Genomic DNA, 121,912 nt, shown 5'->3' with positions numbered 1-121,912 from the left:
CATGGGTCTCATAATCGGTCTTGATAAACTCTCATATGTCTCATCTCTCTCTCTCTCAACATAATCCTGGGGGTCGTAATAGACTCTCAATTGACTCTGCATGGGGTTGCATCAGTGATGGCGGATATTAACATATTTTTCACTCGCACAATTCAGTTGCAGTGCAAGCTTAGTGTAAACACAAATAATAGATCACAATGGAGACCAGCCAAGACTTGTGAGAGTTGACAAAATATCATGATCTTGTAGGTCTTATAGAGGTCTCAGTCCGGCGTAAAAGGGGAAAAAAAATGAAAGTGCAGGAGGAACGTCTTAAGTCAGACATTTTAGTGTAAATTAGGATGAATCCAAGCAATCATAAAAGATTTTCTAAAGTAAAATGTTTAGAGGTCTCTGTATGTGTGTGTTTTATTCCTTATGGTCATAGCATGTGTTCTTTCCTGGAATGTGTAGTTTGCTGTTCTCTAGCTCCTGTTGCTGTTACTGCCAAGCCAACATGTGTTCAAAATGTTTTCAGAATTCCTAGACTTCATACATGCTGTTTTTTCAAGCAATTAAATTATTTTTTGTATTTTTATTTTTTGATACCACTAAGGACTGAACTCAGTTCTGCATTTAAACATTTTGAAAATAAAAAATAACTGACAATGCTGTTAACCGTAAGGACAACAATGAAATGACGTAAAACAGTCAGTGCTGCCTCATCCAGGACAGATTACACTGTAAACCAACATGATCCAGCGATTGACAGATACTCGATACATTGATATGCCAACATCATGCTTTGTCCATTATATGTTAAACCAGTGACACAATACACTCGGATTTGCATGTCCCTAAGATATTAACTTGCATATACATTAAGGAACATCTCACACAGGGTTTGGTATCTGTTGTGTGTTGGGGGGTGTGGCTGGAGGTTTTGGTGTTGTTTTCTTTTCTTTGCTCCTCAGGTGGCATGGAAGCTGATTTGTCTGTGGAAAAAAGGTGCTGGCTGAAGAATCCTCACCCTCGTCAATATCATGTGAGGCACCTGGGACTGGTGCTCACGTGCAGCCCTAAAGACATTCAGCTGTAGCGGATAATTGGATGGCGTTCTGCTTTTAAGGCATGTGTGAATCAAGCAGAACTGCCGGGAACTCAACCTTGTGATGTTCGTTTGTGAGACGCTGAGGACCGCACCTGGGTTTGACACATTAAGCCTGTGAAGCAAGGAAGGGTGAGGACACATGCTGTCAGCACACAGTAAAGGTAATTAACTGTTGGATTAATTGTAGATAGTAACTTGATGTTTTGCTACATAGTATACGTGAAATTGTGATGAGAATGGTGTGGCTTGCTTCTCACTGCTGTGGCGTGCAGGATAAGTGATCCTCCACTTATTGTGAGAAGCTGCTCATGTGCATAAAGATAAAAAGTACAGACCTTGATGTGTTGCTGATAGCATGTGTTTTGTGAAAGAAATTGCTATAACTGCTAACGTACCTTACATCTTCTGTGCTTCAACAGAGAGTCAGTTTGTCGTGTCCACCTGGGGGGTGTCTGTTTGATGGTAGTGAGTCCAGGAGCACCGGACTTCTCTCCCCATGAACACTGGAGAGCGTGCCAGCAGTCACTCCTCTTGAAGGACATTGGGTTGGGGTTTTTTTGTATAATTTATTTAGGCACAGGTGAAAAATAAATTTTTTTTTGTTGAAGGAACCGCTTTCTGGTTATTTTTAGTGCTGGGTCCTGTCTGACGCAGGTTCGCTCCTCAATCTGCGTCGACACATAACAGTAGTTCCCGGCCATTCCATAATGGACCCAGCGGCAGAGGCGGTTCCTTTTGCCGAGAAAGTCCAAGAACACTTGGAGAAAATATGGGTGCAATTACAGCATCTCGCAAATCAAATTAAACAAACAGACGCTCGTGTTACGGAGCTTGCAGCGCAAGTCGTTCCGCTTCCTGCTGCGTCAGCTGTGGCATCAGCGATACCGGGGCAGATAACTCCGTCACCCAGGGATTCGGTGTTCGAACCGATTATCTGTCATCCGGAGCCTTATGCGGGAGATGTCGAGGCCTGTGCTTCGTTTTTGATGCAATGTTCTCTGGTTTTTGCTCAGCGACCGGCTTCCTTCTCTTCTGATGGGAGCCGTGTTTCATATGTGACAAATTTGCTCCGAGGTGATGCCTTAGCTTGGGTCACAGCGTTGTGGAGTAACGACTCGCCATTGTTAGGGTCCTTTATGGGTTTCTCCCGGGAGTTCCGACTGGTTTTTGATCATCCGGTGAAAACGAATACCGTTGCTCAACGGTTACTGAATCTTAGGCAGGGGAGGCGGAGTGCGGCGGAGTATTCCATGGACTTTCAGATTTTTTCTGCCCGGTCAGGTTGGAATGCCGCAGCTTTGCGGGGCGTGTTTGTGGACGGGTTAAATGAGTCATTAAAGGACGAGCTGGCGGTCCGTGACGAACCAAACGATTTAGATGAGCTAATATCGTTGGTAATTCGTCAGGATGATCGGATGAGGGAGCGTGGACGCGAGAGAGGATGCCCATCAGAGCGGGGTTTTTCGTCTCGGGGCTTTCCCCGACACAGGTCTGGGCCGCCTCTTCTTCGCCCCACTGAGGCTCCCCCGACGGGACCTCTGGCTCCTCCTGTCGACGAGCCCATGCAGCTCGGTCGAGCAGAGATTTCTGTATTGCCCCGACTATTAGACTTCAAAAAGAATAATGGTGATGTGACTCCAAGTGTTCTGGGACCGGCAATATAATACACATATATACAGAAAAAAAAAAAAAAAAAAAAAAAAACCAGCACGGGTAATTGTTTTTTTTTTTCTTCTTCTCTCTTTTTTTTTTCTATTTTTGGTTGGTGATTTGTAGGTTTGTCTGGAGGGGGAGGAGTGGCTGTTCGGCGGTTGGATGTCCGCCTGGACTCTTGTCCTTATTGCTTTTTTATGTGTTTCTAGGTATTTTCTGTTTGGGCTTGTTGGGTCGTTTTCTTTTGTTGTTTTTATTTCTCTACATTCCTAACCCCGGCCTCACTTGCCCCGAGACCGTTTGTCTTGTGGGTGGTGGGGTGGTGCAGGTTGGTCACTGAGTATTCTCAGAAGACCTCTGCACCTAGGGGGGAGGGGGGGGGTGTTAGAGGCGTTTTTTTTTTGTTTTGGTTAGGGCCCGGTTCCACTCCAGCCTCGGCGTGCCTTTGTACCGTTTGTCATTGGTGTTGCCGGGGTATGGTGCTGCGGGGACTTACCTCAGTCGGAGGGGTGGCCCGATCTGTTGCCGTTTACCATTTCGGTGGTTCCACCCCTCCCGAGGGGCTGGGGTATGGTCGAGTTGAGGCACCGGACGTTTTTCCGGTTCTCCGCTGCGCCTTGGGGTTGGAGCCGGGCTAATTTTTCCTGTTCCCTTCTCCGGCTTAGTATTGCGAGCGGTTCGCTGCTATTGAGCCGCCGAAGGGCTCTGGGTGGGACCTAGGGTCTTTCGGGGTGCCGGGGAGGGTAACGGGGTTTAGAGTCGTTTTACCATCCCCCGGGGTTGTTTTTGGTAGTCCTCCGGGGGTTGATTTTTGCTTTGTTTTGTTTCCTTCCAGGTTCCGCCTCCAGGGTTGATGGGACGGTCCTCTGGGGGGGAATTGGCTTGGGGCTAACTGGCCGAGTGTGCCTGGGTCTGGGGTTCCGGGGTTGTGGGGGGGCGCCTCCTGGGGTTGATGGTACGGTCCCCTGGGGGGCGCCGTTTTACTCTATGTACACCTGGGGACCTGTGTGGGATCTTGGTTCTGGCTGTTCCTCCTGGAACAGGCGATGAAGGCCTTCTGGGGGGGGTTGGTCTTTGCAGGTCATTCTGGGAGGGTTGTTTGTTATTTTTCTTTCGTGTATTTCTGTTTATATTGTGTTTGTGGGACTATGTTGGGTTTTGGTGTTTGGGATGATTTTTTTTTCTTCCCGGGGTTTGATGGGACGGTCCCCTGGGGAGGTTGTTGGGTGGGTTTTGTGTTTTTTTTTGTGTGTTGGATTGTTGGGGTTTGTTTTGGGGCTTTTGTTGGCTCCAGCCGGCCTTCCAGCTGCGGTGCCTGTCCTGTTGTCTGTGGTGGACCTCGGGAGCGTGGTGCTGTCTGCTTCCTGGTATGGACCCCGGAGAGAGGTGCTGTTCTCGGTCCTGGTCTGGTCGGTCGCCGGGGGGCTTCCCGTTGATGGGGGGGGTACTGTTGTGTGTTGGGGGGTGTGGCTGGAGGTTTTGGTGTTGTTTTCTTTTCTTTGCTCCTCAGGTGGCATGGAAGCTGATTTGTCTGTGGAAAAAAGGTGCTGGGTGAAGAATCCTTACCCTCGTCAATATCATGTGAGGCACCTGGGACTGGTGCTCACGTGCAGCCCTAAAGACTTTCAGCTGTAGCGGATAATTGGATGGCGTTCTGCTTTTAAGGCATGTGTGAATCAAGCAGAACTGCCGGGAACTCGACCTTGTGATGTTCGTTTGTGAGACGCTGAGGACCGCACCTGGGTTTGACACATTAAGCCTGTGAAGCAAGGAAGGGTGAGGACACATGCTGTCAGCACACAGTAAAGGTAATTAACTGTTGGATTAATTGTAGATAGTAACTTGATGTTTTGCTACATAGTATACATGAAATTGTGATGAGAATGGTGTGGCTTGCTTCTCACTGCTGTGGCGTGCAGGATAAGTGATCCTCCACTTATTGTGAGAAGCTGCTCATGTGCATAAAGATAAAAAGTACAGACCTTGATGTGTTGCTGATAGCATGTGTTTTGTGAAAGAAATTGCTATAACTGCTAACGTGCCTCACATCTTCTGTGCTTCAACAGAGAGTCAGTTTGTCGTGTCCACCTGGGGGGTGTCTGTTTGATGGTAGTGAGTCCAGGAGCACCGGACTTCTCTCCCCATGAACACTGGAGAGCGTGCCAGCAGTCACTCCTCTTGAAGGACATTGGGTTGGGGTTTTTTGTATAATTTATTTAGGCACAGGTGAAAAATAAATTGTTTTTTGTTGAAGGAACCGCTTTCTGGTTATTTTTAGTGCTGGGTCCTGTCTGACGCAGGTTCGCTCCTCAATCTGCGTCGACACATAACAGTATCCCCACTTTACCTTTGTGAAAATTAGTTTAATCCACCAAAAATAGAAACTGCAGGTCAAATATTCTAATCATGCTCTTTGCTCTTCAAAAAAAATATGTGATTTACGAGTAGTTATTTATTTTTAATTAATTTAGTATATGACAAAAAACAACTAAATTAAGCATTTTAAAACTAAAGCATTTTTTATGGAGGATATATTTAAGGCCAATCACAGCACTGGCAGTTCTTGTTGAAAACAAGAATAGATGGACAGATGTGGACGTAAGTGTACCCGCTGAAGCACTGATAAAAGGTGTTTCTGTTGTTTGCGTTTTCGTAAAGGCCGTCTTGTTTTCCTGAACAGAAGTCTTGGCCACTGTCAGGGTTGAGGGTAGTTGTAGCTGAAGCAGTAGTTGTGATGGTGGTCGTGGATGTAGTCGAGCCGAGTCCATTCGTTGTGGTATGTGGTGGTGCGTGAGTGGTTGCAGGAGGTGGTGGAAAATCTGCAAGTTAAAAAACATTCAGCTTTGTGAAATTATGAAGAATTGATTATAGTTTTACATGCTGATTTTAGGTCTAACTTTTGTTCACCTGACTCCAGAAGAGCATGCAGGTAACCAATGAGGGGGTACTTTCCAAGCCCACAGAAAGATCCAGTAAAATCATCCAGATCCAGCGACCAGACAAAAGCGCCGCTGTAGTTATTTTTTTTCAGATACTCGATCTACAATATCGTGATAGATACAGTACACAAATATTAAAAAGTAGAGCTGACAGGTTTGTGTTAAATGTGTCTTTTTACTATACATACTGATCACATAATGAGGTTGCACATTTACAGTACATCTGGAAAGTATTAGCTGTGCTTCACTTTTGCCAGATTTTGTTATTTTACACCCTTATTCCAAAATGGACGAAATTAATTTTTTTCCTCAAAATCCTACACACAATACCCCATAATGACAATATGATTTTTTAAAAGATTTTTGAACATTTATATATTAAAAAACCATTGTAAATTCATTGTAAATCAAATTTGATAATAATAATAATAACATTCATTCAGTCATTCATTCATTCATTCATTTTCTACTGCTTAGTCCAATTAAGGGTCGCGGGTGGCTGGAGCCTATCCCAGCAGTCATAGAGCACGAGGCGGGGTACACCCAGGACAGGAAGCCAGTCCGTCGCAGGGCCACAAACAGACAAACAAACACAGACACACCCACACACACACCTACGGACAATTTAAAGACTCCAATCCACCTAACCCGCATGTCTTTGGATGTGGGAGGAAACCGGAGCACCCGGAGAAAACCCACGCGCACACAGGGAGAAGATGCAAACTCCACAGAGAAAGGCCACGGGAATTGAACCCACGACCTTCTCGCTGTGAGGCAACAGTGCTAACCACTAAGCCACCGTGCTGCCAATAATAATAATAACAATTTATTAAATAAACTAAGAAATCACATGTACATAAGTAATCACAGTCTTTGTCATGAAGTTCAGAATTGAGCTCAGTGCATCTGGTTTCCACTGACCATCCTTGAAATGTTTCTACAGCTTGACTGGAGTTCGCCTGGGGTAAATTCAGTTGATTGGACACAATTTGGAAAGGCACTAACCTGTCTACATATAAGGTGCCACAGCTGACAGTGCATGTCAGAGCACAAGCAAAGCATGAAGTCAAAGAAATTGTCTGTAGACCTCTGAGACAGAATTGTGTTGAGGCACAAATTTGGGGAAGGGTACAGAAACATTTCTGCTTCTTTGAAGGTCCCAATGAGCGCAGTGGCCTCCATCATCCATAAATGGAAGAAGATCAGATCCACCAGGACTCTATCTAGAGCTGGCCACCAGTCTGAACTGAACATTCAGGGGAGAAGTGCCTTAGTCAGGGAGGTGACCAAGAACCCGATGGTCACTCTTGTCAGAGCTACAGCATTCCTCTGTGGACAGAGGGCAACATTCCAGAAGGACAACCATCTCTGCAGCAATCCACCAATCATGCCTGTATGATAGAGTGCTCAGACAGAAGCCACTCCTTAGTAAAAGGCACATGGCAGCTCACTTGGAGTTTGCCAAAAGACACCTGAAGGACTCTCAGACCATGAGAAACAAAATTCTCTGGTCAGCGGCAGGAACTGAGAGACTTGTCAGGATGAATGCAGCAATGTACAGAGACATCCTGCATGGAAACCTACTCCAGAGCACTCTTGACCTTAGTCTGGGGTGACTGTTCATCTTTCAACAGGACACTGACCCTAAGCATATAGCCAAGATATCAAAGGAGGGGCTTCAGGACAACTCTGTGAATGTCCTTGAGTGACCCAGCCAGAGCCCAGACCTGAATCCGATTGAACATCTCTGGAGAGATCTGAAAATGGCTGTGCACCGACGCTCCCCATCCAACCTCATGAAGCTTGAGCATGGATGGCGCCAAGGGGCGCTAGGGGGTGCTAGAGCTACCCCTGAATTTGTCATAGCACCCCCATAGCTCCCCCAAGAAAATAATTCCTCATTTATTATTTAAATTTAATTCCATCCCATGTTTTAAGGCCTTATCTAGACTGAAACTGAACTTCTGCTATAGAATCTTTTTCTTTGTCATTTTCAAAAAGTGTTCCATTCAATAAATATCTCCGTTCTCACAGATCCAGTGAAACTGCGTGAAAATGCTGTAGTACACATGCCAGGCCTCCATGTAGCGCTGTAGCACGTCTACAAAAAATGGAGAAGACGACATGGGGCTAATGTAGCAACGGAAGCTAACACTTTAGAAGCCGGCTCACGGATTAAATAAAGTCTTTTAATCTGACCTGTTGCCAGAATTCATCACAGATGAAAATTGTTTTCCACATGACACCCTTGTTTTGGAAGATGATGTCCGGAAATGTGTAAATTCATTATGACGGAAGTTACTTGTTAAAGGTTTTATTTTTTAAAGTTGTTTTTTTTTTAAAGAGTTTTTAAAGAAGCCCCTCAGCGTCTCTCTGCTCTGGGTGAGTTTCTCAGCCTGAGTTGGAGGACACCAGCACTTTGTCCCACCACCAACAAAAAGAAAAGAAAAAAAAAGAAGCTAAATTAGACTGTTAAATGACACTGTTAAGAACATGTTACAGAGGCAGGGTGATGACATCATCCTTTCAGTTTTCCACAGTAAGAAACTTCTGGCATTTTCAGATTTATGTGATTAAATAAATATTCCACTCATAAAAGAAAAACATTCATCAAGAGAGCTGATTGTTTTACCCAAAATGAGTGTAACGTGACATTCAGTGACATCACGTTCAACAATGTCATGATAATAATACATTTTATTTATAATGCAGCTTTCATTAATAAAAATCTCAAAGTGCTACAGGAAAAAAATAGAAACCCAAGGATAAATAAGAGAATAAAAACAGTCACCAATATGTAATAATACCAAAATAGAATAAAAAGACTAAGATGCAATGGATTAAAATTATTGAGACCTGTAACCTGTCTAGAGGCTTTTTTTTTAAAGCTTCCACAGTCTGTGGAGCCTTCAGATGGTCAGGGAGGGAGTTCCAAATATGGGGAGCAGCTGAACAGAAGGGCAGTCTCCCATGGTGTGAAGTGTGGTGCAGAGGGGACAGAGAAGATTAGTATTGTACGAACAGAGGGAACAGGAGGGTGTGTGGGGAGTGAGGAGGTCTTTAAGGTGAGTGGGGGGCATTGCCATGGATGCATTGGTGGGTGATGAGAGCAATCTTAAAATGGATTCTGTAGATCAGGGGTGGCCAAGTTCGGTCCTCGAGAGCCACATTCCTGACACTCTTAGTTGTCTCCCTGCTCCAACACAGCTGAATCCAATGAAAGGCTCATTAAAAGCTTTTTAAATGCTTTTTATGTGTGGGGACTTTAACATTAACATAGAAAGCTCCAGTTGCCAAAGATTAAGTGATTTTGTGAACTCAATGTATAATTTGGGCTTATTCCCCTTGATAACAAAACCAACCAGAATTACATTGCAAAGTGCAACGGTAATTGACAATATATTTCCAAACAGAACAGATGAAATTATCAAGAATGGGATCTTCATGACAGATATTAGCGATCATTTACCAATTTTTTCAATATTTAAATATAAAAATAGGTACAACAAAAAAAACTGTTATAAACTTTAAAAGAGATAAGTCAGTAAAAGCCTTAGAGGCATTAAAATATGACCTTAAAAATCAAAATTGGGAAGAAGTTTATGTCAGTGATGTCAGTGTAGCATATAACTCATTTATGAAAATATTGATGAAATCATATAATAAAAATTGTAAATTAACAGAAATTAGTAAGAAAAGAGTAAATAAACCATGGCTCACAAAGGGAATAAAAAATGCTTGTGCAAAGAAAAACTATTTATACAGGTGCTTTTAAAAATTGCAAACAAAGGAATCAGAACAGGGTTTGCTCAGCCCTGCTGTTGACCAAGGCGGGGATGTACATCTGGAGCTGGTCCCCGGGCGCCTAATGGCGACGTCTGTTCCTAACTGGCAATTAGGATGGGTTAAATGCAGTAGACACATTTCATTGTGCAGGGAAGATGTTCCTTTGTGCATATGACAATAAAATTCTTTTGAATCCTTTTGAATCCTTGAACATAAATACAAAAAAATATAAAAATAAACTATTAACAGTAATTATAGTGAACAATTAAATAAGAGTAAAGATAATATGAGGGTACCATGGGGAATTATAAAAAGTATGATTGATAGTGATGGAGCGAAAGCAACTATTCCAAACTACTTTCTTAAGGAAAATAAAGAGATATATGACATAAAAGAAGTTGCAAATGGGTTTAATGATTATTTTTCAAATGTAGGATCACGTCTGGTGGGAAATAAACCAATAATAGAAGATAAATTACATACACTGGTAAATACGGTCAATAGTATTTTCCTGGACAATGTGGAAAAAGATGAAATAAGAAATATTGTAAAAACTGTGTAAGAAAAAGATCAACTGACCATGAAGATTTAGACATGATGACTGTAAAACGTATAACAGAAATTGTTATTGAACCATTTACTTATATTTGTAATCTGTCTCTGTCAACTGGGATTTTTCCAGATGAAATGAAAATTGCTAAGGTAGTCCCATTATATAAAAATGGAGACAAACATAATTTTTCTAATTACAGGCCAGTATAATTGCTTCCACAGTTTTCTAAAATTATGGAAAAAGTTTTTGTGACAAGATTGGATAAATTTATTGAGAAACATCATATTTTAAATAATGCTCAGTATGGATTTAGAACAAAACATTCGACAGCTATGGCAATTATGGAACTAATCGAGAAAATATCAACAACAATAGATAATAAGGATTATTTTGTAAGTATTTTTATCGACCTGAATAAGGCTTTTGATGTTATAGACCACTCAAGATTGCTTCACAAGTTACAACAGTATGGAATAAGAGGTGTTGCACATCAGTGGGTAAAAAGCTACTTAGAAAATAGAAAACAGTTTGTTCAGATAAATAATACCAAATCAGAATTGTGTAACATTATTTATGGAGTACCACAAGGATCGGTACTTGGACCCAAACTGTTTATATTGTATATCAATGATATTGTGAATGTATCCAATGTGCTTGGCAGCATTTTATTTGCTGATGATACAACGCTGTTTTACTCTGGATCAGATATACAGGAAGTAGCACAAGTGATAAATACAGAGTTGGAAAAAGTTAAACATTGGTTTGATATAAACAGATTGTCACTAAATATTAATAAGACAAATTTTATATTGTTTAATGATAGAGCAAAAAAATAATGTGTCATTACAAATAGATGGAATGGATATACAAAGGGTAAAAGAAACGAAATTTTTAGGAGTCATGATTGATGAAGATCTTACATGGAAGTCACACATAAATTACATAAAAGGAAAAATAGCGAACGCCATTGCTGTTTTGCATAAAGTAAAATATTCATTAAATAGTTATGGTTTATTAACATTGTACAATTCATTGATTGTCCCATATTTAACTTATTGTGTAGAAGTCTGGGGATCAACATATACAACCTATATACAACCTTTATTTATTTTGCAGAAAAGAGCTTTAAAAGTGATTAGTAACAGTGGTTTTAGAGATCCATCTAATCCATTGTTTATTAAGTATAGGGTACTTAAATTTCATGATTTAGTCGATTTGAAAATATTACAAACAATGTACCAAGTTAATAAAAATACTTTACCAACAAACATTCAAAATATGTTTGAAAAAAGAGTAAGTAGTTATAAATTGAAAGGAATAGAAGTCTTTAAAAAACCAAGATTTAGAACCAAAGTAAAGGAAAGGAGTATTGCAGTAAATGGTGTCAAATTATGGAACAATCTTAATAAAGAAATTAAAGAATTAAGGTCGCTTAAATTATTTAAAAAACGTATTAAATTAGATGTATTAAGTAAGTATGAAACTATGAAATAAGTCAGTGGGCTGCAAGAAAGTAAAAAAAAAAAGGTAATCTGTTAATAATGTTTGGAGTGTCTTAAGTTTAAAATGTAACCTGTCAGAGATGTAATCTATTAATTAATGGTCATAATTATGAAATGGGTCAGTGGTATGTGACAAGTTAAAGAAATGCAATCTGTTAAATCAATCAATCAATCAACTTTTTTTTTATATAGCGCCAAATCACAACAAACAGTTGCCCCAAGGCGCTTTATATTGTAAGGCAAGGCCATACAATAATTATGAAAAACCCCAACGGTCAAAACGACCCCCTGTGAGCAAGCACTTGGCTACAGTGGGAAGGAAAAACTCCCTTTTAACAGGAAGAAACCTCCAGCAGAACCAGGCTCAGGGAGGGGCAGTCTTCTGCTGAGACTGGTTGGGGCTGAGGGAAAGAACCAGGAAAAAGACATGCTGTGGAGCATGCCTGTGAATGTGGCAGAGGGGTAGCACAGAGCCGTCGCGACACACGAGCACATAGCACCCTCATAAAAATGCCAAGCTCCCCCACAGCACCTACAGAAAAATATCTCTGGAGCCACCACTGAGCTTGAGAAGTGGTGCAAAGAGGAATGGGCAAAACTGCCCAAAGATAGGTGCACCAAGCTTGTGGCATCATATTCAAGAAGACTTGAGGCTGTAATTGCTGCCAAAGGTGCATCAACAAAGTACTGAGCAAAGGGTGTGAATATATACATGCGATTTGTTGTTGTTTTTTTTATTATTTTTAATGAATTTGCAAAAAATTTAAGAAAGCTTTTTTCATGTTGTCACTGTGTGGTGTTGTGAGTAGAATTTTGAGGAAAAAAGAAGAATTTTCTCCATTTTGGAATAAGGCTGTAACATAACAAAATGTGGGAAGGGTGAAGCGCTGTGAATACTTTCTGGATGCACCGTACTTGTGAACAGCGTAAGTTCTGCTCAAAGTGTTGGTAGTCAGTTACAAACTCTATCAATGAGTTGACCTATTGACTTAAGCTGAAAATCTGTTAAACCACATGATACGTCCTGCCTGCTTACACATCTGAAAATGTTTTACATTTATAATTCTGGATACTATTTAAAGGAAAAGAAAACTCACTGATAAAATAAAGCTGGGAAGATGCATATCAATGAAAATAAGGTCTTACAACTGAAATATCCACCTTAAAAGTCGTTATTTAAACAGAATTTGACAATTTCATAAATGCCACCACTGATACAATTTTAGCCAATCAGAAAAAAAAAGATTGCTTGCGGTGTGATGTAGCATGAGCACAGAAAGCCACAGATGGGGAACAAGCGTTGATGTAAAAGTCCTCTCTCCCTTACTCCCTCTCCCTCTCTCACTCTCTCTGTCTCCCTCTCTCTTCCTCACTCTCTCTGTCTCCCTCTCTCTTCCTCACTCTCTCTCTCCCTCCTTCTCTCTCTCTCTCGCTCTCTCTGTCTCTTCCTCGCTGGCTGTTTTCCTGCTGAGCAAACACAAAGCTTTTCAACTGTAAAATAAACTACGTAAATTTCTAAATGTATCATCAGTGCTCATGGGAGTAACTGGATAAACACTGAAGGGGTTTCATGGTTTTCCCGTTCAGCAGGGATAAAGTGAATCTCTGTTCGGCTGTCCTCTTCAGCTATACTCCGAGCTGTGGCTTCACTGCCCCAGGATGTTAAAGCGGCTGATTTTCAGTCACAATTCAGTTAATTTTTCGGAAAATCCATGCTCTGCGGCACAGACCATTTGAACCCGAGAGCTGTTACCGGTGGATTAAAACTCATCGCTGGTGCAGTGCGCGGAAGAAACTGCTCACCTTCAATGCAGAAACCTCCCTCCTGTCCTGCTGTTCAGCAGTAAACAGCAGAGAGCAGGCAGCAGGAATCACTGGAGAGGTTTCACAGATGTGGTTTCTCTCCAATATCGGAAAATGGATGTTGATTGCCGCTTACGTGCTTCGCCCCCAGTGTTGCCACAGTTACTTTGAAAAAGTAATCCAATTACTGATTACTCCTTGAAAAAGTAACTTAGTTACTTTACTGATTACTTAATTGTAAAAGTAACTAAGTTAGATTACTAGTAACTTTTTTAGTTACTTTCCCCAGCTGCCGACAACAACCCTCTGCCACTTCAACATGACAATGATACCTGTTTTGCCAAAACTCACTTTATAGTCACCCTTTCTTGACTTCAATGAAAATAAATACTTGTTTAATAAAAAGTAAAATAAAGACCTCTTTCTTGACCTCATATTTAACTGTTGACAACACTGTAACAGTAAAACTTGCAATTTCTAACATACATTGTTTATAAATATAACTATTCAATTCTTTCTAACATTTTTCTAACATTTAAATTCTCTCTAAACATTTTACTTGTCGAAATTATTATTATTATAAGTAGTATTAGTAGTTGTAGTAAAAAAAAAAAAAAAAAAAAATGGCTTCAAAACTGGACCTTTAATCTAGGGGTGTTGTGGGGGGGGGGGGGGGCACATCCTTGCCCCACACCCCATTCCATCTGGATTCACCCCTGCTTTGGCGTTTGAGCACAAAGAATGGATAACATTTATTTATGCAGAAAACATGACCAGATTTACAGGTAAGAAAGTTTTATTGCGTTTTCACATCATGTGGTCCTCAGAAAGAGAGTTTAGGTGCATTTGAGTGGAAAATAGTGTTAGTTGTTGACGTATTGCGGAAGATCAACTGTTTTTAACGAGCAGATGGAGCGGCTCAGCTCAGAATTCTAAATAAAGGAGGAAAAAAGCATAAAAATGTCTTTGTAAAGCTCAGTGGAGGTGTGCTGTTGTCACCGCGCTTTAAAAGGTGAGGACGAGTCGTAGCTGCTGCAGAAAACTGCGGATTAAAAGCTCACAGCTCGCTTAAAGTTGGCAGTTCAGTCGAACCCGACCCCCTTCCCACGGGCCAAGTTTAATGCTGCTATCGACCCACAATGCAAAAATAGTAAAGCACAATGACTTGGAGAAGTAACTTTAATCTGATTACTGATTTGGAAAGATTAACTCGTTAGATTACTCGTTACAAAGTAACGCGTTACCGGCATCACTGGTCGCCCGTTCTATACTGAAGGGTGACACTGGCAGAGTTGTGAACCTCTGTGCCCATGTGATGTTACACATCGCTGTTATAGCAGATGGCATGGCCGCCTGCTGGTGGCTTTAGACCAGCCATACAAAAACACTCTTCACTTTAACATAAATGATCACACATGCCTACAACTTTTCATATGGGTTCTCAATATCATAATCTACCAACCCAATTGTAAATTATCAGTGGGTTTTCTTTTCCTTTAATATGATTCAGTGGGTTCACACACTTTGAGAGCCAACTGCAAACTTGTATGTGATGTCTGAGTAGTCAGAATGAATTATTCTGGGAAGATTCTTACACCCTTTATATACTCAATTTACTGTGTTATTATTCCTATAATGGAACATGTATGTGTAAATATCCTTGGTTCTCCTCCCATCATTGAGCACAACAGAGCAATTTAGCTTCAACCAAAGAAACTAGGATATTCCATATCAGGCCTGTTGGTATGTATCACCACATCCCTCATACTACAGACCTTCCCTGTTTCCTCATTGGCAACCACAAAGGCAGACTATCGGTCTTGCCCTTTTTCCCAAAGGTAGCCATGTATCTGTCAAGCATTACATGGGAATTCCGCTGACCTTTTCCTTTTAATGGGGTCCCAACACTCAGTGACCTGCTCACTGGATCATACTCAGACAAACATGCCACATGGCCATACTGTCATAACTGGTGTTCCGCCACAATGTACTTCATTTCAGTTTCTCCAACTAGCCACTCATTCAATACAAAGTCATTCCGGTGGCATCAAAATGTTTTGTCTTTGCTTTACATCACTGGTTAGAATTCAAATCTCAGAACCAATGCAATATGATCCTGTAGACTTGGATCTTTGTTCTGCTGCAGACATATGGGCTTTTCCGACCACCTCTGGCCAGCGACCTCATGACATTTCATTGCTTGGGTAGTGCAATGAAAAGTGTTAATCATCAAATAATGAGCATACAAATTAGGCCATATGATCAATGATTGTAATCAAAGTACTATATTGAGTTGTATTCTAGTTGTCACTGCAAGACATCAGAATAACATTAAAGATGTGGGCACATGTTTTGTGGGCTTGTGTATGTAAGTTTGCAAATTCTTTACAGTTATCTATAATTGCGTCGACCTTCTGAAAGACTAGAGGTCAATAACTGCAAGCTGTAGGTATATAGTGATATGGTCTCCAGAAATACAAATATGTACAGTATAAGAGTCATTACCTTGATGTTAAAGCTTTGCCTGTTGTCAAACCCAACCCACTCATTTCCTTTAGTGGCATAGGGCACCTTTTGCTCATCAATCCAGTTAATATTTGCTCCCTGGAGGAAGTTGCAAATCTGTAGACATTGAAGCAATGCAAAGAATAGTTATGTTCGCCTGGTGGTTAGTACAAAGTATAACTCATCTTACTAAAATCTGCATTATTTTCAGTTTTGTGATGTAAAACCTACATGCTACCTTAGGATGTGAACGTCCACTCACCTCATAGTAGGACCAAAACCCAGATTCGCGGGTATAGGTGCCAGCTGAGGCTGGTCCACTGGCTGCAGCTCCAAGACCATTAGTGGATGAAGATAAGCGAAATGTGCGTCCATAGGTTGCAAATCCAACCAAAAGCTTTTCAGGAGGAGCTCCATTGTCTCTCCAGTATTTCATAGCGAAATCCTAAGGAAGAAGAAGAAAGAAGTAAGTTCTATATACACCCTGAGGCCCATTGGTACCTGTGCTTATCCCAGGATTCAACAGCATAAAGTAGATGAAAGGGTACAACTACTCCCTGGATGGGACACCAGTGTGACAAAAGTTATTTCTTCGGCTAAGGACACTATCTAGTTACAGCTAGGTGGACTGAGACAATGCAGATAAAGTGTCTTGTCCAAGGACAGCGACAGGAATGTGACTAGAATCAAACACAGGTCTACATATTGGCAGTCCAACTCTTTATCGTACTGAAGTACCTGCTCTACATTCATTTGTGGGTGAGTATTGTATCTTTGTTGAAAATTTTACTTACCACATTGTAGTAGATGTGGTCACCATGATCATAAGAACTGCAGTATAAAGGACTGTTGTGACCAGTGAATGGGTCCCATGAGCCGTGGAGATCATAGGTCATGATGTTTATGAAATCAAAGATCCTGGTAAATGGATGAAGCAAATCTCAGAACAGGATATAACATGATGAAAACACTTTTTCATGTCAAAGCAAATACATTTATGTGACTCCATAGTACAACAACTCACTTGCCCATTTCTGCAATCTCATAGCCATTATCAATGTTTGCCTTCCCAGCAGCCACAGCAGATGTGAGTAACAGGCGTGGTTTTTTAGTTTCAGCAGCTTCCTTTTCAAAGGCTTTGAGTAGTTCCTACATCAAAGACGGGTACAGTTGACAAAGATGGAGCAACGTTTAAAGCTTTCTGACATTATGATGGACGCAATGCATGCAACTATAATAGGTGTACTACTAAACTGTGTCATTTTGCTGGTGCTGAGGGAGGTTTCCATTTCCAAACTAACCCTGCAGAGGACTGTGAACCTCTGTTTATCTTCTGGGGGACTTCCTCGTGCTCCAGGATACTCCCAATCCAAGTCCAACCCATCAAAACCATGAAGTCTCAAGAACTTGATAGAAGACTGTATAAACCTCTGACGGTTAGCAGCAGTTGAAACCATAATAGTAAATCTGTAAATATATGAAACAACCCATAGCTTCAATGCTTGTACTGTTCTTCATTATTGCAATGGACAGTGCCATCCATAATTCCAAGATATCTTAGACTCACTGAGTAGTTCCAAAGTTCCACCCACCAACAGCCAACAGAGTCTTCAGTTGGGAGTTTCTGTGTGATGGGCAAACAGATTTACAATGTCAATCTCATTGAAAAGTGGATGAGACTTAAACTTCCTTCTACTGCTTGTTGGCAGGTTGGTTTTACAGTCAAGCACAACTCACTTATTCTTAAGTCCATTGAAGGCTTTGTAGAGAACCTCATCATTCCACTCATAGGTGCTCAGCTCATTAACAGAGTTGATTATTGCAAAAGCGTAGATGAGGTGTGAGCAGAGGTAGGGTTCTACATTGTCAGGCATGTATTTTCCAATGCCAGGTCTGTACTGGGACCAGTTAGTGAAGTAGCACACCAGTTTGGAAGAAGATGCTTTTAACATAAAAAAAAGAACTGTTCATTAAAGCATTTCATCTGGGAAATGGAGACCATGAAGCACAGTAACACATATTTAAATCCATACCCATTTGAAGGCACATCACAAGTGACAACCCTAAAAATAAATAAGTAAGTAAGTAAAGTTAATAGTTCCTATTTGCACAGTACTTTCAATTATTAATCCAGAAATATACGTTGTCACAGTAAAGTTAATTAGTTCATATTTGCACAGTGCTTTCAATTATTAATCCAGAAATACGAGGTCTGTCCGTAAAGTATAGGTCCTTTTTATTTTTTTCAAAAACTATATGGATTTCATTCATATGTTTTTACGTCAGACATGCTTGAACCCTCGTGCGCATGCGTGAGTTTTTCCATGCCTGTCGGTGACGTCATTCGCCTGTGAGCACTCCTTGTGGGAGGAGTCGTCCAGCCCCTCGTTGGAATTCCTTTGTCTGAGAAGTTGCTGAGAGACTGGCGCTTTGTTTGATCAAAATTTTTTCTAAACCTGTGAGACACATTGAAGTGGACACGGTTTGAAAAATTAAGCTGGTTTTCAGTGAAAATTTTAACAGCTGATGAGAGATTTTGAGGTGATTCTGTCGCTTTAAGGACTTCCCACGGTGCGAGACGTCGCTCAGCGCTCTCAGGCGGTGTCATCAGCCTGTTTCAAGCTGAAAACCTCCACATTTCAGGCTCTATTGATCCAGGACGTCGTGAGAGAACAGAGACGTTTCAGAAGAAGTCGGTTTCAGCATTTTATCCGGATATTCCACTGTTAAAGGAGATTTTTTTAATGAAAGACGTGCGGATGGGTCCGCGCGTCGGGACGCAGCTGACGCGGCGCGGCGGCACAGGAAAAACACGTCCGTGTTGATAACCATTTGTTAAAATCCAGTTGGCTTTTGATGGCTTTCAGTGGAGTGAGTATATGAGAAATTGTTTATCAGCTGGAGATGTTCCAACTTGTCCTTAAGGCTTTCAACAGAGGTGTTTTTCCTGTGACGGAGCGTCACGGCGGCTGCGAGCCGACGCTGTAATCCGCCCGCACGTCTTTCATTAAAAAAATCTCCTTTAACAGTGGAATATCCGGATAAAATGCTGAAACCGACTTCTTCTGAAACTTCTCTGTTCTCTCACGACGTCCTGGATCAACAGAGCCTGAAATGTGGAGGTTTTAAGCTTGAAACAGGCTGATGACGGCACCTGAGAGCGCTGCGCGACGTCTCGCACCGTGAAAAGTCCTTAAAGCGACAGAATCACCTCAAAATCTCTCATCAGCTGTTAAAATTTTCACTGAAGACCACCTTAATTTTTCGAACCATGTCCACTTCGATGTGTCTCACAGGTTTAGAAAAAATTTTGATCAAACAAAGCGCCAGTCTCTCAGCAACTTCTCAGACAAAGGAATTCCGACGAGGGGCTGGATGACTCCTCCCACAAGGAGTGCTCACAGGCGAATGACGTCACCGACAGGCGTGGAAAAACTCACGCATGCGCACGAGGGTTCAAGCATGTCTGACGTAAAAACATATGAATGAAATCCATATAGTTTTTGAAAAAAATAAAAAGGACCTATACTTTACGGACAGCCCTCGTATACGTTGTCACAGTATTGAGCTGTATATTGTTTGAATGCTGTATGCTTATGGCGGATTATATTTTAAGTTGTGTGCATATTATGTTATCTTTTCTTCATTTTTTTCTGTAGTCTGAATAAACCATTAATTCATTCATTCATTATGACTGACACAAAGAAAGTGACTTACCAGCTAGGATCATTAGTCGAGCCATTTTAGCACTTTTCCTCACAATACTCTGCCCATGGAAAAGCTGTGTGAGCAATATTTGGAAGGGTGCATTCCACTTTGTAAACAGCAGTTACATACTTCTGTTGGCTCTCACTTGTGCTAATTAACATGTGTATTCCTCTGATGGGTAAGGTGAGTTTCTCCATGACTTACCTGTTCTCAGTTGGCTTGCTGGATGTGCTTCTGATCCACCTGAGAGCTGCTTTATACATGCGATAAGAGGGACAAAGGCTGTGTTCCTGCAGTCTACAGCATATCATAATTGACATTGCACACTTGATCACATTTATCTGTTAAGTGCCATCAGAAGGTCAGAAGGAGCGGTAATAAATATTTATTTTTATTGTCAGATAAATTACGAAGGTCACATAATCACACCTTCATAAAATGTCCAGTACATGCAGAAACACATGAACAGACACATCGTGATATGCTTTGATTGGAGGAACACGAAATTATTGTCACGGTGATGACATGGAAAACACTGGTTTACTCAGCATTGTTTTTGTCTTGTAGTCCTGTTCAAATAGTTTTAAGTGTAACCCTTTTGAAATACTCGTGCTACCTGTTTGTGTCTGTGGATAAGACACTTAATCTGACACTATGGAATTTGGAGATAAACACCAGCACCAACAGGCCTAAGGGCCTATATAGGGCTTATGTCTTCTTTCGGATGGCAGTTAACTCAACTTTATTTATAGAGCACTTTCAAACAACCAAAACTGACACAAAGTGCTGTACATGAAGGTCATTAAAACAACAAAGTAACCCAACAACAATAAAAAAAAAACAGCAATAAACAAGCAGAACGCCTAAAACAGAGTGAAGTCTCATATTGTGTTAAAAGCCAGTGAATAAAAGTGGATTTTTTTATGATTGGTTTTAAAAACAGACCTGCCTAATGTGCAAAGGTAGATCATTCCAAATGTTTGGAGCTGCAACAGAAAATGATCGATCCCCTCTGAGCGTTCATTTGGTCCTTGGTACCTCAACAAGCAGCCAATCAGCTGACTGGAGGCACCGTGCAGGGGCGTAGGGATGAAGAAGCTCAGAGAGGTAGGGCAGGGCAAGGCCATTTACAGATTTAAAAACAAATAAAAGAATCTTAAAATGAAGAGGCAGCCAGTGGAGGGAGGCCAGGATAGGTGTAATGTGCTCGCTCTTTCGTACTCTATTTAGCAGATGAGTGGCAGCATTCTGACCCTAACCCTAACTGGAGACGTGCAAGGGAGGACTGGCTAACTCCAAAATAAAATGCATTACAGTAATCTAGCCGAGACGTAATGAAGGTATGGATTATGGTTTCAAAGTGCTGATGTGCAAGAAAAGGCTTCACCTTAGCAAGTTGCCAAAGGTGAAATAAACTAGAACTAACTACTGCACTAATTTGGCAATCCAATTTGAAATTGCTGTCCATCTTAAAACCCAAATTAGTAACAGTACTCTTCGCATAAGCTGCCAGTGGACCCAAATCAACAGGAGAGGGTACACAGGAGCCACTAGGGCCAAACACAATCACCTCTGTTTTCTTATCATTAAAATTTAGGAAATTTAGGGCCATCCCGGCCTTAATATCCTCAAGACTTGACAGCAGAAGTTTGAGAGAAAAGGCAGAAATTTTCCTCAGGGGGACAAATATCTGGCTGTCATCAGCATAAGAATGAAAAGTGACACCATGGTTTCTAAGGACAGACCCTAGGGAAGCATGTACAGGGAGAAAAGCATGAGTCCTAAAATTAAACCCTGTGGGACCCCGTGTAAGAGTGGAACAGGAGGTGGATTCACAAACCCCAAGACCAATGCTCATAGTTCTGTCTGCTAAGTAGGACCTGAACCAGTCCAGGGCACTACCACAAATGCCCACTAGCTGCTGCAGACGATGTAACAAAATACTGTGGGCTACAGTGTCAAAGGCAGCAGTCAAGTCAAGCAAGACAAGAACAACATAGTTGCCGCTATCATTTGTTCAACCCAGTCTTTTTATTTTATTTTTTAAAATTTTTTTAATTGAACACAAGAAAAAACATAAGTTCAACTGGACATTCTCACACACGCGTGCGGCTGAAACCGATTCCAGAGGAGAAAAGGGAACAAGTGTAGCGCCGTGAATTTGTGAAGAAAAGATGGAATTGTAACCCAGACAGAGGTGGGGGGAGTTACGTGCGCAAAGTTTCTTTCGTGGAACTGCTATTTGTGTGTTTACGCGCTCAGCCTGATGCCTCAATGGAATGATAAGAGGATGATGGACACTTTTCCACCGAAACTCTTGCTCAGTCATCCTCCATGCGAAGCAGGACCCGGTGCTAACCAAGTCCTCAGGACGACGATCTGTCATCTGATTAACAAAAAGAAAAAAACAAATTGTCCTGTGATCGTTTGTCTGCAAAGCGAGCGAGAGATGGTGTGTGCACGAGCAATGTGCACACTCATCACATTTAGGAGCGCGTCTTCTGCCGCGTTCACACCGGGCGCGACGTGAGCAACTGCAGCAACAGGTTGCCATGTAATCCCTATGTAAGGATGTGTTTTGGCGCCAAGTCACGCAGCGCAACGCGATGGATGCGAATGAAGCGATTTTGAGCAATTGGCGCGTTTGTGGCGCGATATTGCGTCGCATCACGTCGCGTTGCCCTCCTCCCCAAGTTAAAAAATCTGAACTTTTTTGTCTCGTCACGCCGCGATGACAATCAGGGACTGAATATGTAGTGACGTGGATGTTAAAGATTTTGTATATATGTTATCACTGTTAAACGTTTGTACATTTGTCTTCTTTCTCATGAGAACGGTGTTGTGCTGTTTTGCACTTCACCCTGAGAATGTATGTGTTATTCAACCTTGTTTTAGCTTTGTCTTCTTTCTCATGAGAACGGAGATGTGCTGTTTTGCACCTGTCTTAATGCAATCCTGAGAATTCAATTTTGTTTTAGCACTCTGGGGTCAATCTGAGCTGGGAATGAAGGACTGGATGTACTTATTGTTATAACATAACTTTGTTTTCGCAGCCTCTAACGACTGGGAGCAAGAGAACGTTTTGACTATTGTGATGTGGTGTTTAGTGTGAAGGAGTGTGGAAGACAGGACACTTCAGGCAGATGCAGAACAGCTGATACCTGCAACAGACGAACGAGATGTGCTGACCTGAAGTGTTCTTCCTTACAGCTGCACTTGACGTATGCGTTTATGTTATGGGAAGAAACTTGTCTTGCGTCATTACCCCCACCCTTAGGACAAGTTTCTTGTTTATGTGATGAGGGCGTCTCTTAATAAAAAGAGCGGAAAAGCAGGCCAGACTTTAGTGTAGCCTTGGTGTACAGCCTGGCCGCACTCCGCGCGTAATATTTGATTTTCTGTCTCACTGGTGTTTCTTGACTCTGTTTGTCTTGTTAAAGGTTTTAAAAAATGTTTGGAGGAGAAAATACCCAACATTGACTGGGGGCTACGTCCGGGAGCTCAACAACACCGGAGGTGTCCGGCGGAGGTCGTCAAGTCCAGACGTAAATCCTTGGCCAAGGTCTGATCGATCGATTGATCGTGTCTGCAATTGTCGACCACCGTTGGCATCGTCTGGTTGACGAGATTTTCCCGAAGAAGACAGACAGGAAGTCGAGTCAGTGAGTAAAATTTCTTTGTAAACAGTACTGAGTGAGTGGTGATCAGATCACATAAACAGTTAAATTCCGCAAGCGATGATACAGAATCGTCTGTTAATGCAAAGCAGTTAAACTCTGTAAGGAGGGTGCGGACTCCTCTGTTTATATACGCGTACCGGTAGGGGATAAAAGTGATCACATAAAACAGTTAAACTCCGTAAGCGATGATACAGAATCGTCTGTTAATGAAACACAGTTAAACTCTGTAAGGAGGGCGGACTCCTCTACGGTTGCGAGGGACGCAAGTAGTTAAATTCCGGAAGGAGGATACGGACTCCTCTGTTTTAATACGTAAAGGAAATCCCGGGTAGAAATATGTGCACTGTAAAAAGGTAGTTAAATTTGGCAGGGACGGCGGAGTCCCCTAATGCAGGACATTAGTTAAATTTCACGGGAGGGCGAGCTCCCCTGACATAAGAATACGCGTACGATTATTAGGAGTGTTTCTATGTGTAAATAGTGTTTTGCGCAAGTGTAAATAACTGTGTGAAAGTGTAATACTTTGGACAACGTTAGTGACAACCGTGCGTGTGGAAGCAGAGGCAAGTGATTCCGCTTCCTACGGGGAGGTGAAAGGAATCAACCACACGACGGCAAATTAATTGTCACGTCCAAAGAAAGTGTGAAAACTTCAGATTTAGAACACCCTAGGTGTGCCCCCGTCTGAAGTCCAAATTATAACAAGGGATAATAAAAATGGGGGGTAAGACGTCTAAAAATAAGGAAAATTTATCAACTGACGACTGGAAAGTTATGGAGGCAAAAAATCCAAAAGCAACAAAGAAATTGGAGACCTGGATAAATAAACATGACTTTGACGGACGACTGAACCTGATCAGCATACAAAAGCTGAAGAAGGAGTTAGAACGGGAACATAAAGGTGATGAGAAAAAGATGCAGAAAGTAGGGGCAGATTTAGTGGCATTTTGGGAGGAGGAAGCAGAGAACAGACAGAAAGGAGCAGAGAAGCGACGATTAGAGAAAGCAAGAAAAAAGAAAGCTGTAGGTAAGGCAGAAGAAGATGTGATAATTCAGCACAGAGAGCCAGAACAGCCTCAACAATCACCGCCGGCTGGATCGTCGGTGGCAAAGAGACCTTTATCTCCTCTACCAGAGGATGACGATGTACCGCCACCACAGTATGATTTGGCAGTAAAACCTAAGGTAAAAAGAGAAAAACCAGAAAAACCACAAACACGCAGTCAAGCAAAAGTGCCTACAGCCCCTCCCATGGTGGAACATAGTGATCAGGGAGGTGCCTATCCTATGATAGAAGTACCAAATCCTCGTGCAGAAACAGCAGGACAGCTACCAACCATGCTCGTTTATCGGACATGGAATGCTGATGATATCAAAGCAGCAGTCGACATGATACCATCGCCACATGTCGATATTGAGGGATTTATGCAGGATATAGAAAACATTAGAACATCTTACCACCTTAATGGACCTGAAGTCCAACAGGTGTGGATGAAAGCATGTGGCCCTAAATGGAGTCAGGTACGCGGAGACTGGAATCCTGCAGATCAACAAGGCGTACCACTGACACATGATGATCTAGTCTTGAAAACAAGAGTGGAAGCTATGATTACACGTGCAAAAGGAGTGTTAGGACCAAAGATAAATTATACTGAAATTACCAGGACAACTCAGAAAGAAGGAGAGCCATGGACAGAGTTTAGGTGCAGATTTGAGAATGTGTTTAGGGTCCATAGTGGCATATTGCCAGAAACACCTGTGTATGAACAACAATTGAAAAACGCTCTGATCCAACATTCCAATAAGGATATAAAAGCTTGGATACAGAAACATTGGATTGGATTGCCTACAGGCACATTGGAAGACACACATACACACTGCTGTCATGCAGAAGAAGTCTTAAAGCAGAAAAAGACAAGAAACAGCGACAAAGGAGTGTATGTAGCACATGGAGATGACGAAATATATTACCAGCAGGGTAACTTAAGACAGCAGAAGCAGTGCAAACGCCCCAAAAAGCCATGGCAAAATAGACAAGGTGGACAGCCACAACGTCAAGGACCATGGCAACCACAACAGCAGCCCAGACAGGGAGGGCCACCACGTGGTCCCCTGATTTGTTGGAACTGTGGAAGAGAGGGACATATGTATAGAAATTGTCCGAATCCACCTACTGAGGGAGCAGCAGGAGGAATTCCACAACGGAATAATCCTCCTCAGCCACAGTATCCACAATGACTAGAATCCATAATCCATGATTCCACATCATATAGGCAGTCTGATTGCGATATGGATCTGTGTGCCTTGCTGGGAAATCCGGTACCAAAACCAGAAGTGACTTTGTTGGTAAATGGACGACCAGTGACATTCCTTTGTGATACAGGAGCATGTAGAACCACATGTAATGACAACATACCTGTCCATCAATTAAGCAACGAACTCTTTAGGGTTCGCTCTGCAAATGGACAAACATCAGACGTCCCTATCACCAAACCCATAACGTTGACAGATCCATTTGGCCTGACGTGTACTATGTCAGTGTTAAGCATGCCACAATGTCCAGTTAACCTCCTAGGACGAGACGGATTGACTGCATTGGGCTTGTCCATAATTGTGGAACAAGGGAAATTAGTTGTTGAACGCACAGGAGGCGTTAACATAATAAGAGAAGAAAGCGCTGACCCCACATTCCACTATTACTATACATTTGACATCTCAGAAGAAGATGCTGCAGGATGGGGTAAAGATGTCGTCTTGCAAGCGACAGCCCTACTAAAAAATCCTGAACAACAGATGTCACCACCTGACCTGCATGTCACAATGTGGCATAAAGATCCTCCAGGTCCGGATGGTGACTATGAAACTAAATTGAAAAATGTTTCACCTGTGAAACTGACAATGACCGATTTGATTCATGATGGCAACTCAATAGCCGTCATAACAGTAACAGGCGCCACTGAAGATGTATCAAAATTGAAATTCACAGGTATGCCATTACATATGTCACTTTGTAAGCCATATTTGACAGAATGGCAAGAATTGGGACTGACAGTCATAACAGCTTTGTCAGCCTCTGATTGGAGCAGAGTTGGACCACGAACGGAGTTCAGTCCATCAACTAAATTGTATAAAGTGCCAGTTAATGTCTCATTGGTGCTGACAGCTGGAACACACATTGATGTGTCCACTTCACAATCCTGAGTGTTTCAGTTGAGTCCTGAAGAAGATGATCTTCTCTCTTCAGTACCGTCAGGATTGTGGACAACAGGTCCTTCAGACGTAGGACTGATTAAAAATGCACAACCTGTAGTTATAAGGCCAAAAACAGAATACAGACCATGTGTAAGACAGTATCCATTGAAACCTGATGCAATTGAAGGAATCAGGCCAGTAATAGAGGATTTATTAACAGCAGGAGTAATAGTGCCATGTCCAGATTCACCATGTAACACACCCATATTTCCTGTGAAAAAGGCTCCGCCCTCAGTGGGGTGGAGAATGATTCAAGATCTGCAGGCAGTAAATGCTGCTGTGATTAAAAGAGCACCATGTGTCCCAGATCCACACACCTTGTTAAATTCGCTGAGACCAAATTCTAATAGTTTCTCAGTAATTGACATAAGTAATGCATTTTTCTCTGTGCCAGTACACCCAGATAGTCAATTCTGGTTTGCTTTTACCTTTAAAGGACAACGATATACATTCACTAGATTACCGCAGGGTTACGCAGAGAGTCCAACTATTTATTCTCAAGTCATGTCAGCATGTTTAGCCAATTTCGTTCCACCGGCAGATAGCCAACTATTAGTGTATGTTGATGACATTTTGATTGCCTCTGACACACGAGAAAACTGCATAACTGACACAGTAGCATTATTATGTTTCTTATTTGACAATGGCCACAGAGTGAGTAGAAACAAAGTTCAGTTGTGTAGGGATAAAGTAAAATATTTAGGACATGAGTTATCAGCCACAGGGCGCACGATCCTGTCTGATAGGAAGGAAGCAATTTTGCACGCTCCAAAACCACAAACCAAAAAGCAGATGATGTCATTTCTTGGATTAACAAATTACTGCAGGGCATGGATTCCTTGCTATGCAGAGTTGACTAGTCCACTTTCTGATTTGATGTACAAAGATGATATTTCAATGTCAACCGTGTTGGAATGGAACAAAGATGCTGAGGAAGCCTTTGTAAAAGTAAAACAAACATTAGTGTCATCCACAGTTTTGGCACTACCAGATTATAGTAAACCATTTACTCAAACAGTTGATTGTAAGAATAAGTTCATGACTAGTGTTTTGGTTCAAGTGTATGGCTCAAAATTGAGGCCAGTTGCCTACTACTCATCTAAATTGGATGCAGTAGCAAGTGCTTTACCACCATGCGTACAGGCTGTTGTTGCGGCCTCTATGGCTGTTCAAAGTAGCAGTAATGTTGTTCTATTCCATCAGTTGACATTGAAAGTTCCACATGCAGTCTCTGCACTTTTGTTGCAGACAAACATGAGCCTTTTGTCCCCAGCAAGACATCTTTCGTGCATGTCCTTGCTATTATCACAGCCACACCTTACGATAGAGCGCTGTACAACATTGAATCCCTCCACATTGATACCTTTACCTGAGGATGGTGAGCCGCACAATTGTCTTGATGTAGCAACAGTTTGTACAAAAGCACGCCCAGACCTCCGGGACACACCCATCCCAAACAGTACAATCGTGTATGTGGATGGTTCTTCCACCAAAAATGCTTATGGACAAACACAATCTGGATATGCTGTCGTCACAAATTCAGAAGTATTAGATTCTGCTTCATTGCCATCGTCATTTTCAGCACAAGCAGCTGAATTAGTTGCTTTAACTGCAGCTTGCTATCTGTTTCAAGGTACGGCCGTATCAATTTATACAGACAGCCAGTACGCTTTCAGCACAGTGCATGTGTTTGCAAAACTGTGGGAAGAGCGTGGAATGGTGACATCATCTGGAAAGCCAGTGACTCATGCCACTCTCCTAACTGCCCTACTGCAAGCTGTGAAGTTGCCTCAACAAATTGCTATATGCAAATGTGCGGCTCACACTAAAGGCTCTGACAGTGTTTCAAAAGGAAATGATTTTGCTGACAGAGTAGCAAAAGAGGCAGCAGCAGCTTCTTCTATTTTTGTTATACAGGAAACAACTCCAGATTTGTATATAGGTCGTACACTGCTTGCTGATATGCAACAGCAGGCAACAGACAGAGAAAAACAAATGTGGATAGCTAAAGGCGCTACGTATGCAAATGACTTGTACGTATGACCACAAAAGAAACCCATATTGCCAAAAAATATGTTTAAATGGGCAGCTATTATGAGCCATGGCGTGACGCATGTCTCATCAGGGGGTATGATATCGCAATTGCAATCTATTTTTTGTCTTTATGGGTTCGATGCATATGCAAAACAGCATTGTAGAGCATGCATGATATGTGCAAAACACAACTCACAAGGCAATTTGAGACCCCAAAGAGGTAAATTTCCAACACCACAATATCCCTTTCAAGTGATTCATATGGATTATATACAGCTGAGTAAACATGAAGGGAAGGAATTTTGTTTAGTCATAATTGATGCCTTCTCAAAATGGGTAGAATTGTTCCCTACAAAACATGCAGATTCACTTACAGTGGCTAAAGCATTATGCAAAGACATCATCCCACGATTTGGAATACCAGAAACAGTCTATTCAGATAACGGAGCGCATTTTGTTAATGCAATAGTGCAATACGTAGGAGAAGCACTACAGGTTAATCTCAAAAATCATTGTGCTTATCATCCACAAAGCGCCGGATTAGTGGAAAGGATGAATGGAACAGTAAAAAACAGACTTAGAAAGACAATGGAGGAAACAGGCAGACCATGGACACATTGTGTAGATTTGGTAAAAATGTATATAAACATAACTAGTACCATGGGGTTGACACCGTATGAAACATTGTTTGGCAGAAAATATCGATTGCCATATTATGGACAAATTTGGGATGTACCTGAGGAAGCCAATTTGGCGGATTACATGAGAAAAATGTTAGAAGGACAACGAGGGAGAGTTCCAAACACTGATGATCCCATTTCTCCACAGGAGGACCCTAAAGTGGTACCTGGAGACTGGGTGTTGATAAGAAGCATCAAGAGAAAACACTGGCATTCACCTAAATGGGAAGGGCCCTATCAAGTACTACTCACAACACCCACAGCTTTGAAAATTGGGGAAAGAAGTACATGGATTCATTTAACTCACTGTAAGAAAGTCATTTCTGCAGACACAGACAAACAGTAAGAACAGTAGGACAAGACTAGTAATAGTGTGTGAGCTTGGTGTTAAGATCCAGGTTAGACACGAAAGCTAGCAGAAGACATTAAGAAGCCACTGTTCTGAACATAGGTGTGCTGTAGTGTGCAGAAATGGCGAAAGAAAAAGATAAAAAGAAAGGGGGTTTCTGGACCCCACGGACAGTCCTTGTTATGCTACTTTTCTTTTTTGAATTGGTATTATTATTAAAAGCCATGAGCACGGGACATGATAATACGGATCACATCCACAGATTGCAGAGACCAAAAAGAAGTAACAAAGACCCCAGTCCGATAATCAATGCCACAGTACATAGCTGTGATGGGAATAATGCATACCGATTTGGTGTACAGGCCTGCATTCCTAGAAATACTTCTGTGATCATCTCTGTACCATATAGTGCTCTTATCCATGGAATGCCGGATGGTGACAGAGGGACTAATTCATTAATATCATTATTGTTACCAGTTGAAGCCATACCCATGACCCCTGAAGACGTTACGACATATGCAGCCTCTCTTATTCCTGAAGATTGGCAGAAAGACGTAGCCAGACATAGAGTGAAAAGAGATTGGAAAGGAGTGGGAAATCCAACATATATTGACGCAATAGGAGTCCCCAGGGGAGTGCCTGACGAGTATAAACTGGTTAATCAAATAGCAGCTGGATTCGAATCTTCCATCTGTTGGTGGTGCTCCATTAATAAAAACGTGGACAGAATAAACTACATCCACTACAATGTACAGAAATTAGGAAATTGGACTGAGGAAGGATTTAAGGCTGTCCATTCACAGTTAGAAGCCACGTCCCTTATGGCCTTCCAGAATCGCATTGCTCTGGATATGTTGTTGGCAGAGAAAGGAGGTGTTTGTGCCATGTTCGGAGAACAATGCTGCACATTCATTCCCAACAACACAGCTGCAGACGGCAGTCTCACTCAAGCCATTGACGGGCTGAGAACGTTGAACAGGAAGATGAAAGAGCACAGTGGAGTAAACACCGAAGGCTGGGATTGGTGGCTGGAAGGGATGGGAAAATGGAGGTCTTTGATTTCTTCACTATTAGTGTCTATAGCAGTATTTGCTGCAATTCTAACATTGTGTGGATGTTGTTGTATTCCATGTCTCCGAGGCCTTGTAAATAGAATGATAACCACAGCAATAAGTCCAGGACCAGGAGGGGGTCCAGCATCATATCCACTTCTGGGGACAGATGACGACAAGGAGGACGATGGCTCTCCTGACCTGTACCCAGACCAATGGAAGTATGATGACCCAGACACCGATGATGGTGACAATGATGACATCACCTCTGGGGTGTAAGCCTATAGAGAAAACATACCATGATGAACCTCTTAGTGAAAATCTCAAAAAGAAGTGCTAAGCTGAGTGATGCCTACTGTATGTTTAACAGGCGATAAACAGGAGGGGAATGTTAAAGATTTTGTATATATGTTATCACTGTTAAACGTTTGTACATTTGTCTTCTTTCTCATGAGAACGGTGTTGTGCTGTTTTGCACTTCACCCTGAGAATGTATGTGTTATTCAACCTTGTTTTAGCTTTGTCTTCTTTCTCATGAGAACGGAGATGTGCTGTTTTGCACCTGTCTTAATGCAATCCTGAGAATTCAATTTTGTTTTAGCACTCTGGGGTCAATCTGAGCTGGGAATGAAGGACTGGATGTACTTATTGTTATAACATAACTTTGTTTTCGCAGCCTCTAACGACTGGGAGCAAGAGAACGTTTTGACTATTGTGATGTGGTGTTTAGTGTGAAGGAGTGTGGAAGACAGGACACTTCAGGCAGATGCAGAACAGCTGATACCTGCAACAGACGAACGAGATGTGCTGACCTGAAGTGTTCTTCCTTACAGCTGCACTTGACGTATGCGTTTATGTTATGGGAAGAAACTTGTCTTGCGTCATTACCCCCACCCTTAGGACAAGTTTCTTGTTTATGTGATGAGGGCGTCTCTTAATAAAAAGAGCGGAAAAGCAGGCCAGACTTTAGTGTAGCCTTGGTGTACAGCCTGGCCGCACTCCGCGCGTAATATTTGATTTTCTGTCTCACTGGTGTTTCTTGACTCTGTTTGTCTTGTTAAAGGTTTTAAAAAATGTTTGGAGGAGAAAATACCCAACAGTGGAGATGTCTGGAGTTTGACTGAAGTTGTGAACATGTCCTGTATCTGGTAGCCAGCCTGTGAGCAGGACTTATGTCTCTTTTGTCCTTTATTTCACAATTATGACAGCAGGGGGAGCGGAGTTTTTTCTCTTTTTATCTTACGTGTGCACGCGAGCGAATCGTCCGTGGAGATTATTTTACTTATTAACTGCACAGATGTATAATAAAACAAATGGTGACTGGTTTCTAAACACAATTATGACAGAGTTTTTTGGGGTAAGAGTGAGCTGCAGCAAGCAGCAGAGTTTCTTCTTTTTTTTTAATTGTTTATATGTGCGCACGTGAACGGGACAGGAGGTCCTCAAACTGGGTCCCACAGAGGTGGAAGGACCACTGAAAGCGGCCGTCATCCAGACACAGCTCCTGCAGCAAATGATGGTAATCTCTGTATTGGGAGCTTTCCATAACAACTTGCTCCGTGTGATCATGGTCCATCATGTTAACTTGACTGACAACAGGAACCAGCGAGTGGAATGGAAGCTCCTCCTATTTGATGACGCACCGGGGCGAATTTTCACAGTAAAAGCAGAGCGACACACCGGGCGAAGGATGCGTGTCTGTTGCCACGCGACCCCCGTGAATTTGCAGCGTCTGATCGTGCCTGGTGTGAACGCGGCAGAGCTTCCGTCTTCATTCACGTTCACTGCGCCTCTCTGAACTTGTTGAACACTGATAAAGCATCAGAGGGGTACACTGAGGACTGTCAGGATGCAAATGTAAGTTGTTTTTTTTTTTCTTTTACTTTTCAAGTTGGCTTTTGAACTTTCGATGCTCTGAGCTGTGACGTAGCTTTTGGGCTATCCAATAGGAACGACGCGTCGGGCCAAAACAAGGAAGACTAGTGGCAGAAACCACTGGTCTGTACAAATGGTAAATGGACTGCATTTATATAGCGCTTTTCCATCTGCATCAGACGCTCAAAGTGCTTTACAATTATGCCTCACATTCACCCCGATGTCAGGGTGCTGCCATACAAGGCGCTCACTACACACTGGGAGCAATAGGGGATTAAAGACCTCGCCCAAGGGCCTTTAGTGATTTTCCAGTCAGGTAGGGATTTGAACCACAGATCAGTGCAGAAACCATGTGTCTGAAGAAAAATCGTTGGAAATGTTTTTTTTTTGTTGTTGTTGTTTGTTACCTCAAAATTTCTGATTACTGTTTAAAAAAGGTTTAGAACACTTGTAATTAAAATAGCTAAATCAATAAATGGTTCTTTAAAAACCTTTCATCTATAAATTAAAACTACCTCTTATTTCAGATTAGATAATTTCTTGTTTAACATAAGGAACCTTGGACATTTATTTTTAGACAAATAAAATAACATGGAAATTTGTACATTTTTTAAGTCTGGTAGATTACTTACTTGATTGTTCAAGCTACCTCAAGGAGACGTGCACTGTTTAAGTGATACATAATAAAAGAAGGTGATTAAAATGAAATTATTATATATTTAGCATTTGTTCATTGTTCATTCAGTTTTTTAAAGTATCAGATTGGGACTCGGTATCAGCAGATACTCAAAATCAGATGACTCGGAATCAGATCGTGGCCAAAAAAAAACCTGATCGGGACATCCCTAGTCGGAACCCTAGGGTAGGAAAAAACCTCTTTAAAGAAGTGGGGAGGGACCACATCAGGAGGGGAAGCTGATGGTTTTCCTTCTTATAAATGTTTTTTTAAATCACACTGAGTTGCTGACTCTCCTAGAAAAATGTGTTTAATTTTGGAAGTCAATCTATCATGGCCTCCTGGCCATTCCTCCATTGCTGGTTTATACACCTGTTCATTCCCTTTGTGTGTCATCTGCTAAGACTAGCATCTCTAGCACCATGAATATTTGCTAAACTAGCGAGGCAAACCTCTTTAAAGGAATGAACACATATGGCTTCAGCCATGTCTTAAACAGACCCATCATATCACAATCATATTGTACAACCAGATCTATAATTAGCAGTAACTTGGTTGACAATGATCGGATGCTCATGAAAATGTGCTCAAGTTCATCATCTAGAACACTAGTACTGGCAATATCACTTTTAACCAACCAATAGCCAAAAGACTCTTCAGTTACACATATAACTGGAGTTGGATTCCATGGCTTGGAAATTACTTTTGGGGAGGCTTTGGCTCAAGAAAAAAATAAAACCATGTAAATGTTCTGAGTTTTCCACAGCAACATCTGCACCATAATGTCGACACTGATGACTAATCCTTAACAACCAGGACCCTGAGATTACTGTCGTAAGATGGCCTCACAAACAACGATCGGCCGTTCTGCCCTTATTTTATTTTGTATATTTAACCCCTTAATGCCAGAATTTATATAGCTGTATATAAAAAAATGTTTTGTGTGTGTTTTTGCCTTTAAGTAGATGGTAAATAATGTTGAGATTATTAATTTCACTTTTGCACAAAAACTAGATAGTAATATTGGGTATTCTGGTAATGACTTTATGTTATAATGTTATAATAATAATGATGGTATGTTGCAAATTTGCGACAACAGGCATACAGGTCAATTTGGTAAGTTGCGTATTTGAGTCAGAGATTGTAGCATATATGCGACGATGGGCGTTAAGGGGTTAAAGATGTTACCATGGCTCAAAATAGAAGCTTCATACTTAAAATTTAAGGGCTGAACATACAGTAGTTTTTGAAGAGTTACTTACAGAAACCTTGCTGCTAGATGCAACAGATGTTTGGATTTCCTGTTTTCTGGGTCTTCAGCTTTGTAAAACCCTTGTAACTCTTGGAATGGCCTAATTAGTGGGTTACCCCTTTGAGTCTGGTCTGCTTGAGGTTTCTTCCCCAGTATCAGCAGAGGGAATTTTTCCTTATCACTGTTGCTCCTGTGCTTGCTCTAGGTGTTACTAAGTTTAGACCTTACTTGTGTGAAGCGCCTTGAGGCACCTTTGTTGTGATTTAGAGCTTTATAAATAAAATAAATTGAAATTGATATTTTTTTGTTTTTGTTCCCTAATGTGTGTAAGGTTTATTTGTCAGAGGTGAATTACTTTTACATAAAAATTGTGTTTAAAAAAATTAAAGGGATGATCTCAGAATCAAATTTAAACCATGTTACTGAAGTACAAAATAAAATTCTGGAACTTGTTAACTGTGAAATTGATTTGAAGAAGTACTGATAAAGAAGACAATCATTAAAGCTACAGTAAATTAAACATTTTTCCAAACCTTTCGAAGGTCTATCTATCCATCTATCTAGCTACATTTTTGGGGGCACATGCTGAGGCTTTTCCAGAGCATGGTGAGAAATGGAATTGCAATTTTATATCCCCATTACACTAGAGGCTGAATGAGCCCGAATACTGTCTGAATGAAAATTCGATGTACATTCCAGAACAGTCGAGGTGCATTGTTAAACCTCTGACTGCAATCTGAGTATATCCCTGGTCCCACCAAATAATGAAGGATGAATAATGAGCCACGTAGCATGTTTTTTTGGTACGAGTCCAATTATTCAACAAACGTGGGAGAATAGTGGCTTTGAGTTGCTCTTAGAGACAGAATGTTTGGCTAACGAGGCTCATTTGTGAGTGTGGCGCTAATTTCAAGTATTCAAAATTTAGCAGCAACAGCGTGAGGAAGTTTGTGTACGAGGTACTACGAGAACAAACAAGGATTGTAGAGGCATGTTTGCAGTCAGGATGAGGCTGTTAAAAGCCCATTATCTGAGCACCTGGTGGCTACGAGGACAGGACAGGTTGTTTTGGACAGAGTATTTTGGCTCTGCCCTCTCGCGCACTTCATCTTGACAATCCCACCTGCTTTGTGTGCTGGACACTGTATATAAACGAATTATTTTGTAACGGATTAATCATTTTGTGTCACAGATTGGATGTTGAAAACACCTCTAATCGCTTCGGGAATCAGTTTGCTGTTTCAACTGGAGTTTTTTGTTCTTCTTTTTTCCTCTCTCTGTCTCATGTGCTGAGGTGGAGAACATATTTGGAACAGCCTAAAAGGTTATCATTTGTAATGTTTTAATAGCTTGGTAAAACAGTTGCATGTTCATTCCTTCTTTATGAGCAGCTGTAAAAGAACGTTTATGATAGATTTAACATCTTGTTATAATGGATCAGATGAAGCGTGCTCTGTGCACACTGACACAATGACTCGCAATCGAGACTAGCATTCATGCAGAATGCGAGCATGCAAAAGAGCGATTTTGCAGACAATAACAGACGAACACAAAGTTAAAAATTGGATCACTGGTGTCAAAATGACTGTAAGCAGTGGAAGAAATAAAGCCAGTGAGAAGAAGCGCAGAGGTGACTGATGGGTTTGTGGATGTTGTATTGTGCTCCGTGTCTTGTTTTTTTTGGGGGGGGGTGATCCACACAGGTGCGGGTGCGCGGGACACTGCTGCCCCCCCCCACTGCCTCAATTTGGATGACGGACTATCTTAAAGTTTAGCGTACACAAACAATCAAATGTGTATGTATGGCTGTTCTAATTCTGATGTTTGCCATTATTCGATTCAACTTGTAATAATTGTGGATTAATTGTATTTTTGTCTGAGGTGATTGTGTGGGAAGAAATTTCCTTGCACTTGTAATGACAATAAATTTCTCTATCTATCTATCTATCTATCTATCTATCTATCTATCTATCTATCTATCTATCTATCTATCTATCTATCTATCTATCTATCTATCTATCTATCTATCTATCTATCTATCTATCTATCTATCTATCTATCTATCTATCTATCTATCTATCTATCTATCTATCTATCTATCTATCTATCTATCTGAATAAAGTGGTCACCTCATTGTGGTGCCTTTTTTTTGGTAGTTAGTTTGGTAGTTCTTTTTCCTTCATTCTTCCAGCCTTGCACTGGGCACACACGCAGAACTGCAGCATTTAATGACTCTGTAACTCAGGTGAACTGCAGCCTGATGCACGGAGGCACACATCGGCCCGTCTTTTTTGGACTGCTTTTAAAAATGTGACACCTTTAATGGATGCTGTCACATTAATGGGATCAAGTGTGGGAGGGGTGGAGGGTACATAGAGGCACATAGAGGCTTCTTTGTAGCTCATACGTGATAGATTTAAACGTGGATCATTATTCACATAACCACTGAAATTTCTGACAAATCCATACGTGACTCATTATTAATGGCGTTATTATTTGGTGGGACCAAGGATTATGTTCCAAACAGTCGGGCAAATTCCTGTGGCTGGCCCAAATGTTTAGGTCATGTTCAAAACATTCTAGGTGCAATCGAGGTGGAACAATATCTTACGGCATTCGAGGTGGACTCTAACTGCATTCTGACTGTGTTCTAAATATTCTCATGGTGTTAAAACAGCTTTCGAAACATTCTGATTGCGTTTGAGGGGATGTCGAAATGTTCAGGCACGCCAAATTCTGCCGGCATGTGCTGCCAGACAGCACCTCCAGTGTGATTAGATTGGAGTCCAAGGACTTGCCCAAACTGAGTCATCCTGACCCACACTGCCTCCAGTTATGTGTAATGCATATTATTTACTTGTACATATGTCATGGTAGTGTTTGTGGCATCCTGGACATGCGCACTCCCTCCAGAACGGCACATGTAAAGCAGATCACACTCACTTCTCCAGTCGGACAGCGAGATCGCCCTGCTGCCCTGTGGGGCTCGGACAGTACAGTCGCAACGCTGCCATGTGGAGCTCGTAATGTCTGATCGCACCGCTGCCCCGTGGAGCTCGTAATGTCTGATCGCACCGCTGCCCCGTGGAGCTCATAATGTCCGATGGCACCGCTGCCCTGTGGAGCTCGTAATGTCTGATCGCACCGCTGCCCTGTGGAGCTCATAATGTCTGATCGCACCGCTGCCCTGTGGAGCTCATAATGTCTGATCGCACCGCTGCCCCGTGGAGCTCGTAATGTCTGATCGCACCGCTGCCCTGTGGAGCTCGTAATGTCTGATCGCACCGCTGCCCCGTGGAGCTCATAATGTCCGATGGCACCGCTGCCCTGTGGAGCTCGTAATGTCTGATCGCACCGCTGCCCTGTGGAGCTCATAATGTCTGATCGCACCGCTGCCCTGTGGAGCTCATAATGTCTGATCGCACCGCTGCCCCGTGGAGCTCGTAATGTCTGATCGCACCGCTGCCCTGTGGAGCTCGTAATGTCTGATCGCACCGCTGCCCTGTGGAGCTCGTAATGTCCGATGGCACCGCTGATCGCACCGCTGCCCTGTGGAGCTCATAATGTCTGATCGCACCGCTGCCCCGTGGAGCTCATAATGTCTGATCGCACCGCTGCCCTGTGGAGCTCGTAATGTCTGATCGCACCGCTGCCCTGTGGAGCTCATAATGTCTGATCGCACCGCTGCCCTGTGGAGCTCGTAATGTCTGATCGCACCGCTGCCCCGTGGAGCTCATAATGTCTGATGGCACCGCTGCCCCGTGGAGCTCATAATGTCTGATCGCACCGCTGCCCCGTGGAGCTCGTAATGTCTGATCGCACCGCTGCCCCGTGGAGCTCATAATGTCCGATGGCACCGCTGCCCTGTGGAGCTCGTAATGTCTGATCGCACCGCTGCCCTGTGGAGCTCTTAATGTCTGATCGCACCGCTGCCCCGTGGAGCTCATAATGTCTGATCGCACCGCTGCCCCGTGGAGCTCGTAATGTCTGATCGCACCGCTGCCCCGTGGAGCTCGTAATGTCTGATCGCACCGTTGCCCCGTGGAGCTCGTAATGTCTGATCGCACCGCTGCCCCGTGGAGCTCGTAATGTCTGATCGCACCGCTGCCCCGTGGAGCTCATAATGTCTGATCGCACCGCTGCCCCGTGGAGCTCATAATGTCTGATCGCACCGCTGCCCCGTGGAGCTCATAATGTCTGATCGCACCGCTGCCCCGTGGAGCTCGTAATGTCTGATCGCACCGTTGCCCCGTGGAGCTCATAATGTCTGATCGCACCGCTGCCCCGTGGAGCTCATAATGTCTGATCGCACCGCTGCCCCGTGGAGCTCATAATGTCTGATCGCACCGCTGCCCCGTGGAGCTCGTAATGTCTGATCGCACCGCTGCCCCGTGGAGCTCGTAATGTCTGATCGCACCGCTGCCCTGTGGAGCTCGTAATGTCTGATCGCACCGCTGCCCCGTGGAGCTCGTAATGTCTGACCGCACCGCTGCCCCGTGGAGCTCGTAATGTCTGATCGCACCGCTGCCCTGTGGAGCTCGTAATGTCTGATCGCACCGCTGACATGTGGGACTGTGATGTCAGATCGCACCGCTGCCCTGTGGGACTGTGATGTTAAATCGCTCCACTGCTGCCGTGGGGCTTCTAAATGTCAATAGCACAGTGCAGAGAGTCCGCTGTGTGTCGGATGTGTCTTTATAACAGGTGCACGGCTGTGCATGGAGGTGATCTGATGACTGTGGTAAACTGATCTCTCTTCACATGTACACCACAGTGATGTGGACATCCGGGTGACCTGCATTACATGATTACAGTCCATACATTGGATGTCTTTCAAAATCCAGTAGAGAGACACGGCGGGTCTTGGAGAACGGGCAGACGACAGCGCTGCTCTTCCTTTCCTCTCCCCGTGTTTGCCTTCCAGACTTTCAGACTTCGGGTAGCAATCTGACTGCACTAGTATGCCATTCGAAGTGCAGTCTTCATATTCTTACTGCATTCTAGGTATTCCTAATGTGTTCCAACTATATTTGGACTGCATTTGGAGGCGTACACACAGACTGCGTGTGAATCATTTGTGGCAGCTTTGGCCCACATTGTCGGTAATCGAACGGCATTCATATATGGCTATCTGAATATCTGCCCCTCCCGACTGCATATTGAATTTGGGCTTTTTTACCATTCCGGCTGAATCGGTGTGATTCCTGCTCATTCGTGCTAAGTGCGATGGGGCCCTTAAGAATGTCAGTAGCTTTTCTCAACACTAAAGCTACACCAGTATTGCTCTATTCACAGGATAAATGAACATTTTTGCACACAAACAAGCACGCAGTGATTTTATTTACAATGAATTCAGTACAAGGAAGAAATGGTAAAGCTTCCTTGTCATTAGGAGAATAATCTAAGTCTGGAGAAATGTCACAACTGTTCTGTGATTTTCTGCTTTAATATCTTCATGTGTTACATCACTGGTGCAGAGCAAGCTGCAGATAGTAACACGGGGTTACACTGTTTCAGGCTCCAGCTGTCACTCCCGCAGGTACAGAAACAAACCTTCATCAAGGTGGTCTCAGTTCAAGATGGAGGGTACAAACACAGTGAAGTCGATGCAGAGACGTTATGCCAGGGAGTAGATGGCACTCATTGGAGAGTGCAGCTCCAGACTTCCACCAAAGTCCAGCTCCTCCCTGATATCTCTCCTACTTCCTGTGTACTGGCCAATGAATGAGCCATCCTCGTTGAACGGTATCTCCCCCCCTTCACTGTAGTCCACCAGGCTGTCATCACTCTCTGATCGCTTTATCATTGCCTCGATGGAGGGCTGCCCTCTTTGAATGCCTCTTTCCTCCTCCCTACAAAAGCAACAAGAAAAGTTTTCCACACAGCATAAAGTAAAAACAGATGACACTTTACTTCCAGGCAACTAGTGACCTGGCTACCATGATGAAGGTCAAGCATCCCGGTAGGCAACAGAAACAATAGTGTAACATTGGATTATGAAAATAATCACTTCTGCCACAAGCTACTGTTATCTGGTAAACATACATGATGATATTATGCAGTGGCTCATAGCTTATCCTACTATCAGAGCTCAGTACTGTAAAACAAGTTGATAAAGTCCTGTGGGGTCATTGGGGACAAAATAGAAAAATGTTTTGACCAGAAACCTAAATCAAAGGGAATTACAATATACATGGATAAAGAGAATTATACCTCAGCTTTTGTTTTTCCCCGGCAAAATACTGAGATGTGTTTTCCTCCATTTTGGCCCATTTATCTCAGTTTTACAATACACTGTTTGTTGACATGGTATCTAACTCTGGTCCCATCTATTAGACATTTAATGGTAGCTTATTAGCACATCTTCAGACTGACCATAAGAAGAGTTAAGTGGGATTTCTTTTAACAATAAAGCTGATGCAATGTGAAAATTGCTCAAACTGTGATGATGAAGGTGTTGGGCAGCTACTTAGTACAGACGGCTGATGAGGTATAACATAAAAATAGGTCTTTCAAACATTTGGTCAAACAAACATTGAATAATAAAGGATTATTAACCTTGCTTGGTCAGTCTGTACGTGGAAATATCATACCAACACAGAGGTCTGATATCCCCCTACAGACCGAGTAAGTGAAGTTGATAATTCACTTATTATAAGGCTATTACGAGGTCTATTAGAAAAGTATCCCCACAGCCACTGGGGGACGTCCTTAAAGCGACAGTAACACTCCTTATTCTCTACCAAGCCCGTAATATTTTCACTGAAAGCCAGATAAATTTTTCTAATGGTTTCCAGCTGCCAGTCTCTAACAGTTTCTGAAAAAATTCTGATGGAAAAAAAGCCCAAATCATTCCGCCATTTCTGATAATGAAAATCCGCCGAAGGGGTGGACCACTCCTCACTCAAAGCCTGCTCACAGGCGAATGACGCAACCGACAGGCGTGGAAAAACTCACGCATGCGCACGAGGGTTCAAGCTTGTCTGACGCAATCACACGTGATTCAAATCCGTATGGTTTTTGAAAAAAATAATAAAGTCGGATACTTTTCTAATAGACCTCATATATATATATATATATATATATATATATGTAAACATGCAAACTTACAGTACCACCCAAATATGAAAGCTGCTGATAGTTTTGGGCTCACAGTCAGACCTGTTCACTTTCTTCACCTCCACTAGCTTATCAGATGGTCAACGTTGTTAGCTGGTAGGTTCATGTCCGACTTGGTTTTTCTAAACATATTTTTTGCTTCCTGGTTTGTAATTAATGTACGCGTTGCGGACTAATTGTCATGGTAACTTGTCCGATATGGGAAAATATCCAACCAGTATTCAAGCAATCAGACTGTGACGATACACCTGTAAGTTTGCGTGCTTCTATATTTAATAGCCATATAATAAACTAATTATTATCCTTGTTTGCTCGGCCTGTACGGGAATATCAGACATCAGTGTTTGTTGCATGGACCTTGCTAACACTTGGTCCGTCCTGTCAGCACCTCAGTCTGATATTTTCCTGTACAGACCTTGAGCTCAGTTAATAATCCTTTAGTATTACACATTACACATAGATATATTTTCAGTGAAACTCAAATGTAATCATACTGTTTAAAAAGTAAAGACGCTTTGATTTTAAATTTTTGGTTTCTATTGGTAATAACTATGAACTACGTAGAACAAGCTTAAAATGATTTTGAAAAACAGTTGCATGGTGCACTATCCTATGTACTGGCTACCTGTATCAAAACAAAAGATGGAAGATGGAGCAGATGATGGTTAAAACAGTGGGCTACAACAGTAAGTTCATTTAGTGCATATACATACATACCGACGGGAGTAGGGCAGAGTGGGGATCCGTGCTATCCTAAAACATAGTGTGAAATCATTGCTTGCATGAGACTATAAACAATCTGATCACGTTTTATGATTTACAATATTTAGCTACACATAAGAGTCTATAAAAGCTTAGATTGTATCACTGGTGTCAATAATTAGTTTTTTCATACCTTTCAAGCGACCTTGATTGGTGCATTGTGAAAAGAACCGAAGTAAGGTTTGGAGTAATATAAGGTAAATAGGACAAAATCCGGAGAAAATGTAAGTCAGAATAAAGTGTTAACACAGGAAAAATAAAAACACCTTTATTTGATTTGTATCTGTGCAACATTTGCTGGAATTTATCACTATCAGTTGAACAAACAGAGTGATGATGCACAGCTACAGAGCAAACAAATGTAAATACACAGCTGTTATATTTTAAAGTGGTAGTTCTGCATAATGTTACGTGAAATTTGATGTCTTACAGTTTTCAGTATTATTACCATACGGTTTTATCAGTAGTACTGCATGATTTAAGACAACTAGAAAGATCAGTTATGAGTGTTTTTCTCATTTTGGTCATTTCTAAATTGTTACAGTGCTTACCGGTAATCAAATGATCCCTCATGATCTTTGTCATCCACCAGTTCCAGTGAAATGTCTTTTTTTTCTCGTACTGAAATGGAAAGAAGCTCCATTGGTTTTGCGAGACACACAACATTGAAAGCATGATCAGGAATTGGCGCTGTACCTGGGTATTTCCCGCCTCGGCTCCTCTTGATAAAGCAGACGATGAGAAGAATGAGCACGATGAGGGCAACGGCGCACATGATCCCAATGAACCAACCCTGAGTGGAGATGTCCACTTGGTCCTGAGCATAAACTGCTCACAGACAAAACAACAATGTACATAATTAAATGCACACTTAAGCACACACATCTGTGGACTAAGCAGGAAATTACTTTCAGTAGTGTAGTGGGGTGACTCCTCCGTGTGCCATTCTCCTATGCCGACCTGGGTCCGTGCAGCCACAGAAAACCTGTATCGAGTGTAGCGGTCATAGCGCCGGACTGAGAAACTCGTTACATTTGGTGGGAACTCTTCAAACCTCAGCTCCTCTCCTCTGGTTGTGTTCACTGTGGTGAGAGCGGAAATTTCAGGGAATTCTAATAATACTTCAGGATTGTAATGTAGAAAACGGAGCGATTCAGGACTTTAGCAACTAGGAGATGCTACTATAATTGTTCATTACACTACTGATAACCCACCTTAGTGAATCCTTTGGGCATCCTGGTCTTTGAATGACTACTGAAGTGTAACCTAATGTGTCCTCAGGTATTCAACATGAACATTTGGTGCCTTAGTTAAAAATACAGTTTCATTTCCTGCTATTGAATCTTTATTATGTTCTCATAATATAACCAGATCGTTACTCTGGATGGCATTTCCCTGATCTCTAGTAATACTGTGAGAAATCTTGGAGTTATTTTTGATCAGGATATGTCATTCAAAGCGCATATTAAACAAATATGTAGGACTGCCTTTTTGCATTTACGCAATATCTCTAAAATCAGAAAGGTCTTGTCTCAGAGTGATGCTGAAAAACTAATTCATGCATTTATTTCCTCTAGGCTGGACTATTGTAATTCATTATTATCAGGTTGTCCTAAAAGTTCCCTAAAAAGCCTTCAGTTGGTTCAGAATGCTGCAGCTAGAGTACTGACGGGGACTAGCAGGAGAGAGCATATCTCACCCGTGTTGGCCTCCCTTCATTGGCTTCCTGTTAATGCTAGAATAGAATTTAAAATTCTTCTTCTTACTTATAAGGTTTTGAATAATCAGGTCCCATCTTATCTTAGGGACCTCGTAGTACCATATTACCCCATTAGAGCGCTCCTGTTGTGTGGGCCGCTGAAGAGGAGGTACTGCTGGCCCACCACCACCAGAGGGCGCCCTGCCTGGAGTGCGGGCTCCAGGCACCAGAGGGCGCTGCCGCCGACGAGGGCTGCCAGGGTGACAGCTGTCACCCATTACTGGACACAGCTGACTGCACTCAGGACGGAGGTATATCAGCAGGACAGCGTCTCCACCTCAGGGCCGAGATATCGCCTTGAGATTAAGGTAACCTTCTCTGCAAGCTCATATTGAAGACTCTGATAAACCTTGGTAAACCTTTTCAGGACAGCTGACTACAGAAAGCTACTTGCTTGGATAAGTACTCACCTTTCCTGCTTCATTGTAACAAGAGGTGGAGGCGGCTTCTCCCCTCTCCGTCTACTGGGTGCTGTCGCATCCATACCTGTGTGTTTGTGCTCTTTCCCGCCAGCAGTACCGGATCCGACGAGCGGAGGCAGTGGCCACCTGGGAATTCGGGACTTGGCGGTTCCAGTACTTCTGGGGTTCGGTGGCAGAGGAAATCTGGGTGGTTCCGGTTCGACTAGGACGGACGCCTCCTACCTTCGAGCCTGCCCACACGACACCAGCAGATTTCGGCTTCAAACTCCAAATTATTAATTGTTGTATTGGTTGTGCTCTTTTCACAACAGTAAAACTTGTTATTCACCTTTCTCCATTGTCCGTTCATTGCGCCCCCTGTTGTGGGTCCGTGTACCTACACTTTCACAACAGGATATCTCGGCCAGCGTCATGGATCCCGAGGGGCGTCAACCGGCTGTTGAACGGCCAATGGAAGAACAGGGCGCAGCGGCGGCTTCGGGAGGGGTAGTCGGTGAGTTGCAGCGGATCCTCACCGCTTTCACCACTCGGATCGATTTCATGACCGAGCAGCACGTTCTCCTAAACCGCAGGGTGGAGGCTCTCGCCGCACAAGTGGAAGCGCGCCCTCCGGGCGCCGCTGCGGCTCTCCCTCCCGAGGACCCTGCGTGTGAGAGTGACGTTCCACTGGTCGTTCAACGGTCCCTTCCTCCGTCCCCAGAAGCTTACATAAGCCCTCCAGAACCGTACGGAGGCTGTGTGGAGACGTGCGCGGATTTTTTGATGCAATGTTCGCTCGTCTTCGCACAGCGTCCCGTGATGTACGCGACTGACGCTAGCAAAGTAGCTTATGTCATAAACCTGCTTCGCGGGGAGGCACGCGCTTGGGCTACGGCGCTCTGGGAGCAGAACTCACGGCTCCTTCATTCATACGATGGGTTTGTACGGGAGCTCAGAACGGTGTTCGATCATCCCAACAGAGGCGAGTCCGCTTCAACCGCACTACTGTCCATACGACAGGGGCGTCGGAACGCAGCTGCCTATGCAGTCGCCTTCCGCATCGCGGCGGCGAGATCCGGCTGGAATAGCACTGCCCTCCGCGCTGCCTTTGTAAACGGACTGTCTCTGGTCCTAAAAGAGCACCTGGTGGCTAAGGACGAACCGCGGGATTTAGATGGGCTCATCGATCTAGTTATACGACTCGACAACCGGGTAGAAGAACGCCGTCGGGAACGAGGCGAAGGGCGTGGCCAGGCACGCGTCGTCCCTCTCCCTTCCGGGTCCGATCGAGCTCCGCCCTCCCCACGCTCCTCTGTTCCTGCGCTCCGTGGGGTCACAGCTCCCCCTACTGACGAAGCTAGGGACACGAGTAGGGCAACATTTAGGGCACCAGATGCACAAAGGAGATGGACCCACGGAGCGTGTCTTGTTTGTGGTTCAATAGAGCACCATGTGAGAGACTGCCCCGAGCGGTCAAACGCCAAACACCCGCCCTTAGAGACTGGGCCAGGGGTGGGCCAAAACATTCACGTGGGACATACCCACATTGCTACACGACTCCCAGTCACGATCCTGTTTGAGGATTCAACCCTGAAGGCCCCAGCACTGGTGGACACGGGCTCTGAGGGGAATCTGCTAGACAGTAGATGGGCCAGGGAGATAGGGCTCCCTCTGGTGGCTCTTACCTCGCCTGTGCAGGTTCGAGCACTAGATGGCTCCCTACTCCCACCAATCACACACAAGACACCTCCAGTAACTCTGGTGGTGTCAGGCAACCACCGGGAGGTGATCGAGTTCTTCGTGACTCAGGCCACCTCCCGTGTGGTTTTAGGATTTCCATGGATGCTTAAGCACAATCCCCGGATTGATTGGCCGTCCGGGGTGGTGGTTCAGTGGAGCGAAACCTGCCATCGGGAGTGTCTCGGTTCCTCGGTTCCGCCCGGCTCCCAAGCTAAGGAGGAGGTCCGAGTCCCGCCCAATCTGAAGGCGGTGCCAGCGGAGTACCATGACCTTGCGGACGTGTTCAGCAAGGATCTGGCTCTCACGCTTCCTCCCCACCGCCCGTACGATTGTGCCATTGATTTGGTTCCAGGCAGTGAGTTCCCGTCCAGTAGGCTGTACAACCTCTCACGGCCGGAACGCGAATCAATGGAGACCTACATCCGGGACTCATTAGACGCCGGGTTGATCCGGAATTCCACCTCACCGATGGGCGCTGGTTTCTTTTTTGTGGGTAAAAAAGATGGCGGACTTCGTCCATGCATTGATTACAGGGGGTTGAATGAGATCACGGTTCGCAACCGATACCCGTTGCCCTTGTTGGATTCAGTGTTCACCCCCTTGCATGGAGCCAGAATCTTCACCAAGCTGGATCTTAGGAACGCGTACCATTTGGTTCGGATTCGGAAGGGAGACGAATGGAAGACGGCATTTAACACCCCCTTAGGTCATTTTGAGTACCTGGTCATGCCGTTCGGTCTCACTAATGCTCCCGCGACCTTCCAAGCGTTGGTAAACGATGTCTTGCGGGACTTCCTGCACCGGTTCGTCTTCGTATATCTAGACGATATACTCATCTTTTCTCCGGATCCTGAGACCCATGTCAAGCATGTACGTCAGGTCCTACAGCGGTTGTTGGAGAACCGTCTGTTTGTGAAGGGCGAGAAGTGTGAGTTCCACCGCACTTCTTTGTCCTTCCTGGGGTTTATCATCTCCTCTAACTCCGTCGCCCCGGACCCGGCCAAGGTTGCGGCGGTGAGAGACTGGCCCCAACCCACAAGCCGTAGGAAGCTGCAACAGTTCCTCGGCTTTGCTAATTTCTACAGGAGGTTCATCAAGGGCTACAGTCAGGTAGTTAGCCCCCTGACAGCCCTGACCTCTCCAAAAGTTCCCTTCACCTGGTCGGACCGGTGCGAGGCCGCGTTCAAGGAGTTGAAACGGCGCTTCTCGTCTGCACCAGTTCTGGTGCAGCCCGATCCTAGCCGCCAGTTAGTGGTTGAAGTGGATGCCTCGGACTCAGGGATAGGAGCGGTGCTCTCCCAGAGCGGGAAGACCGATAAGGTCCTTCACCCGTGTGCCTATTTTTCCCGCAGGTTGACCCCCGCTGAACGGAACTATGACGTCGGCAATCGGGAACTCCTTGCTGTGAAAGAGGCCCTCGAAGAGTGGAGACATCTGTTGGAGGGAACAGCCGTGCCATTCACGGTTTTCACTGACCATCGGAACCTGGAGTACATCAGGACCGCTAAGCGTCTGAACCCCAGGCAAGCCCGCTGGTCACTGTTCTTTGGCCGTTTTGACTTCCGGATTACCTACCGCCCCGGGACCAAGAACCAGAGATCGGATGCATTGTCCCGGGTGCACGAAGATGAGGTCAAAACGGAACCGTCGGATCCCCCGGATCCCATCATCCCGGAGTCCGCTATCATGGCCGCCCTCACCTGGGACGTGGAGAAGACCGTCCGGGAGGCCCTGACCCGTGTCCCGGACCCCGGAAACGGACCAAAGAACAAACTATACGTCCCACCAGAGGCCAGGGCCGCAGTCCTAGACTTCTGTCACGGTTCTAAGCTCTCCTGTCACCCGGGGGTGCGAAGGACCGTGACAGTCGTCCGGCAACGCTTCTGGTGGGCATCCCTGGAGGCCGATGTCCGGGATTACGTCCAGGCCTGTACCACCTGCGCCAGGGGCAAGGCCAACCACCAGAAGACCTCAGGGCAGCTACAGCCACTGCCCGTGCCTCATCGCCCCTGGTCCCACATCGGCCTGGACTTCGTCACGGGTCTCCCGCCGTCCCAGGGAAACACCGTCGTCTTCACGATAGTGGACCGTTTCTCCAAGGCGGCCCACTTCGTGGCCCTCCCGAAGCTTCCAACGGCCCAGGAGACAGCGGACCTCCTGGTCCACCACGTCGTCCGTCTGCATGGTATACCATCAGACATCGTCTCCGATCGCGGTCCCCAGTTCACCTCACACGTCTGGAGGAGCTTCTGCCGGGAACTGGGGGCCACGGTCAGCCTCTCGTCTGGGTATCATCCCCAGACCAACGGGCAAGCAGAGCGGGCGAACCAGGACTTGGAGCAGACACTACGCTGTGTGACAGCCGCGCACCCGACGGCCTGGAGTACCCACCTGGCCTGGATCGAGTACGCTCACAACAGCCAAGTGTCATCAGCCACCGGCCTCTCCCCGTTTGAGGTGTGCTTGGGGTATCAGCCCCCCTTGTTTCCGGTGGTCGAGGGAGAGGTCGGTGTGCCCTCGGTCCAGGCCCACCTACGGAGGTGCCGTCGGGTGTGGCGTGCCGCCCGCTCTGCCTTGTTGAAGGCCCGGACGAGAGCGAAGACACATGCAGACCGGCGGCGGGCCCCGGCTCCCACGTATCGTCCTGGGCAGGAGGTATGGTTGTCCACCAAGGACATTCCCCTTCAAGTGGACTCCCCCAAGCTCCAAGACCGATACATCGGTCCCTTCAAGGTCCTCAAAATCATCAATCCCGCCGCAGTGAGGCTTCAGTTGCCGGCCTCGCTGCGGATTCACCCGGTATTCCACGTCTCCCGGATAAAGCCCCATCACACCTCACCCCTCTGCACCCCGGGTCCGGCACCACCTCCTGCCCGGATCATCGACGGGGAACCGGCTTGGACCGTGCGTCGGCTCCTCGATGTCCGTCGAATGGGTCGGGGTCTTCAGTACCTGGTGGACTGGGAGGGGTACGGCCCCGAAGAACGCTCCTGGGTGAAGAGGAGCTTCATCCTGGACCCGGCCCTCCTGGCCGACTTCTACCGTCGCCATCCGGACAAGCCCGGTCGTGCGCCAGGAGGCGCCCGTTGAGGGGGGGGTCCTGTTGTGTGGGCCGCTGAAGAGGAGGTACTGCTGGCCCACCACCACCAGAGGGCGCCCTGCCTGGAGTGCGGGCTCCAGGCACCAGAGGGCGCTGCCGCCGACGAGGGCTGCCAGGGTGACAGCTGTCACCCATTACTGGACACAGCTGACTGCACTCAGGACGGAGGTATATCAGCAGGACAGCGTCTCCACCTCAGGGCCGAGATATCGCCTTGAGATTAAGGTAACCTTCTCTGCAAGCTCATATTGAAGACTCTGATAAACCTTGGTAAACCTTTTCAGGACAGCTGACTACAGAAAGCTACTTGCTTGGATAAGTACTCACCTTTCCTGCTTCATTGTAACAAGAGGTGGAGGCGGCTTCTCCCCTCTCCGTCTACTGGGTGCTGTCGCATCCATACCTGTGTGTTTGTGCTCTTTCCCGCCAGCAGTACCGGATCCGACGAGCGGAGGCAGTGGCCACCTGGGAATTCGGGACTTGGCGGTTCCAGTACTTCTGGGGTTCGGTGGCAGAGGAAATCTGGGTGGTTCCGGTTCGACTAGGACGGACGCCTCCTACCTTCGAGCCTGCCCACACGACACCAGCAGATTTCGGCTTCAAACTCCAAATTATTAATTGTTGTATTGGTTGTGCTCTTTTCACAACAGTAAAACTTGTTATTCACCTTTCTCCATTGTCCGTTCATTGCGCCCCCTGTTGTGGGTCCGTGTACCTACACTTTCACAACAGCTTCGCTCTCAGACTGCAGGCTTACTTGTAGTTCCTAGGGTTTGTAAGAGTAGAATGGGAGGCAGAGCCTTCAGCTTTCAGGCTCCTCTCCTGTGGAACCAGCTCCCAATTCAGATCAGGGAGACAGATACCCTCTCTACTTTTAAGATTAGGCTTAAAACTTTCCTTTTCGCTAAGGCTTATAGTTAGGGCTGGATCGGGTGACCCTGGACCATCCCTTGGTTATGTTGCTTTAGACGTAGACTGTGTTTCATAATTATTGTATGGCCTTGCCTTGCAATGTGGAGCGCCTTGGGGCAACTGTTTGTTGTGATTTGGCGCTATACAAGAAAAAAGTTGATTGATTGATTGAAGGACAACAGTAGAAACCTACAGTACACTGAATGGACAGACTAAAGAGAGAGAAAAATCTCAAGAGGTTCTCTAGAGGCTTTCAAATACCTGTCTGGTACTGCAGGGAATATCCAGTGATGATCCCATTGGGTTCTGCTGGCAGGTCCCAGTCGACGTAAATAGTATCCAGATGTCGCTGTTGGATCCTGAAGGATTTAGGAGCAGATGGCACTAGAAAGGAGACAAAAAAATCAAACCATATAAGCTTTGGATATCATAACTGAAATTGTGCTTGTGTTAGGAAGGGGATACAAAAAAGCTCTGAATTGTTACCCATTTACTGTTATGAGGGTTTTACAACTTGCATCTTCCACAAATATTAATCCAAATGTACATAAATCCACAAGAGATTGAATAATTAAAGGTTCACACACTACTAGCTTTTAACAGTATAGTTCCTTTAGATATTTTTAATACCATTTGTCATAAAAAGTATTTTCTTCAGCACCACTATGATTTTGTTTCCTAATATTCAAATAAAGGTCCCATAATCTTATATTGCCAGTACGGCCAAAACGGCCCTTGTTTGGAAACAAGTTAGAATTATGATCCACATGGGTTGAAACACAGCAACAAGACTCCACAATACTTTTTTGGTGGAGAAGTCATAGATGACGTGAGGATGGATGGGTTATGATGCTGAAATAGTAAACTTTGTCAGCATCAGGGCTGACAAGTCTACTTATAATACACCAGTGTTGGCCTTCTCACTTGCTCTTTTTTTTTTTTTTTGGTTATGTCATTTGTAACAAATATCACAAGTTGCACTTTTTTGAGCTTTCCTTTTTAGATATGGCTGCTTGATAGGAAAATTTGAGAAGCAACCTTTTTTTTACTAGTGTGTTTGGGGTCATTGTCTTGTTGAAACACCCATTTCAAGGGCATGTCCTCTTCAGCATAAGGCAACATGACCTCTTCAAATATTTTGACATATCCAAACTGATCCATGATACCTGGTATGCGATATATAGGCCCAACACCATAGTAGGAGAAACATGCCCATATCATGATGCTTGCACCACCATGCTTCACTGTCTTCACTGCGAACTGTGGCTTGAATTCAGAGTTTGGGGGTCGTCTCACAAACTGTCTGCGGCCCTTGGACCCAAAAAGAACAATTTTACTCTCATCAGTCCACAAAATATTCCTCCATTTCTCTTTAGGCCAGTTGATGTGTTCTTTGGCAAATTGTAACCTCTTCTGCACGTCTTTTATTTAACAGAGGGATTTTGCGGGGGATTCTTGCAAATAAATTAGCTTCACACAGGTGTCTTCTAACTGTCACAGCACTTACAGGTAACTCCAGACTGTCTTTGATCATCCTGGAGCTGATCAATGGGTGAGCCTTTGGCATTCTGGTTATTCTTCTATCCATTTTGATGGTTGTTTTCCATTTTTTTCCACGCGTCTATGTTTTTTAATTTTTTTTTTTTGGGGGGGCCATTTTAAAGCATTGGAGATCATTGTAGATGAACAGCCTATCATTTTTTGCACCTGCATATATGTTTTCCCCTCTCCAATCAACTTTTTAATCAAACTACACTGTTCTTCTGAACAATGTCTTGAACGTCCCATTTTCCTCAGGCTTTCAAAGAGAAAAGCATGTTCAACAGGTGCTGGCTTCATCCTTAAATAGGGGACACCTGATTCACAGCTGTTTGTTCCACAACATTGACAAACTCACTGACTGAATGCCACACTACTATTATTGTGAACACCCCCTTTATTTACTAATAGCCCAATTTCATAGCCTTAAGAGTGTGCATATCATGAATGCTTAGTCTTGTTGGATTTGTGAGAATCTACTATTTACACTGAATCCCCCAAATAAATGCCTTACCAGCAATAAAATTACCTCTAATTTTGCAATATACCACAGAAATAAATATACTTTTATGATAAGTTGATTTCACCATAATGTAACCTTAACTAATTTTCTTGCAAACAGTAATTTCAATAAAATTACCCCATCTGAATAAACTTTTCTTTAGGTTTGCTGAACATTTCAATTGAGAGGATATCATGGGCTATGAATGACTGACAAGTTTTATTATGATCAGTGAATTAACTGTTGAGAAACACACACAAACACACACACACACACACACACACACACACGAAAGCGGTGTAAGCAAATTCAGTGCAATCTTTAAAACTATGTTATTTTCAGCAGCAATCAAACACTGACTTTCAATTGCAGTTTTAAACGTCTGTGTTGCAGTATAATAAAGGAATAAAACAAAACTCTTCAATGCAGTTTGATGGCTGCTCCATGCACTTTGATCTACACACTGAAACAGCTACTGTGATGTAGATAATTTGCAGCCTGTGGGGTTGTGTGATTGAGCAGTGCCATAAGCATAATTTGATCCCGGCCATCACCAAGTTTGAATGGCTTTTTCCTCTTGATAAGATTAACCATCACGCCTTGTGGATGTCATCTTAAACTTTTATGAGTAATAAACAGGCATGTGGAGCTGTCACGCAATAACAATGCATGTGGATGTAGTTTGAACAATGAAAGGAGTTGTGAAATAGAAATGTTATAAAACAATGAAAATAAAGTACGGCAACAAGAAAGACAAACAATAAAATATGATAGTTATGATAGCTGTAGGTGAAACAAACCAATCTAAAGTGCTTTGTAGAAGACAATTCCACAACAAAATTTCTGAGATGATACATCTCCCAAGAAAGTATCAAAAGGCGCTCTTATAGAAAGTGTATTTTTTTGTTTCACAAAACACAACCTGCGTATTCCAGGGGTTTGAGTTAGCTCTTACCACCTTCAGGTGTTGAGAAGTGTATATTATTACTGGCCGGGCCTTCGAATCGATTGTTGGCCACCACGATGTACATCTTATAGTTGCTGTACGGATGGAGATCAGTAAGGACCCCTGACGGCTCCGGCCCATTCTCTGCGAAGACTCTAGACATCATTGCTCTGCTGACTCTGAGCCACCTCAGTTGGCTGCTATCCCTCCAGTAGTACACCTGTGAGAAGCAACACATCCAGTGTTTTGATGTAACTGTGCTCCAATAAATCAGTGGACTTAAAATTTTGATAAAACATTATATTGTAAAGTGTTGACGGTTCAGGGGAAAAAAAATAATAATATGACCCCCAGTATCCAACGACCTTGACAGAGTTACTTAAAAATTTTGAATTTAAAAACAACAACAATTTTTTTTTTCAGAAACGTTAATACATTGTATGATTAATCAGTTATATATACTCATGGTAGACTTAATTTTTGGTTTGACTCTTAAGAGGCTAAAAGAGCAAAAAAAAAAAAAAAAAAAAAAAAAAAACAGCAACAACAATAAAAAATCCTAACATTGTTAGAACTGTCAGATCTTAATTTTATTGTATCCCATTATAACCACCATCATATATAATGCATCCTTAATCAATTCTTCTTCTGGCTGCTTCTCTAAGGGGTCGCCACAGCAGATCAGCCATTTCCATCTCACCCTGTCCTCTGTATCTTCCTCTGTCACATCAACCACCTGCATGTCCTCCCTCAGAACATCCATAAACCTCCTCTTTGGCCTCCCTCTTCTCCTCCTGCTTGGTGGCTCCATCCTCAGCATCCTTCTCCCTATATACCCTGAGTCCGTCCTCTGCATGTTCAAACCATCTCACTTTCACCTCTCTGACTTTGTCTCTAAACTGACCTGAGCTGTCCCTCTGATATGTTCGTTCCTAATCCTGTCCATTTCTCGTCACTCCCAAAGACAATTGCAACATCTTTAGCTCTGCCTCCTGTCTTTTTGTTGGTGCCACAGTTTATGCATGCTCCATTTTTCCCTATACCTCCCTTCCTGCCCCCCATCACACACCCCATCCCGGCCACCGCTCACGCTACCCCTTTCCCCTCCGGGGGCAGCGCGGTTTTTGGCTGCGGCAGGACCACGTTCCCCCCAAGCTAGCGGCGGCGCGACCCCAGTTGCAGCGGCCTTCACCCACTTTGCCTCAATTCTGATGACGGACTGCCTCAAGTTTAGTGCACATAAACTATGTCAAATGTATATGTGTTGTCTTTAATTTTGATGTGTGCCATTATTACGGTAAACAAGTAATAATTGTGAATTAATTGCTGTATTCTGAAGTAATTGGAGTGTAAATGTAATTGCCCTTTTTTGGGATCAATAAAGTTGTCTGAAGTCTGAAATCTGAAGTCTCTAAGACATACAACATAGCTGGTCTCACTACTGTTTTGGAGACTTTCCCCTTCGCTCTTGCAGATATTCTTCTGTCATATTTTTCCACCCACTCCACCCTGCTTGTACTCTGGACAGTTGAGTCCAAGTATTTACACTCATCTACTTTCATCAGAGCAAACATTGCATTGTAGTTCTGTTTCTTGGAATGAAACCATATTGCTGCTCACAGATCTTCACCTGTTTTGCAAGCCCAGTTTCTACTACTCTTTCCCATAACTTCATGCTGTGATTGATCAGCTTTATGTCTCTGTAGTTACTGCAGCTCTGCACATCACCCTTGTTCTTAAAAATAGGATTTTATTAAACAATCTGGTTAGAAACTCCACTGCCATCTCTCATAGACATTTTCACGCCTCCACTTTCATGCCTTTCCACTTGTCATCCTCTTCATTGCTGCCCTCACTTCATTCTTACTAATCTATTGCACTTCCTGGTTTACTCGTTCCACATCATCTAGCCTTTTCTCTCTAGCCTTCACTCTCTCTCATTCCTCAAAATATTCCTTCCACCTTCTCAACACACTCTTCTCGGTTGTCAGCACATTATCTTTTGCAACTTTTACCACCCTAACCTGCTGCACATCCTTTCCAGCTTGGTCCCTTTGTCTGGTCTTTCCAGAGATGTTCAATTGGATTCATTTCTGGGCTCTGGCTGGGTCACTCAAGGATATTCACAGAGTTGTCCTGAAGCCACCCCTTTGATATCTTGGCTGTGTGCTTCGGGTCATTGTCCTGCTGACAAATGAACCGGTGCACCAGTCTGAGGTCAAGAGCGCCGTGGAGCAGGTTTTCATGTAGGGTGTGTCTGTACATTGCTGCATTCATCTTTCCCTCAATCCCTCATCTTGACTACCATGTGCCTTTTACTAAGAAGTGGCTTTCATCTGGCCACTCTACCATACAGCCCGGAATGGTGGATTATTGCAGAGATGGTTGTCCTCCTGGAAGGTTCTCTCTCCACAAAGGAATGCTGCATTCATCTTTTCCTCAATCCTTACTAGTCTCCCAGTTCCTGCCACTGAAAAACATCCCCACAACATGATGCTGCCACCACCATGCTTCACTGTAGGGATGGTAAAATCAAATATCACCTCCCCTTCCACATTCCTGTCCTTGATACTATATCTACCCATTACTTCCTTATCACCTCTGTTCCCTTGGGCAACATTCCCATTGAAGTCCGCTGCAATCACCACTCTTTCATGCTTGGGTACACTCTCCACCACCTCATATAACTCACTTCAGAAATCTTCTTTCTCCTTTGTCTCACAACCTACCTGTTAGGGATATGCACTGATGATATTCATCATCACCCCTTCAATTTCCAACTTCTCACTCATCACCCTGTCAGACACTCGCTTAACCTCCAACACACTTTTAACATACTCTTCCTGTAAATGACCCCAATACCATTTCTCTTCCTATCCTCACTATGATACAACCACCACGCCCTTTTTTATCCCAAGTGTTACTTCAAATACAGTTCTATTTTCTAAACTGCAGCAGCTATAGGTTTTCCAAGGAACACAGAACGTTCAGAATGACCAGTACATATTTGGGAGGGTCATAGAAAAATGTAAAATTTCTATTTTGATATTTTTTATTTCATGTCAGCCAGCTCTCTCCCTTTACTGGCCTTTTCCCTCTCTGCCAGCATTCAAAGTCCCAACTCTCATTTCTACCGTTCTAGACGTTTCTGGACACGTACTCCTCTTCTTCTACTTATTATTAATCTTGGCTTCGACTGATCTAGTATGGAAAATCAGTTTGTACACTGCATCTTTATTTTGGCTTGTTTTACGCTCGATGCCCTTCCTGTTGCAACCCTTCTCATTTATCCGGGCTTGGGACTGGCACTCACAATGTACTGGTTGTGCACCCCATGTGGCTGCTTTGCATCCTTACTCAAAAATAAACTTAAATACATTATTTTACTTGCACTTTTTCTTTTTATTTCAAAAGGGCAACAGTGTCCTTCCTTGGTGTTTGTGGACTTTCCAGGAGTTCACACTTCTTTAGTTATATGTGGTTACAAGGACTCTCTATATATGTGGTAACGATGCTGAAAATGGCTCGGTATACTCCATGATGTTGTAAACAGTTCACTGCTATGAGTTGCTGGATCCTGGTATCCAGAGCTGCATTGCTTGGGATGGTATTTTAGTACCAGTGGTACACTAAGGAGATTGCTTATGTTCTTTTGGGAAGATGCCGGAGACTCCTGCAGAACTGAGCTATAACCACATACTAGTTGTTCCAGGAATTTTCAGAATTCCCACTAGGTTGCATTATAGCTGACCTACACAAAGGTAGCGGGGATCCAGTGTGAAGGCAGAGTTTCTGATTTCCTGTAAGTAAATTCTGGGGTTTGTGAGGATGGTATTCTGGTCTTCTTGTATGGAGTTGGTGGTGTACAAGGTCAAGTGGTTCAATGACTTGGTTGCTTTTGTCAAAGTGTATTGACATGGTCTTTGCAGATGATGATGATGTGGTCTTTATGGAACTAATGATGTTTTATTTACAGCACTTGAGAAGCTAAGCGAGTCAAAGTCTCTGGGTTTGCAGCAATCCTAAGATCCAGGCTGGCCATGACCGTTATGTCCATGTATGACAAATCAATGTGTCTGCATGTTGTGAGAGTATCAAAATTGTTGACAAATTTAATCATCTTAGCAGTTCCATACATGTGTCTGGAACCTTGGCTTATAAGGCTGAGAGACATCTGGGAAGAGAACATAGGACTATGAGGTCGATGAATAGAGCTATATGGCAATGATGAGATCTCTGCAGGAGGACGGGGATCCCTGTTTCTGGAGTCTTGGTGTATGTCTTACTGTATGGTTGTGAGAACAGAACTCACCAATGACCTAAGACTGTGATTGGATACCTTTGGTACTACATCACTCCAGAGACTACTTGCATACAGATGGAATGACTTTGTATCAAACAAGCAGTTACTTAAATGAGGCATATTACTTACACTGTGAGGAAACTGTGGCCATGTGGCGCATTTTCCAAAGGTTGATCCAGTGCACAGGTGCTTCAGTGCTATGGACCACAGCAACTGGAAAAGGCCAAAAGGACCCAACATTTCATCTGGCTACGGCAGACAAATGGCTGCTTGTGGTAAACATAGATAGACCAGTGGCCTACTTGGGTGGTTGCCAATCATTCCTAGGGTGATTCCATAGGATGGTGGATGTGGTGACGTGCAACAGTTGTGCGTAGCCTACTGTCAGACCTGACATTATAATCTGCTGTCAGTTTCTTGAGACTATTGTTAAAATAATCTATGCTTAATTTTTCTTGTCAACAAGCATCAACAAAAACAATATCATTGCATAATACTACACAGCAAAATCACCAGTGTAAAATTAACACTGGCAGTGCCTATATGAGTCCACACTGGGTCAGTGAAGAATATCTAGACACCGTCAATGTTAATTTAACACTGGTGGTTTTGCTGTGTACATTGCATCACAGCACACAGACAAGCCGTACCTTGTATTCTTTTAGTTCTCCCATAAGTGCGTTGCGGTTCACTGGGTCCCAGTGCACAGTCACCTGGGTGCTCTCTATGTCAGACACTCTCAGGTTAAGTGGAGCAACTATTGGGCCTGTGGAACACAGAGACAGTGCAGTACATTTTGTTTGTTAGCAATAAATCCCAAATTACGCTAAATTATCAGCAAACATCTCATTATGAATATAAAAAAAGCAAGAAGCACAATTTAACTTTAAGATACTGATCAGTTAATGTTTCTAGAATTATTCGTGCTTGCCAGCCGAGCATTTATTCTGTTGTCTTTTCCTGAGGAAGAACAGGCAACTACTCAAGTAAGGCCTATATAGGCACTGAGACCTTTGGTCTCATTGCTCATCTCCAGATTTGGTTGTGTGAAGCAGATGATGGGATGCCAGTCAATGCAGGTTACTTCCTCAGCTAAGGCTGGTACCCATTTACAGGTAGGTGGACTGAGACAATGCAGTGAAGCGCCTTGTCCAAGCAGATACACAAGTAGCATGAGCGGGATTCTAACCCAGGCCTACATATTCTCAGGCCAGCTCCTTATCTGCTCAGCTACCAACTCTGTGCATGACACACCTACTAAACAAATATTTGAGATGTTCAACAGTCATTACTTTTACAACATCACTGCACAACTATAGCCCTGTGACAGACTGGTGTCCTGTCCAGGGTGTACCCCACCTCATGTCCTATAACTGGTGGGATAGGCTCCAGCCCCACCGTGACCCTTAGATAGAAAGAGATGGGTGGATAGACAACCATATCACAGAGAAAACTATTTATTGCTATCAGATTTAGATACTTACGGTCTTCTCCAGAGTAACCAATGACAACAGGGGACTCTGGGCCCAGCCCAAAGTCATTCACAGCTTGGACCTTAATCTCATAAGGAGTGAAGGTATCAGCATCGTAGATGTAATATTTGAGCCATTTAGTGGTGGCATTCTTCCACTCCTCCCTGGAATCTTTCCTTCGCCACCACACCAGATATTTCAAGTGCGGCCCATTCCACTCTCTGTAGGTCAAAGGCTGAGGACCACAAAAGACAGGGAAGGTTACTTTACACTTACCAACACACAGTTTAGCAATCATTTTAGTGTTGTAGCAACTATAACAGTCAACTTAAAGATACCAGGATAAATTTGAAAATGTTGGTTGCAGTAATTACCTCCCAGCTGATCTCCATGTTATTTCTCCATGTACCCACACCTTTTACATTCCTTGGGATGACATCTGGAGCTGTGTGGGAACATAAATGCTGCAGTAAGAGTAATGACCTTACACTGGAGATGATAGATGGCTTTTAATTTGTCATTTTTGACAACATGTGCTTTGAAGTGTCAAACCTACGTGCACCGCTGCTCTGGAAACGCACCGATGGACGACTGGGACGACTTGACCCAATGGCATTCATGGCGATGACCCGGAATTCATAGTAGGAGAAAGGTGAAAGATGTAGGATGACAGAGTTGAGGTTCCCAGGGTACGTTGAAAGGTTTCTCCATTTACCAGGCAGCCAGTCATCCTCATCATACTGCACTAAGTAGTCTGTAGCAGAACAATGCCTTGAATCTTGAAGAACAACTGTCTAATAAAATACTGTACTGCCAAAATATTACTAATTATAATCCCCCCCCCCAAAAGATGACTTTTGTTAAACCTGTAATGGGGCTGTGATTACTGTCTCCAGGAACCCAACTTAGTCTCACAGTGCGCTCATATGGATCTGACAACTCCAGATTGGTGGGAGGATCAGGACGATCTGCACATACATGTACAAATAATTAAAAGGCTTCACATGTTTAACAGTTACTGACATGTCATTTACTTTAAACGTGCCATACCCATCACCAACAGGCGTGCTGACACAGACTTCTGGTCCAGTTCGGTCTTGATGACACATGTGTAATCACCCTCATCTCCTCTGTTCACATTAATGATGACAAGATTTGATTCATCCAGAGAGACTCTGGTGAATTCACAGAACATACAGTAAGTGAACAACATCTTTAAACTTACTGGGCTGAGGGATTTCAAACTAAAGGAAAACCCTTTTTGTTTTAATATTTTCAATTCATGTTTTATTGAAATCACAGAAAAGGAATACACTGAAGCCACAACATACAGGATTACACTGCACAGGTATATCACAGGTAAAAAAAAAACAACGAAAAAACAAAAAACAGCTGGGGCAAAAGAAAACAAAAATGTCTAAAAAAAAAATCCACATACCAAAGAACAAGTTTCATATATAAAACAAAACATGAGAATATTTTAATAAAATCCTGAAAGAAACAAAATACCATTGTAATTATAATACCATATCTTCAATTAGTGTTTACTTATACCGGTCCTTAAATCAATATGCTGTTTTAGTTTTAGTCCTATATTTAAATATTCTATAAATGGATTCTCAATGCCAGCACGTTTATACTTTTTAATGTAGTTCAAGCAAATTGCTTGTTAAAATTCAGATTTCCTTACAATTCATAAAACTGTTTTCTTTGAATACAGTTGTGAAAACATTTAGTACACAACGGGTTGCAAGCGTTCAGGTTTTGTGCATTACTGAATTCAGTCTTTGTTTTAAACAAAATTGGTATTATGGACAATCTGTTTCTGTATACAGTTCTAATAACTATTTTTTGCTAATATTGTGACTGGATAAACAGCATTAAACCACTCAAAGTGGTAACTCAAGCTGCTACACATTCCCAAATAACAACACAACAAAACATTTACTTCAGGTCTTAATGTTGACAATTTTGACTGGAGTGGAACTATACCATTCCCAAAAAGTGTACATTTAATGCCAGATTTAATGAGAATTTATTCCCATTAAGCCCTCTTCTTAATGGTATTTTAACACTATTACCAGATCAATTGTATACACTATATAAAGTACATACACACTCATATTCAACCGCTTAGTCCAATTAAGGGTCGCGCGGGGCTGGAGCCTATCCCAGCAGTCATAGAGCGTGAGGCGGGGTACACCCAGGACAGGACGCCCTGTCACAGGGCCACAAACAGACAAACAAATACACCCACTCGCACACCTACGGACAATTTAAAGATTCCAATCCACCTAACCCACATGCACTTACAGAAATATTTAACCCTAAATTTTAAGATTTATGTAATTTTATTACATGACAAATTCCCATTTACTTTTTTTTAGATAATTTTAATACAAACTTACCAAATAAACCTTACATGATGCAAATTCATTACTGTAATAAATCCTATTCATTTGAAATGCATAATCCTCAGCTTTATGTATTTAGTATTAATAAAATCTAATTACTCTAAATCAATAATAATGACAGTATTTATTTAAAATACATAAAGTATATTGTTTGAATTGCATAGTAATTATGTTACCTATGCCATTTATCTTGTATAGATAACATAATTATTATGCAATTCATCCATCCATCCATCCATTTTCTTCTGCTTTATCTGGAGTCGGGTCGCGAGGGCAGCAGATCAAGCAAAGCTGCCCAGACCTCCCGATCCACACACACCTCCCCCAGCTCTTCCGGGGGAACCCCAAGGTGTTCCCAAGCCAGCCGAGAGACGTAGTCCCTCCAGCATGTCCTGGGTGTTCCCCGGTGCCTCCTCCCGATGGGACATACCCGGAACACCTCTCCAGCGAGGCGTCCAGGGGGCATCCAGAATAGATGCCCAAGCCACCTCAACTGGCTTCTTTCCACATGGAGGAGCAGCGGCTTAAGTCCGAACTCCTCCCTATCTCTAAGGGAGTGCCCAGCCACCCTACGGAGGAAACTCATCTTGGCTTGTACTTGTTGATCTCGTTCTTTCAGTCATGAGCCAAATCTCATGACCATAGGTAAGGATCGGAACGTAGATCGATCGGTAAATCGAGAGCTTTGCCCCCCTACTCAGCTCTCTCTTCACTACGATGGTCCCATACAGTGACCGCATCACTGCAGATGCTGCACCGAGCCGTCTGTCGATCTCATGCTCCATCCGTCCCTCACTCGTGAACAAGACCCCGAGATACTTAAACTCCTCCACTTGAGGCAAGGACACTCCACCGGCCTGAAGAGGGCAAAACACCTTTTTCCAGTCGAGAACCATGGCCTCAGATTTGGAGGTGCTGATTTTCATCCCGGACGCTTCACACTCAGCTGCAAACCGCCCCAGTGTACGCTGAAGGTCCTGATTTGACTAAGCCAACAGAACCACATCGTCCGTAAACAGCAGAGACGAGATTCTGTGGTTCCCAAACCAGACCCCCTCTACTCCCTGGCTGCGCCTAGAAATTCTGTCCATAAAGATAATGGACAGAACCGGTGACAAAGGGCAGCTCTGGCGGAGGCCAACATGCACTGGAAACAGGTTTGACTTACTACTGGCAATGCGAACCAAGCTCCTGCTGCAGTTGTACAGGGATCGGATAGCCCTTAGCAAAGTACCCCAGACCCCGTACTCCTGGAGCACCCCCACAGGGTGCCCCGAGGGACACGGTCGAATGCCTTCTCCAGATCCACAAAGCACATGTGGACTGGTTGGGCGAACTCCCATGAACCCTCGAGCACCCGATGGAGCGTGTAGAGCTGGTCCAGTGTGCCACGACCAGGATGAAAACCACACTGCTCCTCCTGAATCTGAGGTTCGACTATCGGTTGAATTCTCCTCTCCAGTACTCTGGAATAGACTTTACCGGGGAGGCTGACGAGTGTGATCCCCCTGTAGTTGGAACACACCCTCCAGTCCCCCTTCTTAAACAGAGGGACCACCACCCTGGTCTGCCAATCCAGAGGCACTGTCCCCAACCGTCACGCGATGTTCCAGAGGCGTGTCAGCCAAGACAGTCCCACAACATCCAGAGACTTAAGGTACTGAGGACGGATTTCATCCATCCCAGGAGCCTTGCCACCAAGGAGCTTTCTAACCACCTCTGTGACTTCGGCCTGGGTAATGGATGAGTCTGCCTCTGAGTCCCCAGTCTCTGCTTCCCCTTCGGTAGACGTGACAATGGGATTGACGAGATCCTTGAAGTATTCCTTCCACTGCCCAACAACATCCCTAGTCAGGGTCAACAGCTCCCCATCCGCACCGTAGACAGTGCTGGTGGAGAGCTGCTTCTGCCTCTTGAGGCGTCGGATGGTTTGTCAGAATTTCTTCGAGGCTGACCGACAGTCCTCCTCCATGGCCTCCCCGAACTCCTCCCAGACCGGAGTTTTTGCCTCTGAGACCGCACGGGCTGCGGCATGCTTGGCCTGCCGGTACCTGTCAGCTGCCTCCGGGGTCCCACCTACCAAGTCCTACCGACAAGTAGAACTCCTTCTTCAGCTTGACGGCATCCCTTACTTCCAGCGTCCACCACCGGATTTGGAGATTGCCGCCGTGACAGGCACCAGAGACCTTGTGACCACAGCTGTGAGTGGCTGCATTGACAATAGAGGTGGAGAACATGGTGCACTCGGACCCCATGTCTCCAACCTCCCCCGGGATCTGGGAGAAGCTCTCCCGGAGGTGGGAGTTGAAGACCTCGCTGACAGAGGGTTCCACCAGTCATTCCCAGCAGACCCTCATGATACGTTTGGGCCTGCCAGGTCTGACCAGCCTCCTACCCTCCCAGCGGATCCAACTCACCACCAGGTGGTGATCGGTCGACAGCTCAGCCCTCTCTTCACTCGAGTGACCGAGACACGTGGCCAAAGGTCAAATGATACAACTACAAAGTTGATCATCGACCTCCGGCTCAGGGTGTCCTGGTGTCACGTGCTCTTATGGACACCCTTGTGCTCGAACATGGTGTTCATGATGGACAAACTGTGACTAGCACAGAAGTCCAACAACTGAACACCACTCAGGTTCAGATCGGGGAGGCCGTGCTTCCCGATCACGCCCCTCCAGGTCTCACTGTCACCGCCCACGTGGGTGTTGAAATCCCCCAGGAGAACAATGGAGTCCTGAGTTGGAGCGCTATCTAGTACCCCTCCCAGGAACTCCAAGAAGGTCGCGTACTCTGCACTGCTGCTCAGCCCGTAGGCCGGGACAACAGTGAGAGACCTGTCCCCGACCCAAAGGCGTAGGGATGCGACCCTCTCATTCACCGGAGTGAACTCCAACACATGGCGACTGAGCTGGGGAGCAATAAGCAATGTGACCCCAGCTCTCCACCTCTCCCCATGGGCAACGCCAGAAAAGTGGAGCGTCCAGCCCCTCTCCAGGAGTTGGGTACCAGAGCCCAAGCTGTTCGTGGAGGTGAGCCTGACTATCTCTAGTCAGTATCTCTCAACCTCCCGCACAAGCTCAGGCTCCTTCCCCCCCAGCAAGGTGACATTCCACGTCCCAACAGTCAGGGGCTGTGAGCGCGGACCAGGCCGCCGGGCCACCCACCCTCGACCGCCACTCAATCCTCTCTGCACCCGACCCCCATGGCCACCTCTGCAGGTGGTGAACCCACAGGAGGGCGCGACCACGTCGCTTTTTCGGGCTGAGCCCGGCCGGGCCCCATGGGCTAAGGCCCAACCACCAGGCGCTCGCGCACGCGAGCCTCAACCCCAGGCCTGGCTCCAGGGTGGGGCCTCGGCTGTGCCATACCGGGCGACGTCTCGGTCCTTGATTTTTTACTGGTCATGGGAGCTTCTGAACTGCCCTTAGTCTGACCCATCACCTAGGACCTGTTTGCCTTGGGAAACCCTACAAGGGGCACAAAGCCCCTGACAACATAGTTCCTAGGATCATCCGGGTATGCAAACTCCTCCACCACGATAAGGTGGCAGCTAGAGGGGGAGTATTATGCAAATCAAACAATATAATTTATGTATTTTAAATAAATGCTGTCATTATTATTGATTTAGAGTAATTATATTTTATTAATACTAAATACATAAAGCTGAGGATTATGCATTTCAAATAAATAGGATTTATTACAGTAATGAATATGCATCATGTAAGGTTTATTTGGTAGATCTGTATTAAACTTATCTAAAACAGTCAATGGGAATTTGTCATGTCATAAAATTACATAAATCTTAAAGGTTAGGGTTAAATATTTCTGTGAGTGTGTCTTTGGATGTGGGAGGAAACCGGAGCACCCGGAGGAAACCCATGCAAACATGGGGAGAACATGCAAACTCCACACAGAAAGGCCACAGCTGGGAAGTGAACCTATGACCATCTCGCTGTGAGGCAATAGTGCTAACTACTAAGCCACCGTGCTGCCCAATATAAAGAATAACAGATCCAAAATTGATGACATTTTTGTACTATTATGTGTATTTTTATGGACCAGACAACAAAAACACTCACCTCCACCCAAGACTGACTTGCTTTTTGTCTTTCATCCATGTGGTTTTGATGGGTGTAGTCGCGTCAGATTTTGCAGCACATTCAAAGCGCACGTCACTCCCACGGATGACTTTCATATTGTCTGGTCTTGATACAATTAAAGTGGGCTCTGAGAAAAACAGGTGAACAAACACCACAGCATCACATGTTGCAGCTGTGCTCATTTTCCAACAGAGTTTATTATTTGCTCACCTTTGACCTCTATGCGCACTTGACTCTCATCTCTTCCTGCGATGTTACTGACTATACACAGGTAAGTGCCCTGGTCTTCTATCCGTATGCTTTTTATCTCCAGGGTCCCATTACGGTGAGTCTTAAAACGATTCCCTTCAAGATTCCCCTGTCCGTATTTTGACCTGTCATGAGGAAAAAGAGATCATGCACTTGGACACGATCCTTGAAGTTAATGTTTCAGGATGGCCTTCACAGAAACGAGTCAGCCACAGAGCATGTCCTCACCATCGCAAATCAGGAACTGGAGAACCAAAGTAGCGGCAGTCTATGAACGTATGACTGCCCTCGACCACCTTGATGAGTTCATTCCTCGGCTCAAGAATACGCGGCATCGCATCTACAAATTAAACAGCAGCCGTGACATATGACATCTGATTCATTTCATTATGATGTGTTCATGTTCTTTCCATAACCTGAACTGGCTGTATCTACATTTAAGTACGAAGCATTTTCCAAGGGAAAGTTTGCAAAATTTTTTCCTGAGAAGTGAAGTACACTGTATTAAAATAAAATAAAAAAAAAGTTCAGTTCTTTTAATGGTGGCTGCCAGAATAATTTAGCAAAAACAGCAAAAATTGTTGAGAAAATGAATGCACAGACCCACGCCAGGGGGCGTAAATGAACGGTCAATAGGAATTCCAAATAAATCACAATTTATTCTGCAAATGTGCACAACACTCAAATATGCTTTTAGACAGTCAATTCAAAACGGTGACGCATGGGCAGGCCCAAGGGTAGGAGACGCCTATCCAGAGAAGAGCCGGGACCCACAAAGTTCCACCGCCAACGGAGACCTGCAACACACCAGAGCCGCCAAGTCCTGAATCCCCAGGTGGCCACCGCTCCAGCAGTCAGACCCAGTACTGCTGGCAGGAACAAAAACAGGTTAAGGTGGGTGTGTGTACACCCAGCAAACAGTCAGCAACTCACAGAAATCCTCCTGAAGGAATAAATCCAGATACTCCCAGAGTGCAGAGGAAAACTGGAGGACTTGCAGTGTCAATTGTTATACTTAGTACGTAAGAGGTTAGGAGTGGAAACAACTCCTCCAACTTCCACAAACTCGGCTACAAGCTGCAAGTATAAATCACAACTGCAAGACTTCAGAAACAATGAATGTGCGTATGGCACAAAATGGCTGAGTAGGTTTACCTGAAAGGTAAGCAGATAACTCGGCAGAGTAGTGGTGTCTCTTCCAGGCTTTTATAGATGAGGTGATGACTGATGGATGACAGCTGACAAGGTGCACCTGGTGATGCAAACAGGCCAATGCCGCCTCTGGTGCCTGAAACCCGCCAACAGGCAGGGTGCCCTCTGGTGGTGGGCCAGCAGTACCTCCTCTTCGGCGGCCCACACAACAGGACCCCCCCCTCAACGGGTGCCTCCTGGCGCCCGACCTGGCTTGTCGGGGTGCCGCTGGTAGAAGTCCGCCAGGAGGGCGGGATCCAAGATGAAGCTCCTCTTCACCCAGGAGCATTCTTCTGGGCCATATCCCTCCCAGTCTACCAGATACTGGTACCCCCGACCCCTCCGACGTACATCAAGGAGCCTACGTACAGTCCATGCTGGCTTGCCGTCAATGATGCGGGCAGGAGGTGGGGGTGCAGAGGTCCGAAGCGTGGTATGGCTTGATCTTAGACACGTGAAATACTGGATGTATCTGCAGTGAAGCAGGGAGCTGGAGCTTCACTGCGGCGGGACTGATGACTTTCAGGATTTTTGAAGGGTCTGATGAACCGGTCTGTCAGTTTTGGTGAGTCTGTATGCAGAGGAATGTTCTTGGTGGATAGCCAAACCTCCTGCCTGGGCTGGTAAGCAGGGGCCGGGGCTCATCGGCGGTCTGCATGGTCCTTAGCCCGCGTCCAGGCTCTCAAGAGAGCAGAGCGGGCTGTCTTCCACACCCGATGGCATCTCCTGAGCTGGGCCTGGACCGAGGGCACCTCGACCTCTCCCTCTACAGCAGGAAACAATGGGGGCTGGAACCCCAAACATACCTCAAAGGGGGAGATGCTGGTAGACAATGTGACTTGGCTATTGTGGGCATACTCGATCCAGGCCAGATGTTGACTCCAGGCCGTCGGGTGCGCGTAGATGACACACCGCAAGGCCTGCTCCAAATCCTGGTTTGCCTGCTCTGCTTGGCCGTTGGTCTGGAGGTGGTACCCGGACGACAGGCTTGCCGTGGCCCCCAGCTCCCTACAGAAACTCCTCCAGATTTGCGAGGAGAACTGAGGACCACGGTATGAAACGATGTCATTGGGGATACCATGCAGAAGCACGACGTGGTAGACCAGGAGGTCTGCAGTCTCCTGGGCCGTCGGGAGCTTCGGGAGGGTCACGAAGTGGGCCGCCTTGGAAAACCAGTCCACTATCGTCAAGATGGTAGTCATTCCCTGGGACGCAGGGAGGAGGCCCGTGACGAAGTCCAGGCCGATGTGGGACCAGGGGCGACGAGGCACAGGTAACGGCTGGAGGAGTACCTTTTCTGGCTGATGAACTGCCTTGCCCCTGGCACAGGTGGTACAGGCCCGGACGTAGTCCCGGGTGTCGGCTTCGACCGACGCCCACCAGAACCGCTGCCGGACCACTGCCACGGTTCTTCGCACCCCTGGATGGCAGGAGAGCATGAAACCGTGACAGAAGTCCAATATGGCAGTCCGAGCATCTGGTGGGACGTAAAGCCTATTTGGTGGTCCACCTCCGGGATCTGGGTATCGTGTCAGGGCCTCCCTGACCACGTACTCCACGTCCCACATGAGGGATTCCGGCAGGATGGTATCAGGTGGATCCAACAGCTTCATTCCAATTTCTTCTTCATGCACCCGGGACAGTGCATCAGACCTAAGGTTTTTGGTCCTGGGGCGATATGTGATCCTGAAATTGAAACGTCCGAAGAATAGTGACCAGCAGGCTTGCCTGGGGTTCAGACGCTTAGCGGTCTGGATGTATTCCAGGTTCCGATGGTCTGTGAGAACCACAAATGGGACCACAGCTCCCTCCAACAGATGTCTCCACTCCTCAAGGGCCTCTTTCACTGCCAGGAGTTCCCAATTGCCAACGTCATAGTTCCGATCAGCGGGGGTTAACCTGTGGGAGAAGTAGGCACAAGGGTGGAGAATATTATAACATTATCGGACTCCCTGCTCTGGGACAGCACGGCTCCTATCCCTGAGTCAGAGGCATCCACTACAACAATAAACTGGTGGTTTGGATCGGGCTGCACCAGAACTGGTGCAGTTGAAAACCGATGTTTCAACTCCCTAAACGCGGCTTCGGACCGATCCGACCAGGTGAAGGGGACTTTTGTGGAGGTCAGGGCTGTAAGGGGACCAACAACCTGACTATAGCCCTTAATGAACCTCCTGTAAAAATTGGCGAACCCTAGGAACTGTTGCAGCTTCCTATGATTTACCGGTTGGGGCCAATCTCTCACCGCCGCTACCTTGACTGGATCGGGAGCGACGGAGTTGGAGGAGATAATGAACCCCAGGAAGGACAAAGAAGTGCGGTGGAACTCGCACTTCTCGCCCTTCACAAACAGCTGGTTCTCCAACAACCGCTGCAGGACCTGACGGACATGCTTAACATGGGTCTCAGAGTCCGGGGAGAAGATGAGGATATCGTCTAGATATACGAAGACGAATCGGTGCAGGAAATCCCGCAGGATGTCATTAACCAAAGCTTGGAACGTCGCGGGGGCGTTGGTGAGGCCGAACGGCATGACCAGGTACTCAAAGTGTCCTAAGGGGGTGTTAAATGCCGTCTTCCATTCGTCTCCCTTCCGGATCCGAACCATGTGATAAGCATTTCTGAGATCCAGTTTTGTGAATATTTTGGCTCCATGCAGGGGCGTGAACACTGAATCCAATAGAGGTAATGGGTATCCGTTGCGAACCGTAATCTTGTTCAGCCCTCTATAATCAATGCATGGACGGAGTCCGCTGTCCTTCTTGCCCACAAAAAAAAAAAATCTGCACCTAATGAGGATGAAGAATTTTGGATTAGCCCGGCCGCTAAAGCGTCCCGGATGTAGGTCTCCATTGATTCGCGCTCAGGACATGAGAGATTGTACAGCCTGCTGGACGGGTACTCAGCGCCTTGAACCAAATCAATGGCACAATCATACGGTCGGTGCGGGGGCAGCGTGAGTGCCAGATCTCTGCTGCAAATGTCAGCAAGATCATGATACTCTTCCGGCACGTCGTGAGATTGGGGGGGACTCGGACCTCCTCTTTAACAGCATCACCGTGTGGCACCGAGGATCTTCAGTACTCCCGGTGGCAGGTTTCGCTCCTTTGAGCCACAACCCCAGACGGCCAGTCGATCCGGGGATTGTGCTTCACCATCCATGGAAAACCCAAAATAATTCTGGAGGTAGAAAGTGTTACATAAAACACAATCTCCTCCCTGTGACTGCCAGAGACAACCAAGGTTAAAGGCTGTGTCTGGTGTGTGATTTCTGGAAGAAGAGTGCCATCTAGTGCCCGCACCTTCAATGGTGAAGGAACGGCCACCAGAGGGAGCCCCACCTCCTTAGCCCACCTACTGTCCAGTAGGTTCCCTTCCGACTCCATGTCGATAAGTGCTGGGGCGGTAAGGGTTAAATCCCCACAGAGGATTGTGACTGGGAGTCGTGCGCATTTGCGTGGGACACCCGTGTGGTTTGTATGACTCACTCTTAACCCAGTCTCTAAGGTTGAGCCTTGTTGTTTAACCGCCTGGGGCCCCTTATTCTGCGCATGCTCATTCGAGCCGCAGTAAACACACCCTCCACGTGCCAGCTTCCTTTGTTTTTCTTTTTTTGTCACTTTAGCCCTGCTCGTTTCCATAGCAACATCAGCAGGGGGAGCTGGTGTGACGCGGAGAGCCCTGGCTTTGGAGCGGGGAGAAGACGGCACTCGCTCGGATCTGGATGGAAGAGGGACAGCATGCACCCGGCCACGCCCTTCGTCTCGCTCCCGCTTAAATTCCACTAACCGATTGTCTAAGCAAATAACCAGATTAACAAGCCCATCTACAATCAACAAAAATATAGACGTAACACTTTTGTTTTTTGCTCCCATTTTGTATGAGATGAACTCAAAGATCTAAAACTTTTTCCACATACACAATATCACCATTTCCCTCAAATATTGTTCACAAACCAGTCTAAATCTGTGATAGTGAGCACTTCTCCTTTTCTGAGATAATCCATCCCACCTCACAGGTGTGCCATATCAAGATGCTGATTAGACACCATGATTAGTGCACAGGTGTGCCTTAGACTGTCCACAATCAAAGGCCACTCTGAAAGATGCAGTTTTATCACACAGCACAATGCCACAGATGTCGCAAGATTTGAGGGAGTGTGCAATTGGCATGCTGACAGCAAGAATGTCAACCAGAGCTGTTGCTCGTGTATTGAATGTTCTCTACCATAAGCCGTCTCCAAAGGCGTTTCAGAGAATTTGGCAGTACATCCAACCAGCCTCACAACCACAGACCACGTGTAACCACACCAGCCCAGGACCTCCACATCCAGCATGTTCACCTCCAAGATCGTCTGAGACCAGCCAGTCGGACAGCTACTGAAACAATCGGTTTGCATAACCAAAGAATTTCTGCACAAACTGTCAGAAACCATCTCAGGGAAGCTCATCTGCATGCTCGTCGTCCTCATCGAGGTCTCGACCTGACTCCAGTTTGTCGTCATAACCGACTTGAGTGGGCAAATGCTCACATTCGCTGGCGTTTGGCACATTGGAGAGGTGCTCTCTTCACGGATGAATCCCGGTTCACACTGTTCACGGCAGATGGCAGACAGCGTGTGTGGCGTCGTCTGGGTGAGCGGTTTTCTGATGTCAATGTTGTGGATCGAGTAGCCCATGGTGGCGGTGGGGTTATGGTATGGGCAGGCGTCTGTTATGGATGAAGAACACAGGTGCATTTTATTGATGGCATTTTGAATGCACAGAGATACCGTGACGAGATCCTGAGGCCCATTGTTGTGCCATACATCCAAGAACATCACCTCATGTTGCAGCAGGATAATGCACGGCCCCATGTTGCAAGGATCTGTACACAATTCTTGGAAGCTGAAAGTGTCCCAGTTCTTGCATGGCCAGCATACTCACCGGACATGTCACCCATTGAGCATGTTTGGGATGCTCTGGACCGGCGTATACGACAGCGTGTACCAGTTCCTGCCAATATCCAGCAACTTCGCACAGCCATTGAAGAGGAGTGGACCAACATTCCACAGGCCACATTTGACAACCTGATTGGTGAGGTTGGTGAGAATGTGCTGCAGCTCACCCAACGCACCTCCTGGTGGAGCCTGCGCACCTTGCAATTCCATTGGCTGTTCAACTGGTGGTAAACGCCCCTCGGAGTCCATGATGTGGCCGAGTTATCCTGTTGAAAAAGTGAATGCACAGACCCACGCCAGGGGGCGTAAATGAATGGTCAATAGGAATTCCAAATAAATCACAATTTATTCTGCAAATGTGCACAACACTCAATCAATCAATTCAATCAATCAATTTTATTTATATAGCGCCAAATCACAACAAACAGTTGCCCCAAGGCGCTTTATATTGTAAGGCAAGGCCATACAATAATTACGTAAAAACCCCAATGGTCAAAACGACCCCCTGGAGCAAGTACTTGGCGATAGTGGGAAGGAAAAACTCCATTTTAACAGGAAGAAACTTCCAGCAGAACCAGGCTCAGGGAGGGGCAGTCTTCTGCTGGGACTGGTTGGGGCTGAGGGAGAGAACCAGGAAAAAGACATGCTGTGGAGGGGAGCAGAGATCAATCACTAATGATTAAATGCAGAGTGGTGCATACAGAGCAAAAAGAGAAAGAAACACTCAGTGCATTATGGGAACCCCCCAGCAGTCTAAGTCTATAGCAGCATAACTAAGGGATGGTTCAGGGTCACCTGATCCAGCCCTAACTATAAGCTTTAGCAAAAAGGAAAGTTTTAAGCCTAATCTTAAAAGTAGAGAGGGTGTCTGTCTCCCTGATCCGAATTGGGAGCTGGTTCCACAGGAGAGGAGCCTGAAAGCTGAAGGCTCTGCCTCCCATTCTACTCTTACAAACCCTAGGAACTACAAGTAAGCCTGCAGTCTGAGAGCGAAGCGCTCTATTGGGGTGATATGGTACTATGAGGTCCCTAAGATAAGAAGGGACCTGATTATTCAAAACCTTATAAGTAAGAAGAATAATTTTAAATTCTATTCTAGAATTAACAGGAAGCCAATGAAGACAGCCAATATGGGTGAGATATGCTCTCTCCTTCTAGTTCCCGTCAGTACTCTAGCTGCAGCATTTTGAATTAACTGAAGGCTTTTCAGGGAACTTTTAGGACAACCTGATAATAATGAATTACAATAGTCCAGCCTAGAGGAAATAAATGCATGAATTAGTTTTTCAGCATCACTCTGAGACAAGACCTTTCTAATTTTAGAGATATTGCGTAAATGCAAAAAAACAGTCTTACATATTTGTTTAATATGCGCTTTGAATGACATATCCTGATCAAAAATGACTCCAAGATTTCTCACAGTATTACTAGAGGTCAGGGTAATGCCATCCAGAGTAAGGATCTGGTTAGACACCATGTTTCTAAGATTTGTGGGGCCAAGTACAATAACTTCAGTTTTATCTGAGTTTAAAAGCAGGAAATTAGAGGTCATCCATGTCCTTATGTCTGTAAGACAGTCCTGCAGTTTAGCTAATTGGTGTGTGTCCTCTGGCTTCATGGATAGATAAAGCTGGGTATCATCTGCGTAACAATGAAAATTTAAGCAATGCTGTCTAATAATACTGCCTAAGGGAAGCATGTATAAAGTGAATAAAATTGGTCCTAGCACAGAACCTTGTGGAACTCCATAATTAACCTTAGTCTGTGAAGAAGATTCCCCATTTACATGAACAAATTGTAATCTATTAGATAAATATGATTCAAACCACCGCAGCGCAGTGCCTTTAATACCTATGGCATGCTCTAATCTCTGTAATAAAATTTTATGGTCAACAGTATCAAAAGCAGCACTGAGGTCTAACAGAACAAGCACAGAGATGAGTCCACTGTCTGAGGCCATAAGAAGATCATTTGTAACCTTCACTAATGCTGTTTCTGTACTATGATGAATTCTAAAACCTGACTGAAACTCTTCAAATAGACCATTCCTCTGCAGATGATCAGTTATCTGTTTTACAACTACCCTTTCAAGAATTTTTGAGAGAAAAGGAAGGTTGGAGATTGGCCTATAATTAGCTAAGGTAGCTGGGTCAAGTGATGGCTTTTTAAGTAATGGTTTAATTACTGCCACCTTAAAAGCCTGTGGTACATAGCCAACTAATAAAGATAGATTGATCATATTTAAGATCGAAGCATTAAATAATGGTAGGGCTTCCTTGAGCAGCCTGGTAGGAATGGGGTCTAATAGACATGTTGATGGTTTGGATGAAGTAACTAATTCAGATTCAAAGATTCAAAGAAATTTATTGTCATATGCACAATATAGAACATGAACATGTTCCCTGCACAATGAAATGTGTCTACTGCATTTAACCCAATCCTAATTGCCAGTAGGAGCAGAAGTCGCCATTAGGCACCCTGGGCCGGCCCGGTACATAAAACATATATATGAAAGCAAAACACGAGGGAAAAGGAGAAAAAAAAAAAAACCCTCATAGCTGCTGCATTACACAGCAGCAATGAGGAAAAAAAAATCCCCATCAGCACAGAAAAACAATAATCACAGAGACAAAAAACAAGGACACAGGACGACAATCGAGATTTGAAAGGACCAGTTTATCAGAACACTCCGGAGGCAGCCTGTTTGGCGCCATCAACGGCCTTGTCCGACAATCCTGGAGGGGAAGGGAGCAGCCCTGCGCAGTCTGAGCAGTCCTGAACAGTTCTAACAGAGCTGGAGAAGCTGAGGGGAGGGGGGAAGACCAGGGAGCGAGGCTTAAGTGTTGATCTTCTGAGGAGGTTTTATCACAGCGACCTTGAAGTGAAGCTGTATTTGGGGAAGCCAAATGAATAGCCAGATTAGCAGACGCCTGAAAGATTCCACAGTTCTGAGAACAGAGTGGCTCTCAATGCATCTGAATGTAGAATGTGGTCTTCACAGACGGTCATAGCGGGTTTCCAGGGCCGCAATCCTACTCGAGATGTTTTCCAACGCGCGGTTAACCCCCGCCGACTGCGCAGCCACTGCCTTCCCAATCGAATCAATCATGTAGGGCAGCCTGGAAGGACCAATCAAAGCTGCTTCCACTTTCTTGATTTTCCGGTAAACCAGCAAAGTGCCTGCTCCACACATCAGAAAGCCGGTCACCACCAAGCCGAATATGTACACATCTTCGACGTCCTCCACAGAAAGCATGTAAAGGCACATGACCTGCCATCTCCTCCACGAGTCCATCACGTAACCCATCACATGCATCCCGGCAGGACAGGTCGGGTCCTCCGCCCCCGAATGTCTTGTAGAAAAAATAGTGTCAATTGCGGTCAGAGACCACTTTAACAGATCCATTTGGTGAGCAAGTGAGAGCCAACTGGTGGTTGGCTCTCACTGCGGTATTGTATCACTTCCTGTCCCGGAGCACAGCAGTGTTTTGCTGTATCTGTTAGCTGTTTAATCTGCGCAGTTAGATTGATCTAGTTATCTAGATAACGATTTGTTTCCCAGTGTAATCTTCACGTGCCTTAACTAAAGCACTCCTTCTGCTGAATCACCTCTAAATTATTTACACATTATTCACTTTGCGTGTTTTTAGGAATCCGGTAGCTTAGCGCAGCTACTAGCTCTTAGCCGATTTAGCATGGCGGCTTCTCCTGTCTCTCCCGCACTTTTCTGCTCTGGGTGTGAAATGTTTAGTTATTCCTCGGCCTCCTTTAGCAGTAACGGTACTTGTAATAAGTGTAGCTTATTCATAGCTTTGGAGGCCAGGCTGGGCGAATTGGAGACTCGGCTCCGCACCGTGGAAAATTCTACAGCTAGCCAGGCCCCTGTAGTCGGTGCGGACCAACGTAGCTTAGCCGCCGTTAGTTCCCCTCTGGCAGATCCCGAGCAGCCGGGAAAGCAGGCCGACTGGGTGACTGTGAGGAGGAAGCGTAGCCCTAAACAGAAGCCCCGTGTACACCGCCAACCCGTTCACATTTCTAACCGTTTTTCCCCACTCGACGACACACCCGCCGAGGATCAAACTCTGGTTATTGGCGACTCTGTTTTGAGAAATGTGAAGTTAGCGACACCAGCAACCATAGTCAGTTGTCTTCCGGGGGCCAGAGCAGGCGACATTGAAGGAAATTTGAAACTGCTGGTTAAGGCTAATTTTAAATTTGGTAAGATTGTAATTCACGTCGGCGGTAATGACACCCGGTTACGCCAATCGGAGGTCACTAAAATTAACATTGAATCGGTGTGTAACTTTGCAAAAACAATGTCGGACTCTGTAGTTTTCTCTGGGCCCCTCCCCAATCGGACCAGGAGTGACATGTTTAGCCGCATGTTCTCCTTGAATTGCTGGCTGTCTGAGTGGTGTCCAAAAAATGAGGTGGGCTTCATAGATAATTGGCAAAGCTTCTGGGGAAAACCTGGTCTTGTTAGGAGAGACGGCATCCATCCCACTTTGGATGGAGCAGCTCTCATTTCTAGAAATCTGGCCAATTTTCTTAAATCCTCCAAACCGTGACTATCCAGGGTTGGGACCAGGAAGCAGAGTTGTAGTCTTACACACCTCTCTGCAGCTTCTCTCCCCCTGCCATCCCCTCATTACCCCATCCCCGTAGAGACGGTGTCTGCTCCCAGACCACCAATAACCAGCAAAAATCTATTTAAGCATAAAAATTCAAAAAGAAAAAATAATATGGCACCTTCAACTGCACCACAGACTAAAACAGTTAAATGTGGTCTATTAAACATTAGGTCTCTCTCTTCTAAGTCCCTGTTGGTAAATGATATAATAATTGATCAACATATTGATTTATTCTGCCTTACAGAAACCTGGTTACAGCAGGATGAATATGTTAGTTTAAATGAGTCAACACCCCCTGAGTCACACTAACTGTCAGAATGCTCGTAGCACGGGCCGAGGCGGAGGATTAGCAGCAATCTTCCATTCCAGCTTATTAATTAATCAAAAACCCAGACAGAGCTTTAATTCATTTGAAAGCTTGACTCTTAGTCTTGTCCATCCAAATTGGAAGTCCCAAAAGCCAGTTTTATTTGTTATTATCTATCGTCCACCTGGTCGTTACTGTGAGTTTCTCTGTGAATTTTCAGACCTTTTGTCTGACTTAGTGCTTAGCTCAGATATGATAATTATAGTGGGCGATTTTAACATCCACACAGATGCTGAGAATGACAGCCTCAACACTGCATTTAATCTATTATTAGACTCAACTGGCTTTGCTCAAAATGTAAATGAGTCCACCCACCATTTTAATCATATCTTAGATCTTGTTCTGACTTATGGTATGGAAATTGAAGACTTAACAGTATTCCCTGAAAACTCCCTTCTGTCTGATCATTTCTTAATAACATTTACATTTACTCTGATGGACTACCCAGCAGTGGGGAATACGTTTCATTACACTAGAAGTCTTTCAGAAAACACTGTAACTAGGTTTAAGGATATGATTCCTTCTTTATGTTCTCTAATGCCATATACCAACACAGTGCAGAGTAGCTAGCTAAACTCTGTAAGTGAGATAGAGCATCTCGTCAATAGTTTTACATCCTCATTGAAGACAACTTTGGATGCTGTAGCTCCTCTGAAAAAGAGAGCTTTAAATCAGAAGTGCCTGACTCCGTGGTATAACTCACAAACTCGTAGCTTAAAGCAGATAACCCGTAAGTTGGAGAGGAAATGGCATCTCACTAATTTAGAAGATCTTCACTTAGCCTGGAAAAAGAGTCTGTTGCTCTATAAAAAAGCCCTCCGTAAAGCTAGGACATCTTTCTACTCATCACTAATTGAAGAAAATAAGAACAACCCCAGGTTTCTTTTCAGCACTGTAGCCAGGCTGACAAAGAGTCAGAGCTCTATTGAGCTGAGTATTCCATTAACTTTAACTAGTAATGACTTCATGACTTTCTTTGCTAACAAAATTTTAACTATTAGAGAAAAAATTACTCATAACCATCCCAAAGACGTATCGTTATCTTTGGCTGCTTTCAGTGATGCCGGTATTTGGTTAGACTCTTTCTCTCCGATTGTTCTGTCTGAGTTATTTTCATTAGTTACTTCATCCAAACCATCAACATGTCTATTAGACCCCATTCCTACCAGGCTGCTCAAGGAAGCCCTACCATTATTTAATGCTTCGATCTTAAATATGATCAATCTATCTTTGTTAGTTGGCTATGTACCACAGGCTTTTAAGGTGGCAGTAATTAAACCTTTACTTAAAAAGCCATCACTTGACCCAGCTATCTTAGCTAATTATAGGCCAATCTCCAACCTTCCTTTTCTCTCAAAAATTCTTGAAAGGGTAGTTGTAAAACAGCTAACTGATCATCTGCAGAGGAATGGTCTATTTGAAGAGTTTCAGTCAGGTTTTAGAATTCATCATAGTACAGAAACAGCATTAGTGAAGGTTACAAATGATCTTCTTATGGCCTCGGACAGTGGACTCATCTCTGTGCTTGTTCTGTTAGACCTCAGTGCTGCTTTTGATACTGTTGACCATAAAATTTTATTACAGAGATTAGAGCATGCCATAGGTATTAAAGGCACTGCGCTGCGGTGGTTTGAATCATATTTGTCTAATAGATTACAATTTGTTCATGTAAATGGGGAATCTTCTTCACAGACTAAAGTTAATTATGGAGTTCCACAAGGTTCTGTGCTAGGACCAATTTTATTCACTTTATACATGCTTCCCTTAGGCAGTATTATTAGACGGTATTGCTTAAATTTTCATTGTTACGCAGATGATACCCAGCTTTATCTATCCATGAAGCCAGAGGACACACACCAATTAGCTAAACTGCAGGATTGTCTTACAGACATAAAGACATGGATGACCTCTAACTTCCTGCTTTTAAACTCAGATAAAACTGAAGTTATTGTACTTGGCCCCACAAATCTTAGAAACATGGTGTCTAACCAGATCCTTACTCTGGATGGCATTACCCTGACCTCTAGTAATACTGTGAGAAATCTTGGAGTCATTTTTGATCAGGATATGTCATTCAAAGCGCATATTAAACTAACTAAAATCAGAATGGTCTTGTCTCAGAGTGATGCTGAAAAACTAATTCATGCATTTATTTCCTCTAGGCTGGACTATTGTAATTCATTATTATCAGGTTGTCCTAAAAGTTCCCTGAAAAGCCTTCAGTTAATTCAAAATGCTGCAGCTAGAGTACTAACGGGGACTAGAAGGAGAGAGCATATCTGACCCATATTGGCCTCTCTTCATTGGCTTCCTGTTAATTCTAGAATAGAATTTAAAATTCTCCTTCTTACTTATAAGGTTTTGAATAATCAGGTCCCATCTTATCTTAGGGACCTCATAGTACCATATCACCCCAATAGAGCGCTTCGCTCTCAGACTGCAGGCTTACTTGTAGTTCCTCGGGTTTGTAAGAGTAGAATGGGAGGCAGAGCCTTCAGCTTTCAGGCTCCTCTCCTGTGGAACCAGCTCCCAATTCAGATCAGGGAGACAGACACCCTCTCTACTTTTAAGATTAGGCTTAAAACTTTCCTTTTTGCTAAAGCTTATAGTTAGGGCTGGATCAGGTGACCCTGAACCATCCCTTAGTTATGCTGCTATAGACGTAGACTGCTGGGGGGTTCCCATGATGCACTGTTTCTTTCTGTTTTTGCTCTGTATGCACCACTCTGCATTTAATCATTAGTGATCGATCTCTGCTCCCCTCCACAGCATGTCTTTTTCCTGGTTCTCTCTCTCAGCCCCAACCAGTCCCAGCAGAAGACTGCCCCTCCCTGAGCCTGGTTCTGCTGGAAGTTTCTTCCTGTTAAAGGGGAGTTTTTCCTTCCCACTGTAGCCAAGTGCTTGCTCACAGGGGGTCGTTTTGACTGTTGGGGTTTTACATAATTATTGTATGGCCTTGCCTTATAATATAAAGCGCCTTGGGGCAACTGTTTGTTGTGATTTGGCGCTATATAAAAAAAAAAAATTGATTGATTGATTGATTTTTGTCGTTTTCCAGAAGAGCAAAGCTGCAGCCTCACAGACAACACGCCACAGAAGCAGGAGAGATAAGGAGGGAGGGAGAAGAGAAAAGTGCGTCCGTCTCGGTCGAGTGCAAGCTGGCAAAAAAAAAAAACTAATGAAAATAACTCAGACCGAACAATCGGAGAGAAAGAGTCTAACCAAATACCGGCATCACTGAAAGCAGCCAAAGATAACGATACGTCTTTGGGATGGTTATGAGTAATTTTTTCTCTAATAGTTAAAATTTTATTAGCAAAGAAAGTCATGAAGTCATTACTAGTTAAAGTTAAAGGAATACTCGGCTCAATACAGCTCTGACTCTTTGTCAGCCTGGCTACAGTGCTGAAAAGAAACCTGGGGTTGTTCTTATTTTCGTCAATTAGTGATGAGTACTAAGATGTCCTAGCTTTATGGAGGGCTTTTTTATAGAGCAACAGACTCTTTTTCCAGGCTAAGTGACGATCTTCTAAATTAGTGAGACGCCATTTCCTCTCCAACTTACGGGTTATCTGCTTTAAGCTGCGAGTTTGTGAGTTATACCACGGAGTCAGGCACTTCTGATTTAAAGCTCTCTTTTTCAGAGGAGCTACAGCATCCAAAGTTGTCTTCAATGAGGATGTAAAACTATTGACGAGATACTCTATCTCACTTACAGAGTTTAGGTAGCTACTCTGCACTGTGTTGGTATATGGCATTAGGGAACATAAAGAAGGAAACATATCCTTAAACCTAGTTACAGCGCTTTCTGAAAGACTTCTAGTGTAATGAAACTTATTCCCCACTGCTGGGTAGTCCGTCAGAGTAAATGTAAATGTTATTAAGAAATGATCAGACAGAAGGGAGTTTTCAGGGAATACTGTTAAGTCTTCAATTTCCATACCATAAGTCAGAACAAGATCTAAGATATGATTAAAGTGGTGGGTGGACTCATTTACATTTTGAGCAAAGCCAATTGAGTCTAATAATAGATTAAATGCAGTGTTGAGGCTGTCATTCTCAGCATCTTCTCAACACTCAAATATGCTTTTAGACAGTCAATTCAAAATGGTGACGCTTGGGCAGGCCCGAGGGTAGGAGACGCCTATCCAGAGAAGAGCCGGGACCCACGAAGTTCCACCGCCAACGGAGACCTGCAACACACCAGAGCCGCCAAGTCCTGAATCCCCAGGTGGCCACCGCTCCAGCTGTCAGACCCGGTACTGCTGGCAGGAACAAAAACAGGTTAAGGTGGGTGTGTGTACACCCAGCAAACAGTCAGCAACTCACAGAAATCCTCCTGACGGAATAAATCCAGATACTCCCAGAGTGCAGAGGAAAACTGGAGGACGTGCAGTGTCAGTTGTTATACTTAGTAAGTAAGAAGTTAGGAGTGGAAATGCCAACTACTCCAGCTTCCACAAACTCGGCTACGAGCTGCAAGTATAAATCACAACTGCAAGACTTCAGAAACAATGAATGTGCGTACGGCACAAAATGGCTGAGTAGGTTTACCTGAAAGGTAAGCAGATAACTCGGCAGAGTAGTGGTGTCTCTCCCAGGCTTTTATAGATGAGGTGATGACTGATGGATAACAGCAGACAAGGTGCACCTGGTGATCCAAAAGGCCACTGCGCCCTCTGGTGCCTGAAACCCGCCAACAGGCAGGGCGCCCTCTGGTGGTGGGCCAGCAGTACCTCCTCTTCGGCGGCCCATACAACAAAAAATATCTAAATACTACGGAGCCCTGGACGTGTCATCGCAAAACGTTTTGCATGTGGAAAGAATGTGCGTATGGCTTATTATATTGTGCGCACATTTTATTATATTGTGCGCATGTTTTATTATATTGTGTGCTTGTTTTATTATATTGTGCGCATCGTTTGAGTAAAACAAGGGCATGATCTACTTTAATGTGGCCACAATTTGTAAAACGTGCACTCAATTACTCAATATTGTCTTGACGCATAAATGTTGGCTATTAGTCAACAAACCAGCAGACAGTGTGATACATTTCCTCATTAGAAATTGATCTGGTCAGGGTATATCATCATGGTTTGGGCGCACAAGGACATATAGAGAACTCCAGCTACCCAGCATGGCATGAGTATGACAATTTAGGTCATATTATGGAGTTCATTTTGAACGAAAGGAAAACATGCGCACGTTTTATTAATTTGAGGGCTTAATTAAAGGAAAACGTGCGCATGAATTATCACGGCCAGGAAAACGTTTGCACGTTTTATTAATTTGAGAGCACGTTTTATTAATTCGTGGGCTCAATTAAAGGAAAACGTGTGCACAAATTATTATGGCCAGAAAAAATATCACTTTCAGTGACCTCTTCTGGGTTCCATAAAATACCTTTAGAAAAGAACTGCTAAATTTTATAGTATAAAGATTTACATTTTAAACCACCAAATCCAACAGAATTTTTCTGAAAAATTAATATTATCATGCTATTTATAAAGGAATTATTTTTTACTCACTCATCTTTAACTACTTCACTCAAGGGTCTCGGGGAGTTGGAGCCTATCCCAGCAGACACAGGGTGTGAGGGTACACACTGGATGGGACATCAGTCTGTCGCAGGGCCACATATATACAAACACATTCACACCCACACACACACCTACGGACAATTTAAAGTTTCCAATCCACCTAACCTGCATGTTTTTGGATGTGGGAGGAAGCCGGAGCACCTGGATGAAAGCCCACGCAAACACAGGGAGAACACGCAAACTCCACACAGAAAGGCCACAGCTGGGAATCAATCCCATGACTTTCTTGCTGTGAGGCAACAGTGCTAACCACTAATCCACTGTGCTGTCCACACTAATTATTCCTGCTGAATTTAAATGCAGGCATCATATCCTTTTGCTCCAGGCCACCACAGGGCCTTTGACATGGGATCCACATGTTGATCTGGTTTTTCCTAAAGCCTGGTTCACACAGCAGGATTTTAAAATTGTCTGTAGGTTTCCAAAACCTGAGAGACCACACACGTGGAGACAAAAAGAAAAAAAAAAAAATCACAGATCTAACAGTGTTGGTCGTCCAGTGTGTGGTGTTCCGCCACGCAGTAAGGACAACAACACTACACACGAAAAGATTTCTCACACGAACATTCCCAGGTTAGACAGGAAATCTTGCAAAATCTCTTGAGATTAAACGTGACTTCAGAGTAAGCAAACAGAGATACTTTGTGGACTGTTACAACAGAGGAAAAAGAAAAGACGTTCTTTAAAAGGAGTGGAGACATCACGACTACCAGACTTTCTGGTAGGCCATAACAGCCGTTTTGAATTTAGATTTCGTTCCGTGTGTCTGTCACCTCACTTTCTGATTGGCTGCACGTCACGTTCAGCAGGCTGCGTGCTCGTTTGTGGTCAGAGGACACAACACACACTGCGATATCAGGCCAAGACAATCCAACATGTTGAATATCCCCGATTTGCGATCGGAGCGTGCCTGACATCCTTCCGAGCAGATCAGAGCGCTCTGAACACACCACACATGGGAGGAATATCTGATAAGATTATCTTTAGAGTCATCACGATTGTCGGGGCGTCCTTAAGATTGTCGGAGGTCGAAGATTGGGTCCGATATCAGCCTGATTTTCTTGCCGTGTGAACCAGGCTTAACCTGTATAAGGTGAACGGACCTCAGGCAGCCTTGAACCTGAGAACATTTTGCATGGGAGACAAGCATGCTTACTGTTTGTGCCACTGTGATGTCAGATAATAAGAACTACTCTAAAAATGTAATGATCTTCATCATATTGCCATGTTATCATATTTTTACTGTATTTGTATAAAGTATATTATGAGGAGTTTTGAAAAAAAATCATGTCTGTTTAGACTTGAGTAACTAAATAACAGGATAAAACAGATTCTGCAGTTCATTCCATTTTCAGACTATTTGGCGCCATGTGACAGAATGTTTGCTTTAGCATTTTGAGTTCTCACATATTTGCAAGTCAAGTGTGCACCATGTTAACGTTTTTGTTACGGTATCGTTCAGAGTATCAAGAAGGCTCATCACCCAGCAGACAGCAAAGCAACAAGCAAACGTACCAATATTGGTAGTTATTTTCAGTTCAAATCTATCCTTCCTTGAATAAGCACATGGAGTGAAAGTGAGGGCCAGGTGAGAGTGATCATGTTCATGTTCATGTTCATGAATGTACTCTGCATGCTCATGGAGGCTTGGGACTCAAATTGGCTTTTGATTTGACATCCGTATTTATGATACTCCAGGATCAAATTTATTTTAAAAAATGTCACTTTGTGAACATTTGTTTGACAACACAAGTTGGAATTTTAGCAACTTTTCCCATGAAAATGCCCCGTGGCTCATGATGTCTTACAGTTCCTGAAATTCTCTTCCAAGCCTCTTTGTAGGTGAAAAGAAAAAGCTTATAATCGATTTAATGCACTTAAATAAAAGACCAAACAACTTTTGCATTGTTGATCTGCATCATGCATATTTTCTTTTTTTTATTCAATAATAATAATGACCAAATGTAATGCTGTTTAAAGTCTTCCACAACCACAGAGTGTGTTTTGCTTCCTAAATTTAATGTAAGAAAAAAAAAAAACAAGAATGTGTAACATTTAAAATGTGGTGGATGACAGTGTGGTGACTTACGCAGTACGTTGACAAAGGCGTTGGCCAGTAAATACCCATACTCATTTGAAGCATTGCACTGGTACACGGCAGAGTTTTCAGCAGTCACACTATGAAAGGTCAACCTGTCTCCTGACACCTGTCTGTTTGGCTGCGGTGTGGACACTGGAGAGGAAATATCAAGCAGAACAACACCCGCAGCTGTCATACTAGACTATTATTGTTATTACATTGTAAGATAATAATCATGATAACTAGTGCTGTCTTTGTAAAAACCTACAGTCGATTGGATCGCCATTGATGAACCACTGGATGGTGGGGCGAGGAATCCCATCAGATCGACATACTAAATGCCCATTTTCCTCTGGAGCCAACACCAGATTGGTTGGTTTTTCCAACCAGAATGGAGCCGCTGTCAAATAGGGGTTTGCTTGTTGCTTAATCATGATTTTTTTGGGAGTTGGGTGGGGGTGTGGGGTGTGGGTGGGGTGTCCAGAAATGAAACTGAACGTGTTTCTCACACTGTGGCTCACCTTTCACCTGAACGGTTATTGTGTGCTCGATGTATCCAATCTTATTGGTTGCCGTACACACGTATTCACCGGCATCTTCAAGAGATGCCTTCTGGATTTGAATCATCTTGTTGAAGTTTTTTACTTTCATACGTGGTCTTACCACCAGCCCGTTGCCGTCCTTGGTCCAGGCAATATGAGGAGTTGGCCTTGAGGATGATAAATGTTTTGTTGCAGTGTTAATTGTTGAAATAAGCCAAAGAATGCAATGATATATCAATTTTTTTGTAATCTTGAGGCGCTTACAGTCCTGCAGCGATGCACTCCAGCAACAGTTCCTCTCCTTGCAGGACCTGTATAGAGCTGGATGACCCTATGGGAGACAGCCAGGTGGGGGCGGCCTCGGCCACCGCATGAGCTGCTCAGACGAGAAACCAACACGAGCTCGTGTCTCAGAGCTGAAACATTCACGCTGTCTGACCTCAAGGCCACATCTGCATGTTAAGAGACGTCAACTGAAGCAGAGCACACACACTCACCCCACTTAGTAAGGTTGGAGCAAAATGATGGTGAGTCTTTTTAGATATAGTCTGAAACAAAGCAAACTAGTTCGGTGTATGAGGATCGCATCCACAACAGCACCACAAAGCAGGAGTAAGGGGCAAAAAACGGTTTAAAATGGTCAGTTCCACGAGTGTTCTACTCCTCATCACCTTAAGATGAGGAGAATTACTGGCATTGTGAGGGAATGTCAGCTGCCACATTTTGTCCTTGTGGTGTATTTCTCTGTGCATGATTCAGCATGAAGGTGTGTCAGTGTTGAGGAGCTCAGAAGTTGGAGAAGGCCAAGGGGATGTTCCCATTTCACCTGCCTACAAATGATGGATGGTTAATTTCAAAATGTGGAGAAGGACCAGGCATTTGCTTGGGTGGCTGTCATCCAGGACCGAAGGGATTTCCATGTTGTGGTGGATGTGACAGCATGTGGTATCCAACCCAGCCTCATGGCATGTCGTGATTCATATTGTTTATCATATTGTCACGAAAAGTGCAAAATTCTCATCATGGGAGCACAAATTTATTCTAATTCATTCTGTGACTGATGCATGTAATTAAAAGTGCAGCGGGGGGGGGGGGGGGTGCTGGTGGCGGATATGGTTAGGGGAAGGAGCAGGGTTAGGTTATGGTTAAGGTTAGGGTTGGGGGTAGGAGTAGGGTTAGTAATAGTGAGTTTAAAAAAAAACCCTGTCATGAAAATTTCGTGACGGGAGGCCGAAATAAAAAGCATGATACTGCGCTGGTGGTATCTGTGCCTGCTGTGTTTTGTTTTCATTCCTTTGTGTTGATTGGTTTGTGCACTTGATTTTATTGAGGTTACTCAAAACCCTATCAACCAGTTTTGATGAACTCTAGTGGAGGGATGGTGCATGGGTCAAGAAAGAATTGTAGTACATGCAGTGTTGTATAGTAACGAAGTAAAAATACTTCACTACTGTACTTAAGTACATTTTGGGAGACTTTGTACTTTACTTGAGTTTTTTTTAATTCAGCTTACTTTCACTTTTACTTCACTACATTGCATACTTCTACTCCGATACATTTTCTATGCGCCATGCTGTTACTCATTACAAAAAAAAAAACAAAAACACACACACACACAGGAAAAAAGTCAAGTTTTCACCCAGAGACAACTAGATTTTTCATGAGGCATGTCCGGTAGGCTTTTTTTGCAGTTGCGCACTTGGGGGGTGTTTGTCAAGAAAATGATCATTTCTCTGCATTGATTACAGACCTGCAGCAGGTCTGTAATCAACTTTTCTGCAGTGCGGCTTTGCTTTGAACTTTGAACCAATCGAAACAGTGATTCACAGGTCGAAGCAGTGCTTCGATCTACGATTTGTGGATTTTATTTCGCTTTATCCTAATTTTTTCCCGCTAAAACCCTGAAGAGCATATGTCTGTGAGTAATATTTAATATTTTTATGTAAAACTGACCTGTTATGGTCTTCTGAAACAGTTGATAGATGCATTTTATAACTTAAAAATGGATCCGATGCTAACGCATTAGCATGTCTATGGCGTTTTCAATGTTAAAGTTAGCATTAAGCTGTTCGCATCAGCACGTTTGTGTTGAATTGTTTTCTGTATAATTAATGGCTCAGCGTTCGTTGTCGTAATGTAATGTTACAATACAACAATGTTGCAATTAAGTTACAATACAGTTTTAGAGAAAGAGACAAAAAGAACCTATTGTAACAAAACAACAGAAAATATAAAAGCATGTAACAATGAAAATAAATAAATACATATAGAAATAAATGACTGTTTCTTGTGAACACCTAGTGAGTAGCCTACTCTCATTTAGGTTTTGAAACCTTGTTTCTGAAGTATTTTTGTGTGATGTGCACAATTTTCAATATTTTGACTAATACTACCAGTCATTTACAAGCCTAGATAAACTTTAATATAAATAAAAATCAGTCCATTTTTGATTATTAACATTTACTTGTACTTTTACTTTCAATACTTGAGTACATTTAGTTGTACATTACTTGTCATACTTAAGTACAATAAATATTAGATACTTTAAGACTTTTACTTGAGTAGCATTTCAATCGGTGACTTGAACTTCTACCAAAGTTATTTTTTAATGGGTATCTGTATTTTACTTAAGTGTGATTTTCCGGTACTTTATACAACACTGAGTACATGCACATGTACTGGACAACCTCTTTGTGATGTCACCCATAGGTTTTCTGAATAACTGGCTTGAAGATCAAATGGGGCAGTTCCAAATATCACCATCTTGGCAGTACCTGACTCCACCTAATTCTCAGCCAACACATAAATGGTTAAAGATGTGAATCGTGAGCAAGACCGGCGTGATCTGGGAAGGGGTGACTGAAGCCTGAACAAGGCTCCATCTCAGAGTTACAAAACAGTGGAAAGTTAACTGGCTAAACTTAGTTTGGCTTAATGCATCATTTTTAATTTTTATTTTTATTTTTTCAGACTGGATGGTGCACAGAGCAAAATTTTATGAAAAGGAGGTCATTCAACAACTGTAAAATTTTCCACTTGCACATTAGTTTCATTTCATAGCTCCTGAGGTTGAGGCTTGGAAAGAACCTTGTAAATGTGGATGCAAGTCTGGAGCCAAAAGTGATTTAAAATTTCTTTATGACATGCAAGTTCTTGGAATATGAAAAAATTAATGTTTTACCAGGCTGTAAACGTGTTTATTAATACTATAAAGTTGCACGAGTTTACTTGGGTATCTTCAGGGAGTGAACTGATGTTGGAGCAACACTCAAGTAGCCATTCAAGGAACTGTAAAATTTGCCACTTGCACAGAAGGTTAGGTAGGATTACTTTGAAAGAATACATGTGGATTACATTGTAATTACACATTGTAATTGTGTAATCTGATTACTTTTGAATTAAATTTCAAAGTAATCCTACCCAACCTTGCTTGCACATTAGCTTCATTTCATCACTCCTGAGGTTGGGGCTGAAAAGAACCTATTACAGTAAATTTAGGTGCAGATCTGGAGCCAAAAGTTATTGGAATATATGCACATAAAAAATTAACTTTGCTTGACAATATATCCAACTTTGATAACATTTATGAGAAAAGGTGCAACAGTTTTTAATTCATGGATTCTTAAAAAAAAAAAAAAATCTTAAATTATCCAAGACTGACTTTTCTGAAGTTAAAGAATAATCTGTTATCATATTATTATAGATTATAAATGGGAAAATCGACAACGTGACACTTGTAAAATGAGCCGAATAACTGAAGACAGGAGAATCTAAATTGGGCTGTGAGCCAAAGATATGTTGGAACAAGGTCAAACAGTTGAAGGTTGTCTGGTTGGATATGAACAATTTAAGACAGCTAGTCTCTCCAAAAATGCAGCTACCTCCATGGATATGTACTCTAATCCTTAACACAAACTGCATTTGATTCTCCTGTCTTAATTATTCCCATTTCTTTTGCATCAGTTCTCGTTCATTCATTAGTTAGGTTAGTTGGCCACATGTCTGACATCTTTTCATGCACAGAAATGGGCTGTTCCACCTGTAAGCGGTGCATTTTCACTTTAATAAATCAGACATGAGGAGCTGCAGTATCCCCCATAGGCCCATAAAGCACACAATCATACTCACTTGTAAGCACTTTAACAACCACTGGCATCTTTTGCTGGATGACGTCCTTATAGGGGAAACGGGCATTGCAGCAGTAATCGGTGGCAGAGTCATTGAACAAGACGTTAGAGAAATACAGATCTCCGTTTACTCCCATGGACACCCTGTGGTCTGGCCGCACAGGCTGCATGGTGGGAAAAGCTGTCTGAATTGGCCAGTTAAAGGGCCTTGCATACGAGCCTGAAATATAACACACATTTTAGAATCAGGTTAGAACTTATATACTGTTATTTGTTTCCCAAAAGTGCCTTTAATGAGCGGAACTCGCATTCAGATCTGTGCTTTATCCTAGGTTTCGATTTTTGAAAACTGAGATACAACTCCAGTGAGATACTCACAGCTGGACATCCAGTAGGTATCAGGTTTAGGTGGGCCTCGAGGCGGGTCACAGGAGAGAACCAGAGGCAGTCCAGCACTAACCACCACAGGCTCCAGAATCTCCCTCGGCCATACAGGAGGTCCTGCACAAATACAAATAACTGATTCTACAAAACACTCAAAATAAATTCAAGTTAAGTTTTTCACAAGTTTAGCAAAGTACAGCACATTCAGATATACAATTTCCCATTTGCAGATTAATATTAGTTGTAAACAAACCTTTGGAATAAGGTCTTGCTATTGTTTGTACAATTCACTTGGCACTTCTTAAAAAGTCTTATTTTCTTTATCATCCTTTTTTAATGATTTTTTTCTTCTGTTTTATTCAAATTTCTGACATTTGCTGCAATACACCTAAAAATATGTTATTAACTGATGTATATATTTTATGATGTTTTTATTATTTTTTGTTTCTGTAGCACTTTGAGATTTGGAATCAGATGTAAAGTGCAGTATAAATAAAATGTATTATTAATAATAATAATAACAATAATAATAATAGTAGTAGCAGCAATATTTTGTAATGACCCTTTCTAATTCTTCTGTTAGAAAGTGTGATACCACTAAATGTTTGTTTATTTATTTAGACTCCATATCAAGAGACTTTCATTTTATTTTATTTTATTTAACAGTGAAGTTAGAGTTACATGAAAACAGCCAATGTATATTATTCAACATTTCAGGGTATTAAAATTAACTGCTGTCTCAACGAGAAAAAGTAATCTAACAATTTGCAATAGATTTGCATAGATTTTTAAAGTTATTTCAACTTAGTTATTTCAACTTAACTACAGAAGTCTTGTGGCATTAACTCAGTTGAAATAACTTTTAAAAAATCTATGTAAATTCTTACATCAATTTTTCTCGCTGAGACAGCAGTTCCTTTTTTAGAATGAAGGTGATTTCAGTTATATCCACAATGAGATAAAAAGGGGATGAACATTAGATGCTTCTGTATTCAACGTTTTATGTAACATTAATTGGAACATGTAATGCATACAAATAATAACTATAACACTTATAATGTATATATAATATATAAACTTAGCCAAAGTGTTACAATCATTTATAAATATTGATGATGGCCACATTTTAGCTGCACATGATAATATGCGCCATAAATACTTACTGTATAGTTTAAGTCTGATCTTGTTGGAGTACGCAGAGCCATACTGATTGGAGGCAATGCACTGATACTCTGCTTCATATTGTTCTGGATTGTTCCATGCATAGATGTCCAGCGTCCCTGAGCGCCTGCGCATTGATGTCTGAGGGTCACGTGCCACGTTGAAATACTTTCCATTGCGCCTCCACGAGAAACTTGAGCACAGAGCAAAGTGGGAATCCAGAGAGAAACATGAATCGAGTGCTATGGAGAGAATTATGTTGGTTTTAAGAAAATTCCTGTTCAGCCAGCGTCAGTTCTTACATAGGATGGGGATTTCCTTTAGCCTCACACTCGATGACCATAGTGTCTTTGGGGTCAACAATATGCTCCTTCAGAGACTGTTTTATGATGGTTGGAGGCTGTCTGACTGCAGGAGAGGACAGGTCAGCTCACGATGTTCCATATTACACCCAGCAAATGAAATGATCCACTGGTTACTGACTCACTTTCCAGTGGAACATCCAAAGCACAGACACTGCACCATAACAGCAGCAGCAGCAGCAGCAGCAGCAGCAGCAGCGCTGGTTTGAACAGTGTCTCCATCGATACAATACATGGAATCCAGAAATAATGTCAGATCACCAAGTTCTCCTGCTGTCAAAATGCAATATGGGAAAAAAAATGCATCTACAAACCAGTCACTATGTGCAGAAATAACCAAAATGTCCCAAATCACTATGATTTTTAAATATTTTAAGATATTACAATAAATATTTATGATCAAAATAGAAACTTGCTCGTTGGCTACCTCACATGTGAAGTCTAATCAGGGTCTCTGTCTCCTCCCCATCGCTGCGGCTTCACCGAGGCATCAGTAATTCACACGATTTTCTCCCCCTCCCACCCCAAAAAAATAAAGTTTGTTTGTGCAGCATGTCATTTAATTCCTTAGCTCTTGAAATATCAGGTCACAGAACCCGAGAGGACGCGACAGGCTTCAGTAAAAGAGTTTGTGTCTGTTACTGCCACTTTCACTCAGCCCACCCATCTCAGAAATAATGAATGAGCGTCACAGACCACTTACAGCTCACCCACTCGCCTACTCCTGCCAGCCGCTCGTAATTCTGAAAAAGCCGTGTGTGTCTGCACAAAACATGCAGATACTAAAGTTTCTATCAACATAACAGGCGAGTTTAGCTTTAATTTAATGCAGTGCCAGTTGAGGGAGATAATGCACGTTTCATGATAAAGTGAGGGTTTGTTTTTCCTTGTGCATATAGGATTACTTAAATATAATATGTTAAAAAACGGTTCAGGATTAAATAATCTAATTTGTTTATATATGGAGACACTCGTCTCACCACAGATGAAAGAATAAGAAGTTTCATAATCTGTCCATATTTGCATTCATGTTGGTTTTGATGACATCAGAATGTGGGCTTTATTGTTGACTGCAGAGAACGAGGAGACGGCATGAAAGGAATGTTTTGTTTCTCTCATGAATTTTACATGTGACCACATCTGTAGTCACGTGACACCATTGCCACCCTGAGAAAGAATGGAAATGCCAAAGATTAAAGCATAACTCAGTAATGGCTTCAGCATTACTTTTGCAGCACAGCCTGACACTCCATCCTATCATTTGCTTTAATTTTTATAACTTAGCACAACAAAGGTCATTAACATTTGTCTGAGAATATTCCAACGGAGAAACAATTTTCTTTTGTCGAATCTGTGCCAAGGATTCAGGAGAGGCTGTATTTGTATGTTAGACAAAAGCCATCTCACAGTTATTCCCAGAGTTCTGCTCTCTGTAGGCTTTCAGGCATCCACATCAGGCTGCACATACACACCAGCGCTGACTGCCAAATGGTCCAGTTTAATTTTAAACTTCTTTACTGTTTTATAGTAAAGAGCATTTTAAAAATGTTCACCTTCCAACATAAAGATTTGTTTGATTTTGCATCAGAAAATCAGATCACGTGAGGTAAGGAATGGTGATGCTTTGCATCTTCTGGCTACAACTGTGTTTTCGGGCCACAGTGAGTTTTTTTTTTTAAGAGTTTGTGAATAAAGTCTGAGAAAAAAGTATGAGAAAAAAAATCATAATATTCCAAGATAAAAACTGTAATATTACGAGAATAAAGTCATAGTTTTATGAGAAAAACATCAATATTACGAGAATAAAGTTGTCATTTTATGAGAAAACCTCAATATTATGAGAATAAAGCTGTAATTTTATGAGAAAAACCTCAATACTATGAGAATAAAGTCATAATTTTATGAGAAAAACCTCAATTTACGAGAATAAAGTCATCATTTTATGAGAAAAACCTCAATATTAGGAGAATAAAGCTGTAATTTTATGAGAAAAACCTCAATTTACAAGAATAAAGTTGTAATTTTATGAGAAACACTTGTAATATTACAAGAATAAAGTCAGAATATTATGAGAATAAAGTTGTATTTATACGAGAAGCCACGACTGCCAGTGCTGTGCCAAAGTAGTTATCTCCACCAGGAATTGTATCCCCCGGCATGGGGATACAACTCCACAACACCAGTTCCAGCCATCTCCTCCACGAAGAGGCAATTTTGGGAGCTATTAATTGCCAGAACAACAGGTGAAGTCCGTGTGGTTCCTCCTCCAGAACAGACACATTTTCTTGCATATTCTTTTCAAAGTTCTGATACTAATGATAATGTGGTGTAGATGGGCCAAAAGATGAAGTATTTCCTTATTTGTAACACCTATAATGAAATACAACTTAAAGCACTCCACAGATCTCACTTTGAGAAGCAAAGTTTTTCTCTCATAAAATTATGTCTTTATTCTTGTAAAATTACAAGTTTATTCTTGTAATATTATGACTTTATTCTCAAAGTTGAAAAAACTCAATGTGGCCCTAAAACACCATCATATCTGGCCATGAATCATCATGAAAAAAATAAAAAGAAAGACATTTCACACAGAAAATAAAATCAGATGGGTCTGTGTAGCGACTTGGCACTCAGAATGGACTTTTCTCCTCATACATGGCAGTGAGCTGTGATCAGTGCATGGCACCAGATTGCACAGTGAAGAGGCAGAGAGGCAGTCAGAGCCAGCTCACTGATGACAACAAGCCCTCTATGCTCTCTGGGTCTCCTCTGGCACATGAGCACAGGGTTTGGGTAAGAGCAGATGGCATGTAGACGAGTGGGGGGTGGGTTCAACGACACAAGCTTCCTTCTCAGACACAGAACACCTATCTTTTAATCTCTGACATCACGCCAACAGGGCAAGCACAATGAGATGCAGAGGAGAAACTCCTGACGTGTGTGTGCTGAATAGAGTCATCGCCACGTGACTGTAAAAATGTGATTGTTTCTGATCTGAGCTGCAGATTCTGAGTATGGTGAGATGAGGTAACGGTGTCAAAAGAGCCATTTGTGAGACAATAAAATGTTTTCTCTAAAGCTGGCTGCAGAAATGACTTGACACTGCAACTTGGTGTCAAATTCCAGCTCGTCCTCCACGTCGTAACATCTGGGCGACAAGTCAAGTAGGGGATTGCTTGTTGGGGTGAAATACAGTGGGGAACCTGTGTGCCCTGTGGTCCCTACAGCCCCACAGAGACCCTGAACATGACATGGCTCATGGGCTCTGCTCTGGTGGAACAAGAAGGCTACAAGAGCAGATCAGATGGAGGAAGTGATGGGTTGACAACTAATGACATGAAGGGTCCACAAAATGGGTGCTCTCATCCATTATTCCGTAAAAGAGTTGTGTATGGTTGAACCTTGAGCATTGCTTTTTAGATGACTCAGTAGATGATAGAAGGTATGGGTTTTCTGGTGAAGAAATGGATCAACATCAAAATGTCAAAGTGTACAAGATTATTTATGGGAGCAGCAGAACCCAGACGTGAATCAGTTTGAACACATCCCTCCTGTAACTCCTCTGATTCCAGCTCCATTCACCCAATCTCCTCTATCTCCCATGAGATGCCAACAGCCCCCACCCCCACCCCACCCATCCCTGCTCATGGACAGTCCCATGTGTGGCCAGTTCAGTCTTGTTGCTTCTTACCTGTCAGGAAGACAACCAACCTAGAAATATGCTACAAACTCATTATTAGAGTTTTAAAGTTTTGCATTTTCACTTTGGCCTTTACTTTTCTATTAGTTTTTGTTCTGAGTTCAGTTTTGTTGTAGTTTGATAACTATTGATGATGAGGACTGTGTTTATAAGTAGAGGGAACATGCATCGTGAACCTGCTTTGAAGGCACTTCTGAACATTGGTATTTAATTGCAGAAAAACTCAAATATAGCCTAGTATTGTGATGGTTTATGGCACAATTGATTTCTGCTGCCTCTGAATAGCAATGCACCGTCACTATGCCTGGCGGCACCTCATTTTAAGACCAACACGTGTATGGGTGCACAAAGCGAATTCTGCATGTGAAAATAGCAACTCGATCAGTTAAACATTATCAGCGACACTTGCACTGTGCCCTGCTTTGTGGTACACATCAAATAGCACTCTTCATTTGAAACTTCTTGCTCAAGACAGATAAATTCCTGTTTGTCCTTTGAGGGACAATGAAAATGACACCATACAGTATTTCATCAACAGGTGTGCAAAACCGTTGCATTCAAGAGATACAGTGAACTTAAAGAATCACAGGTGAATTCATATCATTCAATATATAGTGATGCAAAAGTCTTTTGCAAACTGGAAATCATTTGACACTAAAATAAAGATTGCAAAACCAGCCCAAAAGTCTGGTGGAGATGTGTCTTGCAATATAACAGGTGATGCATGCTAAAAAAAAATATCTGCATAGTTATTATTTAACATAAAGCAAATTTTACTTTGAGAAATGAATATACTTTTCATCACTGAAGCATCAATGCTGACATTAAGTGTTATCCAACTCCATGTCAGTCATTTCAAGCTGAACCTCATTTTCACTTATAACCTCGAAACAGTCCAAGAGCCAGAACACTCCTGAAGCTGTCATCATTAAATCACCGACTTCCACTGATGCTCTTCTTGAAGGGCTACCTGCCTTCATTTAATGCTGCACGAGCAGTTACTGTAGGGTGCTCAGCGGGTAGTTAGTGAATGTTAGCGGTCCTACCTTTGTGTTGTCGCTGCTCCTCTGTGATTTTCTAGTCGCTGCTATGAATTCGGACACCCTCTTTCTTCATTACCAGTCCGTTACCATGGATTCAAAACAGCACTCATTTTCATCTTTACCGCAGCATCTGCTCTTAATGTGACTTGACTTCAGGATGTTAAAGCAGGTGAGCAACTAGAGAAAACAAGGGAGGCCCACCAGAATGCCTATGGCAATCCTGGGTCACACCCTGGTAAACTGGGCCCCAGTGCTGGTTATAATAAATCCATTGTGTCTAAACAGTGATGAGTAAATAAACCACAGCAAAAACTTCACACACCAGAGATGCTGCTTGAGAACTGAACTGCGGTGCAACCTCTCTCTTTCAATTAATTTAAGATTTAAAAAAAAAAAAAAAAAAACGAAATAATTTTGTGTGTCTTTTTCTTTTCATGAGTGCTGTTGATTTTCAATGCAGTGGAGTGTTCGAGGGGGTGGATAATTGGTGTGTATTCACTCTGGGTGGCACGGACGTACACACTGTCACACAAAGCTTTTCTGTCTGGAACAAAGTCATTGTATTGTGGATCAGGAGGGCTCGGCTTCCAGACACATGGTGAGATTTAACTCCTTGGGTTCATGGAAGCTTCTTTTCATTGATAAGCTCTTACATCATCAAGCAAGATGACGGCTTTAGTGATTATTAAACTGAACAAACCACTTTTAGCATTTAAACTTTAAAAAAGGCAAAAAGAAGTCATAATTTTTTATTTAAAACCCATAATTGCATTACACTGTCACTCAATAGATAATGCACTGAAACATTTGCAGCCAGATATTTCACTTATTGCATTCGTACAGAGAAATTTGTACTATTTTAAAGGACCTCTTGCACAGAATTTATTACAACTCAGAAATTGGCTATTAGGGGCCATGTGATGATATACCAGTATTAATTTTGCACTTCCATGACACATCTCTAAATATGTGAATCAAAACAAACAGCTGACAGAGACTGCCGAAGACAAAGTACTCGTTTGCCCAGGGCATACTTTCGATTGGAATGTAGACAAACTGCTGCTAATTTCAGAACTGAGCTGTGGATTAATTGCAAAGTTTACATAAGACAGATGTTGTGTCATGATGCCTTGTTTTTAAAGTGATAACTGTGTTAATTTCAGTGCAATTGTGGTATGTGGTATGCTATTCAATTCTCACTCAAAACATTAAGAGAGTTGAGGGCGAAGTCTCAGTCATCTCCTCTCTGTACAGAGCTCACTGGACCAAGCATTGTGTGCAATGCACATGAGTTACTGAAAGTAATGAGTACCTTATTCCTGACTTTTCCCAAGCATCTGCTCTGCAGGTCCACTGATCTGAATGAATGCTGAACCATTTCTTGTGCATGTATGGTCAGTAGTTTCATGATGTGATGTTGCAATGTTCATTTCACTCTGTCTGTTCTCCATTGTGCACCCTCTCGACCCCTTCTGGAAAGAGTTTGAGACCTCTGCATTAAATAAATAAATTTGCTGCTTAGTGATCTGGTTTTTGATCTGGCCAGCAAAACTGACCTGAACCTGATAATCTTTGACAGATATTAAACTATGACTTGCATTGTCATGGAATGTCAGCTACAACATTTTGGCCATGTGGTGTGTTTCTCTGGGTATAATCCAGCAAGCAAGTGATGCAGTGTTGAAGGCACCAGCAGCCAGAGAAGGTGCTGAGTATGCCTACATTTTGGCAAACTAGCTGCAGCAGTTGATGGTTATTTTTGAGTGATGGGGATGAACCTGTTGCCTGTATCGACCTTTCAAACACAAGGGTGTACAGTATAATACATTCTAGCAACACCTTCATAATTTAACATATATGTGATATGGAAGGGGTCTTTAAGGTGTTTCTGTTCTTGTGTCCAGAGGTCAACCATGGCCCTCGGGGACCCCTAACTTGCACATTTTCCATCTCTTCATGCTCTGCCAAAAGCTGATTAGCTCATTCTGGTGTCTCTTAGCTCATGATTAGCTGGGGACGCCTACCCCCTTGCATGAGTCTTCGGGCATTGTTCGCATTTTGCTTGAATTTTGAGTAGTTCAAAGTAGGCGAGGTGACAAAGAATTTCCACAGCCTCTTGTCACATAATAGCAGGATAATACCAGCCCACAGCCATCCTTAGCACTTTGTTCACAAACATGAAATAATTTCAGCCGCGAGTGGTGTTCGAAACCTGAACACTGCGAATGTCTCCTAGCATTCGCGCGCAAATAAGCGAGATGTGTGCACCTGCGAAAGTTGCACTTGACATTTGCAAGAGTGCCATTTACGTGTTTTGTTGCAATTTTGTGTCTCCAACTATTCCCCAACAGTCGCAGCACCATGAGATGGTACCCTAATTCCACCATTCTAGATATAACAAACTTAAAAATAGACTTGTTGACAGGCCCAACTGCAGCAGGTGCACTGTTTTTAAATGCTTCCAGGCCCATTTTGCATGTAACGTAGAGCTGCATCAGGAAGGTCATCCACTACCAAATCAGCATCCATCTAAGAACTGGTGTGGTGAATGTGAATATGCAACTTTTTAACCTTTTCTTTATGTTAAACTCCCCTGATACAAATAAGCAAAATTTAAACTTGAAACAACTTGTTTTACATTTGTGTGATGTGTCTTACAAAAGTCCATACTCTAGACTATTTGCTCTGTGAGACACTGACAAAGCTGATCTGCAGTATATTTAACAGGCTCATACAGTACAGGGAAAAAAAAACCCTATATGATACTAAATTACAGCCTACAGCCTTCCTACTGTTTTCTCTGCACAGAAGGTTCCTTACCTCCTGCTTCCCAAATACAGTAAAAAGTGTGGTGTGCCAGGCTGAAATGCAATAACAACAATTGTTGGTCTTCTTTAGTGTCAAACCCGCATTACAAGATATTCAACTCATCAGGCAGCTGTGCCCAACCCTGTTCCTGGAGGGCCGCTGCCCTGCACGTTTTCTATCTCTCCCTGTTACACTCTGGGGTAATTAACTCTATCAGGTGTTTAGCCAATCAAGAGCTGGAAGACACCACTTTTAAAAAATCAGGTGTGAGTAGGTAGACGTAGAAAACGTCCAGGGCAGCTGGCCTCCAAGAACAGGGTTGGGCAGAGCTTCATTTCATAATTACCAGCCAAAGTCCTCTGCTGTCCTTAGAGTTATGTAAGCTTGTTTTCTAGCTTGTCTTTATATGTTGTAACTTTTCATTAATGCTTTTTAAAATTCATACTGCGATGTCATAGATGTTTTCCTCCTGATTGAAACGCTGCATTTTTCTTCCTCAAAAAAAATAAAATAAAATAAAATAAAATAAAAAAATAAATAATAATCTGAGTTTCTTTTCTAAACCATAGCTTAATATGACTAAATGATTGCAGAGGTTGCAAGACAAACCCCTTCATGGTACATTCAAAATATAGACGGCAGGACAAATTCATGAAGGATATATTTTCTGTACCACCTCCAATCTTGGCAACAACAAAATGCCTTGAATCATACAGCAGTTTCGCTGTAAAGTATGTCATTTTCTCATGTACCGATCATAAATCCAAAGCCCATATTTGATGCAGCAGAACAGACTTTCTTCAATTCAATTAAATTCAAAAAACTTTATTTGTCCCAAAGGGGCAATTCAAACACCAAGAGCAGCAATATTTCAGACAAACAACAACAACAACAAAATGAATTTATAAATAAAAATAAAATAATACCACAATAAATAAATATCAATACAATTATAAGTACTTCAGAAGTAAAATAGTTATATCATAAATTATTAGGGGATTGCAAACACAATTTACTGCTGCCAGGGGAAAAAAAAGGGAGAGGGATTAAGAGGAGTTAAAGAGGTGAACAGCCCTGGGAACAAATTTCTGTGCACAAACACAAAAAAATAAGCACTGAAGAAACATGAAACAAAGAAACACGAACAACACAGTGTCACCACAGTGTGGCGCCATGCCTCTCAGCTTCATACCTGTGCCATTTTATCCCTTTTGACTTTACAATATAATACGTTTTGTGACGCCTCAGAGTTTGCAATATGATTATGAAATAAAGGTAGCACATTTTAAAACTGAATAAAGTTAATCAATCAAAACTGAATGTGTTAAGGAAAGTACATCAGTGAGAAAACTGCCTGGAAAAGAGACGACATTCAAAACTGAAACACTCGTCCTGTCCACCTTTATGTGGTAAATCAATAGATCCTCAGTTGTGTACAGAATAAAAACAGCATTTGTCTTTGCACTTTGGTGGCCAAGAAAGGTGAAAAATTATGTTAATACCAAAACAGAGCATACACAATACAAAGCTTCCATCTAGTATACAGTGGGGGAAATAAGTATTTGATCCACTGTCAAGTTTGCAGGTTTTCCCACCTACAAAGAATGGAGAGGTCTGTAATTTTTATCCTAGGTACACTTCAACTGTGAGAACAGACTCTAAAAAAAATCCAGAAAATCACATTGTATGATTTTTAAATAATTAATTTGCAATTTATTGCATGAAATAAGGATTTGATCCCCTACCAACCAGCAAGAATTCTGGCTCTCACAGAGCTGTTAATTTTTCTTTAAGAAGCCCTCTTATTCGGCACTCTTTACCTGTATTAACTGCACCTGTTTGAACTTGTTACCTGTATAAAAGACACCTGTTCACACACTCAATCAATCACACTCCAACCTGTCCACCATAGCCAAGACCAAAGAGCTGTCTAAGGACACCAGGGACAAAACTGTAGACCTGCACAAGGCTGGGATGGGCTACAGGACAACAGGCAAGCAGCTTGGTAGAAGACAACAACTGTTATGATTATTTATTAGAAAGTGGAAAAAGCACAAGATGACTGTCAATCTCCCTTGGTCTTGGATTCCATGCAAGATCTCACTTTGTGGGGTAAGGATGATTCTGAGAAAGCTCAGAACTACACAGGAGGACCTGGTCAATGACCTGAAGAGAGCTGGGACCAGAGTCACAAAGATTACATTAGTAACACGTGATGCTGTCATGGTTTAAAATCCTGCAGGGCAGCAAGGTCCCCCTGCTCAAGCCAACACATGTCCAGGCCCATTTGAAGTTCACCAGTGACCATCTGGATGATCCAGAGGAGGCATGGGAGAAGGTCATGTGGTCACATGAGACCAGAATAGAGCTTTTTAGAATGAACTCCACTTGCCGTGTTTAGAGGATGAGAACAACCCCAAGAACACCATCCCAACTGTGAAGCATGGGGGTGGAAACATCATACTCTGGGGTGCTCTTCTGCAAAGGGGACAGGACAACTGCACCGTATTGAAGGGAGGATGGATGGGGTCATGTATTGCGAGATTTTGGCAAACAACCTCATTCCCTCAGTAAGAGCATTGAAGATGAGTCATGGCTGGGTCTTCCAGCATAACAATGACCCCAAACACACAGCCAGGGCAACTAAGGAGGGGCTCCATAAGAAGCATTTCAAGGTCCTGGAGTGCCCTGGCCAGTCTCCAGACCTGAACTCAGTAGAAAATCTTTGGAGGGAGCTGAAACTCCAAACCTGAAAGATCTGGAGAAGATCTGTATGGAGGAGTGGACCAAAATCCCTGTTGCAGTGTGTGAAAACTTGGTCAAGAACTACAGGAAACGTCTGACCTCTGTAATAGCAGACAAATGTTTCTGTGTTGTATGGCTGGGGGGCCTGGCTGCCTTTTTGTTTCTGTCTTTTGTTTTTCCTTCCAGGTGGCTTGCATTTGGGACTGAGTGGCTGTGTTGCTGAGGTTATCAGGACCTCACCCTGATCACCTGCGGCTCGTCAGGACTCACAGCTGTGGTGCATCTATATGGATTGGAACATGGTGGCATTTAAGACTGGAGTATACAGTGTGTATTTGCCAGAGACTCGACCTTGTGACCAGATGGGTGAGATCGTCGTCTCGGGAGCCATCTCATCATCAGTGGATGCAGAGAACGTCCAGGGTTTGATGCACGGTCTGTGAAAGAGGAGGGGGTGAGGTCTCACGCTCGTCAGCACACTTCCTGAGGTACGTTAGATTTTGTGACTAACATTTATACAGTCAGTAAATGTGGTGTCCCTCACACCTTTTTATATTGAGCTGTATGTTAGTCATGTATCGGCTTCCACTGCAGTGGAGCTTTGTGAACTGGATGTTCCATGCCTGCAGGTTGGGAAGCTGATTAGTAATCAAGCCAGGAAGTGTTTGCTGTTTGTACACCTTTAAGTGTTCTCTCTGTGTGTAGAGTGTGGACTCACATAATGGTTCCTTCTTTCACAGACTCGGTTTGTTGCGGCCACCTGGGGGGTGTCGGCGGGGTCCTTGGGTCCAAACAGCTTCTGGCTCCGGACCGTTAGCGCTGCTGGGAGCGCACCACGCCAGACCGCACTTTCTTTTGTTATTTTTTGTATCACTGTTATGTATTAAATTCAGTTAGCCTTTGTACCGTGCTCTGCTTATTTCATACTGGGTCCTTCAAACGCTGGTCGGTTCTCCGAGCTGCGTCCAACACATAACAGTAGTCTCTGGCCAAACATCACGGACCCAGCGGTAGCAGAGACGGTAACGCGCCGGGAAGGCGGCAGCAGACGTTCAGAAGTTATCCGGATCAGTTGCGGGTGCTCTCCACCCGGATGGTGCGTGTTTGAGAACCCATTATTGAATACTGATTCGTGCTCTCTTGCAGCCGTGTTCCTGTGTGTGCCTTATCCGTGGGTCGTGGTGGAGTGTGACTGGCAACGGCTTCGCGTCGCACTTCGACCGGATAAGAGGTTTGAACGGGAGCTGCAGGAGTGAGTCTGTAATGGGTGAACGCGCACGGCGGAGCTCTATGGCACGGGTCGCGGTGCTTCCTGTGTTACAGTCGTAGCCCCGTTTTCCCGGGTAATGATAGCTACTGCGTCTGTTGTGTCAGCTCCGGTGTTATTTAGTTGAATCACATTTTTGGTTGTGTGCTGCTCACAGAAAGGCAGCATGAGTTTGTTTTCTCAGTTACCAAAGGGGGTTTTTCATTTTTAGCACTTTGGCTCCCTCTTTTGGTGACTGAGTCACATTACCGTCAAGCTCTTAAGTTGGAACAGGTGTGTTCCATTTGTTGGAGCTTGACGGTATAAATCACTTATTTGTTTTGTGTTAGTTCATTTTGTGTGGGTGTTTTTTGAGTTGGTTTTTGTGTGGGATTTTATTTTTTGTTTTTCACTATTTAGTGTCTGGGGTCGTGACCCTGCAGTTCTGCCAAAAAAAAAAAAAAAAAAAAAAAAAAGGACCCGAGCAACCTTATGTCAGTCTGTTAGTCTTTCTTTTTATTTTTTTTTTTTCAGTTTCACCTCCCAGGGTTTGATGGGACGGTCCCCTGGGGGGTCATGGGGGGGGTATTTGGGTTGTTGTTTTTTCTTTCTTTTTTTTTGTTTTGTTTTTTGTTATGCCCTCTCTTCTCCTCTGACTCCAGCCGTGTGAGCCGTAGTGTCAGCGTTGCTGGAGTGGTGCAGTTAGGTTGTGCTGGGCGTTTCCCAGGTAACCTCTGCACCCGGGAGGGGAGGGGGGGGTTTGCGGTATTTTGTTTTTGTTCCCTCTCTTCTCCTCTGGCTCCAGCCGTGTGAGCCGTAGTGTCGGCGTTGCTGGAGTGGTGCAGTGTGGTTATGCTGGGCGTTTCCCAGGTAACCTCTGCACCTGGGGGGGGGGGGGGTGTTTTCCCCCCAGTTTCCGCCCTTAGGGTTTGACTGTGGTGTCCTCTGGGGGGGAAAGGGCTGTGGGTCCATCTAGCCATAGACGGCCGGGGCTGGGTCCGTTGGTCGTGAGGGGAGGCGTCTCCTGGGGTTGACGAGTGGTCCTCTGGGAGGCGCTGGGAGTCCCCGTGGGTGACGTTGGATCCCAGAGGGACCTCGGCTGTGGTTATTACTCCTGGAGCTGGCGGGAAGTCCTCTGGGGGGAGTTGGTCCCTACATGTCGTTTGGGGGGGGGGGGGGGGGGTGTTTTAGCGCTTTTATTTGTAGGCTTAAGTTTGGGGTTTTTCTTTTCTCCTCATCCCGGGGTTTGATGGGACGGTCCCCTGGGGAGGGGGGGGGGGGGGGGTGGTTTGGTTGTTTGTGTTTGTCTTTTTTGTTTTATGACTAATGACCGCACATGGTTGGATAAAGGCTGACCGCACAGGTTTAAGAAATCCTGGCCACACCTGTGCTAAGTGACTGACTGAAACAAAGGCAAGGATGCAGCCAGAGGAGAGGACATCAACCATTCTGTTGGAAGACGAATGCAGATGCGGTTTCCAGCCATGGTCCCTGGAGGGGGGTGTTTCTCCTGGGCCAGGTTTGTGTGGTCGCCGGGAGGCTTCCCGTGAGGGTGGGGTACTGTTGTATGGCTGGGGGGCCTGGCTGCCTTTTTGTTTCTGTCTTTTTCCTTCCAGGTGGCTTGCATTTGGGACTGAGTGGCTGTGTTGCTGAGGTTATCAGGACCTCACCCTGATCACCTGCGGCTCGTCAGTACTCACAGCTGTGGTGCATCTATATGGATTGGAACATGGTGGCATTTAAGACTGGAGTATACAGTGTGTATTTGCCAGAGACTCGACCTTGTGACCAGACGGGTGAGATCATCGTCTCGGGAGCCATCTCATCATCAGTGGATGCAGAGAACGTCCAGGGTTTGATGCACGGTCTGTGAAAGAGGAGGGGGTGAGGTCTCACGCTCGTCAGCACACTTCCTGAGGTACGTTAGATTTTGTGACTAACATTTATACAGTCAGTAAATGTGGTGTCCCTCACACCTTTTTATATTGAGCTGTATGTTAGTCATGTATCGGCTTCCACTGCAGTGGAGCTTTGTGAACTGGATGTTCCATGCCTGCAGGTTGGGAAGCTGATTAGTAATCAAGCCAGGAAGTGTTTGCTGTTTGTACACCTTTAAGTGTTCTCTCTGTGTGTAGAGTGTGGACTCACATAATGGTTCCTTCTTTCACAGACTCGGTTTGTTGCGGCCACCTGGGGGGTGTCGGCGGGGTCCTTGGGTCCAAACAGCTTCTGGCTCCGGACCGTTAGCGCTGCTGGGAGCGCACCACGCCAGACCGCACTTTCTTTTGTTATTTTTTGTATCACTGTTATGTATTAAATTCAGTTAGCCTTTGTACCGTGCTCTGCTTATTTCATACTGGGTCCTTCAAACGCTGGTCGGTTCTCCGAGCTGCGTCCAACACATAACAGTAGTCTCTGGCCAAACATCACGGACCCAGCGGTAGCAGAGACGGTAACGCGCCGGGAAGGCGGCAGCAGACGTTCAGAAGTTATCCGGATCAGTTGCGGGTGCTCTCCACCCGGATGGTGCGTGTTTGAGAACCCATTATTGAATACTGATTCGTGCTCTCTTGCAGCCGTGTTCCTGTGTGTGCCTTATCCGTGGGTCGTGGTGGAGTGTGACTGGCAACGGCTTCGCGTCGCACTTCGACCGGATAAGAGGTTTGAACGGGAGCTGCAGGAGTGAGTCTGTAATGGGTGAACGCGCACGGCGGAGCTCTATGGCACGGGTCGCGGTGCTTCCTGTGTTACAGTCGTAGCCCCGTTTTCCCGGGTAATGATAGCTACTGCGTCTGTTGTGTCAGCTCCGGTGTTATTTAGTTGAATCACATTTTTGGTTGTGTGCTGCTCACAGAAAGGCAGCATGAGTTTGTTTTCTCAGTTACCAAAGGGGGTTTTTCATTTTTAGCACTTTGGCTCCCTCTTTTGGTGACTGAGTCACATTACCGTCAAGCTCTTAAGTTGGAACAGGTGTGTTCCATTTGTTGGAGCTTGACGGTATAAATCACTTATTTGTTTTGTGTTAGTTCATTTTGTGTGGGTGTTTTTTGAGTTGGTTTTTGTGTGGGATTTTATTTTTTGTTTTTCACTATTTAGTGTCTGGGGTCGTGACCCTGCAGTTCTGCCAAAAAAAAAAAAAAAAAAAAAAAAAAGGACCCGAGCAACCTTATGTCAGTCTGTTAGTCTTTCTTTTTATTTTTTTTTTTTCAGTTTCACCTCCCAGGGTTTGATGGGACGGTCCCCTGGGGGGTCATGGGGGGGGTATTTGGGTTGTTGTTTTTTCTTTCTTTTTTTTTGTTTTGTTTTTTGTTATGCCCTCTCTTCTCCTCTGACTCCAGCCGTGTGAGCCGTAGTGTCAGCGTTGCTGGAGTGGTGCAGTTAGGTTGTGCTGGGCGTTTCCCAGGTAACCTCTGCACCCGGGAGGGGAGGGGGGGGTTTGCGGTATTTTGTTTTTGTTCCCTCTCTTCTCCTCTGGCTCCAGCCGTGTGAGCCGTAGTGTCGGCGTTGCTGGAGTGGTGCAGTGTGGTTATGCTGGGCGTTTCCCAGGTAACCTCTGCACCTGGGGGGGGGGGGTGTTTTCCCCCCAGTTTCCGCCCTTAGGGTTTGACTGTGGTGTCCTCTGGGGGGGAAAGGGCTGTGGGTCCATCTAGCCATAGACGGCCGGGGCTGGGTCCGTTGGTCGTGAGGGGAGGCGTCTCCTGGGGTTGACGAGTGGTCCTCTGGGAGGCGCTGGGAGTCCCCGTGGGTGACGTTGGATCCCAGAGGGACCTCGGCTGTGGTTATTACTCCTGGAGCTGGCGGGAAGTCCTCTGGGGGGAGTTGGTCCCTACATGTCGTTTGGGGGGGGGGGGGGGGTGTTTTAGCGCTTTTATTTGTAGGCTTAAGTTTGGGGTTTTTCTTTTCTCCTCATCCCGGGGTTTGATGGGACGGTCCCCTGGGGAGGGGGGGGGGGGGGGGGGGTGGTTTGGTTGTTTGTGTTTGTCTTTTTTGTTTTATGACTAATGACCGCACATGGTTGGATAAAGGCTGACCGCACAGGTTTAAGAACTCCTGGCCACACCTGTGCTAAGTGACTGACTGAAACAAAGGCAAGGATGCAGCCAGAGGAGAGGACATCAACCATTCTGTTGGAAGACGAATGCAGATGCGGTTTCCAGCCATGGTCCCTGGAGGGGGGTGTTTCTCCTGGGCCAGGTTTGTGTGGTCGCCGGGAGGCTTCCCGTGAGGGTGGGGTACTGTTGTATGGCTGGGGGGCCTGGCTGCCTTTTTGTTTCTGTCTTTTTCCTTCCAGGTGGCTTGCATTTGGGACTGAGTGGCTGTGTTGCTGAGGTTATCAGGACCTCACCCTGATCACCTGCGGCTCGTCAGTACTCACAGCTGTGGTGCATCTATATGGATTGGAACATGGTGGCATTTAAGACTGGAGTATACAGTGTGTATTTGCCAGAGACTCGACCTTGTGACCAGACGGGTGAGATCATCGTCTCGGGAGCCATCTCATCATCAGTGGATGCAGAGAACGTCCAGGGTTTGATGCACGGTCTGTGAAAGAGGAGGGGGTGAGGTCTCACGCTCGTCAGCACACTTCCTGAGGTACGTTAGATTTTGTGACTAACATTTATACAGTCAGTAAATGTGGTGTCCCTCACACCTTTTTATATTGAGCTGTATGTTAGTCATGTATCGGCTTCCACTGCAGTGGAGTTTTGTGAACTGGATGTTCCATGCCTGCAGGTTGGGAAGCTGATTAGTAATCAAGCCAGGAAGTGTTTGCTGTTTGTACACCTTTAAGTGTTCTCTCTGTGTGTAGAGTGTGGACTCACATAATGGTTCCTTCTTTCACAGACTCGGTTTGTTGCGGCCACCTGGGGGGTGTCGGCGGGGTCCTTGGGTCCGAACAGCTTCTGGCTCCGGACCGTTAGCGCTGCTGGGAGCGCACCACGCCAGACCGCACTTTCTTTTGTTATTTTTTGTATCACTGTTATGTATTAAATTCAGTTAGCCTTTGTACCGTGCTCTGCTTATTTCATACTGGGTCCTTCAAACGCTGGTCGGTTCTCCGAGCTGCGTCCGACACATAACATTCTGTACCAATTGTTAAGGTCTGTTTTTCTCGGGGATCAAATATTTATTTCATGCAATAAAATACAAATTATTTAAAAATCATACAATGTGATTTGCTGGATTTTTTTTTTTTTTAGATTCTGTCTCACAGTTGAAGTGTACGTACGATAAAAATTACAGACCTCTCCATTCTTTGTAGGTGGGAAAACCTGCAAAATGGACAGTGCATCAAATACTTTTTTCCCCCACTGTAGCAACCTTAAATCACTGAACATTATATCCACAGCCTTTCAGCCATGAAAGCAATCAAATGTTGGCAAAAACTGTAACCCAACTGTACTTTCTCTTGGCCAACATAATCAAAAACCTGACTGTTTAGGTGGGAATTTGCAGGAACCAAACCATTTGGTAACCATTTTACCACAGTGTAAAATCAACTCTATCATGCTGTCAATGACTCTTAATGGAGTTGGAAAAACTTAATTTGATAAGATGGTAGAACTGATTTTACTCTATAATCAAATGTATTTAACTTTATTTTGACTGGGACCAAATGTTGTCCCGGCAGAGTAGATTTTACTCTGCAAAATAGACCAGAGTGGGGAGGAGAGTGATGGTATTTTTAAGGGTAAACTAAAGATCTAGCTTTTTCTGATTTTTAGTTGAATTTTACATTTTACTACTTTCTAATGAATTTTAATTACTGTGGTCCTGCTCTAGTTGTGTGTGTATGTGTGTGTGTGTGTGTGTGTGTGTGCGTGTGTGTGTATTTGCATGGGGAGGGTGGTTGCGTGGGGTATGTGGTACTATTTTATTATGAAAGCCATCATAATTTTTTTGGAGGGACTGCATACTAGTGTTTCCTCTCATCGAAGTAACATGAAGAATCGTCTCAGCAAATCCAGTCTCCATAAACCTGTAAATGCGACTAAGAAACATAAACATTAAAGCTCCCTGAATGTCAGATCTTATAATCACCAATACACCTACACAGCGCCGACATCTATTGAGCATATACAAGCGGAACACAATGCAATAGTCAAACATGTACCGCAATTGTTTCTCATGTAAAGATACACATCACATATCAAAGCTGCTGTAACCTTGAAAAAATTTACAAGACAGCATCACATAAAGTATATTTACCTGAATCAAAATAACTACAGTTTTCTCATCTTCATGATTTCACTATAAGCAATAATCTGTATTTTGACATCCATACTCACTTCAGGCTTCTTTCATTTCCAACCTCAATATAATTGGTTGAGTTGGATGAAGGATTAAGTTGAACTGGCCCATCTGTTATTAGAATTAAGGTCATGTGTTACTGCTGCCAACTGACTGTTAAAGCACAGGTAGCTAGAAACATTTAAACCAGGGGTGGCCAAGTTCGGTCCTTGAGATCTACCTTCCTGACACTCTTAGTTGTCTCCCTGTTCCAACACAACTGAATCCAATGAAAGACCGTTAGCAGGGTTTTAAAGAGTCTTTCACTGGATCCACCCCTGATTTAAACTAAACAGTTGGTCACAATTTATTGAAATCACTAAATATTCTGATTTTAAGTGAGGTAAAGCCAGGAGTGCTATAAAATGGTACAAGTCCAATTCAAATGGGCGTACCATATGTTATCATATACCTATAAATGATACGTCAATATGATTGGATAAAACACTAAAGAATAAATAGCAATACATCCTTTTCACGGATGGGTAATATTTTTCATACCACCCGAGTAAAATCCACAAAATGAATGTCGCCTTGGTAATCAGCCAATCCGGACAGCGGAGCGGCGCCACGACGAAGAGGCACGGTCAGAAGAACTGTGAAATACTGATGAGTCACTATTAATAATTTCTTACGTGTCCAACCTCGTAGGTTGATCGTTAAAATTAAATTTGTTAGTTCTAAAAGCCATCATAATTATTTATAGGAAAACGTTCTATTTTTTTTATTCTAAGGTTTGAACTTTGTTTACACAGGAGAGAAAAGTGAGAAAATGTTAATGCCTGTTTGAGAAAAGTGTATAAAGTGTGTAGTGAGGGTTTTACAGCCTTAAAACATTTATAATAATTGTAAAAAATAACGCTGACTACTTCGCGGATGTCGCCTATCGCGGGTTATTTTTAGAATGTAACTCCTGCGATAAACGAGGGACCACTGTATGATAAAATCGTTATCAAGTTGTTTACCAATGAATATGGCTTTCTGCACCCTTTAGAAAACCATACAACATTTATCATTTATAGGTATATGATAAAATCGTTATCAAGTTGTTTACCAATGAATATGGCTTTTCAGAAAACCATACACCCTGAGGCCCAAGGCCGAAGGGTGTATGGTTTTCTTCAGTCCAGTGAAAAATCGTGTGAGAAATTCAACCAGGTTTTCATCCTAACAGTTCTTCATGCCTCCAGACAGCTTATTCCATAGTGGATGGGTTTTTGTGTGTGTGTGTGCATGTGTGTGTGTTAGAAGAATTAGCACCGTCAGTTAGCTCATTCTAATTATCATCTGTCAGCAAAACAAACTGTGCCATGTTTAGCTAAACGCCGCCTCCACTAGTGTGTGAGTTCGCAGTGCAATGGTACAAAATGTATGGAACCAAATTTGCATGCTAAATGCAACACAGCACAAATGGGATGAATAATCCATGTCACATGACATACAAAGCACCAATCAAATGACAAGGATCCACTCAGCTGTTATATAAAATGGGAATAATGAAATAAAATGGGATCTTTTAAGGCAACATTTTAAAGTTGGGGTTGAATGATGAGGTGGGGTCAGGTGCAGAACTGGTGCCTTCACATCACCTGTTACAAGTCCAGCACTGTATTTCTATATTTAAAGGTGATATAACTAAAAATTTAAAACAAAATAGCGGCCAACAACAATCTCCTATGTCAAGATGCAGTGGTGTAATAGAGCTCTGTGCAGAGAATGAAACAACATTGTGTTATCTGAGCTTTTTTGTCCCTGGTTTAGGGCCTTTCACACATAGTGTGAATTTGGTTGAATTATGGCGAAATAGTGCGAAACAGCTCAAATTAGCGCACCACAAAACATCGCACCAACAGGCAGGCGTGCATGATTCCGGTGCAATGGTTTGTGCACGTGACAGTGTCTTTTGAGCAGAAATACGTGGGACGAGCTGCACCACATCACACTGCTGATGTGGCGGAAAATAAAATAAAAACTAGCTGTATAATTAGTGAATATCACTGGGTTGATATAAAAAAATACATAAAAGGGGATGCAATACAGAACCCCGTGGTTAAATAACTCTGGTTAAAAAAAATGCCACTCACAGGATTTGAACCCACACACTCTGATTACCAGACAGAAACTTTCCACTGCATCACAATCACTGTCTTATAATAGGAGCGTGAAATGGTTAAATTCAACAAGCAGATAAACTTATTTTCTAAAAAAATAATAAAAGTGCTGTGATAACTGACCAAACAGTGTTTGGTACGGCGTATTTCTGCTGATGTGTGACTGAAAGTGGTGTATTTGTCATACTGTTGGCCTGTCCCTGCGGCGCCCTCCTCACTGTCATGTCAGACAGACGTGACGTTCAGATCGCCTGCTGCATGTCCACATGAACTGCACTGAATAAACACTGCAGAAATATTTACTTGAAAAAAAAACTCAGAAATTCCAAGTAAATTTTACAAGGATAATTCTTAAGTAAATTTTCTTGCATATATTAGTTTATCTAAAAGAATAACTCAAGTAACATTTACTAGTAATTATCAACTGAATATTTTCATTTAATTTTACTCTGTCTTTATTCATAAAAAGTAAAACATTTCAGCTGTTCCTCTTGTTTTCACTCAAGGTTGCCACAGCAGATCCAATTTGCAACTGCATTTTGATTTGGTACAAATTCTACACTGGACGCCCTTTGTGACACACCTCCACATTACATGGAAATGTGTTTGATGGGCTCTCACAGGGCACACTCTGTCTTTCAGCCGCTGGTGTGCGCAAATAGTTGTAGCAAAAGGTGTATGAGGCAGCTACGAATTTACACGTTTTTGCATACGATTCCTGCTTCATGCACACTTCGACCAAATTCGCACTATGTGTGAATGGGCCCTTACAGTTCCAGTCTGGCTGCAAGCAAGTTTAGTGCATGAGATTCCAGCATGTACACATTTAATGCATGCGAATCCCACCCTGTGAAACCGTTGCACCTCCATATGGTTACAAAGCCACAGAAGTAGATAGATCGATAGATAGATAGATAGATAGATAGATAGATAGATAGATAGATAGATAGATAGATAGATAGATAGATAGATAGATAGATAGATAGATAGATAGATAGATAGATAGATAGATAGATAGATAGATAGATAGATAGATAGATAGATAGATAGATAGATAGATAGATAGATAGATAGATAGATAGATACTTTATTGATCCCAGAGGGAAATTCAAGGCATCCAGCAGCTTACACATTAGACAAGACACACACATTGCACCAGACAGACAAAATAGGGTTAAGTAAATAAAAGAAAAATGGACTAATCAATAAAAGCTACTAACTAAAAATAAAATAAATTTGTGTGCAAGTGCAGCATCCAGTCTCAGAGAATATGACAGAGGAGTAAATGTAGTAGTGCAGTAGTGAGGAGGTAGCACAGATGTAAACAGTACACAATGTGAACAGTGTAGGTTGTGCAAAGAAGTAAGCAGTGTAAACAGTGTTGGTAGTGCAAAAGAAAGCAATAAAAGGTCAAACAGATGTGTCACAGGATTATTTCTTACTGAGATGGGAAGAATTGAACAGTCTGATGGCCTGAGGGACAAAAGACTTCCTGAATCTGTCCGTGTGGCAGGACTGGGACAGCAGTCTGCCGCTGAATGAGCTCCTCTGCCTGATGATGGCGCTGTGCAGAGGGTGCTCAACATCGTCCATGATGGCCAGCAGTTTACAGAGGGTCCTTCTCTCTGCCACTGATGTTAGTGTCTCCAGCTCTGTTCCCAGCACTAAACCAGCTTTCCTCACCAGCCTGTCCAGTCGCCCGGCGTCCCTCCTCTTCATGCTGCTCCCCCAGCAGACCACCACAGAGAAGAGGACACTGGCTACCACAGACTGGTAGAACATTCGCAGGAGTTTATGGCAGATCCTGAAGGACCCTAACCTCCTCAGGAAGTACAGTCTGCTCTGTCCCTTCCTGTAGAGGGTGTCAGTATTGGCTGACCAATCCAACCTATCGTCCATAAGTGTCCCCAGATATTTGTAAGTCTGGACCACCTCCACATCGACCCCCTCAATGGAGACTGGCTGCAGAGTGGGCCCGGACCTTCTGAAGTCCACTACCATCTCCTTTGTTTTGGCAATGTTCAGCTGCAGGTGGTTTGATTTGCACCACTCCACAAAGTCCTGTATCAGGTCCCTGTACTGTCTTTCCTGTCCCTCTCGCACACATCCCACAATAGCAGTGTCGTCTGAAAACTTCTGCATGTGGAACGACTCCGAGTTGTAATTGAAGTCTGATGTGTACAGAGTGAACAGAACTGGAGAGAGCACAGTTCCTTGTGGTGCTCCAGTGCTGCTGATCACTGTGTCCGAGGTGCAGTTACTGAGTCTGACGTATTGTGGTCTTCCAGTTAGATAATCAATGATCCAGGTGACCAGATGAGTGTCCACCTCCATCTCCATGAACTTGTCTCTCAGTAGCAGGGGCTGGATGGTGTTGAAGGCACTGGAGAAGTCAAAAAACATGACCCTCACAGCGCTGTTACCCCTGTCCAGATGAGAGTGTGCCCTGTGAAGGAGGTAGAGGATGGCGTCCTCCACTCCCACCTTCTCCCTGTATGCAAACTGCAGTGGGTCCTCAGCATGTCTGACCTGAGGTCTGAGGACGCTCAGCAGCAGTCGCTCCATGGTCTTCATCACGTGGGATGTCAAAGCGACTGGCCTGTAGTCATTCAGCTCCTTTGGGTGTGCCTTCTTAGGAACTGGAATGACACAGGATGTCTTCCATGTGACTGGGGCCTTTCTGAGACGCAGGCTCAGGTTGAAAACATGCTGGAGGGGCTCCCCCAGTTGGTTGGCGCAGGCCTTAAGCATTCTGGGACACACTTTATCCGGGCCTGCTGCCTTCCTGGGGTGGAGTCTCCTTAGCTCTCTCCTGACCTGGTCTGCCGTGAAGGAGGGAGGACGGTGAGAGTGGGTGCTTGTTCCGGCTGACGATGATGATGATGATGGTGGTGAGGATGGTGAGGGTGAGGATGAGGGCTGATCCACTGTGGGTTTTGGTGCTGACGGTGATGATGATGATGGTGAGGGTGAGGGCTGATCTGCTGGGGGTTTTGATGGTGATGAAGTGATAACTGCTGCGGGAGGGGTTGATGGGGGGTTTGCAGAGGTAGAACAATCAAACCTGTTAAAAAAGTCGTTAAACTGGTTTGCTCTGTCCACACCCCCATCTACTGGGCTGCGGCTGCTGCTTTTGCAGCCTGTGATGGTTTTCATTGCATCCCAGACCTCCTTCATGTTGTTGTCTTGCAGCTTTCTCTCCACCTTCTTCCTGTAGGACTCCTTGGCCTCTTTAAGGCGAGCCTTTAGTTCCCGCTGTACACGCCTAAGCTCCGTCCCATCTCCGTCTTTGAACGCCCTCTTCTTTTGGTTTAGAAGATTCTTGACATCTAGTACTCTAGTCACTGTACAGCTTTTGAACTTTTTTCCAAGTTGGCAGACAGTAAACATTTTCCAAAAGTTTCTCCAAAAACCATGTTCAAAGAGCAAAATGTCTAGCTCTCCACGAACAGGGATGGTGACCTCTGCAGTACTTTAAATACACTCAACAAAAATATAAACGCAACACTTTTGGTTTTGCTCCCATTTTGTATGAGATGAACTCAAAGATCTAAAACTTTTTCCACATACACAATATCACCATTTCCCTCAAATATTGTTCACAAACCAGTCTAAATCTGTGATAGTGAGCACTTCTCCTTTGCTGAGATAATCCATCCCACCTCACAGGTGTGCCATATCAAGATGCTGATTAGACACCATGATTAGTGCACAGGTGTGCCTTAGACTGCCCACAATAAAAGGCCACTCTGAAAGGTGCAGTTTTGTTTTATTGGGGGGGATACCAGTCAGTATCTGGTGTGACCACCATTTGCCTCATGCAGTGCAACACATCTCCTTCGCATAGAGTTGATCAGGTTGTCAATTGTGGCCTGTGGAATGTTGGTCCACTCCTCTTCAATGGCTGTGCGAAGTTGCTGGATATTGGCAGGAACTGGTGCACGCTGTCGTATACGCCGGTCCAGAGCATCCCAAACATGCTCAATGGGTGACATGTCCGGTGAGTATGCCGGCCATGCAAGAACTGGGACATTTTCAGCTTCCAAGAATTGTGTACAGATCCTTGCAACATGGGGCCGTGCATTATCCTGCTGCAACATGAGGTGATGTTCTTGGATGTATGGCACAACAATGGGCCTCAGGATCTCGTCACAGTATCTCTGTGCATTCAAATCAAATCAAATCAATTTTATTTATATAGCGCCAAATCACAACAAACAGTTGCCCCAAGGCGCTTTATATTGTAAGGCAAGGCCATACAATAATTACAGAAAAAACCCCAACGGTCAAAACGACCCCCTGTGAGCAAGCACTTGGCGACAGTGGGAAGGAAAATTGCATTCAAAATGCCATCAATAAAATGCACCTGTGTTCTTCGTCCATAACAGACGCCTGCCCATACCATAACCCCACCGCCACCATGGGCCACTCGATCCACAACATTGACATCAGAAAACCGCTCACCCACACGACGCCACACACGCTGTCTGCCATCTGCCCTGAACAGTGTGAACCGGGATTCATCCGTGAAGAGAACATATCTCCAACGTGCCAAACGCCAGTGAATGTGAGCATTTGCCCACTCAAGTCGGTTACGACGACGAACTGGAGTCAGGTCGAGACCCCGATGAGGACGACGAGCATGCAGATGAGCTTCCCTGAGACGGTTTCTGACAGTTTGTGCAGAAATTCTTTGGTTATGGAAACCGATTGTTCCAGCAGCTGTCCGAGTGGCTGGTCTCAGACGATCTTGGAGGTGAACATGCTGGATTTGGAGGTCCTGGGCTGGTGTGGTTACACGTGGTCTGCGGTTGTGAGGCTGGTTGGATGTACTGCCAAATTCTCTGAAACGCCTTTGGAGACGGCTTATGGTAGAGAAATGAACATTCAATACACGAGCAACAGCTCTGGTTGACATTCCTGTTGTCAGCATGCCAATTGCACGCTCCCTCAAATCTTGTGACATCTGTGGCATTGTGGCATAAAACTGCACCTTTCAGAGTGGCCTTTTATTGTGGGCAGTCTAAGGCACACCTGTGCACTAATCATGGTGTCTAATCAGCATCTTGGTATGGCACACCTGTGAGGTGGGATGGATTATCTCAGCAAAGAAGAAGTGCTCACTATCATAGATTTAGACTGGTTTGTGAACAATATTTGAGGGAAATGGTGATATTGTGTATGTGGAAAAAGTTTTAGATCTTTGAGTTCATCTCATACAAAATGGGAGCAAAACCAAAAGTGTTGCGTTTATATTTTTGTTGTAGATAGTTCATATTTTCCTAGGTGTATTCTAAACTGTCCTTTGACAAACAGTATGTCACAGTGCATTGTAAAGTCAGTGAAACGTGAGTTCACCTCATCATTCTCATAGCTGATGTCCTTGTACTTCAGTCCATCATTGCCTGGGAGGGAAACATCAATAAAACTATGTCGCAACGCTGCAGAAACTGAAAGAACGGGATCTCGGTCTCACACACTGGACAAACCCCATCAAAAAGAAGCTGGAACAGATGAGCAGAGAGAGGAAACATTTCCAGCATAATCATTTCATCTGTTTGAGCAATATTACACTTTCTTACCACTTGTACTTGAACACAAATACTTAGTGACAAAATAGAATTGTTTCCAAGAAGGTCAAATGGACACATGAACTGTGGCGGGCACAGAGGATGCTTGGTTTAATTCCCTATCAGATTTCTGATCTGATAGAGATCACAAAGGTCCTTTGTGCAAGGACTTTAATCCTGGTATGCAGCTGAATTATATTTAGCATAGGAAAGCCTTACTCAAATGTACAACAGGCAAATAGAATTCCTCTAGGAATTCCAATAGAAATCATATAGAATTCCTATGAGATAAATCCTAGAGGATTCCTATAATAATTCCAAAAATCCTGTAGGATTCCTATAGGTAGCACTAGAGAGTGGCTGCCCACTGCACCTGGTGGTTGGATTCTGTCTAACTAATCATGATGGGGTAAATGCAGAAGACATACAGTATTTCATTGTATGGATTTCTATACAAATTCCTAGAGGGGGAAAATCCTAAAGGTTTCCTATTAGACCTTTTGAGTCAGGATGACAGCATTCCAGTTATGGTGTCATTGCTTAATGCTGTTTAGCCAGGTCAGCCATTGAAAGCTAAATATATATCTGGAAAGAGGATATCTATTGCAGTTACCAGGGTGCTTTGTCAGGCTGAAAGGACACCTTGCTGCTCAGCCCCGAGTTCGACCAAGACATTAAGGTGACACATTTTTCATGCTTATTAGACTGTTACTTGGTATGCTTGAGTGAGTTTTATGAATGAACTGACTAATTACAATTTTGGAATATCAAGGAAAAGAAAAAAGGACAGTCTTGATGTTCTGTTTTCTAAAAGCAGAAAGACAATGGCAACACATGCCACTGATAAACTCCGCTTATACGTAAGTAGTTTTTCAGATATGCTGACAAGACTCTTGTCATTAGGCTCGATGCTGAAACACAGCTGATGTAACAGGTGTGTATATAATTATATACATACCTACTTTTACTTCTTTACTTGAATGCAATTTTCTGCCATTTTACAAAATAAATGATTAAAGATATTAGTCCTAAAATTCATAAATATTTTTTTGTAAATTACCATAATTGCAATTCAACATAAAACATGTAATTTAAAGAACAGTTTGTCTCTTGTTGAAGAGTAGGTTTTTTTCCATTCTCCTTATAAAGCTAAGTTTCACAAAGGCAAAAAATATAAGAGAAATCAAAAATGAAATAATTTCATAACTTCTGATTTTATCTTATTTAACTTCCAATCATGGATGCCAGTAACATCCATGTCAGATATTCCAGTGAAAATCAGAAGCAAATTAGGCTTCAGCGTCTTTCTGAAGGTCACTTTGATGCACACAGGCTTGTGGTCCATTTGATTTACAGGTTAGTTGACTTTATTATTGAGGGATTCTGTTGTGAAAGTGTAGGAACACGGACCCACAACAGGGGGCGCAATGAACGGACAATGGAGAGAGTAAATAACAAGATTTACTACTGAAACAAGCACGAGTAATACAACAAACACAATTTGGGGTCGAATCCGCTGGTGTCGTGTGGGCAGGCTCGAAGGTAGGAGACGTCTGTCTCAGTCGAACCGGAACCACCCAGATCTCCTCTGCCACCGAACCCTGGAAATACTGGAACCGCCAAGTCCCGAATTCCCAGGTGGCCACTGCCTCCGCTCGTCGGATCCGGTACTGCTGGCAGGAGAGAGCAACAACACACAGGAGTGGATGAACGCACCCAGTAACAGAGAGGGGAGAAGCCGCCTCCACCTCTTGGCAAAGTTTAGCAGGAAGGTGAGTACTTATCCAAAGAATGAGGTTTTCAGTAGTCACCAGTCCTGAAAAAGGTTTTAACAGTCTTAGCTGATGATGCAATGTATAACTGCAGAGAATACTACCTTGGTCTTAGGCGATATCTCGGCACTGAGGTAGAGACGCCGTCCTCCTGATATACCTCGGTGCTGAGTAGAACAGCTGTGTCTGGTGATGGGTGACAGCTGTCACCCAGGCTACTCCCATGATGCGGCAGCGCCCTCTGGTGCCTGGAGCCCGCACTCCAGGCAGGGCGCCCTCTGGTGGTGGTGGGCCAGCAGTACCTCCTCTTCAGCGGCCCACACAACAGGACCTCCCCCTCAACGGGCGCCTCCTGGCGCACGACCGGGCTTGTCCGGATGGCGTCGGTAGAAGTCGGCCAGGAGGGCCGGGTCCAGGATGAAGCCCTTCTTCACCCAGGAGCGCTCCTCGGGGCCGTACCCCTCCCAGTCCACCAGATACTGAAAACCCCGGCCCATCCGACGGACGTCAAGGAGCCGGCGGACAGTCCAAGCCGGTGCTCCGTCGATGATCCGGGCAGGAGGCGGCACCGGACCCGGGGTGCAGAGGGGTGAGGTGTGAAGAGGCTTGATCCGGGAAACATGGAAGACTGGATGGATCCGCAGTGAGGCCGGAAGCTGGAGCCTCACTGCGGCGGGGTTGATGACCTTGAGGATCTTATAAGGTCCGATGTACCGTTCTTGCAGTTTTGGAGAATCAACCTGTAGGGGAATGTCCTTCGTGGACAACCAGACCTCCTGCCCAGGACGATACTTGGGGGCCGGGGCTCGCCGCCGGTCTGCATGTTTCTTCGCCCTCGTCCGGGCCTGCAACAAGGCAGAGCGGGCGGCCCGCCACACCCGACGGCACTTCCGTAGGTGGGCCTGGACCGAGGGCACACCGACCTCTCCCTCAACCACCGGAAACAAGGGGGGCTGATACCCCAAGCACACCTCAAACGGGGAGAGGCCGGTGGCTGATGACACTTGGCTGTTGTGGGCGTACTCGATCCAGGCCAGGTGGGTACTCCAGGCCGTCGGGTGCGCGGCCGTCACACAGCGAAGTGTCTGCTCCAGTTCTTGATTCGCCCGCTCTGCCTGCCCGTTGGTCTGGGGGTGGTACCCAGACGAGAGGCTGACCGTGGCCCCCAGTTCCCGGCAGAAGCTCCTCCAGACATGTGAGGTGAACTGGGGACCGCGATCGGAGACGATGTCTGATGGTATGCCATGCAGACGGACGACGTGGTGGACCAGGAGGTCCGCTGTCTCCTGGGCCGTAGGGAGCTTCGGGAGGGCCACGAAGTGGGCCGCCTTGGAGAAACGGTCCACTATCGTGAAGACGACGGTGTTTCCCTGGGACGGCGGGAGACCCGTGACGAAGTCCAGGCCGATGTGGGACCAGGGGCGATGAGGCACGGGCAATGGCTGTAGCTGCCCTGAGGTCTTCCTATGGTCGGCCTTGCCCCTGGCGCAGGTGGTACAGGCCTGGACGTAGTCCCGGACGTCGGTCTCCAGGGATGCCCACCAGAAGCGTTGCCGGACGACTGCCACGGTCCTTCGCACCCCTGGGTGACAGGAGAGCTTAGAACCGTGACAGAAGTCCAGGACTGCAGCTCTAGCCTCTGGTGGGACGTATAGTCTGTTTTTTGGTCCGTTTCCGGGGTCCGGGACACGGGTCAGGGCCTCCCGGACGGTCTTCTCCACGTCCCAGGTGAGGGCGGCCATGATAGCGGACTCCGGGATGATGGGATCCGGGGGATCCGACGGTTCCGTTTTGACCTCATCTTCGTGCACCCGGGACAATGCATCCGATCTCTGATTCTTGGTCCCGGGACGGTAGGTAATCCGGAAGTCAAAACGGCCAAAGAACAGTGACCAGCGGGCTTGCCTGGGGTTCAGACGCTTGGCGGTTCTGATGTACTCCAGGTTCCGATGGTCAGTGAAAACCGTGAATGGCACGGCTGTTCCCTCCAACAGATGTCTCCACTCTTCAAGGGCCTCTTTCACAGCAAGGAGTTCCCGATTGCCGACGTCATAATTCCGTTCAGCGGGGGTCAACCTGCGAGAAAAATAGGCACACGGGTGAAGGACCTTATCGGTCTTCCCGCTCTGGGAGAGCACCGCTCCTATCCCTGAGTCCGAGGCATCCACTTCAACCACTAACTGGCGGCTAGGATCGGGCTGCACCAGAACTGGTGCAGACGAGAAGCGCCGTTTCAACTCCTTGAACGCGGCCTCGCACCGGTCCGACCAGGTGAAGGGAACTTTTGGAGAGGTCAGGGCTGTCAGGGGGCTAACTACCTGACTGTAGCCCTTAATGAACCTCCTATAAAAATTAGCAAACCCCAGGAAGGACAAAGAAGTGCGGTGGAACTCACACTTCTCGCCCTTCACAAACGTGCGGTTCTCCAACAACCGCTGCAGGACCTGACGGACATGCCGGACATGAGTCTCAGGATCCGGGGAAAAGATGAGTATATCGTCCAGATACACGAAGACGAACCGGTGCAGGAAGTCCTGCAGGACATCGTTTACCAACGCTTGGAAGGTCGCGGGAGCGTTAGTGAGACCGAACGGCATGACCAGGTACTCAAAATGGCCCAACGGGGTGTTAAATGCCGTCTTCCATTCGTCTCCCTTCCGGATCCGAACCAAATGATAGGCATTCCTAAGATCAAGTTTGGTGAAGATATTGGCTCCATGCAAGGGGGTGAACACCGAATCCAACAGGGGCAACGGGTATCGATTGCGAACCATGATTTCGTTCAACCCCCTATAGTCAATGCATGGACGAAGCCCGCCATCCTTTTTACCCACAAAAAAGAAACCAGCACCCATCGGAGAGGTGGAATTCCGGATCAACCCGGCAGCTAATGAGTCCCGGATGTAGGTCTCCATTGATTCACGCGCCGGCCATGAGAGGTTGTACAGCCTACTGGACGGAAACTCACTGCCTGGAACCAAATCAATGGCACAATCGTACGGGCGGTGAGGAGGAAGCGTGAGAGCCAGATCCTTGCTGAACACATCAGCGAGGTCATGGTACTCCGCTGGCACCGCCTTCAGATTGGGCGGGACTCGGACCTCCTCCTTAGCTTGGGAGCCGGGAGGAACCGAGGAACCTAGACACTCCCGATGGCAGGTTTCGCTCCACTGAACCACTACCCCGGACGGCCAATCAATCCGGGGATTGTGCTTTAGCATCCATGGAAACCCTAAAACCACACGGGAGGTGGCCTGAGTCACGAAGAACTCGATCACCTCCCGGTGGTTACCTGACACCACCAGAGTTACTGGAGGTGTCTTATGTGTGATTGGTGGGAGTAGGGAGCCATCTAGCGCCCGAACCTGCACAGGCGAGGTAAGAGCCACCAGAGGGAGGGCGCCCTCTGGTGGTGGTGGGCCAGCAGTACCTCCTCTTCAGCGGCCCACACAACAGATTCTGTGGTTTTGTTTGTTTGTCAATTTTTTTAAAAAAACTTGAAAAACAGAAAATGATTACTAAGAGGACTTAA

General features: G+C 44.2%; 2 protein-coding genes across 2 annotated transcripts; both read right to left on the bottom strand.

The window, feature by feature from the left end:
* Window positions 1–5,201: 5,201 nt before the first annotated feature.
* On the bottom strand, window positions 5,202–19,621 carry LOC117512732 (acidic mammalian chitinase-like). The gene is made up of 11 exons (XM_034172915.1): window positions 19,547–19,621; window positions 17,865–17,895; window positions 17,569–17,773; window positions 17,399–17,455; window positions 17,133–17,298; window positions 16,856–16,980; window positions 16,626–16,749; window positions 16,094–16,276; window positions 15,832–15,948; window positions 5,651–5,783; window positions 5,202–5,562 (listed from the first exon to the last, which is right to left on the bottom strand). The coding sequence occupies exons 1-11, from the start codon at window positions 19,571–19,573 to the stop codon at window positions 5,279–5,281; spliced, it is 1,452 nt and encodes a 483-aa protein (XP_034028806.1). The 5' UTR covers window positions 19,574–19,621; the 3' UTR covers window positions 5,202–5,278.
* Window positions 19,622–39,695: 20,074 nt separating this feature from the next.
* On the bottom strand, window positions 39,696–96,249 carry nfascb (neurofascin homolog (chicken) b). Its single transcript, XM_034172914.1, has 27 exons — window positions 95,841–96,249; window positions 91,220–91,367; window positions 91,035–91,140; window positions 90,735–90,925; window positions 89,566–89,688; window positions 89,189–89,407; window positions 85,325–85,436; window positions 85,040–85,227; window positions 84,787–84,918; window positions 84,528–84,671; window positions 65,939–66,050; window positions 65,672–65,835; window positions 65,441–65,588; window positions 59,995–60,119; window positions 59,811–59,912; window positions 59,501–59,698; window positions 59,319–59,389; window positions 58,957–59,179; window positions 58,123–58,238; window positions 53,179–53,389; window positions 50,444–50,566; window positions 43,179–43,352; window positions 42,967–43,098; window positions 42,822–42,891; window positions 42,404–42,415; window positions 42,226–42,261; window positions 39,696–40,241 (listed from the first exon to the last, which is right to left on the bottom strand). The coding sequence occupies exons 2-27, from the start codon at window positions 91,314–91,316 to the stop codon at window positions 40,007–40,009; spliced, it is 3,564 nt and encodes a 1,187-aa protein (XP_034028805.1). The 5' UTR covers window positions 91,317–91,367; window positions 95,841–96,249; the 3' UTR covers window positions 39,696–40,006.
* Window positions 96,250–121,912: the final 25,663 nt, after the last annotated feature.

This window comes from Thalassophryne amazonica, chromosome 6, assembly GCF_902500255.1.
Source record: "Thalassophryne amazonica chromosome 6, fThaAma1.1, whole genome shotgun sequence".
NCBI lineage: Eukaryota > Metazoa > Chordata > Actinopteri > Batrachoidiformes > Batrachoididae > Thalassophryne > Thalassophryne amazonica.
The sequence above is the reverse complement of the archived record's forward strand: the minus strand, read 5'-3'. Positions and strand labels throughout refer to the sequence as shown.

Bases quoted from the DNA above. Each gene is read 5' to 3' on its own strand.
- nfascb (XM_034172914.1), bottom strand. From the start codon at position 91,316: ATGGAGACACTGTTCAAACCAGCGCTGCTGCTGCTGCTGCTGCTGCTG. The intron at 85,437-89,188 runs GTGAGTATGATT...TCGTCTGAGCAG, and splicing joins GGTTGTTAAAGTGCTTACAA to CTCATGCGGTGGCCGAGGCC. The intron at 50,567-53,178 runs GTAAGAGCTAAC...TCTCCTTTCTAG, and splicing joins CTTCTCAACACCTGAAGGTG to TGCCATCTGCTCCTAAATCC.
- LOC117512732 (XM_034172915.1), bottom strand. From the start codon at position 19,573: ATGGCTCGACTAATGATCCTAGCTGGT. The intron at 17,456-17,568 runs GTGAGTTGTGCT...CCCATCACACAG, and splicing joins TTCAATGGACTTAAGAATAA to AAACTCCCAACTGAAGACTC. The intron at 16,981-17,132 runs GTTAGTTTGGAA...TCTTTGATGTAG, and splicing joins GGTTCACAGTCCTCTGCAGG to GAACTACTCAAAGCCTTTGA.